The sequence below is a fragment of the Magallana gigas genome, chromosome 4, assembly GCF_963853765.1.
Source record: "Magallana gigas chromosome 4, xbMagGiga1.1, whole genome shotgun sequence".
Classification (NCBI taxonomy): domain Eukaryota; kingdom Metazoa; phylum Mollusca; class Bivalvia; order Ostreida; family Ostreidae; genus Magallana; species Magallana gigas.
Window position 1 is genome coordinate 29279417 of NC_088856.1, and position 138913 is coordinate 29418329.

At 34.2% G+C, this 138913-nt stretch overlaps 12 protein-coding genes across 15 annotated transcripts in view; 3 read left to right on the plus strand and 9 right to left on the minus strand.

The window, feature by feature from the left end:
* Positions 1 to 1353: 1353 nt before the first annotated feature.
* Positions 1354 to 6046, minus strand: LOC105329125 (S-methylmethionine--homocysteine S-methyltransferase BHMT2). Its single transcript, XM_011430299.4, has 7 exons — positions 5945 to 6046; positions 4310 to 4500; positions 3423 to 3617; positions 2841 to 2952; positions 2237 to 2415; positions 1885 to 1966; positions 1354 to 1741 (listed from the first exon to the last, which is right to left on the minus strand). The coding sequence occupies exons 1-7, from the start codon at positions 5955 to 5957 to the stop codon at positions 1464 to 1466; spliced, it is 1050 nt and encodes a 349-aa protein (XP_011428601.3). The 5' UTR covers positions 5958 to 6046; the 3' UTR covers positions 1354 to 1463.
* Positions 6047 to 10779: 4733 nt separating this feature from the next.
* Positions 10780 to 21697, minus strand: LOC105329124 (sperm-tail PG-rich repeat-containing protein 2). Of its 3 annotated transcripts, none has more exons than XM_066081933.1 (14): positions 21540 to 21697; positions 18293 to 18355; positions 17051 to 17149; positions 16816 to 16923; positions 15910 to 16068; positions 15342 to 15449; positions 15142 to 15231; positions 14539 to 14649; positions 14272 to 14364; positions 12118 to 12243; positions 11885 to 11989; positions 11670 to 11762; positions 11292 to 11387; positions 10780 to 10960 (listed from the first exon to the last, which is right to left on the minus strand). In XM_066081933.1, the coding sequence occupies exons 1-14, from the start codon at positions 21616 to 21618 to the stop codon at positions 10797 to 10799; spliced, it is 1494 nt and encodes a 497-aa protein (XP_065938005.1). In that variant the 5' UTR covers positions 21619 to 21697; the 3' UTR covers positions 10780 to 10796. The 3 variants fall into 3 exon arrangements, with proteins under 3 accessions (XP_065938005.1, XP_011428600.3, XP_011428598.3); XM_011430298.4 differs by lacking the exon at positions 21540 to 21697 and adding an exon at positions 21160 to 21346; XM_011430296.4 differs by lacking the exons at positions 14272 to 14364; positions 14539 to 14649; positions 15142 to 15231; ... (4 more) ...; positions 18293 to 18355; positions 21540 to 21697 and adding an exon at positions 12714 to 14250.
* Positions 21698 to 27443: 5746 nt separating this feature from the next.
* Positions 27444 to 30046, plus strand: LOC105329123 (paramyosin). Its single transcript, XM_011430295.4, has 3 exons — positions 27444 to 27870; positions 28613 to 28722; positions 28892 to 30046. The coding sequence occupies exons 1-3, from the start codon at positions 27588 to 27590 to the stop codon at positions 29906 to 29908; spliced, it is 1410 nt and encodes a 469-aa protein (XP_011428597.3). The 5' UTR covers positions 27444 to 27587; the 3' UTR covers positions 29909 to 30046.
* A 2049-nt stretch (positions 30047 to 32095) lies between these two features.
* On the minus strand, positions 32096 to 34701 carry LOC105329122 (uncharacterized). The gene is made up of 3 exons (XM_011430294.4): positions 34285 to 34701; positions 33464 to 33653; positions 32096 to 32665 (listed from the first exon to the last, which is right to left on the minus strand). Exons 1-3 carry the CDS (start codon positions 34359 to 34361, stop codon positions 32555 to 32557), a joined length of 378 nt encoding a protein of 125 aa, XP_011428596.3. The 5' UTR covers positions 34362 to 34701; the 3' UTR covers positions 32096 to 32554.
* Positions 34702 to 35943: 1242 nt separating this feature from the next.
* LOC105329120 (uncharacterized) lies at positions 35944 to 44200 on the minus strand. The gene is made up of 4 exons (XM_011430289.4): positions 43894 to 44200; positions 41431 to 41817; positions 38077 to 38266; positions 35944 to 36634 (listed from the first exon to the last, which is right to left on the minus strand). Exons 2-4 carry the CDS (start codon positions 41757 to 41759, stop codon positions 36524 to 36526), a joined length of 630 nt encoding a protein of 209 aa, XP_011428591.1. The 5' UTR covers positions 41760 to 41817; positions 43894 to 44200; the 3' UTR covers positions 35944 to 36523.
* Positions 38155 to 52789, plus strand: LOC105329121 (uncharacterized). 2 transcript variants are annotated; one of them, XR_010713073.1, is made up of 4 exons: positions 38155 to 38293; positions 48055 to 48131; positions 51120 to 51192; positions 51418 to 52789. XR_010713073.1 is itself a non-coding variant. In XM_011430290.4 (4 exons), the coding sequence occupies exons 1-4, from the start codon at positions 45858 to 45860 to the stop codon at positions 51708 to 51710; spliced, it is 468 nt and encodes a 155-aa protein (XP_011428592.3). In that variant the 5' UTR covers positions 45655 to 45857; the 3' UTR covers positions 51711 to 52789. The 2 variants fall into 2 exon arrangements, 1 of the variants encoding a protein (XP_011428592.3); XM_011430290.4 differs by lacking the exon at positions 38155 to 38293 and adding an exon at positions 45655 to 45882.
* Positions 52790 to 59461: 6672 nt separating this feature from the next.
* Positions 59462 to 62219, plus strand: LOC136274623 (potassium voltage-gated channel subfamily A member 1-like). The gene has a single exon (XM_066081934.1). The coding sequence runs from the start codon at positions 60375 to 60377 to the stop codon at positions 61818 to 61820; it is 1446 nt and encodes a 481-aa protein (XP_065938006.1). The 5' UTR covers positions 59462 to 60374; the 3' UTR covers positions 61821 to 62219.
* An 8195-nt stretch (positions 62220 to 70414) lies between these two features.
* On the minus strand, positions 70415 to 85572 carry LOC105328106 (uncharacterized). The gene is made up of 4 exons (XM_066081935.1): positions 85122 to 85572; positions 72533 to 72712; positions 71993 to 72181; positions 70415 to 70781 (listed from the first exon to the last, which is right to left on the minus strand). The coding sequence occupies exons 1-4, from the start codon at positions 85390 to 85392 to the stop codon at positions 70672 to 70674; spliced, it is 750 nt and encodes a 249-aa protein (XP_065938007.1). The 5' UTR covers positions 85393 to 85572; the 3' UTR covers positions 70415 to 70671.
* A 13530-nt stretch (positions 85573 to 99102) lies between these two features.
* Positions 99103 to 103397, minus strand: LOC105331618 (uncharacterized). The gene is made up of 2 exons (XM_020068663.3): positions 103300 to 103397; positions 99103 to 102844 (listed from the first exon to the last, which is right to left on the minus strand). The coding sequence occupies exon 2, from the start codon at positions 102835 to 102837 to the stop codon at positions 101182 to 101184; it is 1656 nt and encodes a 551-aa protein (XP_019924222.3). The 5' UTR covers positions 102838 to 102844; positions 103300 to 103397; the 3' UTR covers positions 99103 to 101181.
* Positions 103398 to 110060: 6663 nt separating this feature from the next.
* On the minus strand, positions 110061 to 112666 carry LOC105345308 (uncharacterized). The gene is made up of 2 exons (XM_066081936.1): positions 112523 to 112666; positions 110061 to 112051 (listed from the first exon to the last, which is right to left on the minus strand). Exon 2 carries the CDS (start codon positions 112042 to 112044, stop codon positions 110389 to 110391), a length of 1656 nt encoding a protein of 551 aa, XP_065938008.1. The 5' UTR covers positions 112045 to 112051; positions 112523 to 112666; the 3' UTR covers positions 110061 to 110388.
* Positions 112667 to 122870: 10204 nt separating this feature from the next.
* LOC117686515 (E3 ubiquitin-protein ligase TRIM71-like) overlaps positions 122871 to 138913 on the minus strand; it is a 45121-nt gene continuing 29078 nt past the window's right edge. Inside the window, exon 4 of the mRNA XM_066081943.1 lies at positions 122871 to 124877. Within this exon, the coding sequence (XP_065938015.1) occupies positions 123203 to 124867 (1665 nt within the window). The 5' untranslated portion in view covers positions 124868 to 124877 and the 3' untranslated portion in view covers positions 122871 to 123202. The remainder of the gene's footprint in view (positions 124878 to 138913) is intronic.
* LOC105340677 (uncharacterized) lies at positions 131716 to 134938 on the minus strand. Its single transcript, XM_066081947.1, has 2 exons — positions 134775 to 134938; positions 131716 to 134299 (listed from the first exon to the last, which is right to left on the minus strand). Exon 2 carries the CDS (start codon positions 134290 to 134292, stop codon positions 132637 to 132639), a length of 1656 nt encoding a protein of 551 aa, XP_065938019.1. The 5' UTR covers positions 134293 to 134299; positions 134775 to 134938; the 3' UTR covers positions 131716 to 132636.

Here is a 138913-nt window from a genome sequence, read left to right on the forward strand (position 1 = left end):
TTCAAGTCATTTCATTCATTTAAGAAAAAGAATAGCCACATCAATGTATATTTACCATAAAGCAATGTATTTATGATATTAACAAGCCTTGATAGGGTCATAATTAAAGAGACAGAACGGCGCATCTTATCAAAAAAACGACTTAGAAAAATTTTCCGATCGGGTTCGGTATTTTTGTACTACTCATGAATGTATAAACTTTCAGAAAATGAAACAGTTCTCCATGAAATGAATCTAATTATTTCATTAAAATTAACAATACGTATAACCTATCACATATTTACATCGCAACGTGTTACGGGGTTCAGCCATCTACACTAATACGCATGCGTATTTACTGTAAACAAAACACATGCAGGGAAGTAGTCTGGTACCCGCCCCACTGAGCCACTTCGTTTTGTGGTCCCAAAACGAAGTGAAAACGCAGTGGCGGGGGCGGGTACCAGACTAGCAGGGAAGATTCTCCTCGACATGTTTGTTGTTAAAAATATGTCTTTTCTACTTCTCCCAGGTAATGATTGTTCAAAGGTTTAAATAACCGCAATTATTATTTTGTAAGCATGTATTTGTCGTGTTTATCTTAGGAGTTGCTGCAACCTAAATTCATTTCTGTAAATGATGCCCCTTGAGGGGTTATTTGACATATTTATGTCTGTTCATTTTAAAATGAACTGAAATTGGTAAACCATTAAAATTTATCAAGAAAGTAAATAAATAATGTGTTCAGTTTAGAGAGTCCCTTTAACCTCGTATATATCATGATGACGATAGTCGGACGGACATCTTGTAGTTTACAGCACGTGTCAATTACTGTCAATCAAAGTCCACGTGGTACAAATGAACGATATAAGATTATTCCGGTTTGTACGACCCTTAAATTTTCGGAATCTCATAATTACGTTAATTAAGAACGTGAAGGGAATTTTTATGTATGTCAACTATTACAATCAACGTTATTTCTTTTTTCCTAACGATACAATTGGTAAATCTGAAGTTATTCACACATTATGTTTTCAGCTGTACTGTCTCTTTAACAGAATGGTTATAGTAAATAAACATTATTATGATGGTTAACATTTTGATGTTCACACACATAATAAATAGAAATTGATTTATGACAGAATTTAAAAAAAAGAAGAAAATAAACAGGTTTTTTTTTTTTAATTTACTCAATTTTGCTATTTAAAAGATTACATACATGTGCAACTAGAAATATATATGTTTTCAAGATATCTTTTTATCCTCTCCGTGTACAATATCAATGCATCGAAATAAATGAAGATAAAAATACTAACTGTGCTTAAATATTAGACACTCTAATAGTACAACGTGTGCTTTTTAAGAACCTCAGCCTTCATAACCCTTTAGGTAACAAAACGACACATTGAAGACACAATTTCCTACAATATTTGTTAACTCCAGCTAAATAACAATATACTAAACCCCAAAATTCGAATAAGTGATTATTTCTGAGTGATTTTTTTCTTGTACGTCTGTGTGTAGTAGGGGTCGTTCTGTTTTTCGTCTCCGAAGATGAAATGCTTTTCTATTTCAGGAGAGTACTTCAGGGCGGGCGCTGGCTTCTCGTACACTGCCGCTACCTCTCTCAGGAAGTGTGGTGCATTACCACAACAAATGCCGACGTACTGAACACCAATGCTTTTGCTCTCTTCGGCAAACTTCCGAATTTCCTCTCGTGTACAGTAACAGGAAGACAAGTCTAGAGGAAACGCCATTTTTTCTAGACATGGAAAGAAGAAAAAAAGTTTTATGAAAGAGTAAAGACTCACTATTGAGATAGCAGGTAATTTTCTATTATTTCAGAAAAAAATTATGTCATCACAACAAGACAGGAAGTGACATCATCTCAATTGATAAACTGACCTGTGCCTGGTACAGTCAGTGAGAAGAAGGTCACTTGGTTCTCGTTTGTTCTGTAAGGCACTGGTAAGGCCGCAATAGGTCCCTTTTAGAAATAAAATTTGTTTAAAAGATGTTTGTTTTATTTGTTTTGATGATCATTTCTAGCTGGAAACGCGTGGTGGATTTTTTTTTCAAATCTAGAAAATGTGTCACTTTTATGAGAACCTCAACTTGTGTGTAATTTTTATGTAGTGGTTATCGTTAAACTCACAAACGTTAATCCTGGGCGAAATACTACGACTTTATAATATTTATAATGATATTGATGTGCACAGTGTACTGAAAAGGGCTCACATATTATATATTTTTTCACCTTGCAGGCCTTGCGGATAATCTTTAGGGGTTCGACCATCGTTCCGGGACCTCGTCCGCAATTCAAACCCACGACATCCGCCCCAGCTTCTTCTAAACGTCTGCACGCTTCATCAACAGGTATCCCATCATGCATATTTAGCGTCATAGGAAGTGACATAGTAACTACTGATGGTAAGCCTGTAATATTCATGTAAAAACGTTTTAAAAATATTTGTGTTAGCTTCATATTTTGTCTTGGATCTTTGGAGCCAAAAGTGAGTCAAGACCAGAGTCGAAACCACATTTTGAGTATTATTTATTTCTTAATATTGATTTTGGTGGGAAAGAATGAATGAGAGAGAGAGAGAGAGAGAGAATAATTTCCGATCACAGCAAATTAATGGGAATCTGGAGGAGGGTAATTATACCTAGTAAAGAACATCCCATATAATTTTTTATCTGTCTAGTTTCAATTCTTTTCTTTATCTTTATGTATGTAAAGCTCTAAATCATCTTCTCGAGGAGATTAATATATTAAAGAAATGACCAATGACCATGCATCCCCTTACCGTTACCGTTAAACATTGATTAATATTAATTTTGATGACTCGTTAATTCATTACCATTTCCATACTCTTTGATGCATTCCAGGGCCAGCATTGCCTCTCCGAATTCTCCAAACGTCTCCGCCACGATGAAGTCAGCTCGTCCTTCCACTGCCCACTCTATTTGTTCCTACACAAACAATATATTTACGTTGATTAAGTGAAGTGTTAGAGTTTCAAAATTACATAAAGTCGTTATTACTAAGCAGTAAACAGGCTAGGCTACTTTCTATAAAATAATTTTGTACATTCAATAGGACCCCTGATTTTTCCTTCTTTATAAATGTATCGTCATTCGCGGGATAGGAATTGAGGTCATTTTTAAAAAAGGTCATCTGAGATAGGTTTACGATGATCACAAATCAAAAATTATGTTTGGACACATATATCAACTTTGGGTATTATATTGTAGTTTTAATCTTTGGTCATAACCATTAGAAGAAGCAGAATTTGAATTTTTCCTTCTTCTCTTTTTTAATTTACTTGTCAAGATTTTTTAGATGAGTCTACCCCCCTCCCCCCACTTACAAAATTAATGCTTCGTGCCTGAGTTTCGACTGTTTTGAATAAATTGCCATTACAATAATTTGCCACTTTTACCTTGAACATGTTCCGTGCTTTGTTTATTGCATCCTCGTCATCCCTTTTGTACACAGTAGTGTTGCAAATATTTCCCGCCATCAATGTACCAGTCTCGTCTGCTACTTCCCGTGCAATTTGAAGAGCCTTCATATTCATTGCTTTTAGGTCTGCTTCTCTGTTGACCAACTTAAGTTTCTCTCTGTGTGCATAGTACTAAAAAATATATATACACCATGTAATTATTGATTAGAGATTCTAAAGGTTTTATTCTCTTAGATTGCGATCGATCTCAGTTTTAGACGAATTTTTAATTTGCAAGCCCCGTTTTCAAAAATCATATCCAAGAATTGTATTAAACTCATGTATTTGATATTTTCAATTCATATCGGTATGAAAACACTTCGAAACTTTACAAAAAATATTATTATTTTGATTTGAAATATGAAAAATTCACATCATTTCGGACTTTTAGGGTAATGCCAGGATCTCCTTCAATTTATTACCGATAGAATGTTTTAAATATATAAATATAGAGTTGATTTCTATACAATGTATGTAGGCAGATTGAATCAATGTTTTATCGATATCAAGACCATGAAGAAATTGTTTGTTTCGGTAGGAATTGTTGTAAAAAAAAATCTTTGAAACTAGTCTATATAGTACGTAAATGCTAAATTTCTACGATATTGATAAAGATGCCTTGCATTATTTGTTGTTATTACATATAGATACGAAACACGAATGCCCTTCAGAGAACATAATTGTAATTACATCTGTATTAATTACATGAATTCGATTCAAGTCCAAACTTTAAAAAAAAAACACGATACCTATGCACATATTTTCTCTCCTCAAACAAAGATGATAAATTACGTACTGTCATTTAGGAAAATTATTTTTACTACCGTAAATGCAAGGACAACATCACTTCCGGAGCGAACGTACTCTTCGTGTAAAGACTTCACAAGTTCCGGATGTTCAAGCACCACTTCCGGAACAAAACTTCCGGACTTCAGATAGCCACGTCTTTCAAATTCAAAAATGTAGCCTTCGGCTACAACTATTGACTCTCCATTCTTCAACCTTTCTCGCAGACCTAGAATAGGTGTAAATTAGAAATTTGCATAATTATTTTGTTTCTGAGTAGTAATTTATGATAATACAAGAATTTAGAGAAATGTTGTTGTTTCGTATTAACGAACAGTGAGTATATCTGTAAAATGAATTTGATCAATCAATATAATTCTATAGTAGTTAATTTAAAAGATTGTTTCTTGTATGTCTATACTGTGAATTGTTGATACGACCGGAATAAATTAACATCAAGAGCAAAAACGATCATTAGGGTGTTTATTTGAAATACATGTATGTTTATTTTATCATTTAGGTGTTCTTTAACGTATTGAATATATGTACTGATAAGATGCTTTTCCCCCAAATAATGATTTTAATGCTTTTTTGTCGTTAAGGTGATATTATCGATGATGAGTCATATTGTAGGTTTTGAATGTATTGAGTGGTCTTAGATAAGTATGGTATGGTATGGTATGGTATGGTATGGTATGATATGGCATGGCATGGCATGGCATGGCATGGCATGGCATGGCATAGCATAGCATAGCATAGCATGGTATAATAAATGAATATAGTATAGTTGTTATATATGACAAAAGGCTAAACTTTGGTATGTTGACATTTAAGGAAAACATTGAAACATATTTTTCTGTCGAAGATAAAAATCAATTTCAAGGTTTTGTGGCTTCAAATAATTTTTACAGCCGTTTATATTTAGTTACAAGCTTCCTCAAACAGATTTAGGTTGAAGTGAATTCAATGTTCGAAACGACCACCTTGACATACAACCAATAATGAATACATGTATGTAAATATGAAAACGGTGCTCTAAAACTAATATAATGGATACACAACATTTTATAGAGTCTAGAGTGATAGTTGATCGCCGTGATCTTAATGTTTTCGGTCAAACTATCTCCTCCAGTCCTCTACATGGGGGATGGGGGGGGGGGGGGGGGGAATGCAGCCAGGTAACTCTATACAAAAAGAGGAGGCAGACAGACATGTGGCTTCTAGTTAACAACTGAAAGAGCTCCCCCCCCCCCTCCTCCCTCTTTTATACGCAGGGACAATGCCTTTCAAAGTTTCCAACCTTATAAGCGAATCCCTTCAAATTAATTAATATTAATTAACCGACGCACCCTGGTCAGCGATAGCAGTTTGTTAATGATTCTGACCCGGCGACGACAGGCTCGTCACTGGACTTAATTATATTTCTCCCTAAACATCAACAATCAAACGTTATCTGTGTATCTCGTATGCACTTTTACCAATTTATGCAGAATTTCCCTAGGGGTATGACACCACATACTTAATTTTCCTTTAAAAAATTAAAAATCTTAATTGCACTGGAAAGTGACCTGGCAGATGTAGAATTTGAATATGAATATTATCGTAACTACATGATTGTACAATGTGAGTGAAAAATTAATTAGTCATGTGTTTAAAACAAAACAAATGCGTACCTTTTCGGGACATCTTTCAAAGTTGATGGGCGACTCAAAGTATGGAAAATCAGTGTTGCAATCATGTTTGTGTGAAAATAACGCCCAACAGATAAAATTAATACTGCAGTTTACCAGAATCAATACGATCATACAATAGTTTAAAATGCATTGAAATCTTCTTTCTTTACATTGTGCGCATAATCAAATTTATAAAAGCACATAAAATAATCACACATTTAGCAGATCAATAGAAAATGAATGTCATCATAAATTATATACATGTACTTAAAAAAAACCTTTATATAAATAGTGCCTGTTTGGGAGGGTAACAGTTAAAATTGACACCCCGAGAAAAACATTGTCAACCGACGCGAAGCGGAGGTTGACAGTGGTTTTCGAGGGGTGTCAATTTCAACTGTTATCCTCCCAAAACAGGCACTATTTATTTTGTTATACTGAATGTCTTAATTTTTAAGAATATTTTACTGCTTTCATATACCGCATAATTTTCGCGCATGTAACAATTTTTATTGTTATACTTTCATATTAAATACTGAAATCTGATTGGTTAAGACGCAGTTAATATTATTTACTATTACCCTCAGCGTTAGCAACGCACTTGGCAACGGGTAACATTAAAAAATGTTACATGCGCGAAAATTATGCGGGTACGGTTCGCTGTAGAATTCACCATATTCCTATATAAAAGCAGTAAAATTTTCTTAAAAATTTTAAAAAAGACATTCAGTATAACAAAATAAATAGTGCCTGTTTGGGAGGATAACAGTTGAAATTGACACCCCTCGAAAACCATTGTCAACCTCCGCTTCGCGTCGGTTGACAATGGTTTTCTCGGGGTGTCAATTTCAACTGTTACCCCCCCCCAAACAGGCACTATTTATATAATGTTACCCGTCGCTAAGTGCGTTGCTAACGCTGAGGGTAATAGAAAGGATTATGAACTGCGTCTTAACCAATCAGATTTCAGTATTTAACATGAAAGTATAACAATATCATTGCTAGCGCTCTCGAGCGCTAGCAACTACGTTAGTCCTTTTCACTTGAATACGCATGCTCGACTCCATTGTAGGGGATTCTGGGATTACTGTACTACTGTAGATAAACTGTACCATTTGAATTTCGTTTCATAATTTTCACATGAAGTTTTGTGTTTTATTGTAAATGTAAAAATTACAGTAGCTTAGGTCTTATAATGCAAAGTTATTGTAAATATTATAATAAATAACTAGCTTTATCTTAAAAAATTTTCAAGCTCGGAAAACAATATGTTTTCCGAGCTTGGCGGAAAGGCCCGAGAAGATACGATTGCTGCAGGGCAGTACCAATGGTTCTTCGAAATTGAAATTACAGTAGATACATTGTACATTAAAGGCACAGTCAATGAGCTATATGCCTTTGCCGATGTGAAGCCCACTCTCGATTCACAATTCTCAATTGAGACCCCACTCCAGCACAATTCCAATACACCACTGTGCCCTCCTATTGTTAATTAATAATTAATCGATTCAGAAATTTAAACCAATGTTTTAGAAATCTGCTTCTATGTTTTATGGTGGCTACAGCGCTAGCTCACCAATCTTTTTAAAAGATAAGCTTGTATGGTAAATACAGGCTACCAGAAGGACTTATGTGGTTGTGCCAATCGCAACTTCTCGGGCCTTGTAGACAAGCGAGAAAATCTCGAAGGTTTAACATGTACCTTTAGGCGTTCATGTCAATCCTGTTTTTAGAACGTGATGCAAATACAGAAGGATTAATTCATATAATATGTTGCGAATTTGAGTTAAGCTTTAAAAAACTCAAGATATACCCGCAAAAATATCACATAAAAGACATTCAAGACTTTTATGATCGGCTTATTGATCATGTATAATTGTTTATTTGTTTAATGCTTTATTTTTGTTTGGTTTTTTGTTTCCTTTTTTATATATTTTTTTTTTTGAGGGGGTATTTTTGTTTGTTGGTTGTTTAGTTTTTGCTTGCTTGCTTGTTCGTTTTTTTTTGTTGTTTTTTTTGTTGTTGTTTTTCTTTATTGTTTTTGGGTTTTTTTCTTGGTTAAACTTTTATTTCGTTATTTGAATCTCGTCTACAAAAACTATTGTAAAAGCAAATAATAGAAATGTACTTCAAACAATACATTACATGCTTAACATTGAATATATCATATACGTATATACAATAAACATGGCCACTTTGTGAAAATTTGTTATTTGTTTGTATCCATATTAACGTTCCATACAACGCTATGTCTTATCCAAATACGGAACCAGTTTTTAACCCAAATGAAATTTATCTTCATGCCTCTGCACTTCACATTTGTTATCTGGGGTTTATTTCTGTCTCGCCAATATTTGGTTTCATTATCTATACGGTATTTCATGTTAGCGCTGTTTACCTAAAGAAAAACGCAGAAACGTATTTCAACATCAGGCAAATGCATTTATTAAAGAAACTGACGCAAACATTTTAAAATAAGCTACTTGTCGTTAGCTACATGTAATTGTACGTGTAGCGACATGTCAACCTGGCCATGACAAGTAAGTAGGTCATCTTGGATGGCGACAAGATAATTGCGAGCAGACTTCAATGTTTGTGATATGGAAATAAGAAAGTTCACGTAAGGATAGGAACGTTTAATACACAATTTTCTAATGTGACCTGTTTCCCAGTGTTTCATGTTTAATCACTAATAAAAATTTTTATGAATTATTATACAAATAAAAAGGAAATCTTCCCTTTTTAGAACATTAATAAGTTATGTATACTTAATATGTTTTTAATATATATCATCGTCGGAAACCCAAGGTCGGTTTCACATGTGTGTACTGATCGTGGGGTAATCTCTTGAACTTTATGTACTCAACGGTCTCTATATTCATCTGACCATATCGTAACCGAATTTGCTTTTTAGCTCACCTGAGGCGATAAAAGAAATCTCGAAATGTTTGAGGCTTTAAGTAATGAAATAATTATATTTATAAACTATCATAAAATACGTTTATATTCCATGTTTATACTTTAAATTCCTTGATGTCATAAAGGACATGCATTTGGATAAAAGCGGCACTCCAATTTTACATTAAGAATACATTGAAAGAAAATTTCAAACAAATACAGTCAGGCCATATAATTGACTTAATTGATGTGAAAGCAATAGCGGGTTTTAAAAAGTTGTAGAATTTTATGTCATGATAAATTGAGATGTAATTGCATTGTATTGAATACACGTGCACTAAATCATAAATTATACATATAGCAAAAGTAACATACAGGGGGTCACCAGACGATTTTGGTTTGGTGAGCAAAGTGGTCCATGGATCTCTTTGACCTTTGAATCACATTTCATAACAACAGAGAATGATGATGGTTGTAAAAATAAAGTCGTATTTTGATTTTAGAAATTCCAATGAACTCAGCTGTTTTTACAACTTACAGTTTTTACAATTTACATTTTCCTGTGTCTTTGCCTGTGATAACACTACGTATCGATTTTGTACTACATAACCCATAACTTCAAAGGACGTATCATTGGGGCACCATCGGGGTTTGCGTGTTTATATTTAAATATCTAATCGTACAATGGTTTAAATTATATAAATATAAGTAATAAGGAATCATTCTTTGAAAGTTATGAAGTGATAATTTAATTTCGGTCGGGGCGTGTTGAAATCTATCATAAAGCCCTTCGGGCTTTATTGGATTTGATCACGCCCCAACCAAAATTATCACCTCATAATACTCAAAGAATGATTCCTTATTCCTTAAGTATTAACACCCACTACTATGGTAAGTATGATTTCCTCTATTTCGTACGGATGTTAATTGTGATTCACAGCTCTATAAAAAATAACAGGACTGAAAACTATCACGATCCAGTTCTAATCAGTTTATCTATCGGTCGAAATCCTCAGCAACCTAAGAAAAATCACGGACTGTTGAAATGATCATGATGATGTCGGACTCAAATTCAGATATAGGACGACTTGGCTATAATTTTTTTTATCCAACGTACAGATGTACGTTACCAATAAATTAGTTACTTTTACTCACTCTTTTCGATCAATTTTATTGATTTGTCCAAGAAAAATGGAAATATAAACAATAGAGTGCTCTATTTGATTATTCATCCGGATTATGAAAGCAGTGTCATTGCAGAAAAAAACCCCGGATGAATCACCAATTTGAAGCATTCACCCCTCCCCCTATATATATTGATTGAATCCCTTTGCAACCTTGACCTTTGATTTTTGAAATTCATTATTTTTTTTTCTAAAAGCATGAGACCATTTATGAAATTCATACATAACTTTATACACTGTTATCCTTCTCACAGGCTAGGTTGGTCTTCACAGGATAAAAATCCAGTCCTTCGCTGTTTATTAATGTATGACGTCATATCCCCAGAAAAGGCTCGACAAAAATTGATGTTAGATTCTAACATTCATTTGACTTGAACAAACACAAATTGATACATGAATTCCAATATTTATTTACTAAATGAAAATAATGGATTTCACGCATTGTCTGTAAATTGTAGATATTAACATGAATGTATTTAATATAAAACTTTAGGATTCTTTACCTTTTTCAGGATAGTGTGAATTAACAAACTCAAAACAAAACGAAAGCACAAGCGTAATCAACATCTTTTTAAAAAGCATTAATTTGCCTTCCCATTATCTGATCATATGTTAAATATATTAGATTTGTTAATACTGTTAGGTTCATGTACACGTGTATATAAAATTTAATACAAAACTTAACTGAAAAAAAAACTTTAAAATTTAACAATTAATGCAAACAACATATAATTTTTTTATCATACAAATTCATATATCACAGAAATCGATTAGCTTCGGGCTGCAACAACACCGGGTCCAGTATTTTCTGAAAACTTGTTGGTCTGAAATCCGGAATACACAAACGGACTGGCTCGACTTTTAAGCGTCGTTCCAACATCTGGGTGTTGATTTGTATTCAAGCTGTAGGCATTCGGCCCTGGTCCTTCATCGACTGAATTTTAAAAATAAAAAAGATTGCAAAGAGGTAAGAAACATTATAATAATCTGAGCAACTTACTAATTATTATAATACTTAATGTATCCGTAATCTCCCAATAAAAGAAAAATTAATTTTTAATGCAAATACTCAAACTGCGTAATTCATTATGGAAAACAAACAGAAGATCTAGATATAACTGGAAATTTTTTTATGAATCTACACGATCTTTGTATTTAAGAAAATAATGATTTTTCTACAGAAAGACGTTTATCTGATAATTTACTTACCTTTTGAGGTAAATAAACATTATAATAATCTGAACAACTTAAGAAAATATACTTACCTTTTGAGTCATGAGATCTGCCGGTGATTGAGTACTTGGGGGCGCCATCATCTTGATCACGTGGTTCATAAGAAGCAGGACCAGGGCTCGTGCGACCTACAGGGTGTGATCATGTTGTAAAAGTCAGTGACGTCAATAAATAGAATAACCACGATGTTCTGATGTATATTTTTTGTCAATTTCATTAATGCTTTAAAAAAATTAAAAAGATATTTTCTAAAGTTAAGAAAAGATAAATGAAAAGCCTTAAAGATAAATATAACAGTTGAAGTTTTTTCAGTGTATTTAACACAATGACTACTAGATTTTTTTCCACAGAACATGGAAGGGATTGATCAAACAAAACAGTATAATATTATATTCTTGGAAGCTACTCACTATCTGGTATCTCAAACCGTTTCCCCATGGAAAACGCCGGACCTTCAGATTTTCGTTTCTCGTACTCGTATTTATTGGGAGCAGGGTTCTCGTCTTAAATGAAATATAACGATAATTCTTAGGTAGAGAGAGTTTTCTCCCTTCTTAAAATATAAACATACTCTGAGCAAATAAACCTAAATGAAAAAAAAATTCTTCATGAATGGACAGTTTACCTATTTTCTCCTTTAACTTCTCTCCTATCTTGTAAGCGGGAGAATCATTGGTAGAAAACTTCTTCCGGGTGCTGTAACTTCCGGGACCGGGTAACTCTTTCGCATCTGCAAAAAAATATTGTTTCTAAACAGATTCAAAAATAATTATTTTAATTCGATTATGTTAGACCTATGAACAACTAATTTCAAAACCAAGAACTAAAGTGTATTCTGCATTAGTTTTGTAAACCGACCTTTTGCCGTGTAGTTAAGAGATTCCGGATAAGACGGTTTGGTTTTCTGTCTGTTAGAAAACATCGGAGTCTTCCGGAGATTGGCTTTCGTGAGAGAGTAATCCGCCGGACCGGGCCGTGGAGGTTCTACGGAGATTTAAAGAACAAAAAATGATAAATTATTTCCTTAATTGCTTTTAAACTAGAACTCAAATGATGAGTGAAATTTTTTTGGTAGTTTAGTATATATTTATATTGTTTTTATCTTTTGATTGTTTTATAAAATATATTTTATTTCTGGAACTTTCATAGTAACTGTTATGATGATTTCATGAAGTTACTAAATACATGTACTTGTAGCTATGTTTTCAATACATGTAGCAGTTGAATGGAAACCCAATACCATAAGAAAACATTCCTATGCAAACTTGATTTCTCGAAACACAAATAAAAATATCACACAAATACACCTTCACACAAATCAACCAATTTTCAACCATTTTAAAAAGAAAACCAAAGCTTATAAAATATAAGCTATAACCTATATTTTCAAATCACAAGACTTCCAACACCAGTGATGATTCCCCATCAGAATACAGTGTGCATTGTACGTATACCTCCGAAAAGAGAATTAAGTCGTCTCCCCTTGAAAGAAACAGCCGGGGAAGTGTTTAAGACAGAGCTGGTCACTCTATAATCATTTGGACCCGGAGTTTTGTCTCTGGTATTGATTTCGGGCTTGATATACAAAGGTCCTCTATTTTGCTGAAACGGACCCCCGTAATGCTCTCGAGCCCGACTTTCTTTCAAGCCATTATATCCACTTCCTATTGTAGTTCTGATGTTATACGAGCCCGGCGCTGGGGTATCGTTTGAATCATCCGGAAGTAAAAATGTTGCATGATTTTCTTTAAAATTATCAAATCTTCGGGTTCGGTCTCCTTTGAAAGACACGCCCTGGCTATTCATTTCAACAAATGCTCTTTGTCGTGATTTTTGCCTCGTTTGAGACCGACTTTCTGAATGAGACCCTCTAAATGACGTTGCCGAGTCTGTACCTATTGTGCTTCTAATGTTATATGCTCCGGGGGCCGGAGTGTGCTCAATCATGTCCGGAACTAGAAACAATGCATTCTGGTTCTTTGCTGTTTCGAATTTCCTCTGTCTGTTTCCTTTCATCGACACCCCGGGAGCTTTACCAAAGACTGTTGGCACATCATACAGAGTATCGTTTCTGCTTTTTGCCGAGAGCTCAGGCGAAATGTATGTTCGGCCATTTTCGGACTGATAGGGTCCAAGACTGCCCCTGCTCCCTTTGAAACTCGCTGACGTAATCGATGATCCCACCGAAGTCCCGATGTTGTAACTCCCAGGACCCGGTGTTTCCTCTATTGTGTTTGGTAGAAGAAAACCACAATTCATTCGTGGAGTTTCGTTGAAGTTTCTGTTGCGGTCTCCTTTCATAGAAACGCCTGAGGTCTTCCTAATGGAAGAAGGCATTTCATAACTGTTCGGACTTAAAAACCTTGATCCCTTTTCATCAAATTGAGGTTGCACATGCAATTGGCCTCGGTTGGATTGAAACGGACCACTTTGACTTCGACGTCCTTTCAATGAAGGCATCTTCCCTCTAAACCCGAATTTATCTTCCACATTGTAAGCATTTGGACCGGGTGTGTCATCCACAAGATTTGGCAACAAGAAACATGCGTTCTTTTTCGCGGAGTCAAAATTTCGCCTTCTATCACCTTTGAATGACACTCCCGGTGTGGTTCCGATGGAAGTTTTAATCTGATAAGAATTAGGCGCCGGCGTATCTTCAAAGTATCGAGGACTCAATATGTCGGATTTGGAACCAGTCGTGAAAAATGACCGCGGACTTAGATCGTTGTGACTCAACGTCTTTTTCAAATCGAGGCGTGGGACCCCGAAATGACTACTGATACTGTTCAAATCCATCATTGATCTAGCGAAATACTCACTCATGGTGAGTAATTACTGTTATGAGAAATTTTATTGATAAAGATACTTTATGATGGCCCAACAGGTTTTGTTGGCAGTAAAAACTGATCCAAGGCTATTTGTTCCTTGATGTTAAAATGCCTCTATGCATTTAGCAAGAACATTGTAATTAAATACTTTAAAAGGACACAGTCGTTAGAATGGTAACCCTACCTTCAGGGTCGAACCATTTGTAAGCGAGAGTAGTTGCTCTATTGTCACAGAGAAGAGAATTCGACAGGAAATAAGTTGCAGGAGATGGTCCACCTATAATAGATATATACTATAAAGGTAATATTCTAATTAAATCGATTAAAAGAGATTTAAGACATTATTTTCACATAAAAATAAAAGTTCTTTAAATGAAAATAACGCCCTTTTTTTAAGGATTTGAATCACAGTCTTGTTTAAAAAAGAGATTATTTAATATTCGAATCTTACTTTTGTCCTTTTCCTGCTCGTCCTTCCGGCTTGCAATGATTACGGACGTAGCTTTGCCAATGGTTGTCCCTACATCATATGTGTTTGGAGACGGACTATCTTTGTTTATTGCTTTTAATACAAAGTATATTACAAATCAAAAAAAGATTATAATTATATAAATGCATTTTGTACATAGAAAATTTCACCTGTACAAGGCGACATTTCTGTATACTTATAAATAAAACCAGTCTTGGTGGTGCATTTCTAAGAAAAACATGCGTTAATTATAATGTAAGAAACCTATCTTGTTGAGCAAAATTTTTCTAGCAAAATAACTCTACTGACGACTTCTGTTTATAAGAGAAACAAAAATGATATATTTCCTTGCGAGTTATCTCTCCTACTTAAGGGTAACTCTACCTTTATTTTTTTCTGCAGAAAACTATCAACAAACAAAGAAAAACCTCAAAACTTTTTTTGTATCACACTACATTGTATATTGCTCTTTATCAGATTAGCAAAAAATTATGCAATATTTCAAAATATCAAGTATGGTGGAATATGGTACGATTAGTAAAAAGAAGAAGAAGTTCTTGGTATCGGTTTGTATCTCTTACTTACATCTCTGGACACTTGGCGGAGGAGGAAGTTTGCAGCCAAAGGAGTAGGACGGACCACGTGACTTTTCTTGGACGATATAATCAGATGGCCCTACAAATAAACTAGAACTCAATCTCAAATTCTATCATAAGGTGTCATTTTCTACAAATGTTAAATTATCTTTTGATATTTAATACTAGAAAAGAAAACAGATGAAGTACCTGGAGAGTATTTCCAAACTGAAGTTCTTGCTACGCCAAACGATTTCTTGGGGCCGCGACCAAAGTAAGAGGAATTGGGTCGATAGTTTGGTCCAGGTGTTTGGAAACCTGAGGAAAAAATGAAGAACCTAAACTATCCGATTTATAGATATTCATGTACAATGACGTATCCCTGTAAACCAACTTTTATTCCCGCGTGAGAAATGTTGTCGATGTTCGCTAGAGCCTTGTCTACGCGAATATGTCTCGCCGCGAACTCTTGACGACCTTATGGGTGAAATAACATGGGCGTGGATAAGGATTAGTCGCGAAAATTCGTTACTGCGAACCAGTTTATTTCCGTGAAATCGTGAAAAACAGTAGTCACGAATAAAAGCTGGTTACAGTAAATTATACAGTATATATGTAGGTTAAGACATTACTATGTAGTATTATGTACATGTATCAATGCATGTTCCTTCCATCTCAAATACTTGATATATAATACACATGTCTAAAGTCATTATTAAACTACATACGTGTTACATTGTAGTTTGTATGTAGTAGAAATCTACAAAGTAACCCTCACCCTGGGAGTCCACGGGTTGGACCTGGCTGTTTGGGGGACCGGTGTAGACCTCAGACCGCTGTCTACGGGCGATGCTGAACTTGGGCCCACTGTTGCTGCCGCACTGGTCGTACTTAGAGTTGTACTTTGCTGGACCAATCACAGTGCAGTACTTACCGGCTGATCAAAATATAAGATTTCGGAAAATTTATTTACTGAAATTTTAACGAAAAAGCATAGCTCTTTAACTAGGGTTTATGCTATTTAATCCTAAATAGAAATATATGCATGCTACTTGAAAATTAAGTGAACAAAGCGGTGAAGAAATAAAATGGTTTAATAACACTAATGGATATACAAATATAAAACCATATAGTATACTAGTATGTGTAAGTGTTAATGCATGATTCATTCATTGGACATAGTTTGAAACACTTTTCAAGAATATCCGACAATTTCATTCATCGTAAGATTCAAATGATTGGATACTATAAAAGTTGATTGAAGGCAATCTAATTAAAATTAGCTCCTTCACGCTCTTGTATTTGATACGAGAGCATGAAGGATCTAATTTTAATAAGATTGATTGAAGGTGTCATTTAACTGATCTTAAAAGTTAATTTTCATTAAAACAAAAATCTATACACTGTAAATTAATCAGGGTAAAAGCGTGTACTTCAAATGGTTCCGAATATTTTATATTCTCTGTGAGAAACAAACCGCCATACGACCGGTATCTAACTGTTTTCCGGACATGTTATTTTTGTTTAAGTTAACTTTCAAATTGACTTACAATAGATTTGAACGCTGAACTAGTTTTTTCACTATCATTCATTTTACAAGTGTTTTTTAAAGGTAGTTTGGTTTGTTTTGTTATTTCTTTAATGAATACACCTGTCTGGTAACTTTTGATATATATTTTATTACCTTCTTCGTCAAAATAACATTTACTCCTCCCCTTTATTGTAACTTTTTTGTTCTTCCATATCAAACTTCCGCTTGTCGAGAAATCGGACGGGCCTGGATTATCATTTGCTATAATCGAAAAAAAAATATCCCAAGACATTGTAGATTTTGTTAACTAAGGTTACCATTAAAATATTCTTGAAAAAAATTTATATTTACTGCACACGAACATTTTGAATCGAGATAAGATGCATACCTTTTTGCGGTTTATACTTCCCGGAAATGGAGTAATGCGGAAGTGACGTTTTAGTGCTAATCAAAGGAAGATAATCTGCAGGGCCCGGAGTAGGATTACCTTAAAAAAATGTAAATTGCAAAATACAATTGGATCAATCTGAATAAAGAATTAAAAAGAATTCTTATTATTGAATATATGAAAATGCGCACAACGTGAAAATTTAAACCAAGTCAATAATATAAATTTATATTATAATAATTCTGCAAAATATCGATCTTGCATTAATTAAAAAAGCTTTGTGAAAATTAATATATTTTTATAATATTTCAAAATAAGTTGATTATTCTGATAAATATTAGTGATTGACTTTCACATCGACACTGTATCTTAAAAAGGTAACTTGTTCTTATAGTAGTCAAATACTAGTAATTACCTGAAAACTTAATTAAATCAAAACTAATTCCAAAGCACAAGGAGTCATAAAAAAAAGAACCGTATTTCAAAATTAATTTGTTTAATAAAGTCTTCACACCTACAGTTTCTAAGTGTAAAATATCTGTTTGAAATCAGCTCTTATTCATTGTTCTAACTTATAATACAAAGAAAAGAAATGAAAGCTATGTTTCGATGCGCTCAAAAATTAGACACCTTTACAAAGTTATTGCCTATACGCGGAAAACACGGGCCGACTTTTAAATCGCACATTCCAGTCTACCTGAGACCTGGGTCGGGAAATTCAATCAATATACCCAAGTCCATTTGGTGTGTTCATGCAGCTTTTAAATGGCGATCGAACCTTAATTACGTCTAAATGCTTGTCAACTCGTTGATGAAGCATACATTTTTATAGTTCAGACGTACTTTATTACATCATGAAATCAACCATTCCACTCAGAATTGCAGACACTGTAGTATTAATTATTCACCCCCCTCTTCTCCTTCCTATTGTATTGTTCGTGACTTGATTGCAGTGAACTTTTGCTTCCAATTATTAATATTTTGATATTGATTTTAATTTTGCTGCTAACTTCAAGCATACAGATTGATTATTGATAAATAAATAAATATAAATTTAAAAAATGTACAAATAGATAACTGGCTGAATTTCTTCGTAGACTATATATTCCAACAGAGATTTTTTTTGTTGGTAAAAATCCATTTTACTGTAAAATTCAATATATATATTGTGCATGATTTTTATTTTCATGTTGAACTGTGATTTGTTTTTGTTTTTTTAAAGGATTCTACAAATTGACTTACCGAGTGACGTCAGGGGTTTCCCGTCGGTCGGGACTATGTATTGACCCATGGCATCACGGGTAACTGAAAGCGTAAAAGAAACATGCAGATATGTATTGCAATTAAACATTGTGACCAAACATTGTAAAAAATAATGCCTCTTATCCCCCCCCCCCCCACAAATCATTGGCGTCGGAAGCAAATGAAAGTGGTGGGGGGGGGAGGGGCGGGGAGGCTAACTTATCAAAAACCTTGACAAGAAAAAAAAAGGGAGTTCCCCCTTTCCCCAGTTCCGACGCCTAAACACTTTGCAAAAAGAGTTGTTTCCTTCTGAAAATATGTTTAGTTCTGCAGGATTCAGGATACATGTGTTTTACGATAGGATGATAGAGAGAAAGAGGAAAGAGAGAAAGAAAATAAATAAATTGTCAGTTCCAAATCTAGCAATTGTATTGATCGCTATTTAATGAAGAATTATACACATAGAAACGTAATAGGTGCTGGTCATATTAAACCGTTGGGACAAAGGTTCGTAGACGTGTATTAATCATTAATGCATTAAAATGTCAGGCGCTCTCGTTACTTCCTGTACCGACCAAATAACAAATCCATACGAAACAATAATCACCTGCGATGAAAATTTATATTAAAAACTCTCTCTCTCTCTCTCTCTCTCTCTCTCTCTCTCTCTCTCTCTCTCTGACTTAGTACCTCTCCTCTACTTTTGTTCCTGTCTCTCTGAAGTAAAATCAAACAAATCAGCAATCCATTTCATTACACATCTAAAGATAGCAAACTCAGAACTCTATCTCTTTACTTTGAAGCAGGGTGGGAAACGCTTTATAGTAAAAGGAAAATATCCAGGCTAAAAACAATGTATAAAATTGACCGAAACTTTTTACCCAGTTATGTAATGGATATTTTTCCAAATAAGCGTGCTAATGTATCTAACTATTCTACCAGAAATGCACATAATTACATTATACCAAAATGTCGTTTGGAATTGTATAAATCTTCGTTTGTTCCTACTGTTGTTGATGAATGGAATGCGCTTTCAACGGATGTCCGTGGAAGCGACTCTGTTCGCATTTTTAAGGAAAAAATACATGTTTCTGTCAAAAATGAAAATGTACTTACATGTAGAACTAGACCTAATTTTTTACATTTGGGGATAGATTTTTGAATATCATTCACACTAAACTTCGTCACAATTGTGCACTAAATAATGATTTATTTTGATGTAATATTATCAACAGTCCACTCTGTTCGTGTGGTAAGCTCGAAGATACTTACCATTATTTTTTCACATGTAATAAATATAAAGATGCTAGAAATGTTCTATTTAATGACGTTTTTCAAATTGTAAATCTTAACATTGTCAATACTCATGTTTTACTTTGGGGTGACAGTTCAATAAGTGACAATGAAAACAAGCATTTATTTACATTAGTTTATAATTTTATCAAAAATACTGAAAGATTTAACTGATCTTATAACTACTAGTACACCGTTGTTTACTATATACATGTCAGTTGCATTTATGTATACGTCCATTCTATCCACTGACCTTTATTTATGTTGTGTACACATATTTTGTATTATATCTTTGTATTGGGAGAGGGCGGTCAAAGTTATAGAACTTGTGCCCAATCCCAATTGTATTTTGTACAATAAAAATATGTTCAAATCAAAATCAGAACTCTATTTTCAAGCTTGCCCCATACCCCTATAATCATACTGCCCCCCCCCCCTTTTTTTCTCACCTTGACTTCTTTTAATAATACTACTGAGAACGTGAAATGAACGGCTAATTGACATTGATGTAAATGTTTATGTTCCGCATTGTTCTTGCAATTAATTTTTCTTTCCTTGGTTACCAGTAATCAAACCCGTTTTATGTTTTTCACTTCATAAACGAATCAATGCCTGTAAAAGATACACTTATTTGATGACGATATCAATTTTATATAGTTTTTTTTTTTTGGTACGATGAAAGAAACAGGGTAAGGTTATCAGAAATCGTTGAATTCTCCAAATCATCATTTTTTTTTCAACAAACTAATCAATAAATAAGAAACAAATAATTATGATAATCATTTTCATGATGAAAAGAGAAAAAGACGCCCGGTAACTCAGTGATCAAATCGCCTACATAAGGGATAGATTTAACAGAACACATTCCTTACATTCTTACTGTCCATTCACTGTAAACCACTTGCATGTATGTATGATCATTAAATATTGTATCAATTTTTATAGACAAAGGACAAAAATTAAGAAGGCTTGATGGTCAAAAAATTACTCATTGAATTTATTTTAAATTTTTAGATTTAATTTGTTAAGCTAGAAAAAAGGGAAAAAAATTCATCAGCTTTAAGATTTCAGGTTTTCTTTTTACATGTATATCTTTATATACAGAGTTCTTCTTCTAAAGAAATTCAGTAGAGTCTAAAAATGGCAAAGACTATCCAGCCTCTTAATAAAGTGTTGCACGTAGGCACTAAAGGAATGAATGAATATAAAAAGTTTAATATTGAACGTCTTATTTGAAATGTGTTGAAGATAAGCTACCTTAACTATCTTGAAAAAATATCCGTTTACTAGATAAATCAGGGTAAATCTACATATATATACTAAAGTCAAATTGACCCATTGACCCTCAACACCCCCCCCCCACCACCCACCCCACGAAAAAAGGCGTTCTTTTCCTTTACTTACCTCTCTCTCTCTCTCTCTCTCTCTCTCTCTCTCTCTCTCTCTCTCTCTCTCTCTCTCTCTCTCTCTCTCCACACACACAGATAAGTTAAAATAAGATAAGTTTACATAGAATAAGATTGACCACTACCAAATGTACATGTTGATTGAATATCAGTGAATATAAAACTGACCTTTTTCTTTGCCCCGTTTGTTCAATCTTTCCTTCATTACACAAGATTTATATATGTCCCTATTTACGTCGTAAGAACAGTGTTCAAAATAGAACAACCATGCATTAGTGCCGATCCATTGATATCAAGTAATTCAAATTCATCACCTAATGATTTCTTCCGCATCACCCGGAGCTTGCATATTCAAACGCACTAAACACCAAGAGTTAAACAATTTCCGCACTGAGATCAAGAAGGTAGTTTTAATTGTTTTTTCAGCAATAAAAAAAAACGCGCGGGCGAGGCAATGAATAATAAAAAAATTAATTGAGCATGAAATGATAAAAAAGAAACAATTTGAAACTTTAATTAAAGAAAGTAATAAACATTAAAAAGGCTACCTTCACGATTCTGCTTCCTTATAGCATAATTGAATTTCTTCTGTAGTAACGGAAGGTGTAGATCATTTTTCATCTCCATTTGTACTGTTGTTTACTGTTCGTTCTCCATTGAATGACAATATAGTCTATGACGTCACAATAAAGATGACGTAAATATTTGTTCCCCGTGTTAAAAAAAAATTATCGAGACTTCAAATATAAGGTAACAACAGCAAATTCATAACCAACCTTTTTCGTCTACAATGACTACTCTGTCGATCGACCTATTTATTGTTTAGATTTTGAGAATGTCATAAAATGTACGGTACTGACTTGAAGTACTTGGACTCTATCAGTTGTTTTATATGCTGTTAAATAAACATTGCACAATTACATTTTATTGCCGGGCCCTAGTAATCTTACGATTTATTGATCTTGCCATTGACCTAAAATCACATTATCATGGCATGTACAAGCAGCTGTACAGTACAGCTCACGAGTATCCCGACACCCACCGTGTAAAAAACACGGTGGAAAACGGTCTGTGTCGCACCGTGTACACGGTGTGACACCGTGTATGTGTATTGGAAAATTCAAGAAAAAGCACCGTGTCGCACCGTGGCCGCCTGTGTAACTCCGTGGCCACTGTGTTACTCCGTGGATATCGTTACCTGAGACGTTGATAGAAATAGCGTATGTTTAGAAATAAAGAAATCATGGCTAAAAAAGGGTTGAAACATATATATCCTTTTCATATTTAAAAAAAAAGAATGTCGACCTAAGTTGCACGGACCCAGAAAATTGTCGGGGCTGTCAACGTGAAGTTAATTTTTTGTGATCTGAAAACTCGACGTAAATGGGTACCTTTTAATTCATTTGTTCTTAAATAAATTGAAATAAATTCACCAAAAATATTTAATATTCAATTAATATATAATCAAAATTCAAATCAATTTAATTCATCTTGTTTTTTTTCTAAACACACGTGATGTTGTAACTGACGATCCTATTAAAATGTCGGGAGCTTAAACGTCTTATTTCTGTTATCTGTAAACACTTCTGATTTATTAATTAATTTACAGCCTTACTTTAAACCAATTAAAAATAAGAAATGAAAACATTTCAGATCATGTTTTTCTAAAAACATGTGCTGTTGATGTGCTGTGGTAAATAACAACCCCATATTACCGGTGACTCGAATAATTTGGACTTCAGCTATTTATGTAGCAATAAATAAACAAAAAATCACTTTTATATTATAGATTATAGATAAATACTTGTACAAACTCTTGTTAAATTGTACTTGTATACCCGCATTTCATAAAATAATTTTCAACTTTATTTCCGTATAGCTCGTAATGGCCTTGTGATTTCACATGAAAAAATCACTCGTGCGATGTACGGAAGCTGATCAGATACACAACATTATCTTTCATCTTGGGTTCTATACACAACAGGTGTTATTGTCTGTCTTGTTAGGTGTCATTGGAATTTACAACTTACTGTGTGTATATTTGGACGTCTGAACAGGTGTACTCGAGATGCCGTTATTCACACCTTTCCGCGAACACCTGTTTGGTAACTCATCACAACCCGTCGTGTGTATGGTCTGAATATATCTTACTTCTACTTTGTTAGTTCAAAGATTTTTCCTAATCTCTAACAAACAAAAACATTGTCTGTAGATATGTACACAAACAACTACACGTAAGACCATCGGCGCGTGGATTCGGGGAACAATTCAGCAACTCTATAAAATTAATGCGGGAATTTCACAAAGTATTAACTTGCGATAAGAAATAATTTACAGTACTGGGTACACATACATGTATGTACAAAAAAACCCTGATTGATTAAAAAGATGAATAAGATAATACCGGTAACTTTTTGCAAGCATTTAGAATAAACACAACTTTATTGATGTGAAATAGCGTCGAAATTGTAACGAAAAATCTTATTACATCGTGAACTTTACAAACGTTTAGTCGTTGTGTTGAAATCGTTATTAAAACCATGGATCTAAAATTATAAATGAATTAAATTCATACAAATATAACTCTTAGACTTATAATTCTAAAATGATTGCACAAAAGTACACACTTTCACACACACACTGAGAGAGAGAGAGAGAGAGAGAGAGAGAGAGAGAGAGAGAGAGAGAGAGAGAGAGAGAGAGATTTTACAACGTAATATTCCAACCCTCATGCATGCAGTATAAGAATGAAGAAACTAAACATTTCAAACACTGAATACTTCATTGTTAAACATTTTCTATTTTGCGGACTTAAAAAAACAATAGAAAACACATTTTTTCCATATCATGGAAGGAGCACGTGGTCTATCTCGCGGGCTGATTTGATTGTCAGGGATAGCACGTGGACCCTGACTGCATATATTCTATTGCAATTTTAGGGAAAAGGGTTCAATATGATGGAAACTATAAATCTAACTTATTACACTGAATTACAAGTAAAATGTACTTAAATTAAACTCATACTGGTATTCTCTCTCTCTCTCTCTCTCTCTCTCTCTTTCTCTCTCTCTCTCTCTCTCTCTCTCTCTCTCTCTCTCTCTCTCTCTCTCTCTCTCTCTCTCTAATATGACGATCATTAAACAATCAAACAGTAATTATTGCAATACTGAGTAGTTTCTTGGAACACAAATAATTTCTAAACTCAAGTTGCTATAAAGACGAAATAAAAAATTATCAAGTACCGATCCACGGATTCTTAGCGCTATGAATATGTACCGTGCAGTACTACATGGACAAGTACATCACACATATGTATAAAAGAAAGAAAATTTGAAAATATATTAGATATAAAGCTGTATAATTATATTATTTAGAGAAAGTACATTTGTTTTCAACAACCCGTTAGATTTGTTATCGTTGAATAGAGTATAAGTGAGAAAAGATCACAGTTATGGTTCTATGCACTATTGAAACTGCCAAACTACAGTAACTACGATTACTACTACGTTAAAAAACGGACTGAAACAAAAACTTATGGAACCGTTTATTTGAATTTTAAAAAGGAAAAGAAAGTGTTAGTGTTTTAATTGATCAAACCCTTATGTGGGCGATATTGATTTTTAATATTAACAAAAATTAACCGTGTCAATCGCATACGTCTGAAAATTGCGTGCATAAAAATTTTATTTATTTCTATTTCTTTGTCTTTTTCTTTGATTCTCTTGCGTACATCAATAAATAATTTATTCTTTATAAGTTTTATTCCTAAATCCTCCTTTTTTCACAGGTAAATACCGCGTGTTACACCGTGTTATTGTCCGTGTTGCATCGCGTTGCACCGTGTCGCACCGTGTTTTTTCTCGTTTCGTGGCCGTAACAGAGAACAATAGATCAAAGGTACCGACACTTCCACGCTCAGCGTGGACTTTCAAACACGGTGGTCGGTGTTTTTGTCGGGATACTCGTGAGCTGTACTGTACGTGGAAAAAATTCCTGCGTTTAAGGACTGAAAAGAAGTCTATCTTGAATGAACTGTTTTGCGCATATTTCTGCGCAGATATATATTATACATGTGCATAGCAAGACCACGGGTTATGAAGATAAAGTATTATTTTTTTTCTCTTCGTTGATGAAGAAATTTTGATTAAATCAATTAATAATCAATTAATAATCAAACATATTTATATCCAATTTTGTCCTGTAAAATTAATTTTAAAGTTTACAATTTATGTAATATATATTACATACATACCATTACTGCATTATTAAGATTTTGTAAAATATTTTCTTTTGGGTATACCAGCTATGAAAAATATTGTTCGAATATAGCATTTTCTGTGACGTCCCTGTTAAAAGTGTCAAATAAATACCAATTTACAATCTGAAAAATGTAAACAGAAAATCCCCAAATTGAATTATAATCATTGTTTTTCAATGGAAAGAGTTAATTCGGCTTTTTTTATTATAGTATACATTGAATTTTATTTCATTACACACGTTTCTAAATGTTGTTTTGTATACTTCAATTGTTCTGGATGTTGTAATGAAATTAGTTCTTCGTGCATACGTAAGTCTGAATGGATGACATCATAACGATAGGGAAGAAACGAATGGGTCGTGGTCTTGTGAAAAAAAACCCAAAAACAACAACCCACAATCCTATATAAGTATTTATGTAAAATGAATCAGAATGGTCAGCTTTTTGTATTCAATACCGCTTCGTAACAGGAGTTATCTCCTCTTTCAAAGAGCCTTACATCAAAAGATCCACATGCATGTTTTCATTTAGAATAAATAAATGAATTATGCATCGTTAGTCATTAAAGTCTTCAAGTTTAGCAATAAAAATGAAAACTTTAGAAGTAATCTGAAAAGGTTTTATGTGTAGCTTTTTGGTTTTAATTTATATTGAAGATGCAAATTTGTAATTCAACTGAAAGAGTCCGATGAATCATTAACCCCCCCCCCTTTACACACACTTCTCCTTTTTCATTGTACACGAGATCTAGACACACCTAGTGTACCCTCCACATAATGTCTTGGGGAAAATATTATTTTGAGAAAACAACACCACGCAAAATTTTATTTTAATATGTTAGTTGCACGTATTCATTATTTTGATTTACATATTAGATAATATCGCTAGTAAAAAATCAACAGCTATCATGTCTTTAATTTTAATGTTAATGAAAATATGTATGCGTCAAGTAAAGAAATTAAAATTAGGATGAAAAGCATTTTTCCAAAGTCAAAGGTTTTTGATCCGCTACGTGAGTGGAGATAAGGAGGATCAGGCGTTGGAAGATGTGGGTAAAAGTACTTTAAAATACAAGTACGAAGTGCAAGTGTTATTTTCACTAGTGAAACTGAAGTATTACTTAATTATAATTCAAGGTATAAATTCTAGTAAATGTTTTATCACAGTAAAAGCAATAAATTAACTCTTAAATCACTGACACTGAGACATAAAGACTTTTTTCCAGATTCCAAAACGATTAATCATATTTATAAAACTAAGATTAGATTTAATTATCCTATATGCAGTTCGTTTGAAAATATATGTATTGATTTATAAATCGTCCCGTGTTTTATTAAAACAATTGGCAAGTTAATATTCAAAGAGGAGAAAAACATCATTTGAGATTCGTATAGCATGTATTGTTTGATTTACGTCATGAACGCGTAAAATTGGCACGCGCTCTATCGCGCCCAGTTATCGCTTCATCGCTGTCTGTTACACAATTTACCCAGTGCCTATTGTAATTTTCCGGTAGCCGCCATTAGGATGCGATGACCCGAGATTAACTTATGTTTGAACTTGATACCATTTATCATAATTAATGACCGAAGTCTGTGTATAATGGAATACTTGAGGAAAGGCCAACGAATTGTGCTTGAAGAACCATGTAATCTTTAATTGTGATTTTGGTTATACATGTACATGCAATTACAATTCTTTATTTGTATTATTCATTAAAATATTTACATGCAGAAACGGTATTTTTTAAAGAAATATATATATAAAAAACTTTCATAGAAGGACTTTGAAAATCCGTAAATTTGTAAATCGCGACAATATATTTTTTTTTCTATTACATGTACAATAGTGCCCTATCTTGGAGAAAAAAATTAAGGTGTACAAAAGATGAATTTTCTGGAAACTAATTATACAGCATCAAATATTGTTTAAAAATTTAAACGAATAACAATTTTAATTGTATGCAAAATATGTCTTCAATCTTAGTTCGGAATAATTCACGCAGTACACGTACATCTATTAAAGACCAAGGGATTTTAATGAATGTGTATTGAAAAGATAACAAAGGCGAGGCGCATGTTGGGTACAGTCAGTCTTGATGACTTTAAAAGATATCAGATTCCAGATCGGTGGGAACGCCGTAGTGCCAAAAAAAAAAAACCTCGAACAAACAGAAGCTTTAAGGACAGTGCTACTAGAAGTTGCGGGAAGGATAGAAGCGAAAAAAAAAACGACCGAGAAAAAATTTAAGCTACACTTACGAATGACGGATTCTTAGTTTGATATTGAAAGAAAATTGTTGGTTTTACTTGTGTCTAATACTGCACATAGAAGCAAGATGGATTCAGAACAAAGGAAGAGAATCACTTCGAATATAACTTTTCTGAAGGAACGGCTGGGTTACATGGACCCCATTTTGGATCGTTTGGTCGAGAAGAATGTGTTGACAATGGAACAGAGGGAGAGGATAGAGAAAGTACAGCCTCCCACTCCACACAAGAAATTCAACGAGTTCATACAGTTCTTGCTGGCGTCTCCGGATCCGGGAACGTTTCCTTCTTTTATCGCATCCTTAGAGGACGAGCGATATTTCAACATTGTGGAAAGATTGCAAAAAGACGGTATGTTTTACCAAACATTTTTGGTTTGATAATCAGTCAAATCCATAAAGCCGCTTTTTTAAAAACTCGAGAAATTTCTATAAAATCATTATAGACTTGTTACTAAATAATTTTATTACCTCTGTGTAGAATTCTGTCGTAAACAAATTACAATATCTGACATAAATTTTCGGTTTTAATTTTCATTTTAAGTTGCTAACTTCTTATTCATTCGGTTTCCAAACAAAAACCAACAAATTCCAATGCATATAACATGTAATAGTTTCACTTTTAAAACAAATAATTATTAATTTAACATCGAAACTGCCCATAATTTTTTTTTAATATTGACATGGAATTAAAGGGTATTTAATACGGATTAAACAAACTTCAACTTACATAGAACATATGTGTCATACTAGTATGTGTTAGATTTGTCATAGTTCGAAAATAAATGCCCTGTCATCTTTGTTCTATTTAATTAACAAGACAATCAAACTTCTTATATTTACAAGTATTTAAATGTTGAAACTTGATTCCAATTTGCAAGGATGATATAGCAAATTATTTAGTCGAAAATCTACCGAAACCTTTTTCAAATAGCCTAGCCCAAAACCATTAATAGTCTTGAAACACTGAATTTATCCAAATAAATGAATTACAATTGTTTTTTCACGTTGGGCTTTTGTAGATATTCTTTTTAATTAAAAAAAAATGTTGTAAAACTTAATATATTAACTTGAAATATTTCATTTTTATTCAGTCCCGGGAAGAAAGAGTGTGTCACGTGACACTTACGTCAGACCTCAGACCAGCGTATCCCGCCCCAATACAGCTGTGGTGACGCAAAAGCAGACCTCGGAATCCGCCGTAGTAAGTCTTGTCATAAAATTTTTGAAAAATCTGTTATTTGTACTAAAGAAAACAATATCACTCAATTACCTGATATGAAAGATCTTTTATATATACATGTATATATATATATATATATATATATATATATATATATATATATATATGAATCCATTTTTCTCAATCGTAGTCTGCAGTTCCGGAAAGAGTCGTTCGATCAAAGACTTCCGTATACAGACAGCCTGCGTACCACCTGGTCGATGACGAAACGGACACGACCACGTCAGAATCTCCCCTTCCACAGAGCCCGTCTCCGGTCAACCGCCCGAGGACCTCCAACAACCATGACCCACACTACGGAGGGGCCAAGATCGCGGACAGGGTCACGGTCGCTGTGGGTCACATGTTTGCGGAGTTCAGTGGGAAGCTGACCAATGATCTCCTGGACGGTTTCGAGAGGAGGCGACACGAGGAGAGAATCGATATGGAAATTCGAATCGAGAAAAAAATCGACCACGTGATCGAAAAACGAGTCGACGAGAAACTGACGGTGTTTAAGCAAGAATGGGAGCAGGAGAAGGCAAACTACTTGGAAGGCAACCAGATGGCGCTTAACTCTCTTCAGGACAGCATTGAGAGACTGCAGTCGTACCAAGATGAGTATATCCTGCTGAAACAGAAATACGAACAGTTGCAGTCGACGCACTCCCAGATGCGCGAGAAGGAAAATGAAAGGTGGCAGAAGCTATCAACGCTCAACAAAGATAACAACACTTTGAAGAACGAAGGCGAGGTACTGCGAGGTCAGATCATTGAGCTCAGGGACCGCGTCCAGGAACTGGAGAGCGACAACCGAGTCCTGAAGGACAACGAGATCCAGGACCAGTGTAAGATCAACCAACTGGTGGCCGACAAAGAGGACCTGCTATCGGAACTGGAGAGAACCGAACGGGAGAAGATGGATTTGAAAATGAGAGTCGACTCTCTTTCACGCGAGATCGAAAAGCTTCTGAACAACCAACAAGAGCGTGCCAGTCAAGAAGACAAGGCTTACCAAGATGCACTACGAAAACAAAATGACCGACTTGATGAATTGTACAAGGTCGTGCAGGCTCTTTCCGATCGGGATCGGCAAACAAGAAATTTGTTTATTGGCGGTTCTTCCATGTCGAAAGCCATCAGATCTGCTGCGAGGCCTCCTAAATAAGGCCGGCTGAAGAGGGAGGGGATTATGAGTTTGATATCGTTTTTTTGGTTGGTATTTTGTTAGTTACGATACCAGGTATTTGAAAGCAGTTTCGATCTTAAGAAATCATGAGCACCAAAGCGTCCTCCTCCCCCCCCCCCCCCCGGATCAGATATTTCCAAAAGACCGGTATTACACAGCATAGTATACAATCAGTATTGATATTTTCGGGTACTGAGAGTAAAGCATTAGAAATCCTTTTCATCTGACTCTTAAAACCGTACCATACTAAACTCATGAAATTGTTGAATTACTTTGTTGCAATTAATGATTTAATAGTCATGTTTGATTATTTGTACAAATTTTATTGTACGATTGCGTGTCTGTTGTTCAAAATATATACATTTTATAAAAAGACTTCGTTATAGATACATGTACATGTGTATGTTCATATGCTCTCTTTTTTACATCAATTTTTGTTTTGTTTTTATTTTGTTTGTTTTTCAAAATGTACTCTTGTTGATTTCAAGAATGTAGGCCATTAGCCATTTTGAACAAAGTAGGACAATTCCATACGCCTTATTTCTAAAACAAAAAATTCCATATTGCCAGGTTCTTTAAACCACCCTATCTATTGGATCTTTTCCCTAACAACTTAAACCCATGCATTGTAACAATTGTGTTATGTTTAACCAATGTCTTTTCTGTTCCTGATAAGTATCGTTCCAGAGAATGATCCAGGATTTGTTTTTAAGCCAAGTTTCATATATATGTATAAATATTTATTGTGTTCATACCTATTTTATTGTATCTGAGGCATTTTAAGTGGTTCCTGCTGAAAGCAAAATGAGTTGTCATTATTTTTTCATCTCGCGAAATTTTTTTGGCATAATCTTAACAGACAAAAACAATGATATTTTATAAATTTCTGTTTGGCATCTTGCTGGGAGAAAAATTTATTAAGAGGATTTTAATTGAAGTTAAGTTGGAAATGTCGTCCTATACAAACATTTGTATATATTCATAAGTACAGAATTCCATGATTTGATTGTATTAATTATTAAGGGCTCAGCTAGTTGCAGAACTGTCATAGATCATGAAAATATATTTTTGCAGCAAAATAATGTTCTTAAAAATACAGCTCATATCACTTTATATTTTCATCATTTTGAAGAATTTTGATGTCGAATATTAAATAAGGAACTTCATTTTATTTTTGAAATATGAATAATAACAAATATGTATTTATTTATAATGTTTACGATTGGTAAACACAAATCAAGAATATGTATTTGATGACAAATTAGAAATTGTTTTGCAATACATGTTTATATCCATTTACATGTTATACTATCAAGGGTTTCACTTAAAAATAAAAATATCAAATCTATACTCATCTTTTTGCTTTTATTTTTAATGTCTTTTCAAAGAACAACAACTCTTTTCTCAACTTTACAAAAAATGAATGATAATAAAAAATAAATGAATGAATTACTTCATAAAAACCACTTACGTTAATTAAATATAAAAATCACACTAGTATTTTTGATTTTGATAAGTTTACAATGTGAAAGTGAGAGGAGAATGATAGTTCGTCTATATGCATAAGCCATGGAATTATTCTTTATTTATTCTAAATCTAATACAAAAAATTATTGCATGACAAAAATATTAATGTGTTGACCGAATTGAAATTCTTTGACACTTAAAAGTTTACTCGAAGGTCAATCCTAGCGGCGTCCCGATGGAGGCTAGAGAACTGGTTTTTGAGGATGTACACAGTTCCTGGTACAAGTGTACATGTATGTGCATGATAATCGTGATAGCATACATTTACATGCATGATTTAATGTATGATAATATTTGTACCAGCACATACTTGCCTTAAAGGTACATTAATTGAACTCTGCGTGTGAATTGGATTGAATCTTATTGCATTAGATTTTACCGGTAATTCAACAACACTAGAAAAGAAGCAAGGTATAACAACTTTTATTTCATGCAAAAATAGTACTCAGTACAATAATATAAACAAACAGTAATAAATACAAATATGAGACGCATATAGATAGATTTGAAAGACTTAATAATTAAAAAAAAATAAATGCATGGATGCTGCAGATGCACTGCACCATGAAAGAAAAAAAAAACCCACAGACACTTTAAAATAATATTTGTCTGAGAATCAAATGTCAAGAATAATTTGTATTTTCTTTTTTGTGTGTGTGACTTTGTTGATCAAACAGTAGAGATGAAATAAGAAAAATAAGGCACCAGAAACTCTGTGTCAGACGAGGAAAATCAAGACTGAATTCCTTTCATTGATTTTTAAAATATTTCCCTTTCGTGACCAAAAAAAAATTTGACCTTACCGCAAATTAACAATATTAATGTCCCATGAAAACAATAGGAGACCGAGGAAGATCGAGCTCTTTGAATGAGTACAAATTTTCGTTCTTCCGTCTTCAATGCAATTGTTTTCTTGTATTTTACCATTAAGGTAGCTGGTATTTGGGAATGAACGTTAAATAATTACAATTGGAAAGAGACTTCCTGGAACTGAACCCCCTAAGATCTGTGGGGCTCGAAAGAAGTTCACAAAAAAATTGAATCCCAACAAATATAAATAATTTTGACGGTGTTGTGTTGTATAAGTTTAATTATAAATCAGTGTAATGTCCTCGTCCAGTTGATGGGTTCTAACTTTAGCCTCTCTCGGTCTACACGATCTTCCAAACATTTCTGGTTTTTCTGAATCTCCCATTTCTTCTCCATCAACTGCAAAGAGATTGAACGCTCTTTAGACCATTCTTAAATTCAAGTAAACGTATTATATTTGGCGTGTACGATATTTGGCAGAAATTAGTTGGTGTGGATTTGAATAAGCGTATTCCTGAATTTGACTACTAGTATTCGTTTACATATATGAATGGCATTTAGCGATGTTCTTGAATAAATAGAATACACAGCCAAATGTAGTACGTTCACAATATACTGAGAGAAAAAAAAACCCACGATGAATGGAAGCATTGCTATGACCCAATCACTTCTTCCATCCAACCCGGGCCACATACAACCTTAATGACCAAAATACACGTAAAACAGTTGTTTTGTTGAACATTTGTTGCAACATATATGTACCTATATAAATATTTTTACGATATAAACATAATACATATTAAGACTGTAAAAATCACTCTACATAAATAACTGAGTGAATAAATTAATGTTATCCACTTAATTTTTTATATGTCATAAAAAAGTTTGCCGAACCTGAAATTAATTGTCAGAATTAAAAGAATCCAAAACACAATAACACATTAGCAAGGATATTAATTTTTACACAAATGTCTCTTTTTCTCGGTTATTTACTCTAAATAATCGACACATTTTCTGTGAAATCAATTAGTTTCATACCAACCTATGTTAGTATGCACAAACTCAAGAGTTTTTGTTGTTTTGATTACTCTAGAATGTGAATTTAATTTTTTGAATTTTACGAGGTGGGGGGTAGCCACCCCTTCCCCTTCGAACCCTTCCCCCTTCCTCTAGATCCGCGCATGCTTCACAACTTACTTCTTTATTGGCGTCTCTAAACTGCTGCAGGTACACGCGTTTCTTGATCCGGGATTGTCTCTCTTCCTCCAAAGTGTTCCTATCAATGGTGATGGAAACATCACTTTCCTGTGACCTCACCCAGAAGTCTCTCTTCTTATTCACTTCATGCTCCAAGATCTGGTCTTTTAGGACAGACAGAAACTGGGGTCTAAGATAGAACAAAGAATTAGAAAATCGTGATATTTACTGTTTTAAAAAAAAAGTCTTGAACCTTGAATAGTGCCAAAAATATCGTTTACGATGTTCAAAGACGCACTGTAATGGCCAATAGATGTCTTTGGAGTAAATAAAATATCTAAAACTGATAACAATTAAATAATTGTGTGTGTGTATATTGATCTAATGCCTATTAAGGAAAGTTTGATTTGTGGCTCAAGTGTACATATTTTATAGAAAAATATTCTGACTTCTATACTGATTCTTTATCTTTAATTTGTGAATTTGAATGTTTTTTAACTTAAAAACTTTAACTTTTTTTATGATAAAAATACCTTGATTAATCTTGGTTATCATATGTATGAACCACTTCTACACAATGCATACATTTTTCATAATTTTCTAACATACAAGATAAATTAATTTCTGTTTGCGTAAGAATGTTTCCCACGCTATACACTTTTTTTCTATTTCTTATTATACTTTCCATTTAAAAGAACTCCATGTTTAGATTTCACAAAATATAGGTTCAAATTCAACAAAAAACCATAATGGTCCATAAATGATAAATTTTTTGATAGCAACTTTATTATAAACCAAAAATAAAAATGTAATATACTTACTTGTTAATTCTATATTTTTCTTCCATTTCTTGCACAGTTATCCCTGTGTTAAATTCACAGTAGTCAACTGTATTCATAAAGAGCTCCTGATTGACAGTCAGATATCATTAATATCACACACACACAAATTGTCTGCTAAGGCAAACTTGGCCTCAAAAGACCCTGTCAGGCTGTAGCCGTTTAAATAACCGCTTGCAATTGTCACAGAATATCAAAGGGTTCTCCAACTTCTCATGCTATTGTGTATCTATATTGACTAAACTATCAAGGAAAAAAAAAGATCCAACAAATGTAGTTCCTTTGCTGACCTTTTCCTTTTCTTGTAAATATTTTGGTCGACACAAAAAAAGAAAGAAAGAAAGAAAAAGAGGTTGTTTAAGAAACAAAATCCTGTATTTGAACAGCTATATCATCAAACTTAGAAATTTCAGACCTATGATTTAGAATACTCAGTATGCTTTAAATGGATAAAAAAGATGTTTTAACTTGTAAAGACATAGCCCCCCCCCCCCTCGACATGATAAAAGAATAGTCTACACATTGTCTTGTCTTAAGTAAAGATGACTTTGTTTCTTTTTTGATTGAATAGAAACGAAATGAAACTTTATAAAATCATCAATATTCATCGTTGGTGCCAAAGGAGTAGCCTCCCTTCGTCCCTAGAATAAATAATAACATGTTCTGCAGACAGTTAGATTTTAATGAAACATTTAAACGTGGCATCATATTAGAATATAAATTCTGGAAAAAAAATACGTAAAACTAAAATATAAATATCATTTATGCATTTTTTTTCTATTCAAAACACGCGAATCCACTTCAAGAAAGGCGTAAATAAAGGCGAAAATAATTTTCTAAAAATAAATACATTCATATAACAAACAAAATCGGCGATTAAACGTGTGTATAAAATAAGATAAGGTAACGTTAGATAATACTGATAAAGAACATACACTAGTATTATAGCAGTACAAGTACATGCATGATTATATTGAAATATAATGAGATATATTAATAACATATCTTTCATCACAGATGAGTTTATCACAGGACACATGTTATATATACGTAAAGGTGTTCAAAACACCATAAATTGATACATTCAAGACTTTAAATAAAAAAAAACATAAGGCAATGATTCACACATTAACAAAACAAACTTCAAAACTTGTACAAAAATATATTTTGAAAATGTGATAATTGTTAACATTTGCTCGCCAAGGGAGACAAATTCTAGAATTAAACACAAGTTGTCTCCCGTATTTAAAAGCGTGCATATTAACTAAACACTTTTACCTGTACTAATTAATAAATATTTAAATAAAACAATTGAGCAATTTTTAAAATGGGTGTACAATGTCTGCGTTATAAGATCAAAACACTTGTGCTGGTCTCACGTGATTATTCAGTTTACATCAACATAGAAAACAGTTGGTAACTGTCGGTAACTAGCTGACGTAATCCAAAAGATTCAAACAATGATATTCAGTGTTTTTCAGTGCGTTGATGAAATCTTTCAAAATAATTTTTTTGTAAGGTAAGGGAAGGTTAGAAATTGTATAACGAAGGTCGATTTAGATATATAACTGTATGCATATGCTGTTGCAATTTTTGAGATTTAAACTCTGTATATTGATATTAATAACATTTAAGGGTTCATTTTTTTTTAAAATCCATATATTTAATAGCATTTAAAATTATGCAGATATCAGAGAAAAAAAAAACCTTTTATTCAATGTATGAATACTATTTAAGATGAACACTATATTAACAATGTACAAAAAGTTTCGTAATTGTTCGAAATTAATATAGTATACAGTGTGTTACAAGTAAAAACAAGTCATCTCGCCAGCACTACACATTTTGCAAACTGTATTAGATACCTATACCTACTAACAACAATTGAAAACCTACATGTAATCTATTTTTAAGATACATCATCCTTCAAAATGTTCCATAAATAATATTTTGCATTTGTTGAAATTATACTCTCCCCCGTTAAGAAAAAAACAAAATTAATATAAAGACACCCCCCCCCCCATCATAAGAAATATCAAAATTTAAACTCACAAAATGTTAACAGCAAACTTTTTCAAAAATCTTTCGATCTTTAAATCTTGATTTTTGAAATGAAGAATGATTAATTTATCACAGGAAGAGTTATCCCTCTTTAAAGAAGAACTTTGTACCAAAAACTAAAAAAAAAAAAAAATAAATAAATTTAAAAAACCCACAAGAACTATTTAAGGCTACAGGACCAGTTGATTGGGTTATATCGAAGTCTTTCTCGGTCGATGCGTTGTTCTAGATATCTACTGGTTCGGTTGTCTTGCCATTGTTTCTCCATCATCTGAAATAGAAAAAACAAGAGAGTGTGCAACAATAGTTCCGTAAACAAAGCGTTATCGATTCACATCTCACATATTATAAAGATATTGAGGTGTCTATTTACTCATTTCTTCAATAAAATGAGTTGATATGAATGTACACTACATGTACATATCATGGTCATTTTCTAAACATAGAGACATTTTCAGATTATAGAATATAGAACCATTTTAACAAGAGCTTGGACTTTGGATAGTTTTGTCAAACAGCAATGTGACGTAGGCCTGTCTATTTCATTGTCGGCCACTCAACCATGGCTCTCTGAAATCAACAAGATCCGTCTGGCTTTTGGACCAAGACTACGCGATAGGTGCATATTTTGCTCGAAACCGCGTCATTTTTAACTTAATTTGACGCAAGAATTAGATACCTTCATCCTACTGAAAGTCCAAGGTCTTGTTAAAATGGTTCTAATATATAGTTTATTGTAAATATCTATATAAAATCTATATACAACATCTATATAAACTATGTTTTTTCAACAGTGATGAGTCTATTCCTTCACTTCTAGCAAATCCCACATCCATTTTTTAAAAAAATCAATTAGCGTATACTTTGCCTTCAAAACTTCAATAAGAGGAGCATTATTAAAGATTTAATAACTAATCATTTCAAATCAATGATATCATATCAACTTAAGCTTTTAATTTTCTTCTACGCAAAAAAATATGAAATCGACTCGTAGCTAGCGCTGAAAAAAAACCAAAATCGATCTAAAACTTCTTTTCTCGGCTCTTCGTCGATATAGAATTATGCTAACAGACAATCCCTCATCGACTTCATAAAGCTTTGTTAATATATTACTGTAAACCAACATTTATAATTTGTAACTTATAAGAAAAACAACTTGTGGATAATTTTCGCCTCTACGCAAATGTATATAGATATCATAGTCTTTTCAAATCGACTGGCAATGAAAGGGTGATTCGCGGTAAATAAGGTCAATTTTCTCGCGATGGTCAATTTTTCGTGAAATCTGCGAAAATGTATAACACGCAAAAAAAAAGTTGGTTGTTTCTTTTAAAAAGTATATTGGGAAGGATGGGCTTTCTATTTAGAAAGGTATGACTAATTACGCATTATTCAGTTTAAATGGAACATAAATTATATCAGATTGATATATTTTACACACTAATACGGATACTTAACTGAAAAGGAACACTGTGTATTTACAGATTTGCAAAATTCTAATCTAATTAACATGATGAAATGCAAAAAAAAAATATATATATATACGTTGTAAATGATTTTAGATCCAAAGATACTTACATGATTGTATATATTAATACACCAAGATTCACATATGTTCAACAGATACACCCTGGTTTAATGTGATTAGATATACATTATATATATTTATAGAAGCAGAAAACGAGGCACAGATGCAAAGAAAGATAGACCTACATTTTTATTTCCGTCCCTGAAGTTTTGTAAGTAAACGTGTTTTTTTACATAGGCGTCCATATCCTTCTGACGACAATCGTTGTCGTAGGCTATAGACTGCTTACTTTCCTGACATTTTTCTTTGAAGGCTACACTTTTACTGATATCTTGGTCCGCCATTTGTTGTTTGAGAACATCCCGGAAGTGTTTTCTGTGAATGGAGGAAAAAAAGGTGTTGGTAAGTTATCAAGCGGTAAAATGTACATAAACTACGAATTTCAAGTATATAAAATAAATAATTATAATATGATTACATGTAAACATGTATACAGTACTGATATCATATTTTTTAAAGAACATTTTTAAAAAGAGAAGTTGCATCAAACAGCAATGTGACGTAAATTGTCTATTTCATCGTTGGTCACTCAGTCATGGCTGTTTGAAATTTTTGGCTGGCTTCTGGGCTAAGACTACGCAATCGGTGCATATTTTGCTTGAAACCAGCGTCATTTTCAACTTGTTTTCGCGCAAGAAATTGATAGTCACGTCCTACCAAAAGTCCAAGGTCTTGTTGAAATGATTCTAATGTTTGTTAATTGGGGTTTTTTTTTCATTTTGATGACATGTTCGAATTCGGAAGTTTCTACTACACTGCACCATATCTCTAACGTTGTCTGCTAAAATATATACTGAAATCATATACCTGTTCTCATGAATGAATACTTAGAAAAAAATGGCTTGGTGTTTCAAACACTTGAGTTATCGCGTTTTATTACTGTGTGTCTCTCTTTCCCGGTTACAGGACGTTCCAAAAATAAGAGCTCTTTTGCGAAGATTAACCTAGGTCTTTTTTCTTTCCGCTAAATATTTTTTACATCTTGTTTGCTCAAGCACAATATGTGCATTGTTGTAAAATATCGATTTGATCCGGGTTTTATATTTAGAAAAATTTCTTCAAATGCTCTTGTATATCTCTCAGAACAACTAAACACTTTACTCTTTATGCCGACGAATAATTAATAGCATTAAATTGCATTTAAATTGCTTATTAACCCGGAGATGAAGCCATTTGAAATTTTTAAACGCGTACCGATAAGTATCAGCTTACATTTGAATATATCAAGGTAAATGATTATAGAAAATTGTTGAAAATCACAAATTGAAATTAATTTATCATTTGTTGAGGTTATTAAATGCAAGGATTTGCTCTCTCTCTCTCTCTCTCTCTCTCTCTCTCTCTCTCTCTCTCTCTCTCTCTCTCTCTCTCTCTCTCTCTCTCTCTCTCATATGATATGACCAATTTGAGGACAAATGTATAAATTTGAAAGAAAAAAAAGCCCTGCTTAGTTTGCGGCATCGGTAGTGTGTAAGTTTTGGATCAAAGCTCTAAATGCTATTTGTCAACAGACTGCTGTACTGTGATCAAAGTATGCAAAATATACAGAACAGCCGTCTGGAGCGACAGAATGGGTGGGTACGTCAGTGTTTACCTATAGGTCGGCCACTGTTTGTCCAACATATTTGATAACATAATCTATTGTCAACAATGGCGGTCTTGTGGAAATAGCAAATTAGAGCTTTTAAAATTAGTCCTAGTACGTTAATTAAAAAACGTGAAGGTGAAGGATGCAATTGAATACTCTTTCTCTCTCTCTCTCTCTCTCTCTCTCTCTCTCTCTCTCTCTCTCTCTTCAATTAAATTAAGTGTTGCTCTTTATGGCTAAAATTGCTCTAAAACAGTTAAACTAAGAGCTTTTTGTGATTTGGCGATTTTAGGATTGTAATGGATTCTTCCAGGCTTTATGAACGCGTTGAAGGATTAAATGACTCTGGATTTTTACAGTCTTTTGCCGTTAATTGCTAGAAGTCTCACAATTTTATTTCCTTTGAAGTGTTTGTGTATTTCTTTGGCGTTTAGTAGCTTGACGGGAATTAAGCCATTTTGATTGAACTGTGATTCATAAAAAAAATCACTCGATTCAATAAATTTTATTTTTATGTCCAATACCAAACTTTAAAAGAAAACGGGTCATTTAAAAGGACAAACCCTTGACTTCACTCGAACAATTAAAACAACTTCCAAGTAGAAATTACAGTGTGAAAATAAAACAGCGTTTTAATACCATCAAAATTTCAAAACTTTCTAACACATGGAGCAGTGAAACGCCTTGAGCTCTTAACACGTTTATTTGCAAAACTTTGCTTTATCAATTCCTGTATTCATTTATACGAGCAAAAAGTTGTTCAAACTTTGCTTTCATACCCCCTTCCCATATTCTTTGCGATTTATAGACTCTTCCAAAAAGGTCGTAGCTTTCATAGCAATCTTAATCACTGTCAAGCGTCTAGATGACATTTTGGAGTGCGCATTCGTGTCGCACCAACGAGACCTCCCGATTATAGGTAGCCGGTCTCTGTTAATCTACCCTTCCTAAAAACCAGAGTACATTAAAAGGAGACTGGCTTATCTTTCATTTGTAAAGGAATTACAATTTGCAAAAATTCTTAGATAAATTTTATATTTATTGATTGCTGAGGAACTATGAACGATCGAAACGGTTTACGTAAGAGTGGATCATTTTTCTTTTCCCCCTATCAGGCGTCCCTAGATACGGAGAAATTTAAATAGAAATTTTTAACACCTTGGTTAAAATAATGACGGTATGTGTTGCAAACCTTAATCTGTGCCTCTTTGATAACAAATCGAAAACTTTGACAAGTTGACACTGAAATGAGCACAAACTGCAAGCGGGGCCAATATTGCCCTACTTATGTTTGAAGTGCTCTCCAAATATCTCGAGTTAATAAGAGAAAGTAAAATTCTCAACTCTCGTAGATTGGGAACTGCCCTATAAGTCAGTGTGCATTGTGCAGGTGTTAGAACAGGATCAAAAATGTCATGTTAAAAAGATTTGACAATAATTCATACATATATATATATATATATTTAAATGGAGTGATCTAAGTTTCGAAAAAAGTCTCAAATAAAACCTCTTATCGTTATGGATTCGTATCCATATACAGATTACGGGAATATACCTGCATCAAAAATAGATCAGACTTGGCTTATAGTTTAATGCACTTGACAGAGAACAGATGTGACCGGCTTGTTCTTGTCTTTCATTAATTACATGTATAAAAGTACAAAAGAACGAAATACAGATGCGAAATTTTTTCAACAACCGTCTTAAAATTACACTCAATCAAATGGTAAAAAGTAAGAATTTTGCATAACATTCTGTTGTTTAGTACTCTCTCCCTCTTCTCCTTTCTCTCTCTCTCTCTCTCTCTCTCTCTCTCTCTCTCTCTCTCTCTCTCTCTCTCTCTCAAACTGATTTACTGTCCCTAATGCTTCACTCAATCTATATCCCTCACCTGTATTGCTCTTTCTCGGCAGGTGCCCCGTAGAAAGCCTTGGCCCAGGCGGAGTGATACCGCTGGTGCTCCCGTTGTTGCATCAGGATCCGCCTCTGGTCATTGTGCCAGTGTTGTTCAACTGTCTCCCAGTGGTCCTGGATTCGTTTGCGGGGAGGGGGTGGGGCCAGGGGATTCACCCGAGGGGGGATCCGGACCAAGCTCATGGAGCTAGACAGTTCACGAGGGGGGTAGGCTCCGTACATGGAGTTGGCGCGTTGGATGGATGGGGGGACGGGTGTAGCCAGCGGGGTGCGGGAAATCTTCGGCAGGGTCGTTGTAGCTGCCATTTTGGAGTTGGATTTCTTATTCCTCTTCTTTGTTTTACTACGTACTAACTATTGGTGTCTGTAAAATAAACAAGAAACCAAATATGAAATGGTGGTCTAAGGTTCCTATGTAAAGTATACTCGTGAAGGAAATGAAATAACATATTTACTAACAATTGGAAAGCGTGATTTTGCTTGATTTTTATGTTTGCTTCAGAAATTCGAAAATGACTGTTAACATTTGAGGTCACAATTGTAGCCTTCGATTTTGTATACTCCCTGTTAAATATTATTGCAACCCATTTTCATCAAACCTATTGAAACAACCTCAATACACTATATGTCAACACAGCGGTTTTTATTTCACGATTTTACAAGTACATGGTAACAATAAATTATACATTTCCAAAACCAATACGTATGCAATTATGAATTTTTCAATTCGAATGCTATCAAAAGCAAGTTTGGTCGATCAAACATTCATTTAATACTTCGTTGTATTTAATTGACGACGAGACCAAAAATGAGATTTATATATCGGACTTTTAACAAAACCAGACGGATTTAAAGCCGAAGTTTCCCGTGTCTCATTGAAAAAATCGGTAATGATTATCCCAGTTTTAAATTTCAGTATAGAACCCAACTGAGTTGGGTCGAACAATAGTGCAATTCTTGAATAAACAAAACCCTAATCCTGATAAGAGAGGTAAAAACTGAAATTGAACATTTCACTTTTTCACTCTCTGTTGGATACCTGCTTTATTGTTTAACATTATTCATCAATTGTCGATTTTTACAGGATTTGCTTAATCCGCCGAGATTTGTTTGAATATTGAACTGCTTTTCTCTCTCTCTCTCTCTCTCTCTCTCTCTCTCTCTCTCTCTGTCTCTCTGTGTGTGTGTCTCTCTCTCTGTCTCTCTCTGTGTCTCTCTCTCTGTCTCTGTCTCTGTCTCTGTCTCTCTGTCTCTCTCTCTCTCTCTCTCTCTCTCTCTCTCTCTCTCTCTGAGATCACGTTTCACGAGTGATAGAGAGATAAAGATCGAGAGAAATCCACTATATAACAATTATTATCGATTTTTATAGAGACCTAGACGAACGGGAGAGTTTTTTTTACCTACCAGTATATGCATATGCACTCGCATAATCTGCAATTCAATTAAATTCGTGTTTGTTTCAACTTCAGTCGTCATTTATTATTCAATCCCATTGAAATAGAGAGAGGGCAAGAGAGAGAGAGAGAGAGAGAGATTGGAAATAAAGGAATGAACTTCGAAATGAAATCAGCGATAATTCTTGTGACTGATTCGATCACCACAATTGTGTTCCTTCATAAAGTGTATACATGTATACGGTATCATTGTCTTTGTATGTTTAATTCTTGCAATAAGACACCAAAGGACAAAACAAAAAACAAAACAATGATAATGTTCTTTGGAATTGAATAACATTTTTGCCTTGGAACTTCGGTTTCCTTTCAATTCCTTGCTCATTGACAGCACCTTTTAAAAAAAAAAATTCCTTACAAACTACAGTAATGTCGAAATCAATGGAGAAAACGAGCAGGCAAACAAAGCTTTATTCACTACATTCGAAGAGTTTTTTCTGTTTGACTTCCAGTTCTTTTGACCAAAAGTTTCCGCTTTTTTTAATACGTTCAAAACATTGATTTCCTATGTTAGCGCCCGTACGTATTTGAGTTCCGTTTGTTTGGGTCACAAACGGATGGTTTTCATGTATGGTAGCGAAAATGTCTATGCATTAATTGATTCACCAACAACAGATAGAAAAAACATTTTGGAATCGTGCTAGAACAATCTTTATCTCTCTCTCTCTCTTTCTTTTTCTGTCTCTCTCGTAAAAACGACTGATTGCATATTATCATATACAGCCTGTTCGCTGTAGGAATCAAGCTTGTATATTTTGATCTTTATTTTATGATTTTCATTAATATGGTGTATACATATGCCACCATAGTATACATCGTAATATTATTATTAATGATAGCAAAAATAGAAACAATTGATTATATAAACAACTTCTTCAAGTGACGATAACTTTTAAGACAGGTGAAAGATTAATGCATGTAACGGTTTAAAACTTGTAAAAATAAAAATATTTTTTTTTTTTAAAAATTCAACCTAAGAATATCCTTACCTTACAAGTCTAGTTAAATCCATATATTAATGTTTGATTATCGAGATAGATATCTTTTACAATTACAGTCCCATATAAATCCTCTATCTACCAATAGCCATATTGCACACACACACACAACACAGGACTGGAGGCCTGGTCACATGATACCAACGTCGCTACGGAGACCCATAGAGTTGACTCGATCGAGACGAAATTCAAGGATAGCGAACAAAAAAGTTAAATCTCCTTTAATCGGATTTCATTACATGTAAAGCTGTGGGGCGAATTAGTTTATGTTTCGGATATAGCAATTATCCCCCTCTCTGCCTTCTATGTGGTGTACTTCTGAGGTAATTTCAGGTTCGGCGAAGTGAGAAAATGAATTTGACACCTGGGGACTCAGGGTTTTCTTATCAATGCATTTTATAGATATCGCATGGTGTTTCGAATGTTTGAAAAATTAAAAGTCTCGGTTGAGTAAAGAGAAATTTAAATTCTTACACAACAGAGTGTGTAGTGAATTAGTGTTGAACCGTTAATAAGTAAGGTGTCCGTTTGGTATCTGCTTATTTGCGCGACAGGTGATTTTATTTGGAGAGGTGGATCAATTGCTAAAGCGCGCGAGTTGTTTGATCGATTCTTCTGTGCGCAAGAGGTAATTAAGGTTTTATTTCCGGATGCGGGAGTTTATTTCCGGTAATTGTAACTGAGCATTCTAGAGAGGTTTCAGCTGAGGATTTTTGAGAACCCAAATGAATACTATGTTTATCTGGATACTTCTTTTATTATCAAACCACAATACCACATGTCGTTGGTCAATTTTGTTTCATATTGATTTAGCAATTGATAAGAATGATATTTAAAATAAAACATTTGATATCCGCAAATGAATACCAACTTTTTATTGATATATCATTTGCGGATATTAATATATATGTATCTGTAAGTTGGCGTAATAACATTAATTTTAAAACCTAATGGAGAATAATCGTCATTTTCATATAAGATTAATCTCTAATCTCTTACTTCTAATTTTTAAAAAAAATCATATATATATTACATGTACATTATAGACTTTATTTTTATTCCTTCCGTGCTTAAAGATGACAAATCTGTGTTGTAATATAACATGACAAAAATAAAGTTAAGTTTGGGTTCCGGGTTTTCTTACGTGATTATTTGAGAACATTCTAAATAATATCTATAATAAAAGCCGGAATGTTCTTGGAAGGAAAGACGTACTTTCAAACGAACAGAGAGTCTGGCAGATAAAGACATGTAATCTTGAAACATACATCTATGCAAATGGAAAGATATATTTACAGCTTAAGATTTTTTTTTAACTTCCGAAGTAATTCCTATGTTATTCCCTGAATTTACTTGTAACTATCAGAAGAAAAAAATCCCTGCACCGAAAGGAGAGTTTCATTTATGTAACGTTTCATGTAGCGCCTTTTTAAGTTATTATCTGTATAGACATTGAGCGCTAGCATGCACGAGATTGTCATTCGTCACTGAAAATATCAAACATGTACCCATCAGTAGGGGGATAAAGTCCATCACTGGCACGTGCGCATGTGAAAACAGAAAATAACAACGACACACATTTACATGAACCATGTACATGCTGGATGTTTATAGATGTACTATGTACATGTATACATGTCCTACGTAGTTTTCGTACGCAGTAAATGTACATATAGGAAGGATATTCCATTTATGTCATCATTTATAAATAACATACAGCGAACGAAACATACCCTCTCACATTGTAATAGAAGCAGCTGATATTGAGTTAGACCTATTATCATATAATTAGAGATATTTATATAAATACGCACGCGTAGAAGTTATATATATATTTAGCTGTATAGTGTTATCGACGGTATTACATGTGATGATATGTAATGTGAATTTTCCGCTAGTGAATGGTTTAACAAGTAGATATCCTATCTTGTACAGTGTAATTACAGGATTCAGACATGACAGCAGAATCCGTGTTTAGAGGTAAAGATGTGTTAAGATTCTAATACATTCAATTTTGATAATGTTAATATCAAGAGATTTCTTAAGTATATTACATGTAGATATTAGTTATGTTTAATATTGCGAGGTTGTGATATAGAAAAAGGAAGGAAAAAAGATCATCTGATTTTTTTTTAATATTGACCTGTTTCTCTCTCTCTATCTCTCTCTCTCTCTCTCTCTCTCTGTTCATAAAAAATAAGAGAGAGAGAGAGAGAGAGAGAGAGAGAGAGAGAGAGAGAGAGAGAGAGAGAGAGAGAGAGAGAGAGAGAGAGAGAGCCTGGTATTCCAATAAAGATTCTGTGACACTAAGATCTATTTTGAGCTAACTGCCTTGCATGAGGAGGGCAACTAGTATATATAAGCGTTGTCTTGGCATGTCATTTTTTTCGGTCGCTTTATATGTACAGATCTGCAGCTAGTGGAAGGAAAACTTGCAACGAGATGTATGCATTACTAGTATTTATCATATAGATGGCTTTTATACACAAGTTTTGTGTGTCTGTTACATTAATGTTTTAAAATTCAAAGAATTAAAACTACAATAAAAAATCTATAATAAATATATTATAGATGTCATGCATGGATCTAGAGGGGTGGGTGGGGGCAGCTACCCCCCCCCCCCCCCCCACTGCAAAATTCGAGTTTCTTTCAATTTACATTATAAAATTACCAAAAATATGCCTCGGACCCCAGCCCTTCGTGGTAAACTCAAATTACCATCGGACCCCCCCCCCCCCCCTTTGGAAAAATTTTCTGGATCCGCGCATGGATGTTATAATGACAATTAATTTTGAATCTTTAATGTAACGTATATCGACTGATCAACAGCTAGTACTAGTTATAAGTAAAGAAAAAGTTCTGATAACGAAATGCATATCAATTATGTTTATAATTTAATTTAATGTACTAATCATCATTTTGACAAAGTAATCGGTTTAAAAATGTAAACTTTTTGGGATCTACTCCTGTGTCGTTTGCATCGTATTTTTAGCCCACCTCATTTTTGGTCATCTGCATTCTGTCTGCAATAAAGGAGATGGTTTAAATAGTCAGAATACCTGCCGTCCACTCCTAATCATGTGTATTTCATAAATGAAATATTGATTTATTAATTTAACTTCTAAACCTTTTAAGTGCTGGAATTGTGTTGGAAAAAGTATTTTCATAAACATATTATTCATAATCAAGTAAGCCTAAGCATTAATTTCAAATTCTGTGTTTATTCAGCAGTCAAACCGCTCGTGAATTTCTGTTTGTTTTGTCAGTAGAATTATTACAAGGCAACTACTAGTATTTGGGATTTAGAAATTTGAATTGGCAATGGAAATACTCCTTTATAAAAACTGTGATGAAATACATGTATAATTATTCTATTGTTGAAGATTTTAACACACATGCGCATTAGTAGATCGGTAAAAGGGAATGCCGATTTATAAAATTTGAAATTTAAAAAAACTGGAATGTAAATTATTAATATGTTAACAGTATCGTATCTCGTCATGTGTTTGCGATAAGAGAGACAGAGTTGTCTTTTATGATTAGAATGAGGAAACGGCATTCCTCAGAAAAATAACAAAGGAAGACAACCCAGAGAGCTAAACACGCAGTAAATATCACATGCATGCTTGTTTTTAATTTTCCCTGTAGAATTAATATGTTCATGACTTATTCAAATGACCCCCCCCCCCCTCTTAAAAGTATTGGTAGCTGGTAGATTGGTATTGGTAGATTAATAGCATAGTTTTTCTCGCTATGAAATCAATAGAAATTGATTATACTGTTACTCTCAATCATAAGAGAATATAAATCAAATAGGCCTATGTCGCAATTAGGTGCAAAATGAAACTAAGCCACTGCATGTGGGTACATGTATTTTATTTATCGTCTCACGTGCCATTTTAAATTTCTAAATAGATATGGTAAAACGAACACCTAGTTTATACACAACGCGATACCTTACATTTTTTTATACCTGACAAGTTACCGCTTGACCTAATTTCTACACACCTGAGCGCGAGGTATGTTTACCTTCGCATTGGATAGCAACAATGGTCCCACATAGGTATTGGACAGGTGGATTGCGAAACGACCCGGTGTGAAACAGTTTCTATACTGATATTATAGTATCTTTTCTTACAATCTTGACTGCAGCTCAACAGCTAGCCGTGATGGAGCAGCTAACATGTGCCGCACGGGAGTCATGTACCAAAGTTACCAGTGGTTTATATGTGAGTATTCTTTGAAGACTTTTTTTACCTGGGCTCTCTGCTCGCGAGGCACGTTGTTTTCATGGAATTTAAAGGAATCCATCAACACGGCGTGGTTCCGCCGCACTCTCTCTCTCTCTCTCTCTCTCTCTCTCTCTCTCTCTCTCTCTCTCTCTCGCCATTGATATAACGTAGAGGGGGTGATTGTGCATAATACTTACATGTATATTGTAAATGTTTATTCATTAAAGTAAAGTACAGTGCAGAAGTTTGGGTTGTATAGCTTAACAGTATATAATGATTTAATATTGTAATTACAGTAGATATAGATACAAGCAGTCAAAATTTTGACTCTTGGGAATCTAAATTGCGAAATCCTTTTCGTGTGGTGTGATCGTACATGTAGCTGTTTTCTGGTTGCATGCATGTTATAGGTAAAATTTCTTCATGCCACTGAATTATTCATAAAATGCGTACAGGTAAACAACGATTGTGTATTAATAAGTATGCAAGCATACGATTACTTTGTTGAGTTAATTAGCTCATTCAGCTGGTGCCCCCTCCCCATTTCCCGTGAATTTTGGCAGCAGAAACTATGTGATTAAACATTTAATGCTTTCAAAAATATTCATCATCCATCGATGATATCAAATCTACACTAATTGTTTCGCCTATATTTTTAAGCTATGGTCAACTATTAATTTTGTTGAAGAGCAATCCAAAACACTTTAGCTACATGTATATTATCTTAGATTTTAATACAGAGCCCCTCATTTCATTGAGATGTAGACTAAATGCATGGTCACGGCAATCGAACTCTTTTTGGGGGGAAGTCAGTCGAGTCCATCTTCCAAAGTCGAGGGTTTCTGGTCCGCTCCGCTCTTCATTAAAATGTAGAGCGGAGCGGATCAGAAACCCTTGACTTTGGAAGATGGTCGAGGCGGGTTAAATCGTATATGTACAATACTTGATCATTTAATATGCATAACTGTGCACTTCAACTCCTACATGTATCAGGAGTGCATGTAAATCTAGTAAAAGTTGTAAAAACCTCCGATACATTTCAGAGTTTTTATATTAACATTGGTAATATTGCTTGATATGTGCACGAATGCAAATAAAGGTGCTGAAGTCACAAACTTTATCTAAACCAGCTACAATTTTCATGAATACGAAATTTCTCTCTCTCTCTCTCTCTCTCTCTCTCTCTCTCTCTCTCTCTCTCTCTCTCTCTCTCTCTCTCTCTCTTTTCACACACATAAATAAATAAAATTATCAAAAACTTAAAGAAAAAGATCGATAATAATCTCAAATTTTAAGATAAAGATCAATACATGTAGTAATAAGGAAATATTACGAACCGCAGAATTGATTTACAAACTATACACACATGTAAAAATTATTTCAATGTAAATGTTTTATCGACTATATTATTAAGGTAATTTTCTTTTGAATCTGGAAAAGGTAACTCAGGGTTGTTTTGGATTAAGAGAAACTAAATTTTATATTACATGTTGCATGTAATTTTAACTTTTATTCTTGCTAATGGCCGCATTTTTATATGAATGTAAGCAAAACAAACTTTAAAAATCAAGGCTGAATTTTTTACTACCATTCCGAATTATGACGAACATTTAAGCTTTAATAAAAGTAAATTAGATAGGAATATTTCTGGATCCGCGCCCCACGATAACAAATGCTATTATGTGTCAACGTCAGACAACCGATGGATACACATTTCGTTTAGGTGTCATAACAGTATTTCACTGAAGGTTCACGTCAAAACATGGCTGAGCCAAAATAATTCCCGAATTTTCCTTTGAATTCGGGGCGGTTCCGCTCGAGACAGGAGCTGATTTTTTGTATGAGATGAAAAACAATGTGTAAGAGGTCTAACTATCCCAGTTTTGTAATAATGCGAGGTCATTTGAATTTTTGATGCGCGTTGTTTCTAGAGGGGGGTGAAAAGTCCCGGGCTTGATTTTCAAGCACATGTGTAACTTCGATGTAAACAAAGTCGCACGCCTTGCTGGATGCACGTGTGTATTTTGCTAGAAACTTGTAAATGAAGCGTTGATTAAAAAGATGTCAAGAGGATTTTTTCCAGAAGTTCGTTTTGAATTTTTAATCTGTATGTAAAGTTGTGCAATTTTGGTAAGAATATATAGTAGAATTTAATACTGTAGTGCAACCTGCAGCCACCAGCTGGTGCGCTCACACCAGAGCTAAATAGCGCCAATTATAACAACCTGCTACGCAGTGCATCGTATAAATCCCACTCCTCTATATAGCTGTATAAGACCATCCCAGAATATGTGTAGCTTCTTATCCATAGGATGTTTTTGTTTAACATTAACAACGACAGTCAAGGTAGGTTTTATGAAATCGCATGATCAGACGACAGACATGATGCATGCTTTTATGATGAATGTTCTAAGTTAAACGAATTATGGGGATTCTTGATAAAGAGGTAGGGGGGTTTGATTTTTGACACGTGTTGCACGATTATTGCGTTCTGTTTATCAGATAAATGACGATCGTATGTGAATTCAAAATTCACAATGTACAGGTACCGGTATTACGCTTATACTATCTATTTTTCTTCCCTCTCATCAATACCCCTACCCCACCCCACCCCACATTCCGTCCACACGTGAATACTATCCCCCAGTTCATTGTCATAGTTATTGATACTGACAGGTGCTGCGTTATGCGCAGTATTTTTAACAAAAAACCGATACTGCGTGGGTGGTAAGATATTATATATCTTTATTTATTGAACCAGTCTGTATTAAGGAATTATCCATATTGGGGGAGGGGGTAGGGGCATATCGACAGTTTACCTGAAAAAAGGAGCAGGAAAACATCATGTTTGTATTACTTGTATTAAAAATACTGAGATCAGTGAAATGCTAAATTACCCCCCCCCCCCCCCCCCCCCCCAATTATTTATCCGAAAAACTATGCCTTAAGTTCTCTCCAATGACATTATTCATATTTTTTTCACAGGAGGCATGCTGTCAAATGAATGATTTAGAAGGTCACCTATCTTCCCCGAAATACGTCACACCATATCTTGAAGGTAGTAAATAAAACTATATATGTCACAACATCTTTATTATGTTTAATGTAACTTGATAACTTTACTTACTACATATGATGGTTTTAGAAGGTCACTTATCCCTAGTATATGTCAGACCATATCGTAATGATAATAAACACCATGTTAATAGATTTCATTATATACAATGTACTTCGTATCATTTCCTGTGAAACTTATTGTTTTGTTTCTAAAATATTTTTGCAGAAGTAAAGGAATCCTTCATTATGGCCGTAGAAAGCACGTGTCTTCTAATCGCCGGTGTCTTAATGCTGATCACCATTATCATTCTAATAATAGGAACAGTCATAGTCTCGTTCTGTTCTCGCGACGAAGAGATCGACTATCACATGATTCCGCAGGGCGACTGGCACCCGGAACACCTCGACTATGATAGTATCATTGACCTTTTACAAAGCATTCAAAAGAGCAAGAAGTTTCAGGACTTGCAAGACTTTTTGGCGCAAGGAAAACATTTAGTACATTTAAACGACAGGTGAGAAGAAACCGGGTGAAGCTGTTTTCCTTTTCAAAGAAGGAAAACTCAAAGGAAAACATGGCAATATGGCGCCGAAATTCCTAACCTCTCAGGGCTTGACTTTTCTATTGTTTTACGCCAAGGACTAGCTAGGTTTCAATTTTTTTTTGTATATTGTGATATTTCTGTGCAAATCCATTACATTTGACGCAATTTAACACTATTCGCTATTTGGGGTTTCTGTCTAGTTTGGGTGCACATGTACCTCTAGTTGCATCTTCCAAATGAATTCATTGGATTCAGGAAATTGTGTTGTGCGATTTAGTGATCCAGACGCATTTGTCATTACATTTAAAAGTGAAATCCATTTTCTTTACGGGCAGTCGTGATGAAGTTATTTGGCGGGAAATTTAAATGAAAATGATAATTACCCGAAAGATCATTACTTTTCTTCCGAAGAAAACCAAGAGGTTACGATTGGTGGCGTGTGGTGCTATACATGTATTATTTCTGTTGCATTATTGCAACACAGTGTTTTACTATGTGTGGATTTCTATCTGTCTGCTCATGTATTGATTTTTTTCGCATATATTTTGAATTATGGAAAAACCCATGTTGTGTAACAGAACTTAAAAAATGCCCGCATGTACTGATCTATGTATTCATGTGCATTTTTTACGAAGTTCACTAATATATCCGATAACACATTCCATTCCTGTGCAAGTTTCAAGCATATTCGGCTCTGACAGATATATATCGTGATACCTGTATATGCACGGAAATGCACGTGATTTAACGTTTGGTATACTACAAACTTGTACGTAGAGTTCTGTAATTTTTTGGCATACGCCGTCTATTGGGGAAAAAAAATGTTGTACTCTTTTCAATGAGATATAGATTAGGTCAATTGATTTGAGCAGAATTTTTTTTTTAATAATTATTCTTTTGATATACATTTATATACATTGTCCTATATTTATTACGGTAACCTGGTATTTGTTGAAAATTGAAATAAATGAAAACCATGTCCATTATACATGCTATAAAGACGTTACATGAAAATTAAAAAAAAACAATTGTTGAAATTGATTCATAGAGTTCTTTTTAATTTTCTGTATTGATTTATCGGGTCTGAGCACCTTTCTTTTGGAGAGACTACTTAATAAGGTGGTGTTTTTATATTGTTGTTGTTTCACAAAATACAGAGAATCTACATTTTGTATTCAGCTTTGAGACAATTGAAGTAAAGGTGTGCTCGTACATTTAATTCCAATTTCGGAGAAAAAAAAAGGAAAATAGACATTATAACCGAGTTCCCAAATAAATGTCTTGTCATTTTAAAAGTTTAGTAAGTAATAAACGTTTGGATGATATCAAATACTGATCACAAAAATGTTAATAAAAGTATGACAAGGTATTTGAAAAGAACTCCACTTCGTGACGTACATATGGCATGTAGAGACCTCGTGACGTATGCATATACATGTACAAATGTATGAACTAAGTATTGTCATGAAAATACAGTTTTCGAGATGAAGAGACCATTTAGCTTCATTTTTATAATTTCTATATTTATTCTCAATTTCCTTTAAATTCGATCCACGAGCCTTGGTTTGAACATATTTTATTGTATATATAATATACAAAGGGTTCGAACACAAGTTCTTGCAACTTACTAGGTTCTCACCCAATTACAAGTAATTTGCAATTGTCATAAAACATGGTACAGGTATATACACATATATTGAAAAAAAAATGGTAAAGAACAAAATAGTATACTTATGTAAATCTGCGAGAATTGATTATAAAGTTCTGCACAGCTGTGAAAATTCTAACATTAGTTTTATAATCTAGGTTGTCATTACCCCATAGTAAAGTATGCGAATCTATAATACCTAAATTTTGTATTTGGAATAGTTCATTAAATAAGGTATTCCTTGCATTAGAAAATAGTTTGCAAACAATTAAAAAACATCTTCTTTCTTTCCACATATGCAATTTGGAGAATCAACAATATTTCTTCTGTGTAAATCATAATTTAGTAAACAATTATGTCTTAATTTTGTATGAATGATGTTAGCTACTCTTTTGCCATGAAGAAAATATTTTGGAACTTTTGAATCACTGCCATTATTAGAGATGCTTCTTTGAAACTGGCGGATGGATGTTGATTTTTTAATATCCGAATTTAGAGAGTTCCATTTGCCTATAGCATCTGGAATAAATGATTTTTTATATGTATCATACTAACTCTAGGAGGTATATAATTGTCTTCATAACGAGTATTGTAGCGAGAGTTATCTTTCCTAAAAATGTTAGCAATATCACTAAGATATTGAGGCACAAGATTGTAATGAATTTTGTACATAATCGTCATTTTAGCTATTTCTCTCCTTTTAGATAGAGAGTCCCAACCCGTTTCGAAATACAATGATTCCCTTGAGGCCAAAATTGGAAGTCCCGTGACAATTCTTGCAGCGTGTAGTTGTACTTTCTCTAACTTTTCAATTTCTGCGGAAGAACAACCATCCCATACAACAGAAGCATATTCTAATATTGGCCTTCTTTGGGCAACCGTTTGCTATCCTGTGCGGCGTCCGAATAAACATGGCTTACTAGTCGGGTTGACTTAGTAAGTAATACGTAAAACAGTGATTTAACTGCTAAATATACAGACGTCGTCAGCCAGGTTCACCCCTCGTCGGTCGTTTCGACTCCTATCCTGGAACGTCCTCGAGATGGTGAGTCGGCAATGATTGGCCAAACCATTGCCCGTCTGTAGATGGCTTGCAGCTCTGCACGGCTCTTCCCCACCATAACCAGCATGATGACTTCTCTGCTGTTGTTGACGGTCTCCATATTCCTGCCTTTTGTTCTTTCCCATCTTATTCAATGTATAATGAAGGGAGATTGGACAATTTTGATTTATTTTAAACTAGTTAAGAATGTATTGCTAGATAACTATGAAAGTGAAATGAACCAAATTTACATGACAGACAACACATAAGAAGCCGGTCATTTCGCACTTTAATTTTTTTTAAAGAGTTATCTCCCCTTGATGAAAAAAAGAAAATTTTAATTTCGTCAAAATATCTGCGGTAATTGATTCATTTCATTTCATATTTCAATAAAAAGAAAGTTTATGCATGTATTAATAAAGAGAGTTTAACGAATTTCAAGTTAATTTTTACAATATCTTAATAAAACATATGTTGCCCATAGACTTCAATGCAAAATTCAAGGTGTAATTAGTTGGACCATAATCAAAATTTTGAAAATTCCTTTGGTGGAGTATTTTTATTTGATAACAACTTCAAAATGATATCACGATTTAGAATATCGGACCATTCATTTATAAGGTACAAAATGTGGTCATTATATACATCGAATACCTTAATTCCCAGGGTATGTCATTGCTCTCCACGTAGACTGGGCTGGGAATCCTCTGGGAAAACCATGCATGCAAAGGATGGAGTCATGCATGGGTCTTCCCAGGTAATGTACATGTAGCAAATAAAGTCCATACATGGATGACTTAATTCTTCTATGAAAGACACATGTATCTTTTTAAGTAGCCGTATCTTTTTTTCTATACATCAATAATTATAAAGGTAAGTCAAACACGATGAAATATCATGTCGCCCAATAATCCGTTCAATGTACATTTGTAATATAATACATACATGTACCCATAGTAAGTAATTATATTGAAGTTGGCTGTCACTTTTAGAGTTATCCCGCTTCTAGAGTTATCCCGCTTTGAGAGAGAGAGAGAGAGAGAGAGAGAGAGAGAGAGAGGGGGGGGTTTCTTGTATTATTCTTACAGTTATGCGCTATCAAGCCTGATTGTTCTTTATTTTCTGATTTATTACCTTTTCGATTTCGAAAAAAAAATCTGATTATATTTTAATATTGACCTGCTTCTCTTTCTCTCTCTCTCTCAAAAATAAGAAGAGAGAGAGAGAGGGAGAGAGAGAGAGAGAGAGAGAGAGAGAGAGAGAGAGAGAGAGAGAGATCTGGTACAATGTGTGCATCGAAATCCCCCTTTTAATTATTTGAGGATTAGGTCCACATGCATCACAGTTATATCAGTTTTATGCTCTTTCCATTCCTTGTTAATACATGTAATACTGAACAAGTAGGACATTCACATTATAATGCATTCAATTAATTTATTAAATTACCTATTAATCATGTTTTAAAACCCAGCATGTCTACTGTGACAAACATTGAATATACTAGTAAATAAATATGCATGTACAAATACTCTTATTGCAGTTAATCACTCATGACAAAAAAAAAACCACGCCGTGATAGAAAATCAAATTAATAAAATAAATTCATTTTAACACCTAATAATTTTATTTTTCTATGAATCATTTTTCTGTATAGGCGAAGTTTTGCTGTACAAATACAAATTGTAAATCACATGAATAGAATTCGAATATTTAATTTCTATAATACTGTTATTTTTTCACACCTCTCGTATATTTGAATTGAACACAGAGAACAGAATCATGCGGACCTAAGTTCCTGCATTCTGGAAGAAATGGTTTTGTATTATGATGGTTTTGTTTGAGACGACTCGACGAGAGAGATTTTGAACTATCTATGCACAAAATATTTTCTGTAGAAATTTTAAAAAAGTAACTATCAGCCCCAAACATCAGAGAGAGAGAGAGAGAGAGAGAGAGAGAGAGAGAGAGAGAGAGAGAGAGAGAGAGAGAGAGAGAGAGAGAGAGAGAGAGAGAGATTTCTTGTATTATTCTTACAGTTATACGCTACCAAGCCCGATTGTTTTTTATTTTCTGATTAATGTCCTTAATCTTTACACTTTGACAGTACAATACACAGAAATACCTTGCTAAGTGAAAATGTTTCCATTTCGATATTTTTAAAATGGAGACATGATTACATTATTTTAAGCAATATGAGCTGCTATTGCAGCAGCTCATATTTTTATGTTGATAATTTAAAACGAAAATTTTATTTTCTACTTAAATGAAAAAAAATCATGGTTTTTAAATTTCTGTTTGCCATATTTTTGTGGGAAAAGCCGGTAAGAAGCCTTAATTGGAGCAAAATTGAATTTTTATCGTTCTGTACAAAAATTGATCTGCTCTATATTCCTAAGAAGAGAGATCTTTATTCTGACCAAAAATAATTTTATTCCAAGTCTTATTTGTCATAAAAGTTAAGTTATATCCAGACTTATCATACTAGCAGGTTTTTGCAGCAAAATAAAATTCTAAAAATACAGCTCATACTGCTTTAAAAGTTTGTTTTTTATTGAACAACACAAAAAAGACCGAACACAAACTCCTGCATGCTCAGAAGATTTAACGTCTAAAGTTTATGTGATTTATATTAATTATATTACAACCTAGAAATGCATGCCTTTCGTATTTTATAATATAATACTGTGCACACGTGTAAAATTTTATGAAAGTTTTTTTTTACAGTTATTATTCATCAAATATTACCATGATGTAATATAAGTTTATAAGTTACACCTTACCCCATCACCTTGGTACACGTATCACGTGGCTAGCTAGACCCATACATGTACTCGTACATGCATGTTAAGTAAACATAGAAAGTTCCAAAAATATATACATTTATGAGACCCCTAGACAGAGCAAGGCCGAAATCGCGACCCCCTGCCCCCCTTAGTTTAGCATGCCTTACAGCAATTAATTGCTGAAGTAGATCATTAATACTGACAATGTGGCGGGGTTATTGGAGCCCCATAGCATTCCTTCCCTCATTGTATCGGCTCGTTAGCTCGTTAGCAAATTGGTGACCACAAACTAACGTGCAGTTATTGCTCAATAGGTGGTAATTTTGATCTCCGGCTAGTGTTTTGTGTGCTGCAGTCAGATCATACATAAATAAATCAAGCTAGATATAAAAGAGAACCAGTAGTGATGCATGTAAGTAATTAATGCAGATAAACTGGTGATTTATGGAAATGTAGAGGGGATGATGATTTTTTCTTTCAGGGGTGTGGGGGGGGGGGGTAAGGGGGGAGGGGGTATGGAACCCAGTGTAGTTAAGTGAGTATGCTCGGTAGCTGTCCTTTTATCTTAAGTATGAGTGAGTTGAATAAATGCATCCAACCATAATGAGTACCTGATTGAGATAGATAATGAATGAGTATAAACGATTACATAGGAGAGTAAGTGCAGAACAATTACATTGAGTAAGTAAGCAAAATTAAATTTATTTAGTGAATGGGGGCATACATAAGAATATGAGTAAATATGTGATTCAGGCGTGAGTCTTTGTCTGCATAAGAATAAAAAAGCGAGAGTGCCAATACCTGAATGAATGGATAGGTTAACCATTGAGCTGGTTGATGAATGACTGAATGAGTGAGCAAATACAAGAGTTTATCATAGAACCAATAATTACCTTTAATAACTACTAATAATGAATAAAATTCAATAAACGGTTGAGTGACTAAATAAGTTTGCAAGTTCGTGGGTTTTATTATTTTTAAATACGTAAGCAAAACTTAAAAAATGTCGACGTCTTTGATTTAAAGCGATGGATATTTACATGAATATGTGAATATAGATTTCATGCTGGTTTCAAATTTCGACATTATCACGATTTTAACCTTCTTTTTTCCTAACAATATAATTCTAATGAGTTTCCGATGCACCGCAGTAGTATCCAATTATGCTTTTGATATAATGCAAAGACCAATTTCAAGCATTATTCCTAATCCAATTGTACTTTAACACTTTAATTTGTCTAGAATAATATACCCTTCCTTCATGACCATTTAATCCGTCTCAATAAATTAATATCATTTAATTTGAATGACAAATATTGATGATGTTGGTAGGTTAACTGCATGTTTATTCTATTCTGTTTAATTTTTAATTTATGTTTTATTCTTTCTTAATTAATGATTTAATTTAAATGCAAAGTGAGAAACAAATAAAATAAAATAGAAATTAAAAGATAAATCAATTTTGATTTGAAGCTTGTTTCGTTCCATCTTTTGGTATCAAATAAATTCTGGAAAAAAAAAGACTTTGATTCTTCATTTGTCTAATTAATACATGAATTGTACATGACCTGCAATATAAAAAGCAAGCATGGCCCTCGTAGTTTTTGGAGGAGGTTAATCGATGATCAATATAGGCAATAAAGAAAAGAACATAATAATATTGCATTTCATCAAAAATATATCACTCGCTGCTTCGAAATGAATGAAAATTGCGTAATATGTCTAGCCATCAAACTTTCATCGGGAATAATATTTTATGTACAAATTAACAAAATTAGGATAAAATGAACGACTACATCGTTTTGTTTTACGACTTCCTGCTCCATTCCCCCTATAAAATATATGGTAGTATTAGAAACGCAACACTGTAAAAGGTGGTCTGCAGCTTGTGTTCAAGCCAAAGAAGCGACGGAAAGGAGAAGCTGGAATAATATCAGTATCATTTCTATTATTTATCGACCTATAACATACCTTCGCGTGATCTCGCGAGAACAGTCGCTTTGGAGCAGCTTGTTATCACGGGGGGAAGGAGCGACAGATGAAAATAGAGAGAAAGGAAGAGTCGAGATGAACCGGGGTCGGGGTCACGCGAGTTCGCATGGGACAAGTGCCTGTGGAAGACACAGTTTCATCATTTCGACCAAGAGAATGTAGATATTGAAGCTTGAAAATATGTGATGTGTAAAGAAAAAAAAAGTTATTTGGGAATCTAAAGGATTCCTTGCCTCTTTCGGTGCAATATTTAAAGATGGAAAGAAGAAACAAAGGAATTAGTTTCACTTGTTGTATTTAGGATCTCCTTAGGATCCTTGAACTTATCAGCGGAATTGATTGCGGAATTAATCATTCCAAATTAACAAACCCATAAAAGGATAATTTGATACGCAAAGAGAAACAGAAGAAATCTGTGATCCGTGCCTTCCTGAGATGTCTTACGTCGAGAAAATTAAAGGAGAAAGAGAATGAAAGCGAGAAAAGATATATATATATACTTGTCATATAGACTTGGAATTTAAATAGCTTGAAAGAAGGGGTTTTTAGTGGGTTTTAAATATGTTTCTTTCAGTTAGGAACAACTTTACCTTTAATTGGAGGAATTGTAGTCTAACAAATGTGCCGGTACCTACGTGCTGTGTTTATTTTTTGGATTTAAATTCATCATGCACTTACGGAGAGTATGGGATTTTTCAATCACATTTGTTGTCCAAAAGGTCGAACAAAAGGGACTACGAAGAACTCCTTTACTTAACAAAAATGTTCAATGTATGCGAAGGCATTAGAGAAACCCCTTGGCCTGCGTTTCGCTCCTTTGGGGAAATGCTACAGGACTGAATTGCTGGATCTAACAAAGCAAGCGATTGTGAGGTATGCCAAATCTCTCCTATTCTTGGATTAAGTGTTTTGAACGATTATCTCGCGTAAAAAACGTTATTTAACCAAGTTAAATACAAACGATAATCTCCTTCCATATTTGATCACGTGACTGTGGATTATTTTAAAAACCGGGGGATTAATGTAACCGTTTAAATAAATGTTTGATATTTAAGATTTGACATTTTAAGTTGACCGTATACATACATTTTGTGTATTGGAAATGGAAGGAAAGCAACCGTGATAGTGGTAAAAGTATAAAAAAAAAATCGCATAGCGTAGAAATAGCTGATTATGCATTTCGTACCACGGAATAGTGAGGTCGGAGGGCTGCGCTCCACGTCCCATCACCTCACCCCCGGGAGTTATGGTCACCGACTCAGGTCGAACTCAAACGAATCCAGACACAGTTGGTTTAAGTTCAAGCTCGCCGGATCCGGATCTCAGATTATTCCGCACAGTGATAACGAAGCTTCGGATCACGAAGGACCAGACTTCGACGAAACGGACGACCTCAGGCAGGAATTCGTGAAAAGCAAAGAACTCACGAAAAATCACGACTGTGTGAAGGAAGGCTGTAATCGTGTGGTCCTGAATGTTAGTGGAATGCGGTTCGAAACCCAGTTGCGCACCTTGAATCGACTCCCGAATACACTGCTCGGGGACGATAAAAAGCGTGAAAAGTTCTGGGATCCGCGCACTCAAGAATATTTCTTCGATCGCCATCGACCTAGTTTTCCCGCCATTCTGTATTTTTACCAAAGTGGCGGGAGACTGGAACGACCTATTGAAGTGCCAAGTGATATCTTCCTCAACGAACTCCAGTTTTTTGAACTGGGCAAGAACGTGATAAACTCTTACAAAATGAAAGAGGGATTTTTCGTCGAAACTGAAGAAGTTCCAGATATGCCGGAAGGACCTTTTCAAAGAAAAATGTGGGAGTTCTTCGAATACCCAGAATCCTCTATACCAGCCCGCATAATGGCGGGCTTTTCTGTGTTATTAATTGTCGTTTCCGTTACGACGTTTTGTGTAGAAACTCTACCTGATTTTGAGGGAACACAGTGTGTTAACACAACAAGGGAATTTGAAAACGGAACGACTGTTGAAATACAGATTCCAAATTTTCTACATCCACTGTTCATAATCGAGTCCATTTGCATTGCATGGTTTGTAATAGAACTCATAGCCCGATTGATATTTTGTCCGTCAAAGCTAGATTTTGTTAAGAATTTAATCAACTGGATTGACTTAGCCTCCATAACTCCGTATTTTATATTTATGACCGTTTTCTTTATCACTTGGGAATGCGATCAGAGTAACCAAGGGGGAGTGCTCTCCGTCCTCAGGGTTTTTCGTGTTGTGCGAATATTGAAACTAAGCAAACATTCGGAAGGCCTTAAGATTCTTGGTAAGACTTTACAGACAAGCATGAGAGAGCTGAGCATGTTTGCTTTATTTGTAGCTATCGGCGTAGTGATTTTTGGTGGTGCTATTTACTATGCCGAACTACAGCAGTCGCATACTTTCTTTACGAGTATCCCGGATGCGTTTTGGTGGGCGGTCGTTTCTATGACAACAGTTGGATACGGAGATGTTTATCCGAAAGGGATATTTGGAAAACTAGTCGGAAGTCTCACCGTCATTTCCGGTTTACTGGCCATTGCTCTTCCGGTTCCGGTTATTGTGACGAATTTCAATAACTTCTATAGGAATTCTTTGAACCGACAAAAATCCTAAGAAAGACACTGGCATATAAAAATGAAATGTGTGTATGTATTTACTTTCTTATTTCGAAGGTCGAGCATTCAGTAAGCTGAATCAGAGGAAGTTACAAAAAATTGTATTTGGCGTGAACAATTCAAATTGAAAGACAAACTGCAGGTCTCAAACAAATCTGTGATATTTGCTTAGAAAGCCAGTCCAATAAACTTCCATGTCTTTCTTTTATTTCCCACGGCACATGGTGCATACTCTTTTGTTTTGTTGTTTTTTTTAAATCCACATTGTTAGCATCTGCACATTTTGTTATGTGTGACCAAAAAAATACAAATTAAGATACTATAATTCATACTTTTCGTTGTTATAACTCTATATGTGTGTGTCCTTCCATGTTTGGTGTAGTATTATGTAGGTGTTTTTTTTTTCTTTTTACAGTGGCCAATGAATAAAATGTTTGCAAAATTAGAATCTTAATATAATAGTATTCGGAAAATTTATTTAATATGGCTCCTCCCCAGTGAATCTAGGATAGCATACCAGAGAATGTGTCTACGCGACTGCGAATAAAGAATCAGTATCGATCCATGTCTATCTATCGAATTCCAAATTTATTTGACACTTCCTGAAACGAATATAACAAGATGCAAATATCTGAATCCAGTCCACCCCACCCCCCCCCCCCCCCCAAAAAAAAGAAAAAAAAAAACCCTGAAGAAAATGAATGTAATAAAAAACAAAAAGAGGTGCTATACCTCTGTAATTTTCAATATAATTTAGTTATATTTATATATGTATACACATATACACACACGTATACATATAAACGGAGTAGTTGACCCGATGGTCAAAATATTGATGTTTGGGATTCTATAACTATAAGCGTGGAAAAAGAGAAAGTAATTTAAAAGTCTTACTGAGGTAAATGTAAGCTGTTCTGAATGAAATTCTAGCAAAGAGATCATGCAATTATTCTTCCATTGTCCGACGTTCAAAAGCCAAAGGTCAAAGTTCCATTCCCATGCCAAAAATCTTTAAGTCATTAATAATAGTCTTTAGCGTGCACTTCATCTGGTAAAGTTGCATACTTTTTATATAGGCACGTAGCATCGTTTTTGAAAGTGGGGGGGGGGGGGGGGACTCATCCAAAAAAAAAAAAGAAAAAAAAAGGGGGGGGGGATTTTAACTTTTCCAAAATCTTCAAAATCCTAATCCGTGGGGGGGGGGGGGAGGGGGGGGGGTGAGAAAAAAACAGCAATGCGACACACAATATCTACTGGCGATGACAATGTTTAATTATCAACTTTGTTTCATCTTTAATTTTCCGACGCTGATTTTTATACAGAAATTTTGTATTTTTACAACATTGGTACAATGCAGTTTTAGCATGGTTCAGTTTAAAGAAGCAATGGCATCCTTTCGGTCTTTTTCAGCAGAGCTTGGGAAAAAAAAACCACGCTTGTCGGTCCAATAATTTGCGCTTGTCAAAGAAGCAGAAATAAGGTGGCTTGTGGTGAATATACGCGTTTTATCAATTTCGGTGCTACTTCAGCTGAAGGTACATGTAATAGGTTCGATCCACATCCCCGACCGACAGATCCTTTTGTCTCACATGTACCAACTGTTCCTGTGCCCAAGCGCTCAACCTAGAAATAAAAGCTGTGAATCTGGATGAACTTTTTACCTTAGTATCCAATGTCCCGTGTATCGGTTATATCCCACCAATGTGATTAGAAAAAAACCCACCTTCGACGATTTACTATCCGACGCAATGAATGTCAAGTTGTACCCCCCCCCCCCCCCCCATCTGGCCTTGAGCACGAGTGACATATATCACGAACTTTAATTGACACCTTTAATCGATTGAGTCATTGGAATCAAGTCTACATAATAAAATAATTACACATTAATATAGCCAACAAAGAGAAAAGGTAAATAAATACTAGCAGTTTAAACCGAAAAGAAAAGTAAAAAATAAAGTTCTTTAAAAAGGGATAGTCGGAGTTTCTTCAATAATGTTTTGAATCACGCATGTAGTTTGTCGAAGTATTTTCAATGATTTAACCTTCAAGTTGGTTTAATTTCTTTTTTACAAATGAAATGATGAGGAACTATTGTGAAAATGTATAAATCCCTATCCATGAAGTTCACGTTTGCACCCAAAGATAGAGTTCTAGTATATATTGATAAAATAAGAAATTATACACGAACAAACATTTAGTGGGTTTTAAAAAAAAAAAATTGAATAAAGCATCCAGAAGTTCATATGCAGCTACAGAAAGTAAAATTTGAAAAAATAGTGATCATTTATTTGAATCATTTTTAGCCGGGCTCTGCTGAAAGCAGAGTCCTGGCTATAGGCAGGCAAATCGCCAATGTTACTATAAATAGCACAAGTAAACAAAAAACCAAACAGCGTCAAGGTAAAGCTTCCGCTATACCAAATAGTTACACAAAGAGCCACGTTTTGTCAAAAGTGTTGGCATTTTGTTTCTTTTTTTTAAATTTCGAATGAATTGTCTATCTTTTTTTGTTTTCTTATTAATAACGTATTTTTAAAACATTACTGTGCATTTTGGACACATACAATGCGCATGAATTTCCATGAACTACTTTGCTGCGCGATGAAGAAATGGGGATTGAATATATAATGCTTGTTGCAAAATTCAAGGCAGCAACTGTTGAACTTTTTAACTTCTACTAGACAGACATATTTTTTGTTTATAGCCGCTTACAAAATTTTGTCGCTCTCTGATGCTTTGCCGACATTAAAAGCATGAGAGAGAGAGAGAGAGAGAGAGAGAGAGAGAGAGAGAGAGAGAGATTTTCAGTCTTTACTACACAATATGCATAAAGACACACCAAAAGAGCCCGGCTTTCAGTACTTCAGTACTTTGATTGTCTTTGGCGTCAATTTTGAGGTTTCTCATCTATCAAATGTCGTCGTATTTTTGAATTTTCACTTTAATTAATCGATCATTATACAGTGTTTTTTAGTACATGTACATGTATTTAGTCTTTGAATTTTTTTCTTCAAAACAATACAGTATACATGTGCAGTGAGAGTGTATATCTACCTTCTTTTCAATAGGTGGGACAAAATCAACGCAAATTTTGGGACCAAGTCGACGGTTTTTGAAAATTATTTAACAGGTGTGTCTGTTTTTTTTAGGTAGAACCATTTTAGCAAGACCTTGGACTTTCGGTATCTCTTTCTTGCATCAAAACAAGTTAAAATGACGCTAATTTTGAGTGAAATATGCATTGATTGCGTAGTCTTAGCTCAAAAGCTAGACAAATCATAGCCATGGTTGAGTTGCCAGCAATGAAATAGACAGGCCTACGTCACATTTGCTGTTTGACACAACTACCCTAAGTCCAAGCTATTTTTCAAAATAATTCTATCTTTTCATTTTACGCTTATCTATAGCAAGAAACACTTCCACGGACTACATATAAATACATGTAGTATTTGCGCTGAGGTATTTTCAGACATATATGTTTCATATATTGAGCCATCGGACGTTTGGGACTTACTAACCCAGCCAAGCCCCCGACTACGGTCCTCCCCAATCAATAGGATACGGCAGGAAAACAGGTTATACAATAAATATTTAATTCAATGAAGATCATATTCGTCGATTATCATTATCAAGGGAGATTATCGAAAGGAAAAAAAAGAGCAGTAAAAACGTCACGAGTATGAAATGTTTAATCCTCTAATAATCTTGTTTTGCTGACGAAAATTTACGTCTTAGCTTGATAATTAGAAGAGGTTGGAAAGTAAGATGGCTAATAAATGAAGGAAATGGCTCTTCCTAAAATTTAAATTTTTTTAAAAAGAGAATTGACGATGCAAGAATAGTGCAAACTTGATATTTCTGCAGTTTCGCACCTTTTGAATAACATCTCAGTCAATTTTTTTTTCGGCAGGGGGGTGACGGTTGTTTATCAATTACTTTTATATCTTATTTTTTAACATTCAGATATGCTTTAATTTTTTATTCATCGTATTTAATCATCAAAATAAATCAGCTCATAAATATTGCTGTATAAAACAAGTAAAATTCAAAGAATTGGTATAAATATTGGACCTCCGGGTCCCCGATTCAATTATAGAACAGAGGGTCTATTCACAAAAAGTAGAAGAAAGCCCCACAAAGCCCTTCATTTAGAAAGTAAGAACAACAACTGTATTAAAAAAATTCTTCAAGAAAATAATCCTGTTTCTGGATGTTTCTCGGCTTTTTTTTTCTGCTGAGAAACGAAGTGCTTTATGTTAGATGAGATTGATTTAGATATATGTAGTTCTTTAATTTGTAATCATTTTACACATCTTTTTTTTTCTCTTTTTTTCTCTCATCGTATCAATGATATCATTTTCGGGGGGGGGGGGGGGGGGGGGGTTGATCGATACCCAATGAAATAAGAAAAACAATCATTTTGCTGTTTAACTCGTGTGTAAAAGATTGGATGACGTGGCAAACAATTGTTTTAATAAAAATGCAGATGTTTGAATAAATAGTCAAATTGTTTTAATAAAACATGCATATTTTAATAAATAGTGAATAAGATAATCAAATTGACAGTCCTATAGATATAACATATATATACAATGTAGATGTAAAGTATTAAAGGCGGAAAAGGAAATATGTTCCATCCGGACCAGCATATCTCTCTCTCTCTCTCTCTCTCTCTCTCTCTCTCTCTCTCTCTCTCTCTCTCTCTCTCTCTCTCTCTCTCTCTGAGAGACGGTTTCCTGTTTAAGTTGTCTTTCTTTATTCAATAATTCGTCATTTAAAAAAGGGAACTTTTATATCAAATTCTCAGGGTGCTTCTATTAATATTGTAGTCAGTGGGTTTTTTTACTGTGTCAAAATGTCAACTGTAAAAACATACATGTACATATGAGTATGTGAGAATTGTGCTAAATGTAAACTACCTTAAACTGTTGGAATTCTATGAGTATTAGCAATACCTTTATATATATACATACATTTATTTAAAGGATGCCGTTTGAGAGATACCACCCCTCCCCTCCCGACTAGGATGTTGAAGAAACACGATTTCATTTTTATTTTCAAAAACGACGCTTATCACCTTCTTGAAGTTCCATTTTTCCCCAACGTCGTCTTCAATTGAAACACTGATTATAGCGCCTACATGTAGCACTGACCCGATCGTAGAAAAGAAAGACGATTAAAAATTAAACAACTTTTATATACCTGCACATAAAAAGTTGTGTCGGAGGTCGAACTTATTACTAGTAAGTTACAATGCTGTATTGGGGGGCATGGTAAACTTAGATCGGCACGATTGTATTGTTTGTTTGTTTGCCAAAATTCATATGAATTATAAGCATAATTCAGTGCAACATATATTACGTAACATAATATGAATACAAGCTTATCTTTATAAGAAGACAGGTGAGCTAGCGCTGCAGCCATTTTTATACACATAAATGGAAAGGCCGTCCACGAGAATGTCGTTTCTCTGCTCAGATATTTTCATATTATAATTATATATTGAACTGAAGCCAAATTGATCAAATAATGAGAAATTATCTTTGTTTTACTGCTTGAAGGTCGTTTATATGTTTATAACAATCGGGCTTTTCCGTTAAAAAATATTTTTTTAAAAAATTAAAGAATTGTATCAATATGGTACTGCATTGTATCAATCGCTTCTTGTTTTTCCGACGTACTATGAAAAGATAACCTGGGTTTTTTTTTTGAGCTTGCTGAAATTATCTTGAAAGGTGAAACATGTATACCTATAAGGAAAGCTAGGTTTTACCAGCTGATCTCTACAATCTTTGCATTATGTGACCCAAGTTTTCCTTGTACTTTTATGTGTAGGTTAGACAATAAATTAAGAAACTTCAGAAACTTCAGAATTCGGATCATATCCACGCGTATTCCGGGAATATAAACTGACGTAGTTGCTAAAGCTCGCGAAAATAAGTATTCTACATAGATCTATGTGCTTGCATGTAAATACGATAAATCCCCGTCTTCTTATCTCCCTTACATTTAATTCGAACGCAGATCGAGTATAGCACTATAATTTGATTGTTAATACGAGTAAAATTTAGAAGAAAAAAATTTCCTTAATAACCTGTTCATAAAAAGTAACGAAAGTCAAACCTGGTCCGTAATTTATTTTTCAAGGCTGCACAGCAAGTTTCAAATCATTTTTTCTAACCATAGCGAAAATTTTTCTTCCTCGAGGTCTCACTTGTAAGCAACTAACCTTTACCCAGCCATTTTTGAACAAAGACAAGTACATGGGAACTATATCTATATCTGAGTTACATGCGCAGTGCGTTGTTTTTTTTACATTTAGGCTTTTTATTCTAGCAAAAGCTGGTATATGTATTAAAAAAATTCTTTATCCTTTTTTTTTTTCTTTTACATTTTTTTTCTAATTTTATGAAAACAATCGTCCTCAAATTGTAGAGAAACAAATGACAAGTTGGAACCCAGTGTAAGTTACATCAGCGAGCATGGTTTATTTAATCAATATACAAAACATACACATCTGTACCGAGAGAAATAAACACCATCAGCAAAGAAAAAAATTAACACCAGTATACACATTTACACATACACTGTACATACACAAGCAATAATTACCCATACAGCAATAATCAGTGATATAAATAATGATGGCGGAAAAAAAAAGAAAAAAAAGATGGACACACCAGTTTACAATTATTTATACACATGCAAATCATGAAACTAGGCTCGGGTTCATTTTTATACCCCCCAAAACACGATAAATAGCACTAGTGGCAACAGTACTTCTAAAATAATCTAATATCATTTAAAAAAATGTATACCTAGTACAAAATTCTGTATTGAGCTTAATTTGGTTTAGATAGGGATTGTGCACATGTGAAGCGTTGCACATTTCTCGAAAAATAACTTGTTTAACGTTGGAAAATTCTCATGCTCTTCTTCAAAAAGCCTATGGTGTTCATTTTTAAACGCATTTAGCCTTGAATCCGGAAATTAATTTTCCTACCATAATAAGCTAAATAACTAAATTTTTTATAAACACACCACAACATGATAAACACGAAGAAATAAAAAGACATGTTCCTTAACATTATATCTTTAAAACTCTTTTTTTTCTACAAATATCAGATTACTTTTCGGTTATAGCTCCTATTGTTAGAACTCCACTAACTGGTTATCAAACCAATTAAATATAGACTAACATGTAAATCTAATTCTACAGCAACAATCTTTGATATCTTCAACAGAAAAAACAACGAAAAAAAATCAGTAAAAAAATTTCTACATCGAAAATGTTTTGTTAAGATAAATTCTTTTTCAATATCTACGGTACTACGATGAAAATTGCACAACTGAAAGCATTTTGATTGTGGGCATATGGAAATAAAATACTCCATTAATATAACTGACTACCTAACGAACTAAAGATTCCAAAGAAAACATTTTTTTAAAAGTTGAAGCTTAATAAACTACAATAATTGTTTATTTGCTATTGCTATCAAAAGTTGCTATTGTTCGGGCGAAGATAAGTATTTTCAGATTGGAATATGAAACATACTACTTAATTAGCTTCGCCTTCACGGAATAAAGGGCCAAAGCATAATTAAAACGTGACAAATATTCAGCTGAGATTCGGAAGATATTAATATAAGGGACTGCTTCAGATAGAATATATCAATTCCCAAAAATTCTCGGAATAACGAACACTTTTCTGAGTATACATGGAATGGCGAGAAAAATTGCTTACGAAAATTTTACTAGAAAGGCTATATGTATATTAAATAGATACATGTATACATAAATAAAATGTAAAACATGCATGTCGCAAATGTAGCCACGTCATATTTGTTACGACATAATACAAACAGAGAGAGAGGCTGCCATGAAATAGACGAAAAAACAGAGATATTGCAAGAAAGGCCAATATTTTTTTTATACATATATATATTCTGACATGATTATGCAATATTTCCGTATAGTTATTCTCCTGACAAAGGTGCCCAAGACCTTCCGAATTGCACGATTGTTCGGATTGTCTTGGGTATTACAATATTTGCGTAACATTGCCGAATTATGGGATAACCCTGCTTGTATGTATTGATGAAAAAAAAATGTGACATAGGCACAAAAATCTCGGTATATGTTTAGGTGTATGTTAGGCTATCATTAATGGCTTATTGAAATTTGTTTAAAATATTGCAAACCATACTTTAATACTACACTGTATCTTGAAATATATTTTTTATATTTTATTATAATTTCAATATCTATTTTACTGAGAAAAAAAATCCATGACATACACGTAACTACATGTATGATTGGGTACTGAATGATAAAATATTAATCTAGTAGGCGAAGGAGAAAATTCCAGTTATACAATCATACAAAATACTCATAGTCTGTCAAAATAGTTAGCCGTCTGTCTAACATTGTTTCAATGAAAAATTGAAAATCACTCTCTGTAACACAGCTGCCTTTTGTACAAAACAGCTTACATGTAAAAACAATAATTTTCTAATTCTCAGGTTCATTCGACCTATTAATATCTAGAGTTACCTCCCTTTGCCCATTCTATAATCGGGAAGACTTTCTTTCTCTCTATCAACATGATCGCGCAACACAAGAGGTAGTTCTCATGGAAGTAATCAAATCTGACTTTTTTTTTAACCTTTGTCGATTTCACAAATACAAGTACCATTCAAAACTGGAATGACTGGATTTATACCGATCTGCAGTTAAACAATTTTAAATAAAAACTTGCTTAAAAGATACATACTTTTTTTCTTTTTTTTTTATAAAAATTCTATGTGTCATGAAGACTATAATTGTTTAAAACGCTATGCTTGTTATGTTCAAAGTACTAAATATGCTACAATTGAAGAGATGGCTAAAAGAAAGGTCATGGAGGTCAAACTCGCTGCACTATTGTTTTCGTCCCCGTCCTTGCTCTGAGGTTTGACAGCTAAAAATAGAACAAAACAAAAAGAATTATTCAAGTTTTTAATTAAACGTCTCTTTTCTTGCCTTTATCATAAATAAATGTATTAATCGATAATGACGTCATATTCATAAAAAAAGTGAGTAATATCAGAGAAAAATATCGTTACTTATACATTTGAACTTTTATAACAGACTCACAACCAAAGGCCCCAAATGTTGTAGCCTTGAATTGTATGCACTTTTCGAGTTACCGAGTTTAGGACTGAATCAAGTGACTAAAATATTTATTTTGGTGAAGGCGATGCCTGAACTGCTTAATATTCGAAGAAAATCTAAATAATTCATATGTATTCATTACAATTTAATTAAAATTAGATCTTAGATCCGCTCAATTCCAATCACTCCACTGAACTTGTATATAGCGTATCGTAGAGGAGCGGATTTACAAGTCTAATTTTGATTAGTTTGGCATACAGTAGTAGATCAAAGGTCCCTGCGGTTCTTATTAAAGGGTTCCATGGGCGGATCCAGAGGAGGTTCGGGGTGTCATGTAAAATTGTGTTTGTTACAAAATCTTCTTAATTAATTAACTAGCGATTCTCCAACTATAAAAATAATTCACCACATGTTTAATGTGCCTTCGTAGTGCAGTGTGCAGACACTCTCCCTTTGTTCAGAGGGTGTTCGAATCACGCATATGGGGTGATCTTTTTTTATTTAAATCCTTGCGCTTGTACATCCTTAATAAGTTAAGCATTAATTATACTTCTTTTGTTCTTTATTTTTATAGGATTTGGTTTTTTTAGAAAATCATTTTATAACCCACTAGGTAACGACCAATAATATATTTTTATTATGCTTTATAATATCAGTAGCGCTGACACCGATTTGATATGGGATGGTATCGATGTTGTAATTTTTAGAAACCAAAGAGATGAAACAAAATTGGTATTATAAATATGTATCTTTGTTTATATATCACTATCACAGAATACAAAATTTAATTATATACATACCTTTAAATGCAAGATTTCTTTAGACTTAATAATTAAGACATTTTTCATCTAAATTTTTGAGTGCGGGAGATTTGACAGACCTTGTAAAATTACCGAATTTAGGCCTCGGACCCCTTCTGGAGAAAAAAAATTTTGGATCCGCGCAAGGGTTCTAATTTAATTTTTTTTTAAATGGTGTTCTAAAGTTGGAGTCAAAAGCAGATTTCTCTAGACTTACAATTGATTACGTATTTGATTGTGGTTTGCTTTTCTGGTTCTGCTGTCGGTTCTGGATTGGGTTCCGGTGATGGTTCCGGTTTAGGCGTCGGAGCTTTGGTTGTAGTGGGTGCTAGAGTGGTCCTATACACCACACAGTCGTCCCCGTTCCAGGGACAGATTTCGTCGACATAGTCAGGCTCCGCGTGGTCTAATCGAAGGGGAAAAAAAAGGAGTCACTCTTACGTTCCAAAGATATGGAAAACAAGATGCCCAGGGGCCACATCGCTCACCTAGCTGTGTACTTAAAGCTAGAAGCAAATCTGCTTTATGTTATCAACATAACATACATGTATACTAGTATAGACAACTTAGAAGAGTAGACCTTGAATTTTAAAATTTCTCCATATATCAATATTATGCCCAAAATACTAGATGAGAAACAAAAAATCTCTTTCATAAAAAATATCGAAATTAAAAACAATAAGAAAAATTTGGTCAAAAGATTATTCATCCTTAATAAATATTTAAAAGTTTCGGATATGTTTTTAAATTATCCTACCGGACACGAGTTTTGGTGGATCTTGTCCACATATGGTCAGCTCGTCTTGGAAGAAAATCGGATCATTTACATACTTCATCAAAAGGTCGCCATTCGATTTTTTTTCTAAATAGACGATGGCTTCCTTGTCCTTTTCTACAGTCGTGTTGTGACATTTTCCCGCTGCGTCCTCAAAAATACCTGGAAAAATACAAAACAAACCATTCAAAATAAAGCACTGATTAAACATTTCACGATTTTCCCCGTTCATTGAATTGGGTTTGGAGAGAGAGAGAGAGAGAGAGAGAGAGAGAGAGAGAGAGAGAGAGAGAGAGAGAGAGAGAAGTGAATGAGACACAATATCTAGAGAGAGAGAGGGGATTTTTATAGAATCATGGTTTTTATACAAAAGATTATAATATGACCGCTTATTCTTTTGTATATAATAGGTATAAAAAAAAACCTCTATTCTTCGCGAGTTGTATAAGAACTCATGTACGTCCGGGGCATGCCAACCTATTCTCTACTGGACGACCCTTAAGGGAAGACGCGAGATCTAATAGCTGACCTTTTCGTCGATATATCAGCATAATTCGCCGAGCCCCACCCAATGTAAACCATGTTGGTTTTCGTTATCTCCTACTCGGCTATTGTTTTGGCTCGGTAACTGTCATCAGAGATAATTCGGAAAGCCTGTTGTACATCAACTCCCTAATTTCTGTCCGAGCTATGCTAGGTAATTAGAGAATGTGTATTGTCTACCTATACTGATCAAAGCAAACTTATGATGATGTTAAACAGATGAGTTTTAAAAGACATATATTTCCTCTCAAGTTATATACGAACTCCGAGGAGATTTGAAGTCGAGATGCAGGCAGACATTAATTTTATGCACTCATAACTAAAAGCCCAACCGCATCTTGTGTATATTAATCAGTAACACGTGTATTGCGCTGAATCAGTACAACCAATCCGGAACAATTCGAGGTGACAGATGCACTTTGCTGACAAGAGTTCATACGACACTGATTGTTAAAACTTCCGGACGAAACTGATCGATGGCGCGATATCAGGAAATATCGAAGAAACTTTCATCTGGACTGCAGATGTGCCTATTTTATCTTATGTGAGAATTTATTGGAACGAATATCTCTATAAATCAATGGTGATATCTCTAATTAACGAAAAAGTTCCTCAACCAAATACAATGCAGAAATGGCACGGGAATAAAAGTCAAACTAATTGATGAAAAATTGCGCTGATAGGGGCGCTATTTGGATGACGATGATAAATTTCCCCTCTACCCACGCTTTTCATATGAAATATAAAACATTGTGGCATTTTATAAACGGTTAGAATTTTAGTCTACTATTAATAATTAGTGCAATGCATACGATTTTTTTTGGGGTCAAAATCATGATTAATTTTTGTAAGCAGACGATATTTCTGAAATCGCATGGCAATATTTTGTCCGTAAGTTTTACATGTGCATGTATATATATGATGTAAAGAAGAGGGACGATATATATTTTGATTACCATAATACCAGCATTATATTGATACTACGAAGATTCGGTTACATTTAACTTTTATAACATGCCAAGAAAAGTAACAGTTTCGAACATGGCGCTAGCTTGTTATGAAAAAAAAAGAAGAAACAATTAAAGCAGAATTGACTACATAATCGCCGTTAAATAAAGTAGAGATGATGTTTGGAGAATTGGAAGGGGGGGGGGGGGTGGCCGGAATTTTTCTATCCGTACGGAAACGACTTCGTAAAATAAAGTCTTAACTCTGGTACTTGATTATAATCCAGAAGATCTTGCACATTCCATGTGCACGCCGACTTTTGCTGAGACATTCCAGAAATAACAAACAAGGATCTAAGAGAATTGCGCAGGAAATGTCCTCCAAGACTTCAGCATTAGCGATCTGTGATCATGTTCAGCGTTTTCTTGTGTCCCCGGGGTACAAAACGTACTTTTCTGACGATCAAATATAACACCAGACAGCAACTGAGTTTAAATGCACTTGACTGCAGATCACTAATTCTAATAAGATTTGACATCAACGCGGTCGATGAATAGAATCAACAGCTTTCTGGTTAGTTTATTGGTATTTCTTTTTCATAAACAATGTTATGCAACGTACGCGTCAAGCGTCAATTCGGTTTATTCCAATAATAGCAAGATATGGTGTTTTTTTTTTTTAGGTTGGGTTTTCTTTGAAGCCATTTTCTAAAAGGAAATTTAATTAGAAATTTAATTCCATCCAAACATGCTGATATCGTTCAAAAGGATAATAATATATGATGATGATGATGATGATGAGAGAGAGAGAGAGAGAGAGAGAGAGAGAGAGAGAGAGATGTCAAGATTATCAGACTATTGCGAATGAAAAAAATCATAACATGTTTCAATATTTTTTGCTGTTTGAGCAAGGATACAATTCTGTAAAGGTTACAATGTATGTATACATGGTGTATGCAACCAATCTTGTATTGTATTCCCACGAGATCTCGCGAGAATATCAGAGAATGGAGTAGTTAATCTACTAAATTAGTCTGTTATTTGAGTGGTACCGAAGCGAAGGCATTGCTGAATTGGCCTCACGGGTAATATCCATAATAATGGCCTCCTGTCTGGTTCAATTGTTCCCAGTCCAGCTAGATCTCGTTAGAAAAAATAGGACAAGTTTATATCGATGTTGTATGGTACTGTACTTGATGAAGGGGGGGGGGGGCGGCGGCGGGGGGGGGGGGGGGGGGGGGGGTCTGAATAGATGTGTTTTATTTTCGAAACATTAGAAACTTTAAGGTCATCATTTCATAAGAATTTTTTTTCAATGTATCATTTGAAAGTCATTTATATCCTAATATACAGAAAAAAAAAATCTGAACGGAAAACCCCTCAAACTCATAAATAATGCAAATGCATAATACATTATGTATTCGGAATGCAATCGATTTTTAAATCTTTCCATTAAAAGCAAATGCAAATCAATGATATTTTTACATATTGAGAGAAAACCAGTGTCAACAATGTCATTATATTTCCCTTGATTGGCCATTTAAAAAAGGAAAACTTCACAGAACGAGCTAACTTGTTACTACAAATAGAATCCAAGAACGAAAGACTTAATGGAGTAACGAGAAAGCGTCACCGTCATCTTATGTTAGGTAATGAATGCGCATGCTTGATTTACCCTTCAATCTCCACGATATTCAGTTTGAACTTGCTGGCTTAGATGTGACGCGTGCCATTAAACTAATGAAAAAAACCCGGATAAAATATGCAAATAGAGGCCGCCTGCAACTGTAGAACTGACCTCAATATGAAATGTTGCACAAAATCTCGGAATGGTAAATCAATTAAAATACAGGAACCGGAAAAAAATGAGATGCTGTATTTTATTTTATTTTTTGCTTTTACTGCGCATCGATCCTATTTACAGAGTTTGACGCTTATGAAAATGGCGCAAAAAACAATGATGATGCATGATTTTTTATTTTAATTTTTTTATCTTTTTTCTTTCTATTGTCGTAAATTACTGATTCATGAGTCATTGAAGAGAGACGATAACTAGTAAACGAGCCAACTATTGAAGGAATTTGCAACGTGTCCTTGGGTTTCCTAATTAATCCTTTGTTCCTCCTCCCACGCTTCATGTTTTGATCTACATGACGACATAGATCTATTATCCCTCAGACTCTGTTAATATACTCCGTAATTGAGAATATTATAATCTTCTAAATAATCGAACGACGAAGAGAGAGAGAGAGAGAGAGAGAGAGAGAGAGAGAGAGAGAGAGAGAGAGAGCTAAAATCTTTTAAAACGAGAGAGAGAGAGAGAGAGAGAGAGAGAGAGAAAGGGAAGCACAGATGGGAAAGCATTTTGAAAACAGCGTGAATCAATGAAATTCTCGCCCATTCTAAATCTTACAAGGTGGCTACAAATAAAGTAACGAGTTTTTAATCTTCCTCCATTCTGTTACATTTCATCTCCCGGGTTAAGTGCCTAATAAACTAGAATATTTGGGTCGTCTTGAAATGGGTTTGATCGATGGTTATGAAAGCAGCGTGATCCAAATTGTAACATTTATATAGCAACTAAGTGAGCAGATGCAAGCTCTTGCGAACTTGAGACTTCGTGCATTTGTTTTCATAGCAAATATATGCAACTTGTTAAAATCACTTAAAACTTCAACAGGCAACTGCAAAATTAATTATGATCTTCATTTCTTCGAATGGTACAAAAGCTATAAAATAAATGGGTTTTTATGGAAACTGAACTCCTCCAACTTAATGGTTCATACCGTTCAACGTGTAAACCGACAATTTTATCCACAGATTTGTTCGCCCTTCTTTGCCGGGATTTTTTCCAATATATGGTCCAAACGGGACAGATTATAGTTGGCGATGACTGAAGGATAAATGGAAGTCTTTGCTGCTCTTCCGGAAAATTGATATCAAGAGAGAAACGACCCCATCTCTGAATTATTTGATCTTGTCATCGTAAATCAAGGACGATTAGATTGCTCCTAGAACAGAGGCTTGTCCGGTTTTGTTGTTCAGATGAACAAAGGGAGATTCTGTTTGACATACCAGATGTCCTATTGTCCTTCGTCGGAAACCCCCGCCCAATGTTGCATATAGAAAAATGGGAGGGGTCGGGGGGGGGGGGAGGGGGGGGTCGTGATTTTTCCTCTTCTCATAAATAAGTCATGCCCTATTCCTACTTTCGTGTAGAAAAAAAAATCACCAATCGCGTTAATACTTACACGTTCAACCATTTACAACGGTGTGTTTTCAACACTATCAATGTTTTACAAACTTTATAAATTTAAGACTTTCACTTTTTCAACTGTTGATGGAGAAAAAAAAAGATAAGAGAGATATATGTCATTCAGAGGGACAGGCAGTAAGAGGGACTCTTAAGAGATTGCATAACAAGCAAATGTCATATAAACTACTTTGTTAAAAAGTGAAATTACTCATCAACCCGTAGTAAAAAGAGCAGAAAATTCGCTTTGCAGATGAAAAACGCCAAGAAAAACTTAACTCAACATTTTTGTTTTACATAATCCTTGCTCGTTAATGAAAACTACCGCTCACTACAAATTCGCTTCAAAAGAAAGAAGATGCGCAATATTATTTTCACGTGGCTGAGCGCATCCCTCAACAATCCGTGCATTTGTCAGAGGGGAGGAGGGGATGGGCGCAATAACTGTTAGTTCTGCATGTATGTAAGCAATTATCCCGCGCACTGCTCGCCATCACTTTCAAGGACCGCGCAGCCTGAGTAATGGCAGAACAACGCTGTTGTCATTTTGTAGACATGCAGCATAAAGCGAGCCAAATCTCTTCCTTTATTATAACCCCCGTCTCTCTCCACATCCCTCGCCCTATAGGTCCTTTTATCTGCTTTTCTCATATGGCATTTTTTTCTTGGTATTTCAGACGGTACACCACAAATGTTCGAGTTTGCAGAACCCATTGGCAAAATATTTTTGACTAAAATATCCCAGGTGACGTTTCCGAGACATGGGCGATGGTGATGGGGGGGGGGGGGATAACTTATGCCCATGCACGAAATATGCAGCCATTTTTTTCTTCAGCATCATTTCCCCAATTCGTTAGGGATTCCGTTGCTCTTTTCTGCTGCCATTTGGTTCAGTATATTATTAACCGGTGTAATTAAATTATGCATACATAGTGGTCATTTCTCTTGCTAATAACAGTGAAGGGGTGTGAAAGGCGAGTAGGCAATATATTCATTGGCTAGTTTCCCATGCTCAGCGAGTCAAGTTGGGGAACAAAATGATACACCACTAGTATTCAGCGACCAAACCTGTCCACATAAACAATTTACATGTAAATCTCTTGATTTCAATCTCTTGCAATGTCATCCAGGTATAAAATTAACTCTCTGATAAGTACACAAGTGACAGGGTTTTATTATTATTTTTTTTAAAGATATCTTTCCCAGTAGACAAGAAATTTGATTATGATCAGACCCGAAACCAAAACAGAGCACGCGACGCTAGATTTCAATGGTGCCTTGACTTGACTCTACTACGATTGCCTTGCAAGTAATTGACGAGGGGAAACGTCAGGGTTTTTTTAACTGAAAAGGTGAATGATTTTTATCAACTTTCGGAACACTGGGGCTATTATTCGACAATTATACACCATGTCTGCTGATATTTCAAAGATGTTTTAGCATAACACGAGATAAAACGCTCAAATAGACTATTTAAAATAGATTTCAGTCGCGGAGGTCCAGAACATCCCCCGTCTCTCTCTCTCTCTCTCTCTCATAAAAAAAAAGAAATATGATAAGCAGAAATAACGTGATATCAAGGAAACAAATTATGTACCTATATACTGCAACAGTTTATACACAGAGTTCAATATACTTTTAACTGATTAACCAGACAGACAATTTCAAGCCCAGTACAATGCAGTTTGTGCATCACAATACCATGAATAGACAAAAACCCTGTGTAATCTTCATCTCTTTCCAGTCTTTTAGATGGATTATAGTGAAAAAGGCTGCTCCTGGCGGCCATATTGTACTTCGAAGCAGACGACAGTATTTGTTGATACAAAGATTTAGAAACAAATATCTTATCTTGAGCAAACATTAGACAATAGGTATTATCACTCTGTAGACCTTTCATCCAACAAGACGATTATGACTCGGTAATCGCCAGTCTATCTCAGCTGTTCATTTTACGGGCACTCAATCGAGTTCAGTCAATAGAAGTACATGCATATAGAACCATTTTAACAAGGCCTTGTACTTTCATTAAGACATGACAATCTATTTCTTGCGTCAAAACAAGTTAAAAAGGACGCTGGCTCTAAAGCCAGACAAATCTTGTTGATTTCGAAGAGCCATGGCTGAATAGCTCGCAATGAAATCGACATGCCTACGTCACATTAATTGCTGTTTGTTACTTCAAGCTCCTGTTAAAATGGTTCTAGATCAGATGAGAAAGAATCTTGCTTCCCTTCCCCTCCCTTCCTTAAACATGACTGAAATTTTTATTTTGTTTTTATGTCAACACATCACGTAAAATGAACGAGAGATTTTCAAGTGTTTTGACATAAACCATTTTGCTTCAAAGCGTTGCCAACATCTGTTTTGTCAATATTTCACCAACAAGTGACCACAATTCGTAATGGCGTTGCCCGATTTCGTGAGATGTCAGCAAAGTGCAAACTAAACATCCTTATGCTCATGTTACACCCCCCCCCTTTTCAATAAGATAATTGAAAGAAACCATTACCTAAGATTTTAATAAACAAACAAAAGTGAAAGGGGTCGCAACATAATTTTTGTCAGAGAAGAAGGGAACGGATGAATCTATTGTACACAAATGATACTTTGTTCGAGTCGGGGCCGGGGTGTGAAACGCATGATAAATTTTGTGTAATTATCATAAATTCAGTTCGCATATTAAGTTTGTGGCTGAGGAATTTTATTATAATCTATCTTCTACAATTTTCCTCCGAAACATTCGGTGTACGGTATTAAATTTCAGAGAACTAGAGGAAGGTCAACCCTTTTTTTTTTACTGGGTGGATTTATGTTCTCAAACACATAATGCGTTGCTTGCTGCGATAGTCAATAAATAGGAGAACGATATTGTTAATGTTGCAAAGCAACTGAGGGCTCTATTCTGCATAAATAATAGATGATCCCCAGAAGATTTACATAAAAATGGACCCAGCCATTTTTTAACCTGTTTAGCCTTTAAATTAAACAAAAAGCTCTCTTGGATAATTGATGTAGACATTAGCGAAAAGTCAGTCGTAAGAATTACTTCGAAAAAAAAAACCAACCCAAAATTCTACAAATTCTCTGCATGCTAATAACAAAATGATTCTACCCATTATTCCGGAACGTGGTTCTCATTTAGAAAATGATTCACTGAGATTTGTAGCATTCTAGGTGTACATAGTTGTGGTTAATCGTCAATGTCTTTTATCATATTTTCTCCCCACGATAAAATATATTAAATGCATTTCTCCTCTCCGATAAACTTGACTGGGAATTCAGCGACTTTCATTCGTTGCAGATCCAGGTTTCAATAGCGCTTGACATTTTCATGACTGCACCACATGCAAGAAAACTTTCCGAAGATATGCGGAGAAAGTCTGCAAATTGTCCATTTTATTTTCTCTCTTTAATCAACGCAAAATTAATTTCGTTTCCATAGTAACCATTTGGGACGATACAGGTTATTAATCAAGTATCATCGTCAAAGCTATAAAGGAGCACCATCCCATCAGGAGGTGCTGCAAAAACCGAAACAATTTTTGCACGACACCCGCTCACTCAAGCAAAACTTTTGCTAAAGTAAATTTTTTTTTACAATCTGTTGTTGTAAAGAATTCAAGGTATATCGTAGAAAATTTACTGAAACCGATTATTTTGCCCTTGATAAACTTACTTTGTATTTGTTAATGCCAACGAAGATGAAAGCGACTCATATAAATTATGCGCTCTTATATAGCAGACACGTTTATATTTTTTTTCTACTTTTTCATACATATATTCTCTCTGATTCAACCTTCTTAAAACTAAAAACAACAAGAGTGATATACATTTGTCTCTCAGGTTTATGTTCAGCTAATGCATATGATGCTATATCCCTGTTATTTGTTAATTAGCTAATCAAGTCTTACGACGAAAGGTTTTCGCATGATCCAAAAAAAAAATGGAAATTCGGTCAGCAGGAAAATGTCTCTCATCGAACGAACAGCAAGTAAGAAGCAAGTATATATGATGCAGATTGGCTATTGTTTCTTTGGTGAATGATCGAGGAATGTCAATCATGGTCGAGATAGATCAGAACTGTAATGTATTTATTAGCTTCAGGTGCAGCTTACAGATGCATCTAGATGGTCGAACCAATGCAAAATAGCGATGACTGATGTCTGCTATCCCAGAGAAGGAACTTGGAGCGGAGGATAATCTGTGGAGATGACCTCTAAGTCAACCCCGCCGAAATGTGGGCAAAACAATACATCGAAGCCTCAAAGACATTCGGGAAGTAATGGCAAGAATTAGGTATCGTTTGATAAAATACCAATCAGATGACCCTTCGATCTGTGACCTTGTGATTTTGACCTCGACCTTAAAATGACTACACAAGTAACAAATATGCCAAAAATATGGAACACCACAAAATGACTACATTTATAACTGAATACCCTTTCCCTTTAATAACAAAAAAATACTTAAAATAGGGAATTCACACTAACACGATAAACGAATTTTCATAAAAAAAGGCCTCCTCATACAGATTCCAAACTCCATGAATCAAGATCAAAAACGGGGAGAGAAGTATCTTTCATTACGTCATGACGCAACAAGCATTAACACGTGTCAGGACATCATTAAAATCTTGTACGCCACGTCTAAATGCAATCATTGCGAGTTAATTGACAAAATGCCCGGAGGGCCTGAGAGGCCAATCTGCCTGAATATCAAACAAGCTTTTTCGTTGGCTAATCATTTCGGCAGGTGACGGCCCAATACTGTGCATAGCAAACAAAGAGTGAAACTTTTATTAATTTGCTTTTGTCTGAATCATTGGTGCACTTATATCGCTTGATTTTCACAAAGTGATTCATCGCTTGTAATTATCATTACTGGCACCGATCTATCGACCAAAGAGCCGTTCAAAAGTCATAATTCTGGGCATCTTCCGACTCTCTATTCATCGGAAAGGTCCTCTAGATAAAATGGATTCCGACTACGACTGACGTTGTAATGGTAGTTTTCCGATGACATCTGTCCTAGTTATTGAGGGTCGGTCTGTAACTTGACAATTAAAGCGACCGACTCTTCCAAGCCTATGAAACGCTACACCTAATACACGACACATATTGTATGCATGATATGTGCAAAAGAAGTAGACAGTAGATTTGGTATGAAGATAAAATAACGATATGTCTTAGTTTATAAAATGCATGTGGCACACAGTGGTTATTATGCTAATTAAACGGGATAACATTTATGCTGATGCTATATAGACCCATTTTGCGACAACCGTTCTGATGTAGATATCCGGCGTAAAGGATTGTCGAGTAATTTTCTTTTCTGTGTTCGTACATAATGTTAGCGCATTTAGAACGCTTCATCGGCGGCATATCTCTTGCATCTGACATGAACAGCAATTTTGCTTTTCGGTGAAAACAACCTCCAAAAAATATTCTAAGTTCTCGTTATTGTCATGCTGACTGCATGTGCTTGCAAGGTTTTACGTAATGCTATGGAGAGAGAGAGAGAGAGAGAGAGAGAGAGAGAGAGAGAGAGAGAGAGAGAGAGAGAGAGAGCAACTGAGAACTTTCAAAACAACAACGTATTTTCCCTGTCATCTCTGTGTAGTGGGAAAAACTTTTTTTGCAATAAAGAGTTGAAAGATTTACGAAGAAACATGAATGATGTTATCAGAATCCCTATGGAGAGCGAATAAGATCTGAATTTAAAAAGAAATATCCCTGATTTAAATATCTTAAATTCCAGCAGCTTTCTCCATAGTCATAGTTACTAAATATCCTTTCTATATAGTTGTACTTCATGCTACAGTGAAATTCTAATGAACAAGTAAACCCCCGAACAATGGGAATCTCATACGTTACGAGACTCCATTTTCAACCAACCGCCCAAAAAGTAGGTCATGGAAATGATATCCTATTCTAATGTGTTATTTAGAAGCAATTGTCAAATGTCACGCATCAATTTTCCACACAGTGTCGGAATTTTCGAAGCGGAAAAATTTCAATTTAATTGAGAATTCATGATCAGTTCATCATTAAAGCTTAATTATCTGAAAGGAGGGGCGAAACCGCGCGAGGACTGGGTACGAGTTCTCTACGCAGACATTCTCCTTAAACTATTTCAAGAATTTGGGTCAAATGTCACAGTATTTTTTTCATATCTCTAAAAGTTGGGCTGATCTAATTCGGGTTTTTTTTCAGAACTGTTTCCATGAGTTACATTGAGAGAGAGAGAGAGAGAGAGAGAGAGAGAGAGAGAGTGTGTGTGTGTGTGTGTGTGTGTGTGTAATAATACAGATCAAAACTATCCATTCAACTTTATCGCAATTTTCATGTTTCTTACAAATTAACTCTTTAGATAGTTAAAGAGGTGATGCTGAGAGTTATCAGTTTGAGCCGGCGAGCAGCGGTGGTAATTTGCCGGAACTCCACGGGCGGTTGTTCCATCGTTACAAGTAGCCTATTGAGGAGTGTCCCCATCAAAGACCCAAACCGTGAAACTGCGAAAACCCCACAGTGGCGGTCACCTTTTTTTTGAGCCACGACATTAAATCGAGTGCGTTAAAAAAAACCGGTCTCAATCAACAATGACAAAAAAAACCGAGTGTGCCCAAAGAATTCGGTCTCAAAGAGAGTAATATTTTTGTTCCGGATTTACATTGGTCATTGCCCATTGCCATATATTCTCGATAAAATGGTAAAACACACAAATATGTAACATGTGTTTGATTTAATGATTTAAATACACCACGCTGGATTGAACTTGTCGTGTCGTCCTGGTTTAGTTGATTTCCCAGAACAATGTTTTGCACTTCTCTATTCCAAAGAAGGTTCCGTATGTGGTGTCTATTCGAGATTTAATGACTTTAAAGTGACATCTATAAATTAATCACATAATTTCAGTTTGTATACGCGATGTCCTGTCCCTATCCAGAGGGCAAGAAACCGATGGCCAAGGGAGCGTGTCAAAAGCCACAAGCCGGGAAGCTATAGGCTCGGCCACTGTATAATTTATTACCAGATTCCCACAGGGTATATTGTAACTTGTCACCAAATCCGTAAGTTTTACGATCAGTTAACATCTTTTCCCATCATCGCCTGATTTTTCTCCCGATAGGAAAACAAAACTATAAGAAGTATGGACTACTACGGAATTGGTGATTTCGCAGAAGGTGGGGGGGGGGGGGGGGGGGAGGGGGTGTAGGGGTTCAGGCCACTTGTCTGGGACAGGCTCCCCTCACACAAATGTGAACAGAAATGGAATTCCAAGCATAGTCTAGTTTGACATGCCTCATAAATTATAACAATGACTAGTAGAAAACAGGTCATTCATGAATGAACTACTAATTTTCTGACAGGCTGTTTTGTCGCATATTTTTATATCAAACTAGAGTGTCGTTAGGCCTTCGTCTCGTTATCTGCTATTGACAAAACTCGGATAAGCTTTATCTCTTAAATCCTTATCGGCTTGATATCGACTGTATACCGAACCAAATTGTCTTGTCAAAAGGTTTATTAAAGTCTTATATGACATGTAAAGTCTATTTCACGGTAGTAGCGTGGCTATCGAGGCAGAAATAAAAATTCAGGTTTTGAGAATATAAAAAAGAAATGAATGAATGCTTTCGAAAATGACTTTGAATCGGTGTGTAAACCCCACACTTGATAAATAAAAAAAACCCAACCCAGGTCAGATAACCCCTGTTTTCGATGTCATTTAAACAATATGCAGTAAACTGGGTTTGAAAAAAAAATGATACATTGTAACAGGTGCGATAGTCTGAATTTAAATGATAAAATATTATTAAACTCACCGACTCCATATATTTTGACAGCGCTATTCATACTGGGGCCCTTGTAGATACACTCTATGCTCATTTCAATGGTCTTTGCTCCTGGAATTCCTGGAAAATATTTACTATCTCCGTCCGTAATTCCATTGACCCTCCCAGACAAAACTACGTCCGATTTCACTACTTTAAAAGCAATATCCTGCTTCATGTATTGGCACACCGCGCTCGCCACATTGAGCAGATCACTGACACACAGAACACAAAATAAGTATCCGTAAAATCCGACTGCCATGTTCACTATAGCTGAATAAATCAAAGATTCTAACAATTATTTTTTTTTGAAGAAAAAAACCACCACGCGCGTTTTTCCACCGAAGTTTTAAAAGTCGTCTGCTCTTTCGATCGCGTGCTGTCGCTCTGGCTGAAGACAACACAATGCGTATGGCACCCTCTCTCTCTTTCCCTCTCTCAACTGCCTGCGCACTAGCCGTTTCAACGACTCATACCCAAACAACAATAGGCAGACAGGGATGATGTATATAGATATATAAATATGAATATATTTACGTGTTGAAAGACTGTGGAGAAATCCTGAGAGTTTTGCTGCACTCTGTATATAAACTATTGTAAAATAGGCAAAAACACCAGCTGAAAAACTATGTCTCCTAGCGAAAATTATGTAATTATCCAAAAGGTTGACGGGATGAGAGAAGATTTACATATATATACGAAACGTACCACAGTTTCACTGATGTAGATAAATATATGCACACACAGTCACCTCAAGGTACATTGCACGTTTACCCAATAATGTGTCCCCGTGTGACGAACACCAGGTAATTATAGACCCGACACCTTTACCGAGGTGTAGCCCCGCCCCCCAAAAACTCGTTAACGTGGTCTTAATTGCGTCACCAAGGGCCAGATGTCCAACAGCGACCCAGGGTACCGGTTTTCAAACGATCCCCGGGTCCCTCAACCCCAATAACAACAAATAATTGTAATGGTCGATTCTCCCTTTATTTGTCGCACTGTCTAGTATCTAGTTACTTATAGCCAGTTGAATTTTGTATATAACGACTTCGGTAGGACAGCATTATCTTCAGAAGCAACTCAACGAACTGTGGTTAATCATTCATTCAGAAAGATGTGATGTAACCCCTTTTATTAATTCATACATGAAAGGTGTCTTTCGCTCTTATGAACAGCTGTAGAGGATACTTTTCCGATCCTGAAACCACGTGCAGTGGTTTTTATAATTAAGCGTATGAAGAAAAAATAAAATACGGATTCTCTTTTATGTGTGCGACAGATGTCACTGTGGCTAGAGGGTTGCTTGCCACATTCAGGCAGGGCTTTTCCCCCTCAAAGCTTCACTCCGGTGTATTATAAGCGCATCTAGAAAACATTCATCCATAAAGAATATTGATTCATGCATACGCATTCAAAACTGTAATAGGTTGACATCGATCGATTGGCGACTGGAGACTTATAGATGTAGCTAACTACATCACGAGATACAAATCTTAAAATGGTGTATCGGTATTGATTTTATTTTTTGTCTTTCTTTCTTTCCTCTTTCAAAACACCTTTTATTCTTTGTCTAACTCAGTACTAACTCAGCTTTCAAAACTACGAGCAGATGGTTGGAAGGGGAAACAGAGACAGTTGATACAGATTTACATATTATAGGAAATTGGAAACGATTTGCATCGATTATTATCCTTAAAAAATGTTCGGACCTACTAATTTGCATCAGATATCAAATGTCTTTTTTTCTTTTGTGAATATTCATTAATATGGATATTTTAAAGATCCTTTAATAAAACAAATTACCACATGCAAAAAAGTTATTCAGTATCACCAGAAAACAAGGAAATTAATAAGACTGCATACATGTAGATACTTGATAGATGGGTCGTTAGAAGGGTCACTGATACTTAAGCTCTGATAAAAACGCAATTAGAAGAAGGAAAGAGGGAAATGCATTGTCACTTCAGTTTAAGATTTCTGACTGGAAACTGAAACGAAAATATGACTGAATGTATAGGCACTGATATATGATTTAACAGTCACTGAGAAGTAACCAAACAGTCACTGAAATATAACTTAACTATCACTGAAAAGTTACTATGAGAGAGAGAGAGAGAGAGAGAGAGAGAGAGAGAGAGAGAGAGGGGGGGGGATAATTTGCCGTAATTGCAGGTTACTGCATTTCATTGATCTGTTAAAGTCATCGTAACAGTTTTTTTTTTTGGTTTTTTTTTTGCTTTGATAAGCCATATTTGATACACTTAAATTCAAATATGACACAAGTACATCATGGTGATCGGAGGGCGGTATAGTTCGGCCATAACGCGCCGACGTAATAGAATTACGACGCTTTCTGTGCGAGGAAAAACCGGATCATGTTTCAGGGAAGAGAGAAATGATTGATTTATTAATACGGCCTTGTAATTGGATTATGCCTTCTGGTATTCCCCATATTGTACTACTGAAAATTGATAATTAAATATAAGTGTCATTTAACGCCACTCCGAGTTATTGACAGTTGTCGATGAAACTTGGCATTATGGTCAATGTTCGGATGATACGGTGACATTTTAATGATCATGTATTGTAAAAAATAAAAAAATAAAATAAAAACATGGCTTCAGAGGAAATTATGAGACAAATACATGCATTTTTTTGTGTCCATGTTTTTTAAGAAACATTTCAATCTTAATATTTTCAAAAATTTAAAATAAATAAATAAAAATTTGAAAACAGGAAACAACATAATTTTTACGAAATCAATTAATTAGAAAAACATTTGAAGGAAAACGCAAAAAGAAAAACGGACGTAAAATTTTATTCTTGTTGACGGACGTAAAATTTTATTTTTGTTGATGTTTTGTTTCTGGTTTTAATTTAAAATTTGAAAGCATCACATTAGCGTGCGAATGTAAATAGCCTACATGTTTATAGATGTGGATATCATGATTTCTGGTCAGGTCATAACCAGAATAGATTATTTTCCCTATACACTATGTTTTGTAAACAATTTTTTTAAAGTGTCCAGCAAGGTCAAACCCAAACAGATAACTTCCAATATACTAAAAATATATACATTTGTAAATCTTAAACTTCAATACATTTGTCATCTTTAAGTAAAGACCTGTATAAATTCACGACAAATTAGTTTATTCGGAAAACGGCTTTTATAACACATAGTAGCTCTTAGCTGTTTATCCGCCAATCAGATTTGTTGACACAACTGTCACATGGGTATGGACATCGGTCTTCGAGGATTTTATTTTCAAACAGCGAATCTCTATTGTAAACAAACCACGGTATACGAATAAGTCACAACAATAACATTTTATTATCCCACCAGTCATTATTGAGGAAGGCTCCCATTACGACACAGTCCCCCAACTCTACGAAAACACCCGGATATATTGATTTATTCTGATGAACTGACCACATGAATTAGTCCGATCGGGTTATACTCATAACTCAACTATGTTTCTAAAAAAAAAAGAAATAACAAAAATTCCACTGACATGCAATATCAAAAGTTTAAATTAAAATTGTTTATAACTTGTTTTTGAGAAATAAAATTAGCGAGTTGAAATTAAATTTGATTTGATAGCACTTTAAGAAATCTGAAGTAGGTTGGTTGTTTATGTAGAGTTGTCGCTTTTTTATGACTTCACAGTAATAATTTATTATTTTGCAATGCTACACACACCCCACCTTTTTTTTTTTATCTTCTTCTTCTCCTTTTTGTTTTGGTTTCAATCATATTCATACATACATATACTAATAGTTCATAATATCTGAAGTTTTCCTGGCTTTTTTTTAACGATTTTGATATTTTACTTGCCAGAAAAACATGCATGTATCAAGTTTCCTGGCAAGTAAAACATCAACATTCTTTTAATAAAAGAAAGTCAGAAAAACGCAGATATTTTCGACTATCACATTCAAAATTAGAACGACATAACTGTCCCTTCATTTCATTTTCTAATAAGACTTAAAAAGGCATTGTTGTGACATAAAAAAAAGCCCACACACAAAAAAACCCAGAACCAAATTGCAGAACAAAAGCTAAAATGATAATGATAAAATAGAAAAATGTCCACAAGCTTATTATCGATTTGGGCGTAGTTTTAGTCTGAATATCAACACAATATGATATGATCTAGACAAACGTCCAGCTTAGTGTTTAAACATACCATAAAATGATTACCAGTATTCCCACACATTAAAATCATTTTAACAAGACCTTGGACTTTCAGTAGGGCGTAGCTATCTATCTCTTGCGTAAAAAATAAGTTAAAATGACGCGGTTTCAAGTGAAATATGCACCGATTGCGTGGCCTTAGCTCAAAAGTCAGACAAATCTTGTTGATTTCAAAGAGCCATGGCTGAGTGGCAGGCAATGAAATAGACATGCAGGCCTACGTCACAATGCTGTTTGACACAACTACCAAAAGTCTCTTGTTAAGTGATTCTAGCACGTTAGTTTTAATTTGCGATGGCTTTATTGTATAAGATGTTCTTATAATTTCTTGGTATAAACTTATATTTTACTCTCATGATGTTGATAGCAAGAACAATGGACACATCTTTTCAGAAATTAGTCCTCATGCAGCTGCTTAAAAGATTGTCAAAAATGTATATTCTGGTAGGATGTCATTGGGATAATTTTTGAGCGTCGGTATATGAGTGAGCTTAATACTTGAGAAATAAAGTACGAGTTTTCGTGAATGTTGCAGAATAACCTCCGAGGTCGAGAAATGTTGTTTTGAAATATAAAAGCCGAGGCGTTAGCCGAGGCTTTTATATTTCAAACAACATTTCGAGACCGAGGAGGTTATCCTGCAACATTCACGATAACAAGAACTTTATTTCTATTCTACTAACAGCTCAGTATTTCTACAGATCATTTCTCCTATAGAGAGACGATCTAGGTCATTTTGACAGCTGTTCCGTGTAACCCCAATGGTTTTGTTAGTAATGTTTACATGCGTATCGATCAAAAGAATCACATGCAGACGACCGAATTTTTCTTTGGATTTTTAATACTCTTTACTTATTTATAAAATATCTTTGAATCATGTTCCTGATATTTTAAGGGCAATTTAATACGATAATTACTACTACACGTTATATATTTTATGTAAAAACATGCAGTGAAAATGTGCTAGGGAGGTCCTAGGAACAGCCGCATTGATCTCTTAAAAATAAACATTTGAGGCAATACACATCGTTTTGTCTGGAACTAACACGTGAAATTGACATGATTTTAAAAAAAATTACGGTTTGAAGTTGTACTTTCATGATCAGTGCGAGACAAATAGGTATTTCTGATCTGATAATTTACTGATGACGTTCGTGGTATATTGGAGAATAATGTCCGCGGCATCTCCTTGATCACGGCAATAACTGTAGTAGAATCAACAATAAGTTATTCTCTTTTGGGGAGTAGCCTACATTTTTCACGGATGTAGGTTATCCCTGTCCACTTCTCAAAAGGGAATACCGTATATCCGATAATTTTCGCGGTGATCTAATTTTCGTTTTTTTCCGAGATGACTTATAAATCGCAAATAAATGATTATGCAGACATTATATTCTATATTATTTTCTATGTGAACATTTTTAAATCGCAAAAAATGACTGACGCAGATTAAAAAAGCTACTCATTTCCTCCATTTTCGCAATATTTGTGACACGCGAAAATACCGAATATACGGTAAACAATAAGTGACTCCGAAATCGAAAAAAAAAGAAATTTGTCTGGTCCGACACCAGGTCGAACCCAGGTTTAATTTTTTTGGAAGGGGGGGGGGTGTGAGAGGGGGTGGGGTGGGGAGTATGGTGGGTCCAAGTTGTAAAATAATAAAAATCTTTTTGGGTTTTAATGATGATAGAAGAGTATACATTATACATGCCAAATCCACCTTCATTGTCCCCCTTAGAATCATTCAGAGCTATATCTGATTGTTGAGACGTGCTTTTGGCAATCGGTTTTTAGAACGCAGTTCGCAGTTCGCAATTGAATAGTGAACTGCGTTCTAGAACGCAGTTCGCAATTCAAAATTTAGAATTCATATTTGGGGGCCGAAATTTTCAGGGGCATCTACTAGTGGTATTTCACTACCACTGTGAAAATATGGTGATGCAGCTATCTCTAGTTTTTAAGAATCGGGCTTATATGTAACTGAATAGTGAGCTGCGTTCTACATGTATCTAGAACGCAGTTCGCAATTCAAAATTTAGAATTCATATTTGGGGCTCGAAATTTTCAGGGGCATCTACTGGTGGTATACCACTGCCACCATGAAAATTTGGTGAGGTGGTCTTCACTACTTTTTGAAATTTTGGCCTTTTCGCAATCGAATAGTGAACTGTCAGTACTACACGAACATATATGTATTCCTCTTTATATAAGATATACATTGTCAAAAGATTTGTCAATTTCTCTCAAAATAAACAACTAACTAGTATAGAATTAGCTTTTCGAGTGCATTAAAATTGCACTAGTATATGAGTTACGATATATTTAGCCGTGACCTTTGGGTGCTATAATAAAGAAACAAAATAACTTTTAGCCAATAAAAATATATTTTTTTAGATAAACCAATCGGACCATATTACACGATCTTGTTGAAAACATTGAATCAATGCATCATAAAAAAACAACTATTTCTGGAGTATTAATTAATGAAATTGTTTTCAATTTGATAATTGAGTGGCAAGAACCGTTTTCATTCTTTGGCCTCTATACATTAACACAATTTTCGCAGTGACTGAAGTTTTCTCGGGTTGCCGTGTTCCAAAGTCATTTTGAGGTGACTTCCTTCCTTCACAAAAATAAAATTAACCAGCTAGAAGTGATTGGAATTAATTATTTTTCTTCATATAACAGGAGGACATTGGGGAAACTACTTTGATAAGATCGATAGAAATGGTCATATTATTCCATAAATCCGTCAGACCATGGCGATTAACAATATATAAATAGTGCCTGTTTGGGAGGGTAACAGTTGAAATTGACACCCCGAGAAAACCATTGTCAACCGACGCGAAGCGGAGGTTGACAATGGTTTTCGAGGGGTGTCAATTTCAACTGTTATCCTCCCAAACAGGCACTATTTATTTTGTTATACTGAATGTCTTTTTTAAAATTTTAAAGAAAATTTTACTGCTTTTATATAGGAATAACGTGAATTCTACAGCGAACCGTACGCGCATAATTTTCGCGCATGTAATATTTTTTAATGTTACCCGTTGCCAAGTGCGTTGCTAACGCTGAGGGTAATAGTAAATATTATTAACTGCGTCTTAACCAATCAGATTTCAGTATTTAACATGAAAGTATAACAATAGCAAATGGCGACCTAATCTAACGTATGTTTACGATTAGCTGCAGCAAAATTTACGATTATCAAGATGTCCCGGCCCTATATGTGAACCGAGACAATTTTCCACAATTTTTAAAAATGCTGAATTAATTCGATGATTAGTGTGTCATTATTGCCAGTGCGTCCGGTTGCTATTCAACTCAAATCTGAAACGAAATTGTGCAGAAAAATGCCCAAGATCCTTTGATCTCTAGCTTTATACACAGAAAAATTTGTCAAGTACAACAGACAAGAACGACTCATATTTTGCACTTGCATGCAATTGATTTATAAAAAAAAAGACCCTTTTCAATATTAAATAGAGGGCTATTCATAACCAGTGGCCCCAAAGTGCGCGATGTTTACTGTTTCGCGAAGTGCGCTCTGTGTAACAAATTATAAAAAGAATTGACAACGGAAATAATTTCTGTGCCGTAAAAAGAAGAAAAAACGCCCTAAACTTTGTCAATTACAAAGCATTGTCAGACTCAAAACGCACTTGTTGATGTTCTGTGTTAAAAACCATTTTTTTTATAAAACATTCCGCATCCCTATCTGAATTTCATCAAGAAAAAAAAAGATGTGTGTTTGTGTGTGTGTGTGTGCGCGCGCGCGCGTGTGTGTATGGGGGGGGGGGGTGTTGCTGTGGCCGTTGATACTCTATATTTAATCCCAGATAGTAAAAAGTGGTCAGCTTATTATTCCTTCGTTACCTATATCGGTGCCTCTGCTTGCAATGTTCTCATGACAGCACCTGTATATTTAGAATTATAAAGTTTGTATATTTAGAATTATAAAGTTTGTCTAAAAGCGTATATATCTATTGTCTTGCTGTAAATATTGAATTTGCCGGGTGGCAGTAAATACAAAATTTACACTGTAGTCATGAAAACAAATACAGCAGTAAATATTTGTTGGAGCGTTATTAATATTGGATTTTTTTTAAAATCCAAAACTGCATTTTTTCCCTCGTCAATTCGTCCATCTTACGAACAGACAAAAATATCAATATTTTTAAACAAAGTTCTCCTGATTTGATCAAGAGTTTTTCAGGAGATCCAAAATAAAAAAATCCGTTGGGAGGACAATCGAACAGCAAAGTTAACACACACGAAGCTATATCGTATGAACACAAGCAAGCACAGTTACACGTTTTTTTTATCAAAAGAATTGATGTACCTTTCTAGAACGAGAGACAGACAGACAGAATCCGTTACATTAACAACCCGGAACAAATATTCTAGGATTCCGTGACATTTTTGCCCGGTTCCTGTAGAATTACAATTTGCACCTGGTTTCAAAGCCGGCAAAAGCTGTTTTCAGCCTCTGACGAAAAAAAAAAAGAATTCTTCACTCAGCTTGAGCTCAAAAATGGCGAGTTGATTCCCATATCATTTATATTTTTTTTTCTCTCTCTCCAGATCTCATATGTGTTACGTTTTTGTGCCTAAGCAGGCGGAAAAAATTAGAGCAGTATGTTTGTTATAAATAGAGACGAACATTTTTTTTGTGCAAATAATTTCTATGTTCGTAACGTCAAACTTGATAAGATTCACGAATAATAAGCTTTCAGTGGGTGAACGTATATATATATAGATAATCGATTTAACATGAGAAAGTCACGCTCTGCCGTCCAAATCCGAAATATTCTGAAGCATAATTTTGCTTCTTCATGCAATATTACATGTATGTACAAGTAATTAACAAAATAAAACAAGACAAAAAGCAAAAGCTTTTTTTTTTATCTAGGTAGATTCATCTTTGAATAAAAAAGAAAATAGGTATAAGCATTGCACAGACATGCATGACAGACAATACATGACTAGCGAACAACTTAAAAAACCGAAAAGAAAACTATGTTGATTAATTTTCTTTTTCTTTTTTTAAAGTTGTTTGCAAGTCAGCGTCTACTGTCATGTTTGCACAAAGCTCACCTATTTTCTTTTTCTTTCTTTTTTTATTAAAAAATGAAATTTACTACATAAAAACCAAAAACACAACAGCAACTCGAATATATTTATTTTTATTACAAATGAAAAAAAAAACACTTAGAGATAAGTCATGTTTTAATGGAGAATTCTAAAAAAAGGTGTCCTTTTGGGTTTCTTCTACGTTGCATTCGGTGTGTGTGTGTGTGTGTGTGTGTGTGTGTGTGTGTGTATGCTGGTTCATTACCGGGTCCTATTTTATACGAGTCAGTTGCAGCTACCCACTACTGTATTAAAGGGAAGCAAAAATAAATATATGTAGGAGAGAGAGAGAGAGAGAGAGAGAGAGAGAGAGAGAGAGAGAGAGAGATTTTGTATTTATCAACCTTTTTTTGCGTCTCTCTTAAACTCTCCAAACACCATTTCGGAGGAGTGATCTGTAACTCTACGCCGTAGGCGACTTTCTCATCGTCTCACCTTGAATTTCATTCTGTTGATGGGTTTATTTTATGGACTGTTGATCCTAATGGTATTCCTGTACATTACTTTTCAGGGACAGTGATAAATAAGACAGAGGAAATTTGCATTTTTACATAAGGATAACTATAGCCATCATCATAAACTACCGAAAAATGTTTCACGCCAAGCAAACTCGATAAATTCTCAATGTTAATATACGAAAAAGGTCGGTTGCCTGAAAAAAGACGGAGAGTAGGGGGGGGGGCAGGCCGTTTTGCCCCACCCCTATTTGCTATATGGATACAAAATTAAGAGTTTATTTGAATATACATGTATATATTTGATATAAAAGTAAAACTCAAGGCGGTTGTTTATTTTTTTTTTGATCTTTTCTGTTATCAGTTGACATTATTTTTGTGAAACAAGTAGGTTTTTTTGTTGGGGGGGGGGGGGGGGGGGGTTAAAGAAAAATGCAAAAATCAAAAGATAAATGTATAACATATACTGAGAAAAAATGATGTTGTCTTCAGGTGAACAAACTAATGCCTTTCACTACAGCATGTTCAAAATCGACTGATTTTTTTTACTAGTACTACTTTGCCTTTCTATCTTTCTTGACACCCTCAATCAAATCATGTCTTCTAATCCCACACCTTGAAAACTTGAAAACCAAGTCTAGTCTAAGATCTTTTATCTGTTAAATAGAAAATAAAGCACATGCAATATTTCAGTAAATGCAGTATAGGACCTCCGTTTAACGCATGAAATACGATTTGCAATATCAGGTAACAGCTTTTAAATGACAAAATATCTCAACTGAAGAAACTAGATACGATTCAAATAATTGTCGTCATAATTGGATAAAAACGTGCATGTTCGTATGATATTTCAAACACTTGAAGGTATAAACACAACTGCAAAACATGTAACAATACCTAAATTTCGAAACAAGAAAAATGATATCCTCGCAAAAATATTAAACACTCTTTTAAGAGTAGAGGAATATTGGAGTTTTTAGGCCTATAGCATCGATCTATAGCTTTTCGGCATAAAATGTAATGATCCCCTGGCATTTTTTTCTATTTCACTTTCAAACAGTTTTACTACATTTCATATATATGTAACTGAATTTTTTTTTCAGATTTCATCTGTTCCTCGTAATTATTGGGAAGAACCCTCTCAGAAACTTTTTGGGGACAATACCTACATGTATATACTTGCAATTGCCCATTAGAACAATTTGCATGGATCGTGAACACTGGGTAAAAAATAGTGTCATATGTAACCTTAAACAAACAAGAGGACGCCGACCTTTTACTACCTTCAGGTTTTCTTAATCCGCATCAAAACATAACACCCTTTGAAGCCGTTTCTCTAGTGACCGATCGACCCTGGGGTTCCTACAATACAGACCGTACTATCCCTACACAGTGTGGGTGGTCAGTATTGCCGTCCTCATCAAATACTGGACGTGTTGTTGATAGAAACAATAAAGGCTTTGTTGATCGAAACAATACGCCATGATAGATATAGATAAGTGGATCAGTGAAAATATATCAAATGATATCAAACTTGTAGTGTTGTCATTGACGCGATAGATAATTTTTCCTTACGCTGTTATTTTTTTGGGGGGGGGGGGGGGGGGGGGGGTTTGGGTGAAAAAGATATCTTTTTTCATGTCAGGATTTATTTTTACACATATTGTATTGTTTTTTTCTGTGGAAAGTTGGGTTTATAAAGTACATGTAGGTTTGATGTTGAAATTTTTGTTTATCTCAGTATTAATAAAATGACGCATTGAAAGAAAAACATATTGTATAAATAAATAGAATTAAATGATTAAAGTAAATTAAAAACAATATATTATGCAAAGTAACAAAAAGATTTGCGTCGAACATCCGATTTTTATTGATATATTAAATACTCTTGACAGGACATATCTACAATATCTCGCAGGTTGTAGTGTTGAAGTTTTAACCCCCGCATGACCCCCCCCCCCCCCCCCCCCCCCCGGTCCAGCAAATCCGGGGACGAAATAAATAACAGGATATATATCACATATCGGAAATGCTACATATATGGTATTTGTTAGGCTAATAAAAGAAGTAAGATGACACCCCCCCCCCGCCATCCTCCCTACTTCATGAATCTTAAAGTCACTCTAAAAACATGAATGTAAATGTGTGATATTATATATGTATTACTGCTAAATGAAAACACGACAAAAATCAGCCTGTATTGTAAAAAAAACCACTTAAACAACAAGGTATTAGAGATTTTCTACTATTTTCATCATTTCTCTAAGGCGCCATATTTTCATAAAAACATTATCAGTGGCGGGTTAATGGACCTTCAATTATACACTAATCAATAAATGAGTCAGGCACGCTGATTTCATCACCTTTAACGGGAGGATTTTTTACGTTTGATCTTTGGAACGACAGCTAAAAAAAAACCAAAACAAAACAAAAATCAATTCAGATAAAAAAAGAAGCCAATAAGCATTTTTCCCTCCGATTATTGGGTGTGCTCTGGAACACAAGAGCAGGTGTCTAAAGCATTTAGACGCTGTCAACAGCTAGCAGGTTAATGCTTGATTTGTGCTACATTGATAAAAGGCGTGAAGAAGCCGTTTGATAATCATGACCCTCGGCGCAAGGACAGTGATCTCTCGCGGTGAATAAGTCGTGCAGTGGACGCTGTGTGAGCGCTGGGCAGAAACCTGGTCGTTGAGGAACCAATCTCTCGAGGAACTTCCGTGTTTTAAACTTCAATGGTTAATTAATCTATAAATGACTGGCTACTGTAACACTGTATGGCTAATAGATGCTGGCTAGCGTAATGGCATCAGCTAAAAGGACACCTCAGTAAGGGTACAGAAGTTATCCATCATGTGTATGCTGTAACTGGCTAATTTATCGTGTGGAGATTAACATGTTGATTTTGTTTAAATATTTCCAGAAGCTTTTGCATCTTTTTGTATGCAATAAATATCGAGTTTTTTGTTTGGACGGATCAACTTACTAACTTTTTTAAATCAAGACTGAAGAGAACAGTTTGACAGATGATAGTAATTTTATTATTCATGAATTGTCTTCCGTGATTCTTTATAACAAAAATGGACAATCATATGAAAGGATTCTTAAAATTATCAAGATAAAGTGATTCCACAAACACAACACAACACATTTCACGTTTTTATCCGGATACAGGTTTATATGTACAATGCGTGACACTTTTATGAAAAAAAAAATATGCAGCATCATGCATTGTCCGGTAACTGATATAACACAGGTATGGAATTTGGAAATTTAACACATTTAGTATACTTCTGTGTAATAATTGTAGGATAACAATAAGTCCCGTTGCTATACCACTGTAGGATGAAAATAATGCCTTATTTTAGCAACATAAAATTGAATGCTCTACCATTATACACCATAAAACAATATTGCAGAAGCCTCTCCCCTCTCTTTTGCATTATCCTCCTTTATGATTCAATTATCCACTGGGGCCTAATTTAACCATTACACTTCTCCAATCAAAAGTTCACCCACAGTTCGTACCCATTGTCTGCGCAAAAATACAATAACAATGCACGTGCAAAAAGGACAAAAGCACGCGCATTTCCCACGATGCCGTCTGTTTGTTAACGTTGCCCCCTGACTAAAGTCACCCATCACTCCTTACAAGAACTGACCAGAATCACCGAGTTAACATGTTAGCAAAGTCAGGACATCTGTTTGTATCCCTTTCAACTTGGTGTTTACATCTTCTTTATCTCTGTGTATCATTTTCCTAGCTATAAGATACATGGTCCGATGAAATACTGACATTGTCTTCGTTCGTGTCGTGTATTGTAAAGAACGCTCTGTCATTTACGCTGTAGTGATGGCGGAATGTTCCATGTTTATAACATATGGCGTTGATCTTCAGACCTGTAGAAACTACTTGGTATTCATTTCATTGCTGGTTTGAATTTAAAGCAACATATTTCCTTGGTTGTTAAAAATTGTATGATAGATTTGCTTATTGCCTATTTTCCCGCACCAGTATATTGCTGAAAAAAGGTCAACAACAAAGTGTGTGTATTATGAAGCGTATGATTTAATTATTATTTAAATAACGATTTCATTATTTTATGATACCAATATTTTAAAAATAAGCAAGGGATAAACAGCCCAAATTTAAATGCTATATTGCCTTATGATATATTAATTATGCGAACAACAATGTAATTTCGGAAGTAAAAATGTAAATGACTTTTTCAACATATTCATGTAGAACCAGATACAGTGCATAACAACGTTAACTTTTCTTCAACTTTATTTGGTCGTTCTGGTAACAAAAATATCTTTTTGATTGTAATCTTGAAACAATTTTCGATTGGAGAAAAACATACGAGACATATATACACACAATGCCACATATATATATATATATATAAATATGTATACATTTGTAAATGTATGAGAAATTGTAATTAAGCATAAACTTCAAATAATTAGTGGTGGTCGCAAAATATTTTTGCTAATAAATATACGTTTATTTGTAGAACATACTTGTTCAGTGTAATTAAAACATTAATCAATTTTGCGGTAGGACTAGCTTGAACACTCACTGTCCTTTTTTAACCTACCACAAAGATGTACAGAGGGGCAGGTCTCCCTCTAATACATTCTATACTAATAATAAAATACCTTTAGTAATAAATAAACATGTATATATAGAAGGTAATCGAAACATTGAGGAAATATGCAGCAGGACAAGCTTCTGGTTTAAGTTTGATGATATTGATTCCCAATAATTAGATTTATTTACATTGTAACAAAAACTCCATTTTACAGCAAACGAAAGGATTAAATTAATTGTGCTATCATTTTTATCAACCGCATTTGCAAAGTTATATTCTTATATTCCTTTAATGATATATAACCACCACATCTATACTGATGTCATGTTGTAAGTTTTGAATTAACATACAGAAATACAGTAAATACAGAATTTACAACGAGACATGGTATGATTTTGTATTCACACCCAGCCAGAAAATTCAAAATTTAAAAATCACACTGATATTGTCAATAAGGTGGGATTGGAAAAAGCTGTGTTATTTTAACATAATGCAATTTATCAAACTTTCCATTTCATATGTTTATTCATGATAGTTTTTAAATATTTACGACATTTATTAATGTGGCAGGAACATATTAATGCATGGATAAAGTGCGACAAAGAAAGATAACTCGTATTCTTGAATTGTATATGCCGATCTATGGTACCTAAGTTGACGGTTTACAAAAACTTTTATGTGATACATGTAATATCAAAGATCCAAATTTTAACCATTTGCTGAAGTTGAAGAAATAGATGAAGCTGTTATAGAATGAGAATTTTGAGGGAAAAAAAAGAACGACGAATTTAAGTAAAAAATTTTTGAATCATTATTGGCAAGTAATGAAAACTAAACCAATGAAACCTTGTTGCATGTTGCAATTAATGAAAGGCAAAAACATTCTTTTAAGAAGAAAATGAGACTTTTTATTTTAAGTCTTGTTCTTCCATCGTCATTGTCACTTCCTCTGTTGATCTCAAACTAAATGATACTGATAATTTGACTTTTGAACGCATGAGCTAATAAATGATTACAATTAAAATTCTCAATCTTTCCATATCAGGCATCGGGGGGGGGGGGGGGGTGGATGAACAAGCCTCACTGGTTTTTTCTTGCAGGAGATTTAAAAAAAAATATACAAATAGAAAATTGAATTTCATGGAGATGCCCCCAACCCACTTTTTGGGAGATCTTAAAAATCGAAGTGAAAATAAGGAATTTAAATTAATAAGCATAAATCTCTCTCTCTCTTTCTTTCTCTCTCTTTCTTTCTCTCTCTCTCTCTTTCCCCTCCACCGCGGACTAAGATTTTGATGATTTCTTAGTTTCTTGGGTTTTTGGCGTGCTTTTTTTGATGGTTGGATGATTCTCCCGACCCCTTCTAAAACTATGCTGTTTGTTGCATTAAAAGGCGTTATGTACGTAAAATAAATTATCTTACGGATAAAAACATTAAAAAGCGTAAACACTCATTGTAATTGTGAAATTTTAGGTAAATATTTTTAAAAGATCATAATAATATTTTAAGATACAAAAGAAATCAAACTGCGTTATTAACTTGAATATTTTGTAAGTCTGATAGTGATCAATTGAGTAAATTAATAATAAAAAAAACACCCCATAATTATATCTGCTTAAAAGCGCAATGTCACTCTTTATAATCACAAACATTGGTGTCCATCTATTTAGTATTTGATTTCTTTTACGTTGCCTTTCCTGTACTCACACACAAACAGATTGTCATTAATGTCCACACATAAACCAGATGGGTACTCCAGATCACAGTTATCAATGTAACGAAGAAACTGTCCATTCTGGTCCAGAATGTGGATACAATTGTTGTCACAGTCTGCTGTCAGGATACGACTCTGACTGTCTGTTGTGATACCCCAGGGTATAAATGGTTTGTTCTTTGTAACTGAGAGTTGACCGGTGTATCTCCATCTGAGTTTTCCGTCCTGATTAACCACTACTACTGCACCAGCTCCAAAGTCAGCTACACATATGTCATGGTTTCTGTTCTCTATGACGTATTTAAGTCCACCATACCCAAAGTACAAAGGTTTACCTTTATCATCAAATTGAATTGTTTGTTTCTCTGTAGATCCCGAGTAACAGACAACTTTGGATTGAGTTAAATCATCACTGTACAAGGTAACCAGGATATCACCAGTAGAGGTGACACACAGCTGACTAGGCCTCCATCCCTGTAATCTGATCAACTCTTCTGTCTGTCCATTTTTCACTTTATTCACTGTCTTTGCTGACCAGTCAGAGTACAATAAATTCCCATTACTGTCAACAGCTATATCATTCGGCCATTTCTTTGATTTTGTCTTAATTGTTTGGAGAAGAGAACCATTGATGTTGAAGCATTTGATGTCATTGGTTTCTCCAAGTGTCCATATCTTGTCCGTACCCAAAAATGAAACATTGTATAGTATTTTGTATTTAGTCTGCATTGTGGCAACAAGTTCCGGTTCATCCCTTAATCCACTGAATGGAGTGTTGGATTGATTAAGAGATGAAACTTCTTCTGTGACAGCAGCTAATGGGGTGATCTCTCCAACAAAAGTATATAGCTTGTTTCGGTCTATAGGTTTTGGAATGAATGTTGGCAGTGATACCTTAACTTTGGGTGGAAGTTTTCTGAACTCTCTGATCTTAGAGCTGTACTCAATGGTTGAAGATACTTCATTGGATTTCTCGAGGTCCCTTAAGGTCAGAAATGTCACTTTTATGAGAGTTTGTATCTGTTTGATTTCATCTAAGTGTTTCTGTAAAGTATCTCTGTGCTTTACTTTTATCTCGCTTATTTCAGTTTTCATTTTGTTAATAACAATGTCGATTTCTCTGTGCAATAGCTCTCCTTGTTTGGACATTGTTGTTGTAATTTTCTCATATCCTCCATCCAGGTTGGCAAGCTGATTTTCCAAATCGCGTGCAATTTTTTCATACATCGGGGAAAAACTGTTTTCTAATTCTTCTTTATCAATCTTAACAATTTCTTGTTGTGTCTTGTAAGCATGCGAAACTTCTACAAATACATGGCCTCTATGTTGTTCAGATGCAGTACATGAAGAACACATATAACTGTTGGCACAATTCTTGCATAGCAGTTTGCATTTTTTGTGTTCATGAGTTCCACATTTCGGATAGATCAAGGTTGATCTTCGTTCTTGGAAAGACACAATTGCATGTTTATGATACCCATCCGAGATGTGTTTGCCTATACAAGGTATACATAGGTTGACATGACAGAAGTCACAGTAGCTGTGTACCATGGCGGTCTCACAAAGGCCACATCGGTGTACATCCTGCGCAGTAGAACGGGGATCCATAATTGTTCTACAAAATACCTTAAAGACTTCAAATCTGTATAGTAATGCTAATATACATTGATAAAACACAAAAGCGATGTAATGTTATTTATACCTTTTGATTTTTTCATCAGTGCAGAATGTAGCATGTTATTTTTGGAACAAAACATTTAACATGCGAGAGCGGTTTACTGTGTAGGTGTATTTTATAAATAAACGGTTATAATGAACGCTGAGAAATAAATGAATCGATATAAAAAGAAAGGGGAGGAGGGGGAAGCAATAAATATAATACATAACTTCCCCAAAGCATCTGAAAATGGGACCGAAACTCTATTAAGCGAATGCGTACATGTACAAACATGAATACAATAAAGTTAGATCGAAAGTAAATTTCTATATGTAATGTATGTTTTGTTGAGGAAAATATGGAAAACTGCACATGTTTTTGTGTGGTTTATTTAAAAAATAAGGATATCTTACCGTATCTCTGTATCACATACTAGTATTTTCTATTTCTATTTCTGTAAAATGCTCTCACGAATTTACGGCTTAAACATGGCTGATCCTATGCGGTCAGTTGACAGCATATTAAATAATTTAGAGTTACTTCCCGTTAGTCATACAAGCCAGGGGCGGATACAGGATCTGTATTTAGGGGGGAGTGCGTGAATGAAATTATTGAGGCAGGGGGTCTTGGTTTTCGTGTATTTTGAAGGTAAAACAAGGCTCAAAATAGTGGTATTGTTTTTTTTAATTATGTACACTTTTAAAAGATGAAATAAGCAATAAGCAATAAAAATAAACAAACAAGATAAAGTTTTCATTTCTTTTAATCACCAGACTTCTGCCATCTTCTATTTCCTCTTGGGGCTTACTTCCTTTTCACAAAAGCCTATAATATATATAACAATTTGACACATATTGTTACTTATATTTAATACATGTATTGGATTAAAAACTAAATATTTTAGGCATTTATGAACTTCCAAAATTACAACATTCTAATGACGTTACGGTATCCGACCCCCTATTATCTTCAGTATTCTTGTATTAAAATAGTCTATTTACCTAGAAAAAATTTCAAAAAATATACAGTAATTAATTAAATAATGATTGCACATAGACCATCTGGTTTTATATGCAATTTTATATTTACCTTCGACCAGCTTTTAAATATTCAGAAATTTTTGCTTGCATCGCAATAGGGAAATGACAGCGCAGTCTACACTTGAAACAAAACTGCTGGGATTTCCAGTTGATTCTTGGTCGAAGCCCCAAGTTTAGGGCCCTTGGGAATTTGATGCAGCCATAATGAAATGACCAACACTGCTTGTTTTAAACACAGTTTAATTGGTTTGTTATCAGAACCTGTCAATACGAATTAGGATAAGATGTTTATAAATGTTTATAGAGCAGCAGAATCACAGTCAGCATAGCACAGCTGGTGTATCAATGAGGTGTAACATTGAGTCAGGCATAATTATAAATAAAGTGAACACAAAATGCTAACTTTCATATGTAAAATTTATCAAATCCTCTACAGTCATGCATACATGAAAATTTTAGGGGGGAGGGGGCGTGCGCCCTCCACGCCCCCCCTTAAATCCGCCAGTGCAAGCTGTATTTTTCGAGTCTGAAAAATATTGAAGTTTAAGAAAATAATGAATGATATAATGCTTCGGTTTGGACATATTTTTAACACCACAGATGTGTTTTCCTATAATTATTTTTATCACATTGGGATCTTATGTAAAAGTCGGTTGAGAGATTGTCTTCGATATTAAAGGATGAAGTCTATGTACTTATATGGAAAAACGAAACAGCAGGGGGACAAACAGACAATAAACATGCAGATGCAGGAAAATGGTGATAGAAAAGACCCATACTTTAATCTGTAAGTCAAGATTCCTCTATATGATTTTTGAAATGATATTAAATCGGAAATTCTATCAATCAATTATTGAAAAGGGAAATGTTTGGTATAGAAACGTTACTACCCAATAAACATTCCTATTATTTTTGGGTGAGATGTTAAATTCATTGAAAGTGTAAGAATTGGATTTCAATTACTTTTTAATTTAAAGAAAATGCAACGCATTGATTAGTGTTTGTAGATCATATCAATTTACATAAATTATGTTAAATAAGGCAAAATAGAATAAGACAATTTCTCAGTTCTGTGTAATTACAAACTTCATATTAGAATATGTTGATGTTAACAGACTGACCTCTAAAGTGAAAGATTAAAGTTTAAAATGGGTCACTCAAACACTGGTGATCTATGTGGTTATGAAGGTACAAGCATTGCAGAAAAAATAATTATATCCCTTTTACATTTGTTATATAATTTTCTTCTGCAAAAACGTCCTTCTTTATAGCCCTGTGATAAACCTTTTTGTTGTTTATAGTTACAGCTGTCATTGAATATTTTTAAAATCATTCTAAGAGTGCATGATTATAAACCAGTACGTTACCTATGTGATAGAATAACAAGATATAGTATTATGTAGATAATTCATTAAATGATGAAAATTCTGCCATTTATTTCGATTTTTAATAATATTGTTGTCCAATAAAGTATTTATAAAATTATTCTATAATATTACAATAAAATAATTTGTTTTTGGTTTTTCAAGCGGGTATAAACTATAAAGGAATACCTTTTCGATGTTACAAAAAATCTAGCGATTGATACCTCCATACATGTAATAAGGTTGGCCGGAAAATTACCAGTAAATATCGCTTTTTCCGTCCTTGGAAATACTACTGATTTTCACAAAACAATGCAAGGGATTACTAGAATTTAAAAATTTAAATTCTTAATTTGTGTCATTTATGTAATGCCAGGTTAGGATATAAGATGCAAACAGTAAGCTTAAAAAACATTTTTACATAATGTTGCCATTTCAATGTCCGCAACATTAATCGTAAATTTACAATATCCTCTATTTCCTATAGCATTCTGTAGCAGAATGTAAACTTAACGACTGCTTTTTACACACCAGGTTTTATATTTTTCAAATATGTGTTGTCTTATCAAATTGACTCTTGACAGTTTGGGGGCTTCTTTTTAGGTGTGTTGCATACTGAGGTAGTGAAGCTATCACCTTTTTCACATATTTGAATATTCATAAGAAGATTGATGCCCAATGCATCACTGGCTAGCCAAAACTTCTTAAAATCGAAAACAATGATTGCACGTCATTGCTAACAAGGTATACTGCCGTGTACACCCCAACATATATCATAATGATTTAAAGAATAAAGAATGAAGGTATACCTCATTTTCCAGTATTTCACTAGAAATACCAGTAATTCCCACGAAATACAAATAATTCCCACCGTCATAGAAAATATGAGTATTATTTGCTTTTTTTTTTTTTTTTTACCAATATGCTCATAGGAAACACCCTTGTTACTATAAATATGTATCAGAGTTTAGTATATCTATAAAATAGTAACAGCATTAATCTAAATGCTTTTAACAAATAATGTTCACCTCGTATAATGAAATGGTAATTAAAAACATTTTTCTTTGGTATTTTAAGTGTGTATGAAAGAAGATGGCATTGCAGAACAATAAGCAAATAAGCATAATTGGTTGTCGTTGATTTCTTTTCTTAATTACTCTAGTTAATTACGTCGTTTTACTGCATTTTTTAAAATGGTATTCATGTCTATTAAAAATACTATATAGAAATGAACAATTGGACATGGTAGTCAATAATTTTATTAGCTTATATGAGATATTCATCTCAAATCATCTGATCTCAGTTTTGAAGATACATTAATTAGGTTTTTGAAACATACCATTCATAAGACCTATCTGGTAACATGCTGCAATGCATATACAGTATGTCTGTATTGATGGAGCCGTGACTATTTCACAATGTCAAAACAAACACAGAAACAGTCTTTTCTTTTGCCAAGCCAGAGGACGAGGTAATCTTTCAAGCTGCTTTGAACTTATACATAGAAGAACAATTTTGCATGAACCAAATATAGAAAATAGCATCCGATAATTAGCTTAGAAAAAATATTGCATAAATGAGTATAAGAACAAATAGCTTTTTGATTATAAATTCAATTTAAATTGAATATTGCGTACTTTTTAAACTCAATATTTAAATAAAAATAAAAAGCTCGGTATTACCATATAATTATATAATTAGGAGATTTGCTACTTCATGTTAAAAAAAAAAAGAGAAACCAAATGCAGTATCTCTCAGTTGAGCCACACTAATTTTTTTTCGGAGGTTTACATACGACTAATTCACATTTATTCTCTAATATATCTCTATTCTTTGCAATACAATATATAATATTAATCTATGTTTATATTGTAAGCATTTAAACGCTTCATAAAACAAATTGCATTGTGTTTGATGCTCATTACAATGCATTTGCAATTAATAAATAATTCTGTCAATTGAGAAACTAGAAAAAAAACCCACAATCAGTATTAAAATGACACGTTCTTCGGATGCACTTAACTGCATTATTCAGAATGTGGCTTGTTTAAAACAAATGGATTGCCTGAGAGTTTAAAAAAATTAAAAAAAAAAACAACTTTGTGATATCAATTAAGAAATAATTTAATTCTGGTTGTAACGCACTTTATGATTGGCTAAAAATATATTTTAAATCGTATAAAGAATGTTGCCTCCGTCATAGTAAGATTTTAGAGTTAAAGGCAGGGAATCAAAACCTATACCATTGTAGAATGAAAATAATGTCTTATTTTAGCAACATGCTCTACCATTATGCACCATAAAACTATATTGCAGAAGGCCTCTCCCCTCTCTTTGGCATTACCTTCAATTATGAATATCCACTCGGGCTTAATTTAACCATTACACTTCTCCAATCAAAAGTTCACCCACAGTTGGTACCAATTGTCTGCGCAAAAATACAATAACAATGCACGTGCAAAGGACAAAAGCCCGCGCATTAATTTCCCACGATGCCGTCTGTTTGTTAACGTTGCCCCCTGACCAAAGTCACCCATCACTCCTTACAGGAACTGACCAGAATCAGCGAGTTTACATGTGACCAAAGTCAGGACATCTGTTTATATTCCTTTTAACTGGGTATTTACATCTTCTATATCTCTGTGTATCATTTTTCAAGCTAGATACAAGGTCAGATGAAATGCTGACATTGTCTTCGTTCGTGTCGTGAATTGTGAGGAACGCTGCGTCATTTACGCTGTAGTATTGTCGGAATGTTCCATGTTTATAACATATGGCGCTGATCTTCAGACCTGCAGAAACTACTTGGGTATTCATTTCATTGCTGGTTTGAATTTAAAGCGACATATTTCCTTGGTTGTTAAAAATTGTATGATAGATTTGCGTATTGATTACCCCCCCCCCCCCCACCAGTATAACGCGGAAAAAAGTCAACAACAAAGTGTTCTCTTTTTGTATTATGAGGCGTATGATTTAATTATTATTTAATGACGATTTCATTATTTTATGATACCAATATTAAATAAACAAGAGATAAACAGCACACGCTTAATTCTATTATGCCACACCAATATAATTATGCGAAAAACAATGTAATGTCGGAAGCAAAAATGTAATTGACTTTTTCAACATATTGATGTAGAACCAGATACAGTGCATAACATCGTAAACTTTTCTTCAACTTTATTTTGGGCGTTCTGGTAACAAAAATATCTTTTTGATTGTAATCATGAAACAATTTTCAATTGGAGAAAAACATACGAGACATACACACAATGCCACATATATATAAATATGTATACATTTGTACATTTATAACAATTTGTAATTAAGCACAAACTTCAAATTTAGTTGTGGTTCGCGAAATATTATTGGTAATACATATGAATAAATTTGTAGAACATACAAGTTCAATGTAATCAAAATATTAAGCAACGTAGCGGTAGGACTAGCATCACCATTTACAGTCATGTTTTACCTACCGCATAGATGTACAGCGCAGGTCTCCTTCCAATACATTCTTCACTTACAATAAAATATGTTTAGTAATAAATATATATATATGAACATGTATAATTATGTAGAACAACGGAATAGGAACATTAAACACATATGCAGCAGAACAAGCTTCTGGTTCAAGTTTTTATGATATTTATTCATAAGAATTAAATTACATTGTAACAGAAACTTCATTTTACAGCAAACTAAAGGTTTTAAATTAACTGTACTATCATTTTGGTAATACCGCATTTTAAAGTTATATTCTTATATTCCTTTAATGATATATAATCACATCTATTTTGATGACATGTTGTAAATTTTGAATTTACTGGCTGTGTGTAAATACAGAATTTACAACATGACATGTTGTGATTTTGTATTTATACCCAGCCAGAAAATTCAAAATTTATAACATCACACTGATATTGTCAAATAGGCGCGATTGGAAAAAAAACATGTTATCTTTTAACCTAATACAATTTATCAAACATTTCATTCCTTATGTTTATTCATGATAATTAATATTTACGACATGTATTAATGTAGCTGGAACATATTAATGCATGGATGAAGTGCGACAAAGACAGATAACTCGTATTCTTGAATTGTCTATATGCCGATCTTTGGTACCTAAGTTGACGGTTTACAAAAACTTTGGATGCATTTTATTATGCGATAAATCTTATATCAAAGATCCAAATTTTAACCATTTGCGGAAGTTGACGAAATAGATAAAGCTGTTATAGAATAAGAATTATGAGGAAAGAACGACGGATTTAAGTTACAAGATTTTGAATCATTCTCGACAAGTAATGAAAACTAAACCCATGAAACCTTGTTGCAATTAATAAAAGGGAAGAAAATGAGACCTTTTATTTTTTTTGTCTTCTTCTCCAGTCGCCATAGTTACTTCCTCTGTTGATCTCAAACTAAATGATACTTTTAAACATATGAGCTAATAAATGATTACAATTAAATTTCACAGTCTTTCCATACCAGGCATGCAGCATCGGGGGTTGGGGTGGGGGTGGGTTGGAAGGGGAACCAGCCCCACTGACTTTTTCTCGCAGTAGATTATTTTTTAAATTTTCATATAGAAAATTGAATCATCATGGAGATACCCCCCCCCCCCAACCCACTTTTTGGGAGATCTGAAAAATCAAGTAAAAAAAGGGGAAACTAAAAGTTATAGGCTCCCCCCCCCTCCCCCGCGGACTAGAATTTTGATGATTTCTAAGTTTTTGTTGTTTTTATGGCGCGTTTTTTTTTTTGGATGTTTGGATGATTCCCCCCATTCTAAAACTATGCTGTTTGTTGCATTAAAGAACGTTATGTACGTAAAATAAATTACGGATAAAAGCATTAAAAAAGCGTAAACACTCATTGTAATTGTGAAATTTTAGGTAATTTTTAAAAAAAAAAATGATCATAATAATATTTTAAGATACAAAAAAAATCAAACTGCGTTATAAACGTGAATATTTTCTAAGTCCGATAAATTATCAATTGAGTGAATTAATAAAAAAAAATATAGGTATATATCTGCTTAAAACCTCAATGTCACTCTTCATTATCATAAACATTGGTGTCCATCTATTTAGTATTTGATTTTTTTAACGTTGCCTTTGAGATTTTCGCACACAAACAGATTGTCATTGTTGTCCACACATAAACCAGTAGGATACTCTAGATCACAGTTATCAATGTAACGGAGAAACTGTCCATTCTGATCCAAATTGTGGATACAATGGTTCATATAATCTGATGTCAAGATACGACTTTGACTGTCTGATGTGATACCCCAAGGTAAAAATGATTTGTTCTTTGTAACTGAGGGATGACCGATGTAACTCCATCTGAGTTTCCCATCCTGATTAACCACCACTACTGCACCAACCTTATAGTCAGCTACACAGATGTCATGGTTTATATTCTCCGTGATGTGTTTAGTTCTATTTTTCCCCGAGTACAGAGGTTTACCTTCATCATCAAATTGAATTGTTTGTTTCTCTGTAGATCCCGAGTAACGGACAACTTTGGATTGAGTTTCATCATCACTGTACATGGTAACCAGAAGATCGCCAGTAGAGGTGACACACAGCTGTTTAGGCCTCCATCCCTGTAATCTGATCAACTCCTCTGTCTGACCATTTTTCACTTTATTCACTGTCTTTACTGACCAGTTAGAGTACAATAGATTCCCATCGCTATCTACAGCTATATCATTCGGCGATTTCTCTGATTTTGTCTTAATTGTTTGGAGAAGAGAACGATTGATGTTGAAGCATTTGATATCATTGGTTCCTCCACTTGTCCATATCTTGTCCTGACCTAGAAATGTGACATTGCGTAGTCTTGTGTGATTAGTCTGCACTGTGGCGACAAGCTCCGGTTCATCCAGTAGTTCTCTGACTGAAGTGTTTGGTTGATTTAATGGCGAAACTTCTTCAGTAGCTGTAGATAATGGGGTGATCTCCCCAACCAAAGTATACAACTTGTTACGGTCTATCGGTTTTGGAATGAATGTTGGCAGTTTAACCTGGACCTTGGAGGAAAGCTTGCTGAACTCTCTGATCTTAGAGCTGTATTCAATGGTTGAAGATACTTCAGTGGATTTCTCAATTTTCCTTATGGTCTGTAATGTTTGTTTTATGAGAGACTGTATCTGTTTGATTTCATCTAAGTGTTTCTGTAAAATATCTCTGTGCTCTACTTTTATCTCGCTGATTTCAGTTTTCATTTTGTTGATAATGATGTCGATTTCTCTGTGCCATTGCTTTCCTTGTTTGGATATTGTTTTTGTAATTTTCTCATATCCTCCATCCAGGTTGTCAAGCTGATTTTCCAAGTCACTCGCAATTTTTTCATACATAGGAGAAATACTGTTTTCTAATTCTTCTGTATCCTTCATAACAATTTCTTTTTGTGTCTTGTAAGCATGCGAAACTTCTACAAATGTATGGCCTCTATGTTGTTCAGATGCAGTACAAGAAGAACAAATAAAACTGTTGGCACAATTCTTGCATAGCAGTTTGCATTTATTGTGTTCATGGGTTCTACATTTCGGATAGATCAAGGTTGTTCTTCGTTCTTGGAAAGGCACAATTGCATGTTTTTGATATCCATCTGATATATGTTCTCCTATACAGGGCTTGCAGAGGTTGACATGACAAACGTCACAGTAGCTGTGTACTATGGCGGTCTCACAAAGGTCGCATCGGTGCACATCCTGTGCACTAGAACGAGGATCCATAATTGTTCTACAAAATATTTAAATATAAAAGACTTCAATTCTGTATAGACTATTAATTCTAATGTACACAATGATAAAACAAAGTTATATCATGTTATGTACCGGTATACTTTATGGCGTGTTAATAAATGCAGATGGTAACATGTTATTTGTGCATACACAAAAATGACATTAAAGCGGTTTATTAGGTACATTTTTTGTAGGTGGAATTTATAAGAAAACGGGTTTAATGAACGCTGGGAAATAAATTGATTGATATAAAAGAAGAAGAGGAAAGGAAATCACTTGTTATGATATCCAACTTCCCCAAAGCATCTGAAAATGGGAATGGAACTCTAATTGGCGAATACGTAGAAACATAGATACAATCAAGATAAATCGAAAGTAAATTTTTATATGTAATGTATGTTATGTTAAGCAAAATATCGAAAACTGCTCATGTTTTGGTGTGGTAAATTTAGAAATAAGGCTTTCTTACCGTATCCCTGTATCACATACTGGTATTTTCTAGAAAATGTTCTCACGAATCTACGCCTTAAACATAGCTGACTGTTCCCGTGCAGAATGCGGTCAGTTGACAGCACAATGAACAATTTAGAGTTATTTCCCGTTAGTCATACAAACTATATTTTTCGAGTGTGGGCTTCTAAAAAATGTTGAAGAAAATAATGAATAATATAATGCTTCGGTTAGAACATATCATTAACAGCACAGATATGTTTCCTACTATTTTTTTTATCACATTGGGGTCTTATGTAAAAGCCAGTTGAGAGTTGGCCTTTGATACTATTAAGGATGAAGTCTATATACATTATAAGGAAAACACCAAACAGCTGCGAAGAAGACGAACAGACAGTAAACATGCAGATGCTGAAAAATGGTGATAGAAAAAAAATGCTTTGAACTGTAAGTCAAAATTCATTCTATATAATTTTTGAAACATATTAAAATGGAAAATTCTATCAATTAACTAAATACATGAAGAAATAAAGATTTGCAGAGAAATGTTGCTCGCAATAAAATTTCCCATTAATCTCGGGTGAGTTGTTATAAATGATTAAAAGTATACAAATGACATTTCAAATACTTTTTAATGTAAAGACAATGCAACACAAATTAGGTTTTGTAGATCTTATCAATCTAGTATGTAAAATATGTTAAACAGTGGTGTGGGAAGCAAATTGAAAGTGGGGAACTACACTAATCATCAGAAATCTTGACAAGCAAAAAAAAAAGGTTACTCCCGAAAACATGAAATTCCTTATCCGTGGGGTGTGTGTGTGGGGGGGGGGGGGGCTGGGGTTGACTAAGTTTAGATTTAACTAAAAAAAAATAACAGAAATCTTATCTACCAAAAAAAAATATTCCAAAAATCATGAAATTCCTAATCCGTGTGTGTATGTGTATGTGTGTGTGTGGGGGGGGGGGGGGGGGGGGGGGCTAGTTAACTGTAATTCTTAGTATCACTCATAATATTTCCTTATATTCATTTCAATTCCTTATATTTTTCCGAAAATGTGGGGGCGTGGGCGGCAGCTGAAAATTATGTTTGCTGTAAGAAAAAGTGTGTGGGGGGGGGGGGGGGGCTCTCCAAAGATCTCCAAAGATCGCCTCCTGTATATCTCGTGTGATAAAACTTTTTTGTTGTTTATAGTTACAGCTCTCTTTGAATATTTTTTAAAAATATTTATCATTTAATAAACCCCTTAAAATCAAATTAAGATTTTGAGGATCAAACTTGCAATTTATTAGATATGAAATATGATAGTTATGGGTGGACTACCTTAAATTCATTCTAAGAGTGGGTGGTTATCAACAGCACGTTATCTATGTGATAGGAAAACAAGATATAGTATTATGTTGTTTATTCATTAAATGATGAAAATTCAGCCATTTATTTCGATTTTTAAAAATATTGTTGTCTAATAAAGTATTTATAATATTATGATATAATATTACAATAAAATGCTTTGTTTTTGGTGTCTTTGTTTTTTTTTCGTCCTTGGAAATACTTCTGATTTTAACAAAGCAATGCAAGGGATTACTAGAAATTACATTTTTAAATTCTTAATTCGTGTCATTTATTCAATGCCAGACATGTGTTCAGGATATCTATACTACTATATTAAAATAATAGACTCGAATTTTTGGTCTTTAATACTGAAAAATCGGAGGAATACTGTCTTTTTTTATATATTTTTAACATCATTGGTACTTGAAGATTACCAATTTGTTTTTATTTTTTCTCAGTAACGCTTCACTAATTAATAATCAACGAAAATTCTTCAAAGAATCCCGGACATCATCTGGATTTTTTGGATTTTACAATCTTGCGCTTGTGCAATACATTCACGCAAACGGGATCTTTAGTTTATGTTTCCACAATTTTATATTTGCATGAATAAACTCAGAGATGATAATACAAATACGGGTAAATTTTCATGGGAAATTTGCTATATATTCTGTTTAGGTATAATGTATTAATGATTTCTTATGAGAGAAAGTATAAAATAACAAATATTCATTTCAACTAAGAACATGTACTTACTTTTGTTATCGTGATGACAAAAAATATTTGATAACATGCAAAAAAATTTACATTATATTTCTAGGGAAAGTGAAGATAGAATATGTTTTATCGTAAAAATGAAGGATGTCCTTAGTTTTACGATAGAATGCGTTCCGTGTATTGTCTCTGTAGCAAAGAAAATACGTGTACGTTGATGAAAAAGTGTTGAATTCTTTCATTATATGGATTAAAATTGTAGATGAAAGGTATTAACACTCTCATAAAAGGTTATGATGAATTTGACTTGTTTTTTAAGGCAACTTTATTAATTTTCTCCAAAATCGTTCCGGAGCGATTTTGCAATTTTCTGCTATATACGGGTATATGGGAGGCATTCTAACTGGGGTGAGTGCCTTTCTCGAGACACAGTTAGATTATTCAAACTAAGGAAAGTGTAGTGAAATTAATAGAATTATTGTAGGATTATAGCTTTGTTATGTAAATGCCAATAATACGGTGTGTCGATGTACCTATTTCGTAAATGTCCGATAGGCAATGTCAACCCGTGCACGCACGGGCCAAAGTCTAGTAAGATAAACAATGATTGCATGTGATTGTTAACAAGGTATATATACTACTGTCTACACCGAAACATATATGATTTAAAGAATGAAGAATGCAGTTATACCCCTTTTTCCAGTATATCCAAAGAAATACTGGTAATTCCCATCGTCCTAGAAAACATGAGTATTACTTGTTTTCCCCCCCAATATGCTCCAGGGCCCATATGAAACACCCTTGTTACTATATACATGTAGAGTGATAGCATTGATTTAAGTGCTTTTAACAAATACTGTTCACATCGTAAAATGAACTGTAAATTAAAAATCATTTTTGGGGGGTATTTTAAGTGTGTATGAAGGACGATGGCATTGTAGAAAAATAAGCAAATAAGCATAATTTGTTGTTGTTGATTTCATTTTTTAATTACTGTAGTTAATTACGTCTTTTTACCACATTATTCAAAATGGTATTCAAGTCTATTAAGATTATTATATAGAAATGGACAACTAAATCTGGTAGTGAATAATTTTATTAGCTTATAAGAGATATTCATCTTAAATCATCTCATCTCAGTTTTGAAGATACATTAATTAGGTTTTTCAAACATACCATTCATAAGACCTATTTGGTAACATGGTGCAATGCATATACAGTATGTATGCGTTGATGGAACCGTGACCATTTCACAATGTCAAAACAAATACAGAAACAGTCTTTTCTGTTGCCCAGCCAGACGATGAGGTCATCTTTCAAGCTGCTGTCAAGATGTAACTTTGAACTTACATATAAGAGCAATTTTGCATAAACTGAATATAGAAAATAACATCCGTAATTGCATTAGCTTAGAAAAAATAATACATACACGAGTATAAGAACAAATAGCTTTTTGGTTATAAATTCAATATATATTGAATATTGCATACGTTTTAAACTCAGTATTCAAATAAAAATAAAAAGGTTGGTATTAACATATAGTTAGGAGATTTGCTATTCCTTGTTCTCAAAAAAGAGAAAACAAATGCAGGTATCTCCTCTCATCTAACCCACACTAATTTGTTTCGGTGGTTTACATATATGAACACAATTTTCTGCCAATACACCTAACTTACATTTAATTCGCTAATATATCTCGATTTTCTGAAAGTTAAATCCTTGCAATACAAAATACAATATTAAAATATACTTATATTGTAAGCATTTAAACGCTTTATAAATCATGTTTGATGCCCATTATAATGTATCTGCAATTAGTAAAAAATTCTGTCAATTGAGAAATAACTTTAAGTTTTCGCAGAGTTTCCAAAGGGTTTCCGCAGCGCTGAAACCAGATATTTTATCCAGTTGAAACTAGAGAAAAAAAACCAGATTCAGTAATAAAGTGACACGTTCTTGAGATGCACCTTACTGCAGTATTCAGAACATGTTTAATGCAAATGGGTTGCATGAGAGTTTTAAAAAATAAAAATAAAAACCCAAACTTTATGATATCAATAAAGAAAAAAAAATTAATTCAGGTTGTAACGCGCTTTCTGATAGGCTAAAACTTATTTTATATCGTATAAAAAATGTTGCCTACACAATAGTACGACTAACGTCAAAAACGTATCAATACGGCTGACGTTACGTTTGAATTTTGTACAATTTTACGTCATTTTAAAGGTCAAATAACCGTTTTTATCTACAATGAAGAGTAAAATAAATTAAATTATAAGCAATGAATTTAATATTTATTAGTTTTATACGATAAAAAATGGTTTGAAACAGTTTACGCTTTTTTATAAACCGTGAAGCGGTTTATATAGCGTAAACTGCCACAAACCAAATTTTATATCGTATAAAACAAATAAATATTGAATTCATTCCTTAAATAAACCAATCCATTGTCATTATTTCAGACAACTGGTGTCTGTCAATCCTAACAGGAATCGAGGATTGTCATGGCAACACTCACGTTACTTAATAATGAATTGATGAATTTCCTGATATCCCTACCAAATTAGTTTATCTCAACTCCACTAACATATTTACATGTATGTGCCTACACTGTTGAATACAACATCACTAAAATATTAAGTCCTAAAGAAAACACAGTTCTCTTGCTAAAATCTTTAAGCATTGATTTCCTTTACATTCGAGAATTATTGTTGAGAATACAATGTTCTTAGATACCTGGTATCCATTGGAGTTTCATCAATAAGGTTTTTTATGCAGAAAATGTTGAAACCAGAATCCATAATGAAACTTTAAAAAATTATGGATTTGACATTTCTATCTATAAAATTTACTTTTGATAAAGAAGCATTTAAGTAATATGTGTAAACAAAGATAAAAAATCACATTTTCTGTATAAAAAAAACATTTTCTATATTTTGAATATTTTTTAGATAGAGTATTAGCGAGCTACTGAGAATACAAATTGCTATCAATTTTGATAATAATCATAACATTCCCAATTTTCTCTCAAAAGGACGTAAACAATTGTGATTATGGAGTATAATCATTAGATAATGAAACGGAAACAAGATTTAAAGTCATGAAACGGAAAATTATATAAAAGTGCATTAAAACTGAATTACATAAGACGGAAGTGAAACAATTAATAAAACACATGTAAATAAGGAACAAATGAATTCAATTGAGAAAGATGCGCGGAAGAGGAAATAATTTTGTTTTTGTATATTGCATTGGAATCATTGTTAGTTAAATCAATGTATTACATAAAATTAATGAATTTTTCATAAATATATACTGTTACGATTCGCGCAACAATACTAGTATATGCACAGCAAAGTATTTCTGTACTTGTACATCGATGCAACTATTTTTTGTGTGCATGTTTAACAATATTTGATTTTCTTTATATAGCCTTTGTAAAACTCACACACAAACAGATTGTCGTAATCGTCCACACATAAACCCCAAGGATCCATTAGATTACAATTATCGATAAAACGAAGAAAGTCTCCATTTCCGTCTAGAATATGGATGCAATGGTTGCTTCTATCTACAATTAAGACACGATTTTGACTGTCTGCCGTGATACCAAAGGGTTTAAATGGAGATTTCTTGGTACGTGATGGATAACCAGCATATTTACACCTAAAATTCCCGGCCTTATCAACAATCACAACCGCACCGGCCTTACAGTCAGAGACACAGATGTCACCGTTTTTGTTTACGGTAATGTATTTGATTCCATTATTTCCCGAGTACAGAGGTTTACCTTCGTCATCAAATTGAATGGTTTGTTTCTCTGTAGATCCCGTGCAACGAACAACCTTGGATTGATCTTTTTCATTATTGTACATGGAAACTAGGAGGTCACTCGAAGAGGTGACACACAAGGTATTAGGCATCTACCCCTGTACTCTAATCAACTCCTCTGACTCTCCGTTCTTAATTATATTCACTGTTCGTCTTGTCCCTTCAGAAAACAGTAGATTCCCTTCTTTGTCTAAAGCCAAATCATTTGGCCATTTTCCAGATTTTGATTTGATTGTGTGAAGAAGAAAACTCTTAATATTAAAGCATTTGATATCATTTGTCTTTCCACACGTCGTCCAGATTCGTTCTTCATTGTGACATGCAACACTGCGCAGTTCTTCATACCCAGTCTGGATTATTTTCTTCAGTTCTGGTTTACCCAGTAATTCTCCACCTAAAGTATTTTCTGGTTTTGCTGACACAGCAGGTTCCTCTCTAGTTGTCCGTAGTGGTGTAATTTCACCAAAATAACTATAGATTTTTACGTGACTTATTAGTTTCGGAATGAATGTTGGCATTGAATACAGAAACCTTGTTGGAGACTTGCTAAACTCTGTGATTTTAGAGTTATACTCGATGGTCGATGAAACGTCTGTGGATTCCTGAATTTCTCTTAAGGTCAGTATTGTTTGTTTCATCAAAGACTGTAACTGTTTGATTTCATCCAACTGTTTCTGTAAATCTTCTCGGTGTTTTACCTTTATATTGCTGATTTCATTTTCCATTCTTTCGACAACATAATCTATTTCTTTGTGCCATTCCTCTCCTTGTTTAGATATTGCCGTTGTAACTTTCTCATATTCTCCATCCAGGTTTGTAAGCTGATTCATCAAATCAAGTGCATATTCATCATATACAGGAGAAATGTGGATTTCTAATTCTTCTGCATCCTTTTTAATGGCGTCTTTCATCATCTTGTAAGCCTTTTTAACATCTACAAACCTATGTCCAATGTGTAGTTCTGATGCAGTACAAGATAGACAAACAAAACTGTCGCCACAATCCTTGCACTGCAATTCGCATTTTGTTTGTGAATGTTCTTTACATTTCGGATAAATCAAGGTGGATCTTCTTTCACGGAAAGGAACAATTGTATGTTTGTCATATCCATCTAAGATGTGTTTTCCTATACATGATGTACAGAGGTTGACATCGCAAATGTCACAGTAGCTGTGTACTACGGCGGTCTCACAAAGGTCACAACGGTAAACATCCTGTGCATTATAACAAGAGTCCATATTTGTTATAGAAACGAATCACAAAACCTACATTTTGTTGGGTTTTTTCTTATTATGATAAAATAAATAATAGGTGCTTTGTATCAAACGCACATTATACTTGTAATGCAGAGAATGCAATTACAATACGTTTTAGGAAACGGTACTTAGCCAAAAAATTCCATGCATTACACGCCATTTCCCTGTCATTTTTATTGCCTTGATTAATATTTTCGTGATCGTAATCAAAGGGAATTTTTTGAGGTTATTTTGAATCATAAAGTAATTAAATTATTTTTGCCATCAATTTCCATTTTGTAACATTCGCAACAAACATATGTTTCCCCAAGAACGTTTTGCGTTTCCAAGGTTAATATTAAAATTGATTTATATTTATATCTGGGATTAATATTATGATATTAACCAAAGATTTTTCCAACAGCTTCCTGTCAAATATCAATTAAGGCAAGCTAACATCTCAGCCGAGATAAGAGAATAGAGATACCTTTCCTCGTCTATAAACTTTTCAGTTACAGGCTGCTTAAGAAGTCTCTCAAAAAGACAATAACAATTGTAGTAAGCAACAAGATAAAAAAATCAGAAAACTAAAAACGTAACGTTGCGAGCTTTGCCTCTTTAATGTATTAGATAACGTCTTATTCGACTTTGACATAAGTAAGTGAACTTTAAAACAAAAATTCAGTAGGCAACAATGCCTAAAACCACAAGTGGATATTTTTAAAACAGCCAAAACCTGACAAGATGGATATCTAATGAATTTAAAGTTACATTATTTTTATTTTAATATTGTAATGCAAATCTTACTAGGGAGTGAACAAATCCAATTAGTAAGTTATTTTTAAGTTATATATTATCCAAAGCCGCGCCGAAGGTAAACCATCTAGTAACATAACCAATTGGGTATCACTGTAAATAGTTTTCTTCTCTAGCATTCACTGCACAGCGGTTAAAACTTTCAAGTTGACATATGCATTTATTTTATTTTATAAACATTTAATCATAAACGGATATTGATCCTCGAGATAAGTTTGATAATTATCAAAAATCTATAAAGTTCTCATCAACACAGTTTTAAAGAAATCTATTAAATGGGACAGCAACAATGTAAATTTATTTAAAGTTCCTTGACATACCAATACATTATTCGATGGATAAATAAAGTATATATTTTTGAAAAAATTATTTAAAAAAAAAGACCAATACATGTATCGGCTTTTAACTATTTTGTATGAATTCATATGAACAACGTTGCAATTTTACAAAATTGTTTTTTCCCAAAATCGGTCCTTCGCTTTAATTTTACTGTTTATAAAAGTAGGTGATCTGATATAGTTTGGTTTTAGGCAAAAGCAGATCAAGAATCGCCTAGTCCGAAAATTTGATTTTGTGAATACAATTATGATTTCAAATGAATTGTATTAAAAAGACCCAAAACGTACAACATGAATTTAAAATTTATATTTACCTTAGTGTAATGATTTTTGTTTTGCAAAAAAATGTGTCATTATAAATGTTGAATTTACCAGGTGGCAGTAAATACAAAAATATAGCAACATGCTGCAAAACATCCAAACGCCTAATCATTTACACAATTTTCAAATTATTATGTGGTTTCGGGGTCTTCTTTCCACGAATTTAGTGCAAGTGTCGTCGTAAAATTCAAGGGTTAAAAAATGGATACAAGACCCAAATATAAAAAAAATGCATGTTTTCGGGAAAGATAAAAATCCGCTGAGTCGGCGATACAACTGAAGACATGTAGAGAACACTACTTTAAAGTCTTATTCATAACGGGTCTTTGAATGGCTCATTGGACTAGTTTGTATAGAAGTGTTTTAGATTCGAAATAAACCGGTATTTTTTTTTCTAATCTTATGTTTATGTAACACTCAGAATATTGTGTTGAGGTTCTTTATTTCCACTTTCAGCAAGCATGCATACATGTTGACAGATCCTAAAAATTAAAATTAAAATCTGCACTTGTATATCATAAATATACATATACTCCCAATATTTTTGATTACTCATTTATCTATAGTATTACCGGTTTTCTTTGTCTAATACATGTAAGTACAGGTTTATCTTTTCTCATTCAAAAACAATATCTCAATATTAAATAAATTATAAAACTTGTTTATACACATACACTATCATTGTAATAAGCAAACAAATTAACAAATACACATACATTGTACCTAAGCAAGGACACACTGTGAATGTTAGATTAATTTCTTTACACCGAGGTTACATCTTCTCCCTTGTCTTTCTCTTGGACAATGAAAGTGAGCTGGGCAAGAATTATTCAGAATGCTATTCTTTCTAACATCACAAAATAATTAACCATAAACCTAAATGTATTTTCTATAATAAAGATAATATGTTACTATAAAGATAAATCCGACTTAGACTAGTGGTATGAGTCACATGCTTACACACCAAAGGCACCCAGTTCAATCCCCGAAAACCACTGATAATTTTCTTTTTATGTTAACATTCAATAAATAAGAAAGTAAAATGATTATTTAAATTCAACCCTCTTACATTTTTTTCACATTAGTTTTTGGAAATGAAATATTTAATGCCATTTTCAGACGCAATATTCAAAACAGACTATGATTTATACTAGTAATTAACGTTACACACGTTTCCGCGTTCTCTGAGCATAGCGACAGATGTTGTGTTGAATAATTAATCTAGTCTCATTGTTGAAGGAGTAACAATTATTAATGTATATTTAAAATTCATTCTTCTGAAATATGTTGTTTATTAACTATTAATATATCTTTGGTTTTATCTAAAATTATTATTCTGCCATACAAATTCTGATTGTGCAAAAACTGCTTATAATACAAACTTTTTAAGTATAACATGTTGCAGATGAGACTTCATATATACCAGTTCAAGAAGGTATAATCAATTGCAAATGTTCAAGTGATTGAATTTCGTTCGAGACTGTAGCACCATTCCGATTGAGTAAACTCAATTGTTTAGAGTCGATGGTTCCTACAAACGTGCTAACTTTCTTGCACCTTTTCTTGTAATTATCGTCCTTATCCTTTCCTTGTCTAAATCAAAGAGCATATCGTAAATCAATCATGTGTCATTATATAAATAGTGCCTGTTTGGGAGGGTAACAGTTGAAATTGACACCCCGAGAAAACCATTGTCAACCGACGCGAAGCGGAGGTTGACAATGGTTTTCTAGGGATGTCAATTTCAACAGTTATCCTCCCAAACAGGCACTATTTATTTTGTTATACTGAATGTCTTAATTTTTAAGAAAATTTTACTGCTTTTATATAGGAATAACGTGAATTCTACAGCGAACCGTACGCGCATAACTTTCGCGCATGTAACATTTTTTAATGTTACCCGTTGCTAAGTGCGTTGCTAACGCTGACGGTAATAGAAAATATTATTAACTGCGTCTTAACCAATCAGATTTCAGTATTTAACATGAAAGTATAACAACATAATATAGAACCTTGTTGTTACAATAAAGGTCTTATAAACATTTGTTCAGTATGTTAATACATACCGAACAAGTGTTTTATAAGACAATAATTTGTCACAGCTTGAATATCTAGTTAAGATATTTGATTTTCTTTACATTGCCTTTATAATACTCGCACACAAACAGATTGTCATTATTGCCCACACATAAACCATAAGGATACTCCAGACCACAGTTATCAATGTAACGGAGAAACTGTCCATTATGATCCAGAATGTGGATACAATGGTTCTCAGTGTCTGCTGTTAGTACGCGACTCTGACTGTCTGTTGAGATACCACAAGGTTTAAATGCTTCCTTCTTTGTAACTGAGGGATGACCGGTGTATCTCCATCTGAGTCTCCCGCCTTGATTAACCACCACTACAGCACCAGCCCCATAGTCAGCTACACAGATGTCATGGTTTCTGTTCTCAGTTATGTTTTTGATCTTGGTATTCCCGGAGTACAGAGGTTTACCTTCATCATCAAACTGAATTGTTTGTTTCTCAGTGGATCCCGAGTAACGGACAACTTTGGATTGAGTTAAATTATCACTGCACATGGTAACTAGCAAATATTCAGAAAAGGTAACAAACACCTTACACGGCCCCCATCCATGCAATCTGATCAACTCTTCTGTCTTTCCATTCCTCACTTTAATCACTGTCCCTGCTATCCGATTGGAGTACAAAAGATCCCCTTCACTGTCTACAAATATATCATTGGGCCATTTTCCTGATATTGTCTGGATTCTCTGGAAGAGTGATCCATCAACGCTGAGGCATTTGATTTCATTGGTATCTCCACATGTCCATATTCTATCTTCTTTGTGACAGCAAACAATGCGTAGTGTTTTATACCCAGTCTGTATAGAGGAAATTAGCTCTGGTTCATCCAGTAGTTCTTTTCCAGAGGAACTTAGTTGGTTTTGTGACAATACATCCTCTTCAGTAGCGGTAGATAATGGAGTGACCTGTTCAAACAAATTATACAGCTTCTCACGATCTATTGGTTTTGGTATGAATGTTGGCAGTGATACCTGAATCTTGGGTGGTGGCTTGCTAAACTCTCTGATTTTAGAGCGGTATTCAATTGTTGGAGATACTTCGTTGGAATATTTCATTTCCTTTAAGGCCTGTAGTGTTTGTTTTATGAGAGACTGTTTTTGTTTAATTTCATCTAAATGCTTGTGTAAAATATCTCTATGTTTTATTTTAATCTCGCTGATTTCAGTTTTCATTTTGTTGATGATGGCGTCGATTTCTCTGTGCCATTGCTCTCCTTGTTTGGACATTGTTGTTGTTAGTTTCTCATATCCTCCATCTAGGTTTGCAAGCTGATTTTCCAAGTCACGTGCAATTTCCTCATATGTAGGGAATATAAGGATTTCTAAGTCTTTTGTATCTTTTCCCATAATTTCTTTCTTTATTTTGTAAACTTCTGAAACTTCCAGGAATGTATGCCCTTTGTGCTGCTTAGATGCAGTGCAAGAAGAACAAAGAAATATTTCATCGCAATCTGCGCATTGAAATTTACAATTTTTCTGTTGATGTTTTTCACATTTCGGATAAATCAGGGTTGATCTTCGTTCCTGAAAAGGGACTATTTTATGGTTATCATATCCATCTGAGATGTGTTTGCCTATACATGGTATGCACAGGTTGGCATGACAAAAGTCGCAGTAGCTGTGTACTATGGCGGTCTCACAAAGGTCACATCGGGGCACATCCTGGGCACTGTTCTGATGATCCATTATAGTGTTTCTACAAATGAATATAAACAAATGTATTAAATCTGTTTGGTTATTCTTATAGATAGAAGTATGCACTAAAGTCATCTCGATACATCGTTCAGATTTTTTAAATCATTGACTGGAAGTGGTTGGGTGCGATGAATAATAAAATGTGTCCACTGAGAAATAACCGTATAGAAAGTAAAGCGCTGATACTAAAATCATCCCCTTCACATGAAAATTTAAGTTTCATTCTACTGATTCCCCTCTACGGGTTGACGTCGATCTGGAGGCGATTGCAAATTAAAACAACGAACGTGGGGAAAAACACAGAAAAAAGGAAAAATTCCTTATAGATCACTCTTCTTTATCTTTTTTTATCTCTCCTTTAATGCCTCTATTAAATGCACTTTTTCAGTAACTAAAAATAAAAATCTCATGATTGATAAGTTTGTCGTTTGGGGCCTTATAGTATTATACATTGATAATTTTTTGCATTTTCCACCTAACTATTGACGTGAGGGTGCATATTATACATGTATTTGTACTTAAATTCGAAACCCGAAACATTAATGTGAATCAATTCCACCACAATTATATTGAAAACATCTTAAGTTAAGTCTTTTTGATTTTATCTCTCTACGCTACGTTCACTCATATGCATTACTGACATGCACACTGACCTGTAAATCTATCTTGTAGGTCGGGTCTTTGGAGAAATCGGGGTCCTCTTCCTCCTCCTTATCAACATCATACCCTGAAGTAAAGCATTTTAAACAGCTGATAAAATATCCTTTCCATCATAGAAAAATGAACAAATATTTCAAATTAACATCTTTATCCATGTTTTCTTCAAATGAAATCTCCGATTTCCATTGCTTTAGTGGAAAAGGAAGAGTTTTGATCAATCACACAAGCAAATCCACTTACTGGTTTTACTTGATATATTTCCGTACCAGTCAGCTGCAAACCCTTCAAGTAAGAGTGTGTGTATATATATATATATATATATATATATATATATATATATATATATATATATATTATTGAAGTTAACGTAAATGTATATATATATAGCTCATGTACGTTAAGTATTTATTATTTTGTGATAAGTTCAAAAGTCACGAAGTTTACGGCAACACGTTGTAGTTTCATTGTAATTACTTTAATCTTGTGGGAGAAATCAACCGACAAAAATAGAAAATATTATTGCAAGATAGATATTGTTTATCTTCAGCAATTGATTGATAAGATATTTTTTATGTCAAAATATTTATAGGGTTTAAAGAGCCCGTCTAGTTTTTCCCCTAAATTATGAAGAATTCAAAGTAGATTATTCGTCGTTATTGTTGGCTAACAGTACGTACCTCAGAATAGACATTACATCCATTTAGTAATTTCTGCTTTTTTTTCTTAGGAAAACCGATTGAAACTTAATTATAGCTCTATAGAACCTGACGGGGGCGAAATCTACACGATCCAGTATTAAAAAGTTTATCGATCGATCGACTCTACAGCAACCTAAAAAAACCACGGACTGCACGAAATAAAGTCAGACTCGAAGTTCTAAAAATAAAAGCGTTGACTATTCATTCTATCTAACATTAATAATTTAGTTGTTTTAAATTACTTTTATTATTATTTATTTGATTATTTATTTTAAATATATAAATAACATTAAAATGCTTTATTCGATTATTCCTAATTAGAAAGGTATAATTATGTGGCGTAAAAATCCGTATACATATGTTATGCATTTTAATGCAATGATCGCTATCAGTTCATAACCGCATGAAACACCAAAGAAATGCTTTTATTAATATTGTTTAAATCATGATATGTGGACAAGAACATAGGATAATAATTCTATTAAGTGATGAATGATCAGCCACTGATTTCGACTCGTCAAAAGTTATATTGCCCAATGTTGTTGTTATGAAGACTTAATAAAAGTAATGAATGACTAGTACTTGATCATTATGTGTTCTCATCCTTATTTAAAGATGATGTTTGGTCAAATAATGGTACTAAATTGATTCAGATACAGATTCATGTTCATGTTCAATTTCAACACGTCAACAAACATTATACATATATTACATGGCATCGAGGGCGACATACCAGAATATTTGCCCCGAGGTGGCAGGAAAGCCCTGGAGTGTTATGTCGCCCGATGCCGAAGGCAGAGGGCGACATAACACTCCAGGGCTTTCCTGTCACCGAGGGACAAATATTCTGGTATTGTCGCCCGAGAAGACATGTAATATATGTTATATAACATTTTTAAACAAATCAAAGTCGGGTAATGAACATATTTATTTAATTCACAAGGCAGAGGCAAATATTTTTAAAACACTCACGCTTGAGTTTATCACTTTTGTCGTATTTGCCGAATTTTTTTCATCAATTAAACTATCGAGTTCATCTGAATTTAGATGAACAAACCGCAGATTTGGCCTGACATGTTTAAAGTTCGCGGATCTGTTTACGTTTGCTTAGCAACTGGCTCGTTGAATTTCGAACCCGACGTAATTAATATGCAGAATTCTTGCACGCGATGGTGATATTACAGTTTCGGGAGGGCAATATAACTATTTCCTGTGAAATATAACTGTTTCCGGGAGGGCAATATAACTGTTTCCGGTGTGATTCAGCAATTTTCGGGGCATAGTAATAAAATTATCTCATTTGTGACATAACGAGAAAACTTATTCAAAAATGGTATATAATAAAGTCATCTAAAATGATTGACAAATGGAATGTTATAAAACAAGTCATGAATATTTTGTAACATAATATGGTATTTTTAAGACCAAATGACAGCAAAATTGTACTTCAACAAGTTTTTCTACTGTTTGTTGTATTTTAGAGAACTTTCGTGTTTTGAGCTGCTACAGTAAATTAATCTATAAATGGATACACTGGATGGCTAATAGATTCTGGCTTGCGTATTAATGTCATCGGCAAAACGGACAAGTCGGTAAGGATAGTTATTCATCATGTGTATATTGTAGCTGGCTAACTTATCGTGTTGAGATTAGCATGTTGATTTTGTTTGATATGTCCAAAAGCGTTTGCAATTTTATGTTTGCAATAAATTTCGAGTTTTTTGTTTGGACGGGTCAACTTACTAATTTTTTTTACCCAAGACTGAAGATTTGACTGTGGAGTCGGCTAAATTAGAGGCTCTAGATAGTAAGTTTATTATTAATGAATCGTCTTCCGTGATTCTTTATAACATAAAAACGAACAATCCAATGAAAGGATTCTTAAAATTATCAAAACAATATGATTCAACAAAACATCTCCTACGATCTTCACAACACAACACATTTCACGTTTTAACCCCGATACAGGTTTATATATAAAATTCGTGGCATTTTTTTTTATAATAATAAAAATGTGCAGCACCATGCATTGTCCGGTAACTGATAAAGTGCTGGCATGAAATTTGGAAATTTAACACATGTAGAATACTTGTGTGTTATAATTGTAGGATAACAATAAGTCCTGTTTTAGAGTTAAAGGCAGGGAATCAAAGCCTATCCCACTTTAGGATGAAAATAATGCCTTACTTTGGCAACATAATACGAAAATTGAATGCTCTACCATTGTGCACCATAAAACTCTATTGCAGAAGGCCTCTCCCATCTCTTTTGCATTACCCTCATTTATGATTCAATTATCCACTGGGGCCTAATTTAACCATTACACTTCTCCAATCAAAAGTTTACCCACAGTTCATACCCATTGTCTGCACAAAAATACAATAACAATGCATGTGCAAAAGGACAAAAGCACGCGCATTTCCCACGATGCCGTCTGTTTGTAAACGTTGCCCCCTGACCAAAGTCACCCACCACTCCTTACAGGAACTGACCAGAATCACCGAGTTAACATGTTACCAAAGTCAGGACATCTGTTCATATCCCTTTCAACTAGGTATTTACATCTTCTTTATCTTTGTGTATCATTTTCCTAGCTATAAGATACATGGTCCGATGAAATACTGACATTGTCTTCGTTCGTGTCGTGTATTGTGCATCTTCGCTAGCCAAGGGTTTTCGGTCCACTTTGCTCCCCATAAACCCTTTACCGGATTTCATTACAAAAACTCGGTGATGTGGTGGCGCTATCTAGCGAGCAACTTGAGTTGCGCCCCTTGCATATTTACATTTTAATCGAATTAAACAACGGGTTTTAAATACACTACGGCATTAATACAACTTGAAAACATGTTGACTACCGAATATCGGAACATAATTAACGATGCTATTAAATACGAATTAAGTTATAACCATGGGAAAGCACGGAATGTTTTATTCATAGTGTTTTGTAATGATCTGTACCGGGAGTGAAAAAGTCGCCGTTTTATATGAAAGCTTTCATGCCATAAAACCAGGTATCGTTGTCGTGAATAATGCCAACCAAACAAATAAAATAAAACAGAGCTCATTGAACCTTTAAAAGCAATAACCATAAGCAGGAACGAATATACTAACAGGATAGGCAACTTCTACATTCGCCATGTTTACTGCCCATGCATTCACGCGAGCCTTGACAAGTTTGCAGAACTATGTATAATCCCAGTAAAATATATAGGTTTTTAAAACGATCTGGTTAGACCATCGTTGGGGAGGCACCGTACTCGAGAACTTGTGCCTAAAATTGTTAAAAGCACCGAATGTTTTTCCAAAGATAACACATGTGTTTTCTTTTAAAGTTTTTATTTTCAAGCACTGCGATTGGATCAGTTACTCCCAGCTGCAGCCAATCATAAAACGGAGCTTGTCACCGAGTTTTCGTAATGAAATCCGCCAAGGGTTTATGGGGAGCAAAGTGGACCGAAAACCCTTGGCTGGCGAAGATGTGTATTGTGAAGAACGCTGTGTCATTTACGCTGTAGTGATGGCGGAATGTTCCATGTTTATAACATATGGCGCTGATCGTCAGACCTGCAGAAACTACTTGGGTATTCCTTTCATTGCTAGTTTGAATTTAAAGCAACAAATGTCCTTGGTTGTTACAAACTGTGGTAGATTTGTTTATTGCATAGTATATTGCTGAAAAAAGGTCAACAACAAAGTGTTCTCTCTTTATATAATGTAGCGGATGTATATATGATTAAATTAATATGTTTTACGATGCTACCGTTCTGACGAGCGCAGCAAGAATAACACACCTTGCATCATTGTCAACTTATAGTTTTATTTAGGTATCAACGAACGTCAAAGAATTTTTGAGAGAGTATTGCTATTCAAGAAGTATGCCAAAGGCACTAATTTTAATGGTTATGATACATACAGCGCAACCCCCTACAGAGAGAGAGAGAGAGAGAGAGAGAGAGAGAGAGAGAGAGAGAGAGAGATAGAGAGAGAGAGAGAGGTGTTCCTGTTTGTTGGTGTGTAATTTCCCACTTTTAAATTTGATGGTCTGACTATATGCAATATCTACATAATTTTTTTAACTGTTTATTTTATTCCTTTTTATTTAGTTCAAAATGTCCTGTTGTTTATTTCCTCCCTACTCATATACAGTACTTACCTGCCTACTGTACATGCATGCACAATTAGCTTAAAAATGGATCGATATGACAGTAAAGTATGGCTCTTGCTAGTATATATACATACAGTATCTATATATACATACAGTATCTATATTAAAAAAAATTAAAAACAAATCATATGTCAATGAGGTAGGTATCGCAGTCTATACTGAAAAAGCCAGTACACTCATTACAGATGTTTGATCCACCTCTAAATTTATCGCGGGAAATATAGCGCGAGTGCACTGTGACGTCATCCATGACTTTGTTCGTCTTTGTTTTCGTTTCTCGACTCAATACGGAGGTATGGAAGCATGTAACAAATCTGTTGAGTCTCGCCAAAGCATATGCGGTATTCAAAACGTGTCTTCAAACTTTAAGTCACAGAAAATTACGAGTTAAAAGTCGGCCATTTTTGGCATAGCACCACGGGTGAAAACATTAGAGAGCATTTTGGGACGTAGACAAAAAAAAAATGTTTGATGAACTGTAGGTTTAGTTTGTTCTTTTTCCTGCGCACACTGGTTCTTAGAGCTCGCTTTGCTCGCTATATATTATTTAAATGACGATTTCAATATTTTATGATACCAATATCAAATAAACAAGGGATAAACAACCCACGCTTAAATTCTATTGCCAACAACAAGAGATTAAGCTCAAGGTTGGCCCAGACTTGCGTGAGGGACCGTCCCGTAATACTTACAATAAAATATGTTTAGTAATAAATACATATACATGTATAATTATGTAGAACAACGCAATCGGAATATTAAGCAAATATGCAGCAGAACAAGCTTCTGGTTCAAGTTTAAATGATATTGATTCCTAACAATTAAATTACATTGTAACATAAAGTCCATTTTACAGCAAACTAAAGGATTAAATTAACTGTACTATCATTTTTATTATATCCCATTCGCAAAGTTACATTCTTATATTCCTTTAATGATATATAGCCACCACATCTATACTGATGTCATGTTGTAAATTTTGAATTAACTGAGTGTAAATACAAAATTTACAACGTGACATGTTATAATTTTGTATAATTTACATCCAGCCAGAAAATTCAAAATTAACCACATTACACTGATATTGTCGAATAGGTGCGCTTGGGAAAAGCTGTTTTATTTTAACATAATACAATTTATCAAACTTTTTCACATTTCATATGTTTATTCATGATGATTAATATTCACGACTGTCACATTTATTTATGTAGCAGGAACATATCAATGCATAGATGAAGTGCGACAAAGAAAGATAACTCGTATTCTTGAATTGTCCATGCCGATCTATGGTACCGAAGTTGACGGTTTACAAAAACGTTTGATGCATTTTATTATGTGATACATGTAATATCAAAGATCCAGATTTCAACCATTTGCTGAAGTTGGAGAAATAGATGAAACTGTTATAGAATGAGAATTGTGAGAAAAACAAAGAACGACGGATTTAAGTTAAAATTTTTGAATCATTATCGGCAAGTAATGAAAACTAAACCCATGAAAACTTGTTGCAATTGATGGAAGTCAAAAACCTTCTTTTAACATTGTTCTACCGTCGTCATTGTCACTTCCACTGATGATCTCAAACTAAATGATACTGGTAATTTGACTTTTAAACATATGATCTAACAAATGATTACAGTTAAAGATCTCAGTCTTTTCATACCAGGCATGTGGCATCGGGAAGGGGGGGGGACTAGCTCCCCCTCACTTTTTTCTCGCAGCAGATTCTTTTTTCAATAACATATAGAAAATTAAATTGTCATGGAGTTGCCCCCTCTACTCTTAAGAAGATCTGAAAAATCGAAGTGAAAATTAAGAAATTAAAATTAATAGGCATAAGCCCTCCCCCTCCCCACCCCCGTGGACTAATATTTTGATGATTTCTAAGTTTCTTGTGTTTTGGGGTTTTTTTTGGCATATTTTTTATGTTTCGATAATTCCCCTATACTGTTTATTGCATTAAAGAACGTTATATTCGTAAAAATAATCTAACAGATAAAAACATTAAAAAGGGTAAACACTCATTGTAATTGTGAAATTTTAAGTAAATATTTTAAAATAATCATTACATTACTTTAAGATGAAAAAGAAATAAACTGTGATATAAACGTGAATACTTTGATAGTCTGATAAAAGATAAAATGAGTAAACTAATGAAAGAAACACCCCATAGTTATATCTGCTTAAAAGCTCAATATCACTCTTCATAATCACAAACATTGGTGTCCATCTATTTAGTATTTGATTTCCTTTACGATGCCTTTGTATAACTCACACACAAACAGATTGTCATTATTGTCCACACATAAACCAGTAGGATACTCCAGATCACAGTTATCAATGTAACGGAGAAACTGTCCATTCTGATCCAGAATGTGGATGCAATGGCTGTAATATTCTGCTGTCAGGATACGACTCTGACTGTCTGTTGTGATACCCCAGGGTTTAAATACTTTGTTCTTGGCAACTGAGGGATGACCATTGTACCTCCATCTGAGTTCCCCGTCCTGATTAACCACCACTACTGCACCAACCGCCCAGTCAGCTACACAGATGTCATGGTTTCTGTTCTCTGCGATGTGTTTAGTATTACTATTCCCCGAGTACAGAGATTTACCTTTATCATCAAATTGAATTGTTTGTTTCTCTGTAGATCCCGAGTAACGGACAACTTTGGATTGAGATCTATCATCACTGTACAAGGTAACAAGGAGATCATCATTAGAGGTGACACACAACTGTTTGGGTCTCCATCCCTGAAATCTGATCAACTCTTCTGTCTGTCCATTATTCACCTTGTTCACTGTGTTTGTTGACACGTCTAAATACATTAGATTCCCATTGCTGTCTACAGCTAGATCTATAGGCCATTCTCCTGAGTTTGTCTTTATATTTTGGAGGAGTGAACCATTGATGTTGAAGCATTTGATATCATTGCTTTCTCCACTTGTCCATATCGTGTCCTTACCTAAAAATGTAACATTGCGTAGTCTTGTGTGCGCAGTCTGTACTGTGGCAACAAGCTCCGGTTCATCCAGTAGTTCTCTGACTGAAGTGTTTGGTTGATTTAATGGCGAAACTTCTTCAGTGGCAGTAGATAATGGGGTGATCTCCCCAACCAAAGTATTCAACTTGTTACGGTCTATCGGTTTTGGAATGAGTGTTGGCAGTTTAACCTGAACCTTGGGTGGAAGCTGTCTGTACTCTATGATCTTAGAGCTGTATTCAATAACTGGAGATACTTCAGTGGATTTCTCGAGTTCCCTTAAGGTCAGAAATGTCTCTTTTGTGAGAGTCTGTATCAGTTTGATTTCATCCAAGTGTTTCTGTAAAATATCTCTGTGCTTTACTTTTATCTCGCTGATTTCAGTTTTCATTCTGTTGATAACAATGTCGATTTCTCTGTGCCATTGCTTTCCTTGTTTGGATATTGTTTTTGTAATTTTCTCATATCCTCCATCCAGGTTGTCAAGCTGATTTTCCAAGTCACTCGCAATTTTTTCATACATAGGAGAAATACTGTTTTCTAATTCTTCTGTATCCTTCATAACAATTTCTTTTTGTGTCTTGTAAGCATGCGAAACTTCTACAAATGTATGGCCTATATGCTGTTCAGATGCAGTACAAGAAGAACAAATAAAACTGTTGGCACAATTCTTGCATAGCAGTTTGCATTTGTTGTGTTCATGAGTTCTACATTTCGGATAGATCAATGTAGATCTTCGTTCTAGGAAAGGCACAATTGCATGTTTTTGATATCCATCTGAGATATGTTCTCCTATACAGGGCTTGCAGAGGTTGACATGACAAACGTCACAGTAGCTTTGTACTATGGCGGTCTCACAAAGTTCACATCGGTGCAAATCGTGCGCACTAGAACGGGGATCCATAATTGTTCTACAAAATATATAAATATAAAAGACTTCAATTCTGTATAGACTATTAATTCTGATATATACAATGATAAAACAAAAAAGTAATATAATGTTATGTACCTGTATACTTTATGGCGTGTTAATAAATGCAGAATGTAACATGTTATTTGTGCGTACACAAAAAAAATGACATTTAACATCCGAAAGCGGTTAACCAGGTAGGTGGAATTTAAAAGAAAACGGGTTTAATGAACACTGGGAAATAAATTGATTGATATAAAAGAAGAAGAGGAGGGGAAATCACTTCTTATAATATCCAACTTCCCCAAAGCATCTGAAAATGGGAATGGAACTCTAATTGGCGAATACGTACAAACATGGATACGATAAAGGTAAATCGAAAGTAAAATTTTATATGTGATGTATGTTATGTTAAGCAAAATATCGAAAACTGCACATGTTTTTGTGTGGTAAATTTAAAAATAAAAATTTCCTACCGTATCCCTGTATCACATACTGGTATTTTCTATAAAATTCTTTCACGAATCTACGCCTTAAACATGGCGGATCCTATGCAGAATGCGGTCAGTTGACAGCACATTGAACAATTTAGAGTTACTTCCCGTTAGTCATACAAGCTGTATTTTTCGAGTGTGGGCTTCTGAAAAATATTGAAGAAAATAATGAATAATATAATGCTTCGGTTCACTTTGAACATATCATTAACAGCACATATATGTTTTCCTACTATTGTTTTCCTTATCACATTGGGGTCTTATGTAAAAGTCAGTTTAGAGTTGGCCTTTGATACTATTAAGGATGAAATTCTATATACATTATAGGGAAAACACCAAACGGACGCAAAGGAGATGAACAGACAGTAAACATGCAGATGCTGAAAAATGGTGATAGAAAAAACCCATACTTTAACTTGTTAGTCAGAATTCATTATATATCATTTTGGAAATATATTAATTAAAATGGACAATTTTATCAATTAAATAATGAAGAAGTAAAGATTTGGAGAGAAATGTTGCTTGCAATAAAATTTCCTATTATTCTCGGATGAGTTGTTATAAATGATTAATAGTATACAAATGAAATTTCAAACACTTTTTAATATAAAGAAAATGCAACACAGATTAGTTTTTTTTTTTTGGATCATATCAATCTATGTAAAATATGTTAAACAGCTAGTGGCGTCGAAAGCAAATTGAAAGTGTGGGCTACACTAATCATCAGAAATCTTGAAAAGCAAAAAAAGGTTACTCCCGAAATCATGAACTTCCTTATTCGTGGGGTGGGGCGTGGGTGGGGGTTGACTAAGTATTGATATAACTAAAATAAATAACAGAGATCTTAATTATCTACCCCAAAAAATATTCCCAAAATCATGAAATTCCTAATCCGTGTGTTGTTGGGGGGGGGGGGGTAGTACACCTTTAACTGTAATTTTGAATATCACTCATAATATTTCCTTATTTTCATTTCAACTTCTTACATTTTACCGAAAATGTGGGGGCGACAGCTGAAAAATAAGTTTGCTTTGAGAAAAGGTGGGGGGCTGGCCCTTCCCTATGTGTCTACCCCCCCGCTTCGTTTTCCAGTATTTCCCAAGAAATACTGGCAATTCCCATCGTCCTAGAAAATATGAGTATTACTTGGGTTTTTTTTTTCCCAATATGCTCCAGGGCCCATAAGAAACACCATTGTTACTATATAAATGTAAAGTGACAGCATTAATTTAAGTGCTTTTAATAATAAAATCAAATCCACCTCGTAAAATGAACTGGAAATTAAAAACATTTTTCTTTACTATTTTAAGTATGTATGAAGGAAGATGGCATTGCAGAAAAATAAGCAAAAAAGCATAACTGGTTATCGTTGATTTCTATTTTAATTACTGTAGTTAATTACGTCTTTTTTACTACATTTTTCAAAAAGATATTCATGTCTATTGAAATTACTACATAAAAATGGACAATTGGATCTGGTATTCAATAATTTTATAAGCTTATATGAGATCATCTCATCTAAGTTTTAAGATACATTAATCAGGTTTTTCAAACATACCATTCATAAGACCTATTTGGTATCATGGTGCAATGCATAATTATACAGTATGTCTGTGTTGATGGACCCGTCACCATTTCACAATGTCAAAACAAATACAGAAACAGTTTTTATACCCGCACTTTCTAAAGAAAGTTTGGGTATATTGTTGTTACTCTGTTCCGTCCGTCCGTCTGTCCGTCCGTCCGTCTGTCACGTTTTACTTTCTCAAACTGCTCTTACATCTTATAAACCAGCAAACTCAACTCTTGGAGTTTGATTTGGGGTATCATGTTGTTTTGTAAAAAGGTTTCAAAAATTCTCTGGTAGTCCTGGGGGTCAAATAATTGGTAAAAAATGACGTTTTTTCACAAAAAACCTTCTTCCTCGAACTCCTCCTACATTTTCAATAGTAGACAAATCATCTCTTGGAATATGTTTTATGGTATTCTATAGATGCGCAGTAAGGTTTTGGAATTTTCAATTTTGTCCTGGGGGTCAATTAATTGCTAAAAAATGACGTTTTTTTTTACAAAAAAACTGGTTTCAAAAACATCATTTTCTTTTTGCAGTAGCCAAATGATCTTCTAGAATATGATTGGGGGTGTCATATTGAAGTGTGATCAGGTTCCATAATTTTTTTTTTATTAAGGGGATCAAAGGGCAACAAAAAATGACGTTTTTTTTGCAAAAAAAGTATGGTTCCCAGAACTCCTCTTACAACTTTTGGGGTAGCTACGTCATCTCTTGGGATATAATTGGGGCTTTCCTATAGATGTGCAATAAGATTTTAAAAATCTAAATTTCATCCAGGGAGTCAAATAGTAGCAGAAAATTGACGTTTATCACTCAAAAAAAACCAATAGATCCCAGAATTCCTCTTATGATTTAATGGATTAAGACACATCATATCTTGGGATATGATAGGAACTGTTCTATAGATGTGCAGTAAGGTTTTAAAAATTTAAATTTCATCCAGGGAGTCAAAAAGTAGCAGAAAATTGACGTTTATCACTTCAAAAAAACATAGATCCTAGAACTCCTTTTATGATTTAATGGATAGACACATCATATCTTGGGATATGATAGGAACTGTTCCATAGATGTGCGTTACGGTTTTGAAAAATTAAATTTAACCCTGAGCCCATTTCCTACCGGTACATACATTTTGATGCCCTTTAAGGATCAAGAATATATATGGTTAAGGGGTAGGGATCTCAACCGTTTTCGAGATATTCGTGCACTTCCTGTTCAAGGGGGGTCATGACCACCCCTGGGGTCCATGACCTACATACCGTTTGATACCCCTTGACACAAGGAACAAGAATATATATGGTTTAAGGGTGGGGATCTCAACTGTTTTGAAGATATTAAGGGACTTGCTGTTTGAGTGGGTCAGGACCACCCACAGGGCCCATGACCTACATAACATTTGATGCCCCTTGACATCAGAAACATGAATATATATGGTTTAGGGGTCATGATTATAACAGTTTCTGAGATATATGGTAATTTCAAATTCCTGGGGGGTGGGGATGACCCCAGGGGTCAGATCTAATAAACCCTATATATTGCCAGTGACAGCCAATATATGATTATGAAAACCCTATATTATTATCTTTGTCCGTTTTCAAGTTACCATTTACAATAGAGTCTACGATTCTTCCTACAAGGTTCAATGTTAGACCCCACAAACTTTTGACCCCCCCCCACCCCACCCGTAAAGTGGTTGTCTAACCCAAAATGAGAAAAATCAAACCATGGTGCACAACTAGATATGCAGGCCTATCATATCCCAGAGTTTTGTACAATTCTGTTCAGCCATCTCTGAGAAACAAGTTCAGAGCGGGAAAGAAGAAAAAGAAGAAGAGGAATACATGTAATAAGAACCGTACAAATACAAAAAGTCTCCAAATTTCATTCGGGAGACTTAATAATAAAGGTTAAATAGAGATAGGATCATCAAACATCAATAATTTAAAGATAATTGACAATTTCTGATTCTATTAAGGGGTCAGGATGACCCGTTAGGGTCATGACTTACATGCCATAATGATCTGATGCGCCTGCATGACCTAAGGAGGAATAATATCTTTGGATTAAGGTGGGGATCTCAATGGTTTTTATGATATTTAATAATTTCAGGAAGAGCACTTGGGATCATGACCTACATACCATCTTAAATGCCTTGGACTAAGGAACAATAATATAATATGTACATGATATATGATATTCAATTTAAGAACCCAGATATAGATCAATCATCTGTTTTGTAATACTTCCTATGTATATATACATGTACATGTATTAGTTGGTGTTTTGTTCTATACTATTCATGTTCATGACTGTAGTATGGCTTAGTCTTATTTTAAATTACATTAAAAAATTGTCAAATATATGACTTGGAACCCCCACTCCCAAACAAACTATAAACTGTTTCGCCCCCCCCCCCCCCCCCCCCCCCCCCCCCCCCCCCCCCCCCTTGTCGAATGACCTTAGACTATTAAAATCAAAATATAATTTGGGTGTCTAAAAACTTTTATAAACTGGTAAAAAATGTTATTCTTAAAAAAAATTACATTAC

Excerpts from the sequence above, each read along its gene's own strand:
- LOC105331618 (XM_020068663.3), bottom strand. The coding sequence starts at position 102,837 with ATGGATCCCCGTTCTACTGCGCAGGATGTACACCGATGTGGCCTTTGT.
- LOC105329125 (XM_011430299.4), bottom strand. Across the intron at positions 3,618-4,309 it reads ATGTTGTCCTTGCATTTACG|TACTATGCACACAGAGAGAA; the intron begins GTAGTAAAAATA and ends TATATTTTTTAG. Across the intron at positions 2,416-2,840 it reads CATCAAAGAGTATGGAAATG|GCTTACCATCAGTAGTTACT; the intron begins GTAATGAATTAA and ends TGAATATTACAG.
- LOC105329122 (XM_011430294.4), bottom strand. The coding sequence starts at position 34,361 with ATGAATACAGTTGACTACTGTGAATTTAACACAGGGATAACTGTGCAA. Across the intron at positions 33,654-34,284 it reads GAAAAATATAGAATTAACAA|ACCCCAGTTTCTGTCTGTCC; the intron begins GTAAGTATATTA and ends GTTCTATCTTAG. Across the intron at positions 32,666-33,463 it reads TTAGAGACGCCAATAAAGAA|TTGATGGAGAAGAAATGGGA; the intron begins GTAAGTTGTGAA and ends ATCTCTTTGCAG.
- LOC105329124 (XM_011430296.4), bottom strand. The coding sequence starts at position 14,082 with ATGAGTGAGTATTTCGCTAGATCAATGATGGATTTGAACAGTATCAGT. Across the intron at positions 12,244-12,713 it reads ACTTAATTCTCTTTTCGGAG|AACCTCCACGGCCCGGTCCG; the intron begins GTATACGTACAA and ends AAATCTCCGTAG. Across the intron at positions 11,388-11,669 it reads ACGGTTTGAGATACCAGATA|GTCGCACGAGCCCTGGTCCT; the intron begins GTGAGTAGCTTC and ends CACACCCTGTAG.
- LOC105329120 (XM_011430289.4), bottom strand. The coding sequence starts at position 41,759 with ATGGCAGCTACAACGACCCTGCCGAAGATTTCCCGCACCCCGCTGGCT. Across the intron at positions 38,267-41,430 it reads GCCGAGAAAGAGCAATACAG|AAAACACTTCCGGGATGTTC; the intron begins GTGAGGGATATA and ends CTCCATTCACAG. Across the intron at positions 36,635-38,076 it reads TCAGGGACGGAAATAAAAAT|ATGATGGAGAAACAATGGCA; the intron begins GTAGGTCTATCT and ends TTTCTATTTCAG.
- LOC105329121 (XM_011430290.4), top strand. The coding sequence starts at position 45,858 with ATGACAGCAGAATCCGTGTTTAGAG. Across the intron at positions 45,883-48,054 it reads AGCAGAATCCGTGTTTAGAG|CTCAACAGCTAGCCGTGATG; the intron begins GTAAAGATGTGT and ends TCTTGACTGCAG. Across the intron at positions 48,132-51,119 it reads AAGTTACCAGTGGTTTATAT|GAGGCATGCTGTCAAATGAA; the intron begins GTGAGTATTCTT and ends TTTTTTTCACAG.
- LOC136274623 (XM_066081934.1), top strand. The coding sequence starts at position 60,375 with ATGCATTTCGTACCACGGAATAGTGAGGTCGGAGGGCTGCGCTCCACG.
- LOC105345308 (XM_066081936.1), bottom strand. The coding sequence starts at position 112,044 with ATGGATCCTCGTTCTAGTGCACAGGATGTGCACCGATGCGACCTTTGT.
- LOC105328106 (XM_066081935.1), bottom strand. The coding sequence starts at position 85,392 with ATGGCAGTCGGATTTTACGGATACTTATTTTGTGTTCTGTGTGTCAGT. Across the intron at positions 72,713-85,121 it reads TGTCAAAATATATGGAGTCG|GTATTTTTGAGGACGCAGCG; the intron begins GTGAGTTTAATA and ends GTATTTTTCCAG. Across the intron at positions 72,182-72,532 it reads TCCACCAAAACTCGTGTCCG|ACCACGCGGAGCCTGACTAT; the intron begins GTAGGATAATTT and ends CCCTTCGATTAG.
- LOC105340677 (XM_066081947.1), bottom strand. The coding sequence starts at position 134,292 with ATGGATCCCCGTTCTAGTGCGCACGATTTGCACCGATGTGAACTTTGT.
- LOC105329123 (XM_011430295.4), top strand. The coding sequence starts at position 27,588 with ATGGATTCAGAACAAAGGAAGAGAATCACTTCGAATATAACTTTTCTG. Across the intron at positions 27,871-28,612 it reads GGAAAGATTGCAAAAAGACG|TCCCGGGAAGAAAGAGTGTG; the intron begins GTATGTTTTACC and ends ATTTTTATTCAG. Across the intron at positions 28,723-28,891 it reads AGACCTCGGAATCCGCCGTA|TCTGCAGTTCCGGAAAGAGT; the intron begins GTAAGTCTTGTC and ends TCTCAATCGTAG.